The 144,179-nt window shown below is 38.2% G+C and overlaps 1 protein-coding gene and 1 long non-coding RNA gene across 11 annotated transcripts; one reads left to right on the forward strand and one right to left on the reverse strand.

Moving 5' to 3' along the window:
* Positions 1–21,795: 21,795 nt before the first annotated feature.
* LOC128071614 (uncharacterized) lies at positions 21,796–36,190 on the reverse strand. The gene is made up of 4 exons (XR_008201909.1): positions 35,775–36,190; positions 30,168–30,361; positions 26,716–26,822; positions 21,796–24,204 (listed from the first exon to the last, which is right to left on the reverse strand). It is a non-coding gene; the product is annotated as an uncharacterized LOC128071614 (long non-coding RNA).
* Positions 36,191–38,237: 2,047 nt separating this feature from the next.
* Positions 38,238–93,393, forward strand: RBM26 (RNA binding motif protein 26). 10 transcript variants are annotated; one of them, XM_052705864.1, is made up of 24 exons: positions 38,238–38,433; positions 49,263–49,381; positions 49,891–50,027; positions 50,875–50,963; positions 51,480–51,745; positions 53,595–53,855; positions 55,036–55,275; positions 56,522–56,689; positions 57,037–57,177; positions 57,813–57,924; positions 58,705–58,864; positions 60,244–60,408; positions 62,962–63,093; positions 63,967–64,038; positions 67,092–67,220; positions 69,296–69,370; positions 71,067–71,237; positions 76,162–76,266; positions 78,061–78,270; positions 79,352–79,438; positions 82,939–83,052; positions 87,673–89,782; positions 90,729–90,813; positions 91,961–93,393. In XM_052705864.1, exons 1-22 carry the CDS (start codon positions 38,363–38,365, stop codon positions 87,760–87,762), a joined length of 3,114 nt encoding a protein of 1,037 aa, XP_052561824.1. In that variant the 5' UTR covers positions 38,238–38,362; the 3' UTR covers positions 87,763–89,782; positions 90,729–90,813; positions 91,961–93,393. The 10 variants fall into 10 exon arrangements, with proteins under 10 accessions (XP_052561824.1, XP_052561825.1, XP_052561826.1 ...); XM_052705865.1 differs by having other exon boundaries at positions 92,312–93,393; XM_052705866.1 differs by having other exon boundaries at positions 92,495–93,393.
* The last annotated feature ends 50,786 nt before the right edge of the window (positions 93,394–144,179 follow it).

Raw genomic sequence — 144,179 nt, forward strand, 5'->3', positions numbered from 1 at the left:
AATCACCTCCCTGCTCCTGCTGGCGAAACTATTTCTGACACAGGCCAGGATGCCATTGGCCACCTTGGCCACCTAAGCAGACTGATGGCTTGTTTTCTACCCATCAACCAACACTCCCAAGTCCTTTTCTTCTATGCAGCTTTCCAGCCACTCTACCCCAAGTCTGTAGCATTCCATGGGGTTGCTGTGACCAAATCACAGGACCAGCACTTGGTCTTGTTGAGCTTCAGCCCATTCATCCAACCTGTCCAGATCCCTCTGTAGGACCTTCCTACCTTCATGCAGATCGACACTTCCTGCCAACTTAGTGTCATCTGCAGACTTACTGATGGTGCCCTGAGTTCCCTTTACCAAATCATCAGTAAATATATTAAACAGGGTTGGCCTCAATGCCAACCCCTAGGGAACATCACATGTGATCAGTCATCGGATAGCTTTACCTCCTTTCACCACCACTCTCTGGGCCTGGCCCTCTACCCAGATTTTTACCTAGGAGAGAGTACACCTGAACCTTGCATGTGTGTGTGCAGGAGATTTGAGAAGTGGAGAGAGCTCCTGGGCTGGTGTTTGGGCAGGGTGGGAGAAAAGCTGGGCATGATGATGAAGCAGAGGGGCAGGACACACAGTGGACCCAGCATAAAGCCTCACCTGCAGGCAGCTTCTGGCACACATGGCAGTCAGTAAGCTACCTCAGCTGGCCTGGTTTGGGAACGTGGGACCTGCAGTGCTCTGTTGCATTTCTTACTGCTTTTTGCAGGAGAACTTTGTTGGGCATGAAAAGCTCTAGCAGTCTGGAAACAAAATTGGTGGAGAATATAGGTTAGAAATGGATTAGTGTTATTATTGTCCTTGCAGGATTTCCTCCTTTTTCCTCTGCCTATACACATAATGAAAGTTACTATGTTTAATTATTCTCTCCTATAAAGGAACAGTCATTCGTAAAGTAGCAAAGGCCATGTTGATTTTAAAAATAGTGTGCACAGAGTGTGTACAGAGCACTGTTCAGTGCTTCCATTACGTAATGTAAGGAAAATCTCATAATTGTATTACCAGATTTCATGGCAAATGGAATTTAGACTGTTCATGTAATAAATTTAACTTCCAGCATCTTCTGTACTTTTAGGAACAAATTTCCTAAAAGTAAACTTCTGAAGTGCCCATGTAACATCTTTGGCAGATCTATGTATTTTCAAAATAGTGGTAGCTCTGTATTTTTTTGTTTAACTGACTGGTTCCAGAGGTTTTGACTATTAATCTGTATTGCAAAGTAGTCAGCAAGCACTGAAACAACTTTGAGTATATAATGAAGGTGAGACTTCTACTTCAGAACAACTTGGACTCTGATGAACAAGTCATGTTGACTAAAATACTTGACTATCAGTTTTAATATTTAAGTTCTCAGCTTGACCTTAAATTTTGAGTGTGTACAGTGGCAGCAATTGCTATCACAGATTTCTGCATCATGTAGTAAATTTTTTACTGTAAAAGAGCTGTGATTACGGAACATGCTCATCGTATGAAGAAAATATGATAATAAAGAAAACAGTGGTGTAAAAATGAAATTTGAAAAACAAACAGATAAACAAAAACATTCCTTTAGTTTTGTTTGGAGAAAGAAGAAACCTATTTGCTTTTAGTCACTAAGTTTGCAACAGTTTAAACTTTGCCCTACCATACAACTGAGCCAACAAAGGAGTTCTTGGTAAAAACAATTGTTGCAAGCTCAGATCTGTGAAAAGTTGACTTAAGAACATGATCCAAATTCAGATAAACCTCCATAAAATTTCTGACCTCTATGTCGATTTAGATAGCCATTTTAAGCAGGAAGATGGCTTAAAGAAACCACTGGGATTTAATTTTTTAGAAAGAAACAGCAAGAGCTGTCCTCCATCTGTTCTTCTTTTCTAGGCAATACAGGCAATGCCAGAGCCATTCTTAACAGGACCACTAGGCTATATTTAAGATTTCCTAGCTGAACACAGACTCTCAATTACAGTGTCATCCTGCTTATTCAGTGTGTATATACATGCATAAAATCTTGCAGTACTGGCTCTTGTATATGTCCAAATACCATGCAGATACAACTGAACAAGCTTTAACTGTAATTCCTGCAGCACACAGCTCAGAGTGGGAAACATCTCAAATATTTGCCTTGGTTTAGGATGAATTTGGTAGTCTGCACCAATCTCTCTGTTGCCACAGCTATTTCCTGTTAGTCACAGAGATGGTTTAAAACTAGTTCAGGTATATCCTGACAAGCTTGTCACAGCTGTGCAAATTATACTTTGACAAAATTTGTAGCATGGTCAGAGCTCTACATGACTCTGAGACTGCTCACACTAATTCCCTTTGCTGGCCATGAACATGGTTAAAAACAAAAGAAACAATAGAAGTGAGGAAAAGTTATCTGCCAAACAGATGTAGGTATGCTTAAAGCAAATTCAGGAAGTCAATGCTCGCAGTAGCATTTGTGCAGCTTCTTCAGCATATCTTGGTGTTTCTGTACAACTACTACTGCTGCTACTACTACTACTGCTACTGCTACTGCTACTACTACTAATAATAATGTAGGCTGCCACTTGAGATTTTTTTTTCTTCATAATTTTGTGGATTAAGCTGTGAATCGAGGAGAAATTGTACTGAGTCCATCAGTAAAACTGCCGAAGTGTATGATTGTCTCTGAGAACGGGTATGTATGGTACAGCTTTTTCAGCAATTTTTAAGATACAGGCATGAATGTTAAAGCTCTAGTCTTGGCACTGCCTAATACGTGCTGTTACAGAAATAACACTGTTTTAAAAAAATCCCCAAATGACTTTGAAGTTTCTATTTAACAAACAGAGCTGAATGGAATGTGCGTAAGTCAGACAGAGTCAATAAAAGTGATGACAGAAAAGGAGAAATACAGAATAAAGAATGTAAATATATGACAAATTATGAAGTAATGGTAAATGTGGGAAAATATCTCCTGTTAAAAACCAATGAACAAAAAATATCAACCCCAAACCTTGAGATACAATGAGAAAAATGCAAGAAAAGGTAGGAAATACAGATGGCAATGTACTTTGTGCACTGATGATCAATACAGATGGATACTGTGAATATAAATCCACTGCTATTATGAAGTCTTGTTCGGAGAAGATACTCCACTATCCTGGCAATGCTTATATTTTTTGTACTAACAACTGGGTATAATTAAGTACAAAACAGTTTTTTCAATGTATTCCTTAGGAAATAGAGTATGCAAATATTTGTTCACCTACAATCCAAAAGTTACTTTTCTAAAACTGATTTTCAGTCTCATCAGAATGAAGAGAAGACTGTCTCCATGTTAAAACATGTTGAGCATAATTACACAAGATCAAGTACACGATAAATCTAAACAGTAAAGGCCTGGATATTATCTGAAAATCGTTTTGTTTTACAAGGAGAACTGGAGAGGCTGAGGAATAGATACACAAGTAACTTCTTGCATTTGTAGTGGTAGTGTTGCTTTGAAATATTAACTGCAATGCATGGCCTCTGTCCTACAGGAACAGGAGGAAGCTGAGTATATATTCACACTTTAGTTGCTACAAGGTCAGTAAGTTTAATGTGTTGGCATTTTTCCTAGCACTTATAATACAATACAAGAATCTGCTTGAAAAAGCTATAAAACGAATTTTTTATTACCAAAACAATGCTAATGATTCAAATTAGATGTCCCGTGACATACTGTCCTGCACAGAACAGAAAATAGTTTTATTCTAGACAACATTCCCTTTGTTCACCATTATTTATGCTTCATATATGCACAGGTCTTGAGCGAGCTTTATGCTTGAATTGATTTTCTTCTATATAAAAGAAAGCTCTACATAAATTATAAGCCTCTTGTATTAGGAACCGCTATTTTATTCTGTTTATAATACAACTGCATTAAAAAACATACAGTTCAGCACCGTGAGTCTCTATAAAGCCAACTTGGCTTCCTTTGGAAGTAAGTCAAGAATAAAAACAAAAATATAGGATTACCATATAATTAACTACCATATCATAAACCAAATCTAGTCAGCTGCAGCACTAAGAATAAATTTTGCCTAAGGCCTCATGCCTTGACTTTTCTCTTGGTAGTCCATAACATTCTGTATTTTGCAAAGCCCTTCAAAAGGCATTTAGAGAATTTCAGACATACATAGCTTTCTCTATTAATTCAGACCATGAACTTAGATGGGAGTTGAAGTTGATTGACAAGTAGCTTACTTCAACAAGCAACTTGTTTAACATGGAAAAATCTTTTCTTTTTCACTGGACTAGCCGGTTAACAGTCAAACAACAGGTATTATTACAGTGTCAGAATGCATTGTACTATTTTGGTGAAACAGTGGCAGTCATCCAAAGTTTATACAGACACACCTCAGGAGCTAGTAATACTCAAACACAGAGTCACAACTGTAATTAAAATTTCTCAAGTCTTTCCCACACTTTCTTTTTCAAAGGCAGGCAGGTTACTATAAAAAATGCCCAATACATTGAATCTGTGTGGAAGTATCCTTCCACATCTGCACTGACTCAGGACTGCAGTGGCAGAAAGTGAAACAGAATTTTGAGAAGCAATCTTCACTGTCAACTTCTACTGAAGCTAGCTGTTATTATTTATTGCAGAAGTGGCCAACCTTCTGGACTTTTTGGTCCTTGTTGAGTGAAGAGGAATTGTCCTGGGCTACAGGTTGCTCTGAAAGTAATGCCTCCTACTTATTTCCATGGAAAATAAAACAGATACAAAGACCACAATAACACTGTTTGAGCAAATTTTAAGCTACAAAATGCTATTTTTTCCATATAGTCACCGCAATTAGCTATGCATTTTCACCAGTGATGAACAAGAGCCTGCATGTCATGCCTGTAAAAATCTGTACCAGCAGAGGTGACCCACTGTTGCTTTTGTCACTGCTGAAACACACCACACACCACCTCACTGTGCTTACACCCATTGTTTAGTCTCCACACCTATGCTAATATACTGTCAGCAGTCCTGCCTAGATTTATTCCATTACAGAGTGTTGATGCTTCTGTTATGGAATGTCAGCATCTGATGTAGATACTTGGACATTTTTTATACTCAGTAGAGAAAAGCAGGCACTTTCAGTGTACAATTCTTCTCATTCAAAGTTAAATGTCTAAAATCAGCCAGCTGAATTGCCCTTAGTAAGAGTCTGTTTTTCACTCACGACTACAAAGGCAGTCTCTGATGACTAGCTTAGCTGTAGATGTTGATAAAATAGACCTACAGTGTTTGATAAAATTAGTCTTATCTTATTGCCTATATGCCAAGAGAGTATGAGGATATGTACAACCACTTATTTCCTTTGTGCTTCTTGCCAAGGTTATTCAGCAGTATATCTGTTAATTGGCCAAAACATAATCATAATTTATAAGGCTTAATAATAGGAGAATAAATCTCTGCAGAATCTCTACAGAACTAGTTCTTGGACAGCCTGTATCCCATCCCCTCAGGCAAAATCTAAAGGTCCCAGGTATCTAAATGCACACTGAAGTAAATAAGTAGCCCATCCTTAAAGGGCTTGATCTTCACTGATTTTTTTTATTCACAAGTAGTGACTTAGGTGAGGATCAAGGATTGTTCTGCTAAAAGGAGTATCAGCTCTGCCCAATTCTGTCAAGGACAAATGTTGTATAAAGTAGGTATAGAAATGTGACTGTTCTGTGCTTTACAGAACCACTGAATCAGAACTGTGCAATAGCAAAATGGTTGAGTTTGGAAAGGACTTCTTGAAATCTCATAATCTAACCTTCCTGCTCATGCAGGCTCACCTAGAGAATATTGCCCAGGACAATATTCAGTTGACTTTTGAGTATCTCCACAGGTGTAAACTCCACAGTCACTCTTGCCAATCCGTCATCCTCACAGTAAGGACAGGTTTGAATACCCCCGCAGTAAAAATTTGTGTTTTTCAATATTAGGAAATCTCAGAAATCTCATCTGCTTCAGTTTGTGCCCATTGGCTCCTGTCCTGTCTGCAGGCACCACTGAGAACAACCTGACAGCCTCTTTTTCATTCCCTCCCATCAAGATAAACATTGATAAGATCTCTTCTAAGCTTTCCCTTCTTCAGTCTGAACAATTCAAGCACTCTGAGTGTCAAGGAGCCAACAAGAAAAGGAGTTCTCTTGGACTACATAAATACAGCTACAAAAAAAAGGAAAAACAGATTGGGAATTTGGAAAGTCTTAGGCAGCGTTGACTTCAGTGATCATGTGATGGTGGGTTCAGAATCCCAAGAAAACAAAGCAGGACCAAAAAAACCAGACTACCAGCCTTCACTTTAGTATAGCAGACTTCAACCTCATCAGAAACCTGCTGGGAAGAAAGAATTCCATGGGATCCCAGAAAAGTTGGTTGGTATTAAAGATCGTCACCAAACTTAAGAAAACTCTATCCTGACAATCTGGAGATGAAAGGCAGCAGGAGGCCTGCATGAAGGAAAAAAGAGTTCCTAACTGAACTCAAACATAAAAAGAAGGTGCACAAAATGGGGGAGTTGAGTGTAAAATATATCCTTGACATGGTTATGCTTCTTAGAGAAACAGCAGAAGCAACTTCATACTGGTGTTTTTTTCATTTGTTTGTTTGTTTGTTTGTTTTTGAGGATATTTCAGATTATTAGCTGATTAGTTCTTAATACATCTTAATAACACCTTGTTTCTGCAGTTCATCCAATCTAATCTATTACTGAAGCCTACTAAGGCTTTGAAGTCTTCCTCTAAATATATTAACTCGAAGTAGATATAATAGAGGTAATCTGTTTATTTCTGGCTGGAAAGTTGATGAAAAAGAGCTTATTTTGCTCAACGTGGAATAAGAGAGAGAAGATAAATGGGGAAAGGAAAACATCTAATTCTTGGCATAGGAGATTAATCTTATCTACTTCTGGAACTATGTTCACATGCTAGCCATATTCTCTTGGAGGACAAAAACTTATAGGCATCAGTCACCATGTTGGTTCTGCAGCATGTCCACAATAGAAAAGAAAAACAGGCAGGAGGAGATCAGAACCACAGTGTATTCCAGCAGATAAGTGTACGAGTTAAATAGATTAAGTAAAAGTTAAGTGAGCTTATTTCACTGTCTTCTGGAATACTGTGCAGTGAGAGCTTTCAGAAATACCAAATCATGTGCTGGTAATCCTCTAACTTAGCTTCTTGCACTGACAAATGTAATAAGAAGCAAGATGGTGGGTGCTGAAAATGGGAACCCATGGTGAAATCCGTAGGCATTGTTAAGTCTCAGAAAGAAGGTACGAGACATGAGGAAACTGGAGAAAAATGATTGGAAAGAACCTTTAAAAACTTAGAAACTAACAGATGTGAGAAATTGTATTGCCTAGGACGCTGGCTGACAGTTTGAGAGTTTGACTATGATTAAGAAATAGTCTTTTGCTCTCTGTACCTATGAATCTAACATCATTTTACCAGGCCTTGTTTTTCCTGATCATATCCCAGATCTACTTCAAGGACAGATTCAAGGCATGCATCATAGTAAATTTCCTAGCTTACACCAAATTTAAATAGGAATGAATCCCAGAACTGGAGGCTGAATGGGAGCCATAGTGTTTTCCACCATCTTTTTTTCCAATATATGTAATTAGAGAAGACCTGAGTTGTGCAAGAATCCCAGCAAAAGTTAATCTACACGTATCAGATATTACAAAAAGTCAGCAAGTACTGCAGGAATATGACTGGAATGCATGTGTCAATAGAGAATGCTTCTTACCTCAGCACACCACTGTCTTCTTAGAAGAACAGGCTGGTCTGGACAATTTCTACTTTGAGGCAAATGTACCAGTCATCAAAGAAGCAGAATTGTCATATTTGGGCAACATCAAAGTTATAAAGAGATTGAAAACCTGGTTCCAAACATGTAAGGTAGCAGTTGTTCTGACATATGAGCACTCAGAGGCTGAAAGCATTTGTAGGAAAAATTATGATGTTTGTTTTTCAAAACAGTTTTGCCAAGCATTTACTTTTCAGGAGAATTTGTAGAAAAAAAAAAAAAAAAAAACCAATCTGGTTTTAGCACTATCAAAACTAGAGAAAGAAAGAAAGTGTTAATAATTCACATTTCTTGAAGATCAAAGAATGCATCATCAGGATTCAAAAACCATTTAGGACACTACACGTGGGTCTGAGCTGTTCAGAGGGAGGCATTTGTTGCAGGTGAGCTGAACAGCTCTGCAGGACCTTCAGCTGTACAGCTTGGCACATACAGTGTTCCCATTAGCAGTAATAGGCTGCAGGGTCTGCGTTCAGCTGGCACCACCGGTCTTCAGACATAATATGGTTTATCTGGGCAAGTTTAGGCCAGTGTAGAGCTTGGTCTTGGTTTGTTTAGCTGTATAAACAGTAGTCTGACAGCCTTGACTTGTCCTTGCTTAGCTTTTTACAATTGAACGTTGTTGGAATTACTGTAATTTGCACTTTTATATGTAATAGATATTAAAAGTGTGTAGTTTTCCTTTCTCTAATAATTATGATGTTAGAATAAAAATGCAGCATAAACAAGTACAGACATGGGATGATAACTGGAGCCTTGAAAGTGCAGACACAGGATGATAACAGAGGCCCCTAGGTCATAAACAACTCACAGTAGTCAGCTACTGTCCATCAAAGGAATGCAACCTTGGGAGCTGGGTAAAACAATTCAGTGGTAACAAAAAGTACATGGAACAGTTATGTGAAACATAAAAAAAGTACAAAGTACTGTACATAGAAGATCTGGATGTAATATGGAGTACTGTACCAATAAATAAGGAGCAACTGAACTGCATCAGCCAGTGTGTAGAGATGACAAAAGACAAATCCAAGAATGAAGAGGAAGAAACCTTCAACACCTTCAACGTCTTTATCATGTTTCCAGAAACGAGGAGGAAGAAATCCCCAACACTGCACCTCTTCCAGTGAAGGGCACAAAGATGGTAACTTGCCTTACTCCAGAACTGAAGCCTTCAGCCTGAGCAGGCAACCTCTGTGTCACTAGAATGACAACAGGAAGGTGAGCATGACAGAAGAAAAAAGAACAATTACTAGAAAGTTGGGATATTCTGGATATCCATCATGGGGTAAGCTGTTGGATAATTGCAACTACAGCTATATTAGTGTACCTGAACTAATAATAGTTCTTTGATTAGACTGTCAAGACTTTAATTAGAATAGCAGTAAATTCCCAGCTCTGCATAAAACATGTGACCCACATAAACTCCATAAGTTATAACACACCAAATTGGCAGGATCAACCTAAGCTGTAATTTAAATACAATAAATCAGAAAAAAGTTTATAGAGAACGTGGGCAACCTAGATTATTAAAATTGAGTACAACCGTTGACTGTACTGATTTGATTTCCAGAGATTGTAATGGGAATTTAGGCATTTAGCTCATATGTAGACAACTATATGCAGTCAACATTTAAGTACCTCACTCTGTAAGTAATCTCTATGCACTCTATCACTCTATCACTTCTATAACTATCAGATAGAAGAAGGCACAGCCATATTCTAACATAAAAGACTTGAGAGCAGAAGGAAAACTAGCAATCTGTAAGCAAGCCATTGCTACTGGCTATGATTCTTTTAATCAGTTCTTTAACATCTGTTTCTTACATTTGCCAGGCAGCACGACAGAATTTGCTTAAAATCAGCTAGCAGGTCAAAATGCTACAGAATGTCTGTTTTGATGTTTATTTTGCATAATTGAGAAGATCCTAGCTGAGCGTTAGAGGGATTTGGTTTTCTCCTACCAAGGGATTAGCAATGGATGCTAAGTAAAAAGGATAGAATCACAGAATCACAGAGGTTAGAAAGGACACATGAAGGTCAGCTATTCCAAATCTCTGATAAGACCAGGCCCAGTTAGATGAGCTTATTCAGGCTCTGCCCTGTCAAATTTTGGATAACTCCAAGTATAAAGAATCTGTTTAAACTAGAGACCACATCTACACCATTCTTTCTGTTGTCTGTAAGAAGGGCTTCTTTGTGAACTTTAGACAAAGCCTGATGAACAGCTGAAAAATTCAGTATATAATCATGCTGTGTAATGTACCATGTGTTTTTGATCAGTTTCAGAGAGAGGATGTGGGATGTGCTTTTTTTTTTTTTTTTTTTTAATTTCTGTCTTATTCAGTGTAGCTATTTAATGCTTTTATGCAACATAACTTTTTCTTCAGCATTTTTTGGAGATAAACTGATAACTCTGAGCAAGCAGTTTGGAAAAATCTCCCCTTTTATAAACTCCCAGTTTCAGGAGGATTACATAAGTATTTTTTAAGAAAAGGAGCCAATGGACACAAAAAATTGGAATCCTACCAAGAAATGAATATTTATAGCATCAAATGTTTGAATGAACTAGAAGACCCTTAACTCCATCTGAACCAGATGTCCACAACAACAGAGCTAAGAAAGGAAAAAAAAAACATCTTTTCAGGACATCTTTTCAGGCTTTCTTCTAAAGCACAAAAAGAAAAGCACTACTTAAGTAGGAGAGAGAATTTTGTAATGGGCATCTAAGAGTGTATTACAGAATTAGTCTATGCTAATTTTGCGAAGGCTGTTTCTCACCACAGTAGAGAGAACTTATATAAAAGTTCAAATTTAGAAAAGGAAAAAGAAATATGAATCTTTTCTGTAATCTGTTACTCTGTCGTTCCCAAGCATTATAGCTGACTTTTGTTACTGAAAAATGTAATAGTGCACGATATATGACAGAGAACAACAGCCAATCTGTCAGTATTCAGGTAATCAGTACTGATATCCTTCAAGTTTTAACATAAAGATGTTGATGCTACAGTCTTTTACACTTCTTTTGTCTAAATCTAGGTGACAAATGAATATACCGAATAGAGCTTCACTATTAGTAGTGTTGCTACTATAGATGAGTAATTATTTTCATTGCCTGTGTTTGTAAATTCAGTCAGAATTGGTTTGTGTGAAATCATTGTGCCACAGCCATCCTATGTAGTCCTTAAAACCCAAAGGCTGAGATTCAATTCAAGTACCAGAAAAAAAAATCCATGCAAAACCAAGTGACTAGGGCAAAAATATCAGTGAGTCCAACACCAAGTGGCACTGACTGACTTACATCCCAGTGATAGGAACAGAAAAAAAAAAGAAACCACGAAGCAGTGACTAGGCTTCTTTCATTCACATGTGTTCTGTACTGAGCCTGGCAATATTCTGAGCACAAGTACAGCCCTAACAGACAATGCTAGCTGGAATGTATCCTAAGTGTGGCCACTTAAGCATGCATACCACAGCTGGAATACTCATAAACAAGTGCTCAAACTTGATTCTTCAGAAAAATAAACTTGATTCTTCAGAAAAATAAACCACTATATGTTGGCTTTGGACTGAATGTCATGCAGATCTGAGATTTAAAACACCTTCCTCCAAATCTGCAATTCATTTATGCCTGTGATAACCAAAAAAAGATGCAGAACAACTGCTTTCTGCTGTTTTCAGAAAATGAAGCATGCAAAAGTGAGCGTAAAAGCTGCTTGTGATTTTTGAATAGTCTCTCCAAGTTTCAGTATCTGCTGTAGAATGTAAAATCTGCCACACCCTCCTCTTCTTTTTGCTTCAAAATGCAAACTGTAATTTAGTTTTCTTCTATAGAAATCTATAGGCAATGATAAAGACTGTCCAGTTCCCATTCCTGAGGGCAAAACAATCTGAGGCATCTGATACACAGTACCTCAGTACCACGTATCTCATTAAAAAGAGTGGCAATAAATGCAAAAAGACATAAATAAAAGGGTTTTGTTTGGTGTTTTATGGAAGCACATAACACTGGTCTTCTAAGACCATAGGAGTATCCTTAATGTCTTACTTGAATTTTAGACAGCTAAAAATAAATGTGTGCAGTTGACAGGAATGAATGTTTAAAGTTATTTCTGAACTTCAGGTAAATGCAGAGGAAATGCTGTTGGTATGAACCTTGCAAAAGAAAATTCTTAAAGGCAGAAAAACATATTTATTCTGAAGCTTCATTTCCTTCCTTTACATTTCTATGGAACAAAAGCAAATTTCCTGTGAAAGATCTCGGTCACCTAAATGAGAGCAGAACTGGGTAGTTAAAAAGGAGAGAGGATAAAAACAAGTCTACTTCGAAGCTAACTGTAATGTGCTGAAGTGTGTTTTCCCTGGCTACTGTAGAAGAGCTACTGTATTGTTTGGCATTCCCCTGAAGTGGTGTCCTTGTCTACACAGAGTCTTCATGAAAGCTCTTACGTCACCTTTTATCAGAGGGAGAAACAAATGCTAAAGATGTTTTGCCAAAGTACACATTAGTATTATTTTTTTAAATACCCTGGTGTCCAAAGCTAAAGAACAAACGCAATTTTATATTTTCCTGTGTCCTGATACAATACCACATTGTCACTTCGGCCAGTTTGAATAATTCATTCAGTGAATCATAATCATTTCTATTTAAACAAGCCTAGAATAAGATAACAGTGCCTTTTGCAACAACGGTTAGTAACACAATAGCAGAACTTCCTAAGGTAAAAATAAGCAAGGCTAAGATAAACATCTCTAACCTGTAAGGGCCAGATATTTTGCATGTCCCTAACTGTTTTGATCTGCCCAAAGATGTGAAGCAGCTATATAAACAGGATTCATAACTCCCTCTGAAAGAAATTCTCAGTACCATCAAAGTGCAGTATTGCTCCAGAATGTTTTTTTTTTAAAAATTATTTTGCAGCATAGTGTTGATAAACCATGAATCATAATGTAGACCACCGGAGTTTAGAATAAAAAAAAAGTTGAAAGACAGTATTAATTTCTGATTTGTCTGCAGTTCATGGATAAGTATGGCTGGATCAAGGCAGTTCTTTTGTTTGTCTCCCTTCACACTGTAGTTGTGCTACACAACTTACCAAATCATTCGTAAGTGCTAAGTTAAAAACCAACCAACAAATTAAAAAAACCCAACAAACCAAACCAAACCAAACAACAACAACAACAAAACTCACAAAAAAATACAAGAAACTCCAAATGCACTTCTTTGACTATTTGAGACCCTAGGCGAGGGCCCTTGAAGGATACTCAAGACATTCCAACAGGACTAGCTGAACCTAGGCTCAACATATTCAGGTATCACACAGCATCCATCCAAGAAATCTGAGGGCTCTGAAAGGGCAACTGAATGGAAGTTCTCTTGTCTTGCTCCACATGAAATATCTTCTTTTTCCAGGGACTTGTTGAATAATAATGGATCATATAATACCCAGTCATGTAATATTCCTTCCTGGAAACTGACTGGGTTCCAATCAACTGTTAATGAAAACTAAAAGCTATTGACAGTAATTACATTAGTCTTCCAGCCTCTGCCTATCAACCATTTCTTATTTAAAGAAAGATTTTAGCTTGCATTACTCATATTGAGTTCTTTTCTGTATTAGATATATAGAATATATATATGTTCTACATAAGCAAAATTACAAATTCAGCTAGGACACATAATTTTTCTTTTCCAGAATACTAGTAAGGGAACTTGACTGAAGCTGCAGGACAGTGAAAAGCCAAAACCAAAAACATGGCACAATAAAGAATGAGGAAAAAATAGTTCAGTTTTTCATAATGTTTTTGAGGAATCCAACTAAAGATGGGGAGATCAAATTATAGTAAAAAAAAAAAAGATGTGATTTTAAAACTGTGAATGTTATGGCTGACCTTGATGCAAACACGCAGGCTGTCAGTGTGGCTACAGGAATGTTTTGAATAGGGTTTTGATAAAGACTGGAAAACATTAACTGAGAATTAATATGTGTCAAAGGTCATGTTTTCAGAAACAGAATCTCTGCAAAATGTGATAAAGAAGAGAGAACAAGGCCAGCCTTACTAAGTCACACATGTCCCAGACCCTCGTATCTTATTCCACATAACTGCCAGTAGTAGATGCACAGAGAAGAGGGTAAGAGTAAGACAGGCATGTAGTAATACAACCCCAGCATATTTGCACAGATTCCAGGAGCCAGCGGCTTACAAACCACAAGCAAGAACTTTGTATCTAATAGGCCTTAGTAGAATTTTCTTCAATAAATATATTCATTGCCTTTTGACCCCTAATAAGCCTGTAAAATCCCAATGCCAAACGGCCAAGAGTTCTACATTGTGTGAAGAAGCATTTTCTTTTCTAGTTTTTTAACCTGTCACCTACTAGATTCACTTGATAAACTTTTTTTCTTTTTTTTTTTTTGGAAGAGAGAATAAGTAGTAGCTCTCTGTTTATGCTTTCCCACCTACTGTGTAGACTGTTGTAATATCTCAACTGGGTCTTCTCTTTTTTGGACCTACTAGGTTTGGTATTGCAAGAGGCACTGAAAAGCTGGTTTCAAAAGTGTGTAGGCTTGTGGTAGAGGTAGAGTAGACAAAAGGAATAGGGGAAGATACCGAACTAGAGAAGTTGTTCCTATAGTGAAAATGGGAGTATTTTCATTTTAAATAATAATTGCTACTGGACAATTGAGGGAAGATTTGAGTAAGCTTCTTAATTACTTTAAATGCAAATTCCTTCTGGAAGTAAAGTCAGGATACATAATTTTTTGAAGAAATTGAAGAAAAGCGTAGATTTCTTGGGAACAGAACATTAACACACATTGGTAAATCCCTTGATTCATTATTAAACATACAAGGTAACAAAAAACAAGCTAGGCTAACTGGACTGCAAGTATTTCTGTGGAACAGAAAATCAAATTATGAGAAAGCATGGCAAGATTAAATCTAAAGATTATCATGACATCCCTATCGTTTATGCCATCTTTGTTACACTATCTTAAAAACAAAGGAAATGAGAAGGGAACATGAATGTGGGATTTAGAATAGAAGTATCCCTTGTGATAATTACTTCAGATTTGTCAGCTGCTCAAGAAAAAAATGAAAAAGGTGATGAAATATACTTATTTGATCCAATTTGAAAAATCATGACAACACACATTAAAATGTTCTGTAATATAGCCTTGAGTTTTGATGAAAATTTTGGAATCTAAAATAAAACATCTATGTGATCAATTAGATGCTTGGAACGGAAGCAATATCCTATTTAGTTAGGTAAGGAAATGTTACTTTCTGTATTAGTTCATGAATATGCTAGGGTATACTCTCTTTATAGGGACTATGGAAAACAGTGGTTTAATTTAATTTAAAATTTTTAGGACATCAAAACTACAGAAGAGTTCTACCATCTTTTTAGATAAGCTGATAATCTAGTTTTGATAGAAGGTGTGCAGTGTGTGGGAAAAATAAATTGGATAAGGAAAAGGGAGTTTAACAAACTGAAAAACAAACTTATTGTTATAACTTGACAAATGCTATTAACAACCAGCCTGTAAGCATAAATACCTGTATGTCAAATCAATTTAAATACAAAGAAGCATTAATTCAGAATTAATTAGAGTAAATTACTGTTAAAAAAAAAAAATAAAAAACAAAAACAAAAAAACAACAACAAAAAAAACTGTAATGTAATTTACGGCTTCATTGCAGAAACGGAAAGCTTATAATTTTTCCTCAGACAATTTTAGCTCCAAAAAATAAATTGTAAAAGACTGCCCCTTATAGAAAATATTTTTTTCCATTTTTTCTCCATTAAATTGATGGGAACCTAATCATCACTTGGGTCTCATTCTTTCTTCCAGAATACCTTGGAATAATAAATAGATTCAAAAAGAAAGGCACAGAAGAAAATATGTGGGTGATACAACCTAACCAATCTCCTAGGAAGCTGTTTCATTCTTTCACTTTAATTGAGCTTTTTTTTTTTTTTTTTTACTGTGGGCTATTAAAGAATCATCATTCTGCAGTGACTGCTGAAGAGTATCTGCTCCTTAACAGAACTAAACATACAAGACAGTTGCATCAACCAAAAAATTTAAGTAGAAGAATGTGATGCAGTGTGGTACAATACTGACACAACAGTTTTTCTAATTCAAGTAATCTGAAGATTTATGAAGATCTAAGAACTTAGCATCAAGTTATCCCCTTGATATTCTCTCTGTTCATTAAAGCCAAAAGTAGCTGTGCATTTCAAGGTAAGAAACCTCAGCAGTAGTGAATTCTATCTTTGAGGATCTAACATGAGAACTGCTTTCACTTATTTGAAGCCTTAAAGGTGTTAATTCATTGACTATTTTTCGCTTCAAAGTATTGTCCTGTGGCAAAGAGGACAAGGGAGTATAAGCAAACCAAGTCAAGTCGTTCATGCTGTTACTTCTGTCGCAGCTGCTTTCTGGTTATAATTTGTCTTTTGGTGTGAATAAATCATATACAAATAGAATCATAGAATCATAGGATGATCTGGGTTGAAAAGGACCACAATCCTAGGTGAAAGGATCACCTAGTTTCTACCCCCCTGCTATGTGCAGGGTTGCCACCCTCTAGACCAGGCTGCCCACAGCCACATCCAGACTGGCCCTGAATGCCTCCAGGGATGGGGCATCCACAGCCTCCTTGGGCAACCTGTTCCAGTGTGTCACCACCCTCTGAGTGAAAAACTTCCTTCTAATATCTAACCTAAACCTCCCCTGTCTCAGTTTAAGACCATTCCTCCTTGTCCACCCTTGTAAACAGCTGTTCCCCTTCCTGTTTATACGCTCCCTTCAAGTACTGGAAGGCCACAATGAGGTCTCCCCAGAGCCTTCTCTTCTCCAAGCTAAACAAGCCCAGTTCCCTCAACCTTTCCTCATAGGAGAGGTGCTCCAGCCCTCTGATCACCATAGTGGCCCTCCTCTGGACCCACTCTAAGAGTTCCACATCCTTCCCGTACGGGGGGCACCAGGCCTGGACGCAGTACTCCATGCAATGGATAAAATAGGCAAAGGAAGGAGCATTTTAGGGCACTTACTGAGCAGCCAGTGGAGGAGTGAAAGCCTACACAGGGCTCAGGGTGATCCAGCTGGGAGCTGGCATGTGTCCTAGCCATCAGTTTTCCTTCAGCAGTAAGGAAGAACACTTTGCCCTGTTCTTGTTCAGTTATTCAGGACAACATCTTTTTAAAAAGAAGTCTATAATTAGGCCTTGAATCTATACATTCAACTTAAGTACACATACTTACGGAATTGTCAAGCATCCAGAAATTTTCACATCAGCTGGCTGGTCTATGTTAAGTAATCAAAAGTACCAAGGACTGTTCTCTGGCAACGAAGGCAATTGGCGTGGAACAGCTCCCCACCCCCATACTTACACCACTAGACTCTCTGGAATAGGGCGTTCTGACCTAAAATGCCTACTGGGAATGTTTTCTCACCATGTTATTTTCCAAACCATGTGCCTAGGAACAGTCAGACATTATAGCAAACTCCAGGGATCGTACTTGCAGTTTAATGATATAAACCACTGAGTTACTGTGCATGAGATACTCTCTAGTCTCTTAAAATTGCTAGTACAGCAATAGCTAGCTCAGGATTTCTAAGAACAAGGCCTCTTGATTGTTTTTTCTTTGTTTATTTGTATTTTGGTTGGTTGTTTTGGTGCTGGTTGTTTTTTTTTTTGGGGGGGGGGGGAAGGGGGGACAAGTGGAAGGAAGGGGGGGGATTTACTCCTTTGCAAAAAGCACTTTGTTTCTTTATTGATATCAGGGAGAAATGACCTTCCAATTGCCTTCACATCTTTCCCACTAAGCTAGGAAGTTCTTTCCAGCTTTTCACCACCTTCCTGTCTTAGATAAGTGGTTACACATTAACTTCAGAAAGCTAGAATTGGACTGGAGCAATACTTAAGAAATTCAATCCTATTCCTCGCCTGGTTTGGGCAGACATACTATGACACACTTTCTTGTAGTAAAGAATAACTCATTCTGAGTAGTACACTGTTACCACTGGAATATTTCGTGGAAATAATGATGGTGAAAAAACACCAGCATAGTTTCTGGTAGTCATTCCCACCTCATTTTCCACGATTCCATGATTTTTTTCTGATCTCTGTCACATGGCAGTTGAAACTTTGAACATTTCACAGTGAAGTAAATCAATAAAGGAAATGAAAAATAGATCACATTACTGGTCTATAGGTTAAAAATTAAATATGCCTGTGGTAAAACTGGAAAAAAAAAAAAAAAAAAAAGAAATACTCAACCAAGTATTCACATCCCTTCATGAGCATTTAAGCTTTTTAGAAAACATATGAGGATAGCATAGATGTTTAGTTTGAAAGACAAAATGTTTTGAACTTCTGAAAGTACTGCTACACAGTTATTTTTGTGAATTGCTATTTTGCTTGTAAGAGAAGATGTATCAGTATTTCCCCTACAATCTACAGGCAAAGACTAGCATGACAGAGTGGCATGAGACATACTGATGACCAGGATCATATGAAAGGAAACATAGGGGCAGGAAAATTCCTAGATTGAATGGGCATTAAAGAGGTGGATCAGTCTGATCAAATGGTTCAAGAAAAGAATATTCTTTCAGACCTCACATTTTTTGAAATTGCTTCTTTCTAATATTTCAAGTCTGAGAATGAGAGACACGTCTCCTGCATTTCATTCTTACATGGGACAGTATTTCGAAGAAATGCTATTAGAACATGCCTAATTCTCCTCCAGCTGACAATTATAATTCAAAAGTTGCCTCAAACTGAGTTCAGTCATTTTAATTCAAAATGTAATTTTGAAGGTTTTCTTATCATCCATTTGAATGAAGACCACAAAATTCATAAAAGGAGCTTCTATTTTTCCTGATTTTTTTTTTTTTTTGGTCAAAAAATGTGTTTCTTTCAAGCTGCTTCTTCTGTTATCAATTTAAGGATGGTGTTATCCACACAGGAGATCTTGAAACTATATATCTGAGTTCTAAAATATTGCAAACGAGAACAGCCAAATGGTAATAAAAACAAGGATGAAAGCATCATTTTCCTCCGTAACTAAAAATACTCTGAACACTATTATGAGTATAGCAAGCCTTAGGATCCTTCTGTCAATAGGGAAAAAAATTAAATCTTAACAGTACTTAAGGAGAAGCTTTTAAGCATTTGGTACAATTATTACAGTGGCTGCCTATTATGCTTACATCTCCAGCTGAGTTGCTCCAATACTTTAGATATATCAGTTATGTAAACACAGAAAAAGGATCTGGGAAATATTTCTCTACTATTTAGATGGGGTTTGAATCTTTTCTTCTTTCCTCTGAGATGACAGAGTTAAATCCATCTTTTTATTATGCCCATGAACTAAGCATAACTGATACAGAGATTATTTTTCCCAAAGCAAATAAATGTTTAATGTTTATATTCAAAACTTCCCTACAGACATGGTCAATTAGACTAATGAAAATATTTCATGCATGTAAGAACTACCAAAATCTTTATTCTTGCTTACCAAGAAGTCTTCATATTTAGACTGTGCAAAAGACTACACATTAATTTTGAGACTCCATATTCCATTTGAAACTTTAAAATATTTAAAATGCATGTGTGACATTAGTAATACAATGACCAAATGAGTCACACCTGGCAAAGTTGAAAGACATAATAGAAAGGTTACATGTTCATAAATACTGACAATTAATTTTTAAAAAAGAGATTCATATGTTATTAGAGAACAACAATGGAAATGGTAAGTAAGAAGCACAGTCATTGTGGAAGTATTATTTTTCTAAAAAATAAGCAAGAATCTAGTAGCAACAGCAGCAGTAATAGTGCAAATAACCATATAAAAATCTGGATAGGAGCTCTACTTTAATTTCTGGATAATTTTTTTAAAATAAGTGATGAAATCCATTTTCTCAGCATCCTTTATCTCTCAAATCATAGAATCATAGAATGGCCTGGGTTGAAAAGGACCACAATGACCATCGAGTTTCAACCTCCTTGCTATGTGCAGGGTTGCCACCCTCTAGACCAGGCTGCCCAGAGCCACATCCAGCCTGGCCTTGAATGCCTCCAGGGATGGAGCATCCACAAACTCCTTGGGCAGCCTGTTCCAGTGCGTCACCACCATGATAGCTTTCTGATCAACAGTCACTTTCTATGTTACTGTAGCATACATGTGGCAGAGAATGGATAACCAACTGGATGGGAATAATTGCTTCCATATTTGAGCAATATCTGCTCTAATAACTAAGGACAGGAATATCAGTTTTACCAATCTTTTCAACAAAAATACACAAGGCTTGGATGAGAGCATATTTTAATACTACTTACTTTCATTTTTGCCTTTCAAGTAGGTGATTATTCCATATAGAGTCACAAGTACTAACTGATATAATATAGTAGAAAGAGAAGCTGAAGAGTTCCATTTTAAGAGACAGCTCACATTAAACATTGCATTGAGTTAAGTAAAAACTACAAATAAGTATAACAAAAGGCTGAGCATGTTGTATCTGCTGTAAATCTTGACAGTTTTTTGTATGAATGGCTACCTGAAATGCCTTCAGTTATGTAACCTATTATAGTTGTAAGGAAAACTTATAGGAGGAAGTCTTTGAATCCTAAATGAATTACTAAAACAATGCCAGCATGAAAAAAAGTAAACAGAGGCTAGTGAGGTCTGTCCTAGGCCATTCACAGACCATTTAATATCTGAAAGTAATATTCTGGGCAGAAAAAGAGACATAATAGTAATTTTGCTGAGTGATAAATACAGTTCCTACAAAGTACATGTGACAACCTGCAGGTTTTTTTAGCCAAATGCCTGGAGTGTGGCATATGCTCCAATGCAACAATGAAAGCATTAATATTGCTAAGTAATTAAAGTAATAAGAAATATAATTTTGAAAAGTATTTGCTTTTTCTCAAATCTATGGTGTAATATGTAAAAATATATTCTGATAAATAATAGTTCATAGGTACTGAATAAAGCAAGCAGGATGGAAATTTGTAAAATATAGTTTCAATACTCTTCAATTATTCATCAACAAGACTTATCCTGCACAGATTTTTCCAAGTGTTGTTTTTATATGGGAATACTACTTATGCCAGATCTATTCAGGTGTCTGAAACTAAAGCACATATCTAAATGTTTTCAAGACTGAAGACCAAAATTAGGACAATATCACTTTTGAAGGAATACGTGTGCACAAAGTTAAAAAATGGAAAACAGCATTATTTACAATGGATAGGTAAGACATTATTCTACCTACTCAGTAGTTAAAGATTTGTGGTTTATGTACACATGATATATATAGTTGAGATGCTGAACATAACCAGTGGTAATCACTCCTCATTTCTGTGCTCAGAAATCTTAACTTTGCACCATTCTGTGAATTCAAAATGCAAAAAATCTTCAAGAAAACCCAAAACTGCATTCTCAAGGCTCAAGCATAGGTGTGCCTTGGGGCACTAACGCTTGAAGACAAAGTACACCATGCAGTAGAAAGAACTGTGTCAGTAACAGCTACATTGTCAAATACACATTCTTGCTTTCAATTAGTATGAAGAAAGATGCTTACTGTTTGAATTGCAAAGGAGAACGGTACCAGCAAGCTAAGTGATAGAAAACAAACAACATACACTAACCTGTCTTAGTACAAGGAATATATTAGAAAAAAAAGGTCATAAATCATAGAACATAAATTTGGCAGGAAAAATCATGGCAATAACTAAGCTAAAGGCATAATTTTGAAAAGGCTACATATTAAAGTGTTATAGACACACCATGGGATTTATTTGTAATAAAAATAGCCAAGAACAGCAAGGTTAACTTCGGGTTCCTTATTTCCTGCATAGGAGCTCTGTAAATTGAAATGGATTGAAAACTACCAAACTTTTTCCACTATATAACCTGAATGGAGTAATCAAGGGAAAAATCAACAGTATTATATCTGTTATCATTTATTGATGCACTTAATTTAACTGTTTATTTCCAACTTGTTATTAGTAACATAAATGAACATTATGATGTTTTTATGGCTATAGATACAGCTATAAAATGCATTTGTACGTATATAAACTGATTATGTCAGAGTTACACTGGCAAAAGGTGCAAGATAATGTGATAACATAAATGGTAATTCTGTAGTCTATTTACCAATTATGTGAAGGCTATGTGAAGAAAGCAAGTCCCAGCAGAAGTCTATGAAGAAGTTTTCTTTCCCATTTTTTTCTGATGCTCAGACAAGTGAGTCATAGAATTATTAGCAGCTAGACTCTCCATTTCCTGAGGAAAAGGGAAAAATGGACTTGAAGTTTGCTCAGAAAGAAGTCACGCTTCCATCATGGCACGACAGAGCCCAAAGCATGGTGCACAGTGCACGGTACACAGCCCAGCAAGGAACAGAAGGCCAGAGAAAGGAATCATAGAATTAAAGAGGTTGGAAGGGACATCTGGAAATCATCTAGTCCAACTCTGCTACACCTTGTTCCTTACGTCAGGACAATCTCTCACCAGATCCTCCTCGACCAAGGGGAGGCCTTCCTTTCCACAGACTCTCTCTCTTGCCTTCAGGGTCTGGGATTCCCAAGGGGAAGTCTTAGCAGTAAAGATTGAAGTAAGGAAGGCAATAACTTGACCTTCTTAGTGTTCTGAGTGAACCAGGCAAAATCCATACTATGGATATATATTAGTTTTGTATCAACACGGTTTCAGATTAAAAAATAAAAATCGGAGGAGTCTAGATTTAAGATAACTTTCGTTTTGGGCAAGTGTTATAGCTGCCATGGCACTACACAGAAATATCTTCTTTCTTTCTTTCATATCTAGCCAAGGCCTTCAGAGAGCTGGGAACAGACACTCAGGGTAGGATCCACAAAATTAGAGTCAAAGAATGGCTGAGGCTGGCAGGGACCTCTGGGTCCATCCGGCCCAACCCCTGTTCAATAGGGACAACTAGGGCAGGTTGCTCAGGATCATATGATTCTATCATTCTATGATTCTATATGCAGGCAGCTTCTAAAGGTCTGTAAGGAGAAGACACCAGAAACTCCCTGGGCAACCCGTGCCAGTATTCCAACACTTACACAGTAAAGTGCTTCCTCATATTTTGATGAAAATCTGACCTAATTTTAGATATTTCATATATTGATAATTAGATCTGAGCTGTCTGTACTATCTTCATAGTGAAGAAACAGGCAATTGTACAACAACATTCCTCTTATAATTAGGTCAAATTAACCACATTCTAGACATGTTGTTAATCATAAAGGTGACTAAGATCATAAAATATAGGTCATTAACACATAGGACATTTCAGGCTAGGAGGGACCTCAGTAAATCTCCATTCCAGTGTCTTGCTCACTGAGGACAGAACTGGTTCATCAGGGCTTTGTCCAGTCAGGTCATGAATCATAGAATCATTTGAGTTGGAAGGGACCCTTAAAAGTCATCTAGTCCAACTCCTTTGATGAAGACCATCAAGAATGGAAAGAATGCAATCTCTCTTGGCAACCCGTTCTACCGCCTGAGAGTCCTCATAGGGAAAAATTCTTCCTTATGTACAGTCTCATCTGGTCTGTTCCAGTTTGTGCCACTGTCTCAGCAATCCCCATGCACTGCTGTAAAGGGCCTGGCTGTATCTCCTTGTTTATCTCCCCATAGGCACTGAGGTCTGCTGTTGGTGCCCTGGAAGTTGTCCGTTCTCAAGGCTGAAGAAACCTTTCTCCCTCAGCCTTTCTTCATTTGGAAAGGGCTTCATCCTTAGACATCTTGGTGGCCTTCCACTGATTTCATCCCAGATTAACAATGTGTTTCCTGTACTGGGGAGCCCAGAACTGCACACAGTGTTCAGACGTGATCTAACAAGCGCTAAGTAAAGCACGGGATAGTCACTTCCCTTGACCAACTGAGTTCCTGTTAACACTGCTCTGGATTTGCTGGCTTCCCTGCTACAAGCATTCATATTGCTGTCTCGCAGAGCCTTCTCCCTGGAATTGCTGCTTCCCAGTCTCTATCACTGCCAGGGAGTCTTCCTTCTTAGGGTCAGGAACTTGCATTTGTTCTTGCTGAGTTTAATGAAGTTCCTGTAAGCACATTTTCTCAACCTGTCTAGGTATCTGGTGGGTGGAGCATTGCCTTCCAGCTTATCTGCTGTTCACCTCCAGTTTGGTAGCATATGCCAAATGTATGTGAGTGCATAATCCCTCCAGGTCACTGGTAAAGTTGTAAAGCGGGACAGGTCCCAGCACAGATCCTGACAGTTGCCAGCTTCCACAGAGGACTACACTCTCCAACTAGTCATCCAACCAGTTCTTCACTCCTCTGGCTGCTCAGCCATCCAGATCATGATTTCCTAACATGGATACAAGAATATTATGGGAGAAAGCATCAAACGACCATCATGGCACAGTGGTAGGAGGTGGGGTGTAGCCAGGACTAGTGCCTGAATTAGGCAAGGGATTATTCCATACCATGTGACATCAAGTGGGAGGACATAAAGTTTGTGGGTAGTGGGAGGGGGGTGTGGGGAGAGAAAGGGAAAAGGGAAGGCTTAGGGGAAGGAGAAGATGTTGCTTGGGGTAGACTGGGCATTGGTTGGCAAGAGGTGAGATGTTGCATTGCTAGCTGGGTGTTCTTTAGTAGGCAGTAGTATTGTTAGCTGGGTGTTGGTCAGCAGGTGGCAAGCAATTGAACAGTGGAGATATATATATAGTTATAATTGCATTTTTGTTTCCTTCTCTGTCTTAATAAATAGTTTTTATCTCAACCTACCCCTTCCATTTTGTTTCCATTTCAGTCACTCCTCCCACCTGGGGGCAAGTGAGCAAACAGCTGCGTGGTGCTGAGTTGCTGCTGGGTTATACCACAACAGCAGTAGCAAAATCTAGGATGAAGGATGCACTAAATACATGTCCACTTCATTTTTCTATTACATTATGACCAGGAAAGTCTTGATGCTCTTATAAATCTTCAGAATATTTCTAACATTTGAATAAACTGATCTATGCCTTCATGCAAATCTCTATTTTTACTGTCTTTCTTTTTTTAAAAACTTTTTCTCTGTTTGCACTTCACAGCCTTAATAACCTGAACTGTCACATACAATGTATTTGTTTGAAGCCCATAGCCATTTGGGATCTCTAGACATCTTAAAACTATAACAGCAATCAGCTACATATAATGTGCATGCATTTAATAAACTACTATCACTTATAGCACTTCTTCCACTTTATGTTATAGTTTTATAGAATCCTTAAAAATTTATAAAACATGATGTCTAATTTATAGCACATGTGCATACCAACCTCCACAGGCTAATTCGAGATGCAGGGTTAGTCTATTATAACTTTAATAGGTTATAAACCATTCCAAAATTAGCTTAGTTTTTAGCATCTGCAGACAGCACTAATACACAGAACACACAGACTCATAAATATTTTGCATCACGGATAATATGCCAGCAACACTTTTCAGTTTTTAGCACATAATGTTAAGATGAAAGTATGCATATTTTTTTACCATTTGGAGGGCTCTGCTACACACAGTTATTAAACAAATCAGCTAGTTAATTTGCATTTAATTGAAAGTCCTCTGTGTATACTTAAAATAAAATGAGATCACAAAGCAATGAGGCTACTGATGTTAAAGCTTCAACTGACAGTATTCCTCTTGCATGTTATAGTGATAGCTTTAGTTTTGCCCACAATCAAATCACTGGAAAAATATCATTACACTTCCTCATAGAAATCTGTGCAAAAAGACCGAGTAGAAATAGAGTAGATGCTCCATTTTGCACAGCGATCATTGCATGCAGCAAGGGGCTAAATGGTATTGGGAAAAACAAGGGACTTGACAGTTGAGGAAAAGCTTTAATTCATCAAGCATTTCTGTTCAAAATAGGACATAGGCAACCATGTAAGACTTTTTCTTTATGTCTAGATTGACCTACTGGGGTCATGCTGTGGGGTCATGAACTCCCAATATAACAGACATGCAGTCCACTACAGCTTTCTGCTTTCTCTATAGACTCAATAACTCTTTCTTTTCCCCAAAAACAAAGCTATACAAGTATATAGGGATGCCACTACATGCCTGTGTCTCATAGCTGGCTGTGCATCTGGCCTGAGGAACATGAAAATATCACCAGGTCTGATAATATAAACATTACTGTTCCATTCACACACAGCTCAAGTAGCTAAAATGTTTCCTATGATTTGTGCAAAGCACAGGAGTCCTCCAATACTGACAACAGATCAGGGTCATGGCAGCTTCCAGCTGAGAATACCCACTTGTTGGTCATTACCAGGGAACCATAAGCCAAGTGATGGACAGAAGGCTAGTCCGGCACACAGATTGTTAAACTGAGTTTAAGTCCTGTTTCTGCTAAAACACCTTGTACCATTCACAGCAAGCTCTGTTCCCCACTTGAAAATGAGGCTAATACTACTACTATTTTTTGTTTGTCTTGTAAACTTTTCCATTGCAACTTTTCAGCATGCATTGGCATTTACACTGACAAAGTACTCAGTGTCAGCTGGAATTCACAGCACATATTTTAAAAGCAGAAACTATTGAGAAGAAAAACAGCACTGCAGCATTTAGGTATGTTGCTGGCAACAACACTGTTCCAGTACCTGACAAAGTGTTATCTAACAACAAGGAAACTGCAGACTACCATTATTTCAATGGCTGCAGGAATATTATTCTGATCTACTTATCTATTCTATCAGGGCTCTGACCTTGAACTGGCCTCATCACTCTGGACTCGCCTGGTGATCAGCAGATGGTGGCTGACCTTAGCTGCTATCAGGCATGATCCCTATCCACTGATCTTGCTTCCTGCTTGGCCTAAGACCCACCTCACCTCTGCAGACGTGCCCAGAGACCTGGACAGTTGGCTGGTCTTTGCCTTGTTCAGATGCCATGACTTGCTGCAGCAGCCCCACCACCACGTCCAACAGCTATCTTTGCCTTCATGGAGCAAAGAACAGAACCAAACACACAATGGAGGATCAGTAAGTAAAAGAAGTATGACCTCTAACAGCTGGAAAATACCAAAATTACAGTGAAAAAAAGGCCAAGTGCAGAGAGTAAATCTGGCCAATGTCTTTTTATAGGCTAGCTGTATGAAAGTCCTCTATCTCCTCTTCCTAGTCATTATCCATCAGAACAAACATAATCCAATATATACTGGATTATTTTGGCTGTATAGATATTGGGCTATATATAGCCCAGCATAAGCTTAAGCTATACCTTTGAGAATATCAATACAAAATATCTGCAGGTTTTTGCAGTGTGTTAAATCCTAAAATGCCACTACTTTATCTTCATTTATTAAAATGGTTAGCTGGGAGCAGGAACTCTCTACTCTCTAAATTGCAATTTAGGTAGCTTTAACTTCAGCTAAAGAAATGATCTCTTCCAAAGGTATTTTGTGCCCTTATCTAAGACTGCCTTACTAACTTTAAATACAAGCTGATTTTAATAAGGATGCACTTGAACTAACTTAACCCACTTCAATGTGGCTGGACTTCAAAGATCTCTGGTATTTCCCTTGCACTGAACAGTGGAGAACTTTTCAGTCGGCTCATCTAGGTGTTTCTCATGTTTCCTCAGGAGTGAACACCACACCTATCCAGGGGTTTTCCAACAGCCCCCCATCACTCGGAATAGTGATGAACACTGTTTTTTACATGAAAGAGATTAGAATAAATAGAAGACAAACTCTGCAGTTTAAAGACCTCTGTCTCTGTGTCTTATATCTATGCCTTTACGAAAAATAAATCCATGGAAATTATATCTACAGGAATTCTATTGTGATATGTGGATGTTAACCACATCAGTATCAGTATTTTTAGCCACACTATTATCCGTATCAACATTTTAACATTTTAACACGTCTGTGTTTTTTAAAATGGGCAACATCTTTTCCAATAATTCAAAGTAAGATCTTTTTTTCATATGTTGGATGTTTCTTAGATTGCTACTATCAAAAAAAAAAATCATTTGGAGAGGGTGATCTGTTTATTCTTGATATTTTTCTTATGTCACAGACACTCTGGCCCAAGTATCTGACCAGTTTCTCTGAACTCTTTCTTCTGGCCAAACACAGGACAGTAGAGCTGCACAGTCCTGGCCCAAAGATGGTCAACAATCAACAGACTTATTTTTTTATTTTATTTTAAGTTTTCAGTGTTTTTTCAGTGCAATCGTTTTATGATTACTGATAAATCTGAAAACATAAAGGATACAGCAGGCAAACAAGTTATTCTTTATAAAACTGTTCTCATGCCTTTAACCTCACGGCCTAAACGTAAAGTGCCACTAGTTATTAAGAACAAGTTTTGGGAAGCTCACCTGAGTTGCAAATGTGTTTATTTTTGAGAAAAAGCTATAATCACAAACTACTAAATAATCATGCTTTGAAAATTTGCCCCTTTTCAGACATCTCAAAAAGAAAATTAAAATTTAGGAACTTAAGGCCAGGTTGATATTTAAAAATATACAATAAATATAGAAGAAATCCTGGTTTGGATGAAATATTTCATAAAATTATCCCCAATAAATTCTTCTAGTATTATATAAATTCTCAATTCAATAGCTGCTCAACAAATAAGAAATGTTTTATTTTTCTGAAATGGTATAAAATCAAGGATTTCATCTAGCAGAGTAGTTTCCCTTGATCATTTTCTATGCATCCTACTTTGTCCATTCAGAGTTCTGTTGTCAAGTTTGTTTACATCTCCCTCGTTAGATTAAACTAATGCACATGTATCTTAGTATATTTATAGGAAATATCACTCCCTCACAGATACCCTTTGCTGATGACAGTAGTTCTATATTTAGTCGAGCAACATATTTACTGAGTGCTGGTACAAGTGTTTAGTTTCAGATTCGTAACCCAGTAAGGTTTTCCTGAGCAAACAACATTACGGACACCTTGCTATGGGTGATAACGAAGATGTCAAATACTTGTTTAAAAATTGCATTTATTCTTTCATTCCAATATCTAAATATCAAAAATTCCGCCAGTTTCACATCTCACACTGTGCATGTTTTGTGGAGTTAAAATCCCAGCAAGTGCATATCCATATTAAAACATTAAGCGAATAAACAACATGCATTTATTTTTGCAAAACCTGGCAGAGATTTGGTTTGATTTGATTGCAGGCTAGCCATTGCCATGGCAATCACGCTACTAGAAGAGTCTGTCACTGGAGCTATCTCCCCTGAGTATTTTGGGAGAGCCCTCTAGTAGTGAGAGAACAGTAGGGGTTTTGGAAAGGGTTGTTGGTTTCTTTTTCCTGTTACACCACATGACCGAAAAGCACAACAGGACATTGCTACAATAGGGGAAATGAAAGGAAAGGAAGAAGTATTTTGTCCAAATAAGCACAAGCTAGATGCAACATGGGTTGATAGTGATAGGACAAGGGGAAATGGTTTTAAACTAAAATAGGGGAGATACAGATCAGATATTAGAAGGAAGTTTTTCACACAGAGGGTGGTGACGCACTGGAACAGGTTGCCCAAGGAGGCTGTGGATGCCCCATCCCTGGAGGCATTCGAGGCCAGGCTGGATGTGGCTCTGGGCAGCCTGGTTTAGTGGTTGGCGACCCTGCACATAGCAGGGGGGTCAAAACTAGATGATCACTGTGATCCTTTTCAACTCAGGCCATTCTATGATTCCATGAAAAAATCACTACAGATCAGACTAGACCAGAGTGTTTAAGGAACTATGTAAAACTGTGGTTATCACCATCTGTGTGAGACTCTTTATTCCCTCTCCAGTTTGAAGGGGGAAAAAAAAAGTTGTAGAGCTGTTATTATCAAATGTGCTGTATTTTTTTTTTCTTTTCAAATGGCAGAATTTTGCACCTTTATGCATAATGTAAGTAGGAAATACTGTCATAGTTATTGGCTTTTATAGGAAGTAATTTAACAGTTCTAGCTAAACCTTTGAGAAAGTTCTGTGTTCTCACAGTATCAGCTTTTGAATAAATTCAGTTTTACTCAAGGAGATGAATCCATTCAACATCATCTACAGAATACAATATAAGTAATATTCTCCTCCCTTTATTTTGATGCCAACTAAAATTACTCTATTTATGTATTCCCGAGTTAATTCCTTTCAGAGCTGGCATTCATAACTACTCAATATGATATATAAAAATTAACTTCAAATAAAAAATAAACCTCATTAATGATCTGACCACCCACATGCAGCTCTGCAAAAAAACACTGACTTCAGAAAGAGATTTGAAGCAACACGTTCAAAAGACCATGAGGACAAAAAGATCATAATGCCACACATACCTTGCAGTGTCCACTCTTGGAATGACAATCTCCAGTTCCTCTCTCATGCTGTCTTATCCTGCAGTATATGGCCAGTACACAGAAGACTGGAAGCATTAAGTAATGTTGGCTCTTAGAGAAATGTCTTGGCATGCTTCTTTGCAGTGAAAAATACTACTCTTCTTGAAAGTCTGCATTAAAGCAAATGGAGCTACCTACAGAAAAAGTATTATTATTCAGTACCATAAAAGAACAACAGGTCAGAAAGCGTACAATTCAGAGTTTGCAGAAAGTATTTTAATGGAGAAGGTCAACAGGTAATCTGAAGATATTTTTCTGTTTCTACATACTGTATCATAATGTTTAAATGGTTCACATCTGAACCTGTGTTTGGAAGGATTTTTTAAAAACATTTTCTTAAACAAGTATTAGAAAATGACAGAATGCCACTACCTTTGCAGCTGGAAGGAACCTCTTGAGATGAAGAGCTCAGATGTTTTCTCAAGCAAGGACAGATGTTATTCACACTCAAAATAAAACAGCTTGCAAACAAACAACAACAACAAATATATATATATATATATATAGTACGTAGTAGCAGTTGAAAACGATATATAACATACCTTAGTATATAAAAGCCATTTTAAGCAAAAACGAAGGCATAAAAGCAATTTAAATCCCTTTCTTCAGTTGCATAAAGCTGCCACACAGATTACGCATTTTTATTTTCACTCAGTGTATTCGTAAAAAACAGAAACAAAACCTTCCCCTTTATCAGTGGCTGCAGAACAAAATTAAAAACAAAAAAACTCTCTAAAATGTGCAATGATTGGGAATCCATTTATTCACTAGCTATTTACAAAACTATGAATAGATTTTATGTTTGATAATAATTGCTGAAAATAGCTACTCCTTAATTTAATCTTCACTGAATCTTGTAAAACAAAGACTTTGAAAGTTTTCTAAAAAAAATCTCTTCTAAAAACAGATCCGGCTTTCCCCAGAGAAATAATCCAGGTTGCCCCTACAGCATCACCAACACTGGAAGCAATGTTTGTGCTCCCTCTACTGGCTCTGTGGCAGCATCAATCTAAAACTAATCCCAACTTCACCATCAGCAACAGAGAAAATACAAGCTTAAAACACCATGCTGTAATGGATTCCTTAAAGGGGAAGAGAAAAAATTGAAAGTTGTTTCTCTCAAACAGAAAATCAAAACATTACAAAATAGATTTTATTTCCAAGCTTTCTGGTTTCTTTCCCAAGATCTAAAGCTGAAAAATAAAATAATGTCTCACACAAAGGATGACAGATTTTCTCAGTATTAGCAATCATAGAATCATAGAATGACTTGGGTTGGAAGTGACCCCAAGGACCATCAAGTTCCAATCCACTGCCACAGGCAGATCCACCAACCTCCAGATCTGGTACTACACCAGGCTGCCCAGGGCCCCATCCAACCCGGTCTTGAACACCTCCAGTGACAGGGCATCCACAGCCTCTCTGGGCAGCCTGTTCCAGCACCTCACCACTCTTTCTCTGGGCAGAACCTCTCCATGATATCTAGTCTAAACCTTCCCTCCTTAAGCTTAAACCCATTGCCCCTTGTCCTATTACCTTCTAACTGTGTAAAAAGTTGATTCCTCTTCTTTTTATAACCCCCTGTTAAATACTGGGAGATTGCAATGAGGTCTCCTCTCAGCCTTCTCTTCTCCAATGAAGTAATTTTTAATAATCCATCACGTTATCAAAAATGTGATCTCTGTGGTGAGCAATCTGAAAACTGCAGTATAATAGAGTTTATTGAATAATTTCTTGACAAATAAGATTTAAATAACCCTTTTAATACTAAAAGTAGATTAATTCTTAATTGATTACTCATTAAATCCAATAACACCAAAGCAAAGAATTAAAAAATAAAAGAAAAAAAGATTAAGACCGTCTAGGGGGTGATTTACTCATGTATTTCTGTAGGAAGAACTCACACAAGTAAGATTTCACTACTTCACTACACTGGATTCTGCATGCAGAATTCTGCTATGAAGAAAAAATAAGTACTCTGAATTATCTTCCACTCCAATAGCGGCGTAGCCTTCAAAATTATTTTGCAGTGTTTTGAATCTGCTGAATAACACAGCTCTTCCATTTGTGGTGTGAAGCCACCTTTATTGGATCAGTCATGTGGTCTGTCTGAGCAGCTGGCAGTAGGATTTAAGTGAAACCAGCATTTATTTATAAATAAAAATAAATTACTGTTTTCAAGATAAATGGAAAATGTACATTTTGCCACTTATGATTATTATTTCATTTACTACAAGTCAACCATGACCTCACAGAGTTAAGAGGCAGAAGGCATACCATGCCTCAGGAATGTCTTAACTCCCATGTGATGTGTCCTGCACAAACACTTATTTGAGAGAATAATTCTCCTCCACTTCTGTTGAATTTAACAGGAAGGTGGAATGAGCACAACAACTAGTAGGAAGAGCAAAATCAACATCTTTCTTGCTTCCCCCATGTTTATGCACGATTAACATCTGACACTCAAAGGACACTATCCATTCTATTTGTTTATTAAATTTGTGTATAGAAATACACTAGATAGTATCACCTCAAAATCTGGCACAGACAAAAGTCGACAGTCCATGTGCAGTGAAATGTGGCACAAAAATGTACATTTATGGCCAGAAATGAGTCAGAACATTAGCTGGTATGTAAGCACATAAAATAGGAATTTGGAAATGACATTTGGGATGGACGTAAGTAAGCCAGTGTCTCTTCTCCAGAGTTACTCCACACAGAGCACATGCAGAGACAACAACGGTACAGTCCAGTCCTCAGCATCACAGCTGCATCCTGCCTCAACCAGGTTCATCTAGCGTGTGTTCTTGAAAGCGAATTCAGGAATATGGGCAGCCACTTACCCCTACTTGAAGGCAGAAATCCAGGTGTGGCTCTGTCCTGTAATTGTTTGCTCATGCAGAGACCATAGAGACACAGCTGGTACTTGCTGACTACATCAAGATGCCTTCTGGAAGATTAAGCTCTGCTTGTTGGTGTCATAGGGGCAGTTATGAACTATGTCTTTCCTTTCCTGCTCAACCTCATTTTGGGAAGCAGACAATGTCTTAATTACAGCCTGGGCCCTTTTTCAGTCATTGTTTCCATAGCAGAGGTAGGGGCTAAGCTTCACTTTGATGCCATTAGCATAATGGAGCAATCCACAGCAAGCTGTCCCCATATTAGTACAATGAGGCTACTAATGAGGCTCCACAACATGAGCATCTTGAAATATAAAACTGACCCATTTCATTTTTTAAAACACAATGCCATTTAGAAACACGCTATATAGACTTAGTTTGTAGTATGACTTGGTAAGTGTGAGGTCTGTTAAATATCCACCATTAGTAATTTCTCTCTCTATATTTAAACAGTGATAAAGATAAATGTTCTTTTTCAGTTTGTAGATTTGACTTTTGACTGCAATACTTGTTCTGACGTTGGCTTTCCAGAAAACCTGTTTAACAAGTGTTAATGTCAGTTCAAAAAAGCAGTGCTCAGCTCTGTGTCTTGTAATCTCAGGATAAATGCTACATGAGCTACAAATACTTAAAAGACCTGCTTGCTCAGTAGTTTGTAAAATGAAAAATAAAAATAATAACTCACAGAGAGATTTTCATTCTGTCCCTAATGACCCTAGCTTACACATTTGAATACAGGAGAAGGATGGGATCACAGACATGCTTAGAAATATCCACTAATACGTTCTTCTGGGAATCCTATATAGTGGCATCACACAAAAAAGCCAGCTGCTGATTCTAAAACTACAGTTGCATGAAAATGATTCACTACTTGTAAATTAGGCAAAGGAACAGAACATAGCAAGTGCATACATCTGCAGATCTACAAACGTGTGTCTACACATCTTGAAATAGCAAATAACAGCAAAAGTCCAAATTCATAGGAAGCACAAACTAAAAATCTGATCAACAAAATATTTCTGTTCCATAAAGCCAACGTGATGCCATTCAATTTCATTGACCCTGCTATTTCAGCCAATGATTTGGGGCTAAGCTGTGGCACACTGCAAGGAAACAAAACCCTCTATCTCCACATCATCGGCTCAGATACTTGTAAGGCCTGTAGAGCTTAAGTGCTTTTATTTGTTTGGATTTCTGAAAGATACTAAGGGCTTAATGTCTGAAACTGTTGGGATCACCATGCCGAACCAGAATCACGCGTAATATTACATATTCTTCTTCAGAAAAGAATGACTACACACAACAGCAATTGCTACCTCACTTTCCTATTAAAAAGAAAATAAAGTGAAGCATGACCTGTGTATATTGAAGAATTTAATAATGCTGTAGGTCAGTCTGGCAGCTTAAAAAAATAAACCGACATAGAAGAAATCAAACAAAAACACAAATTGATATTCTATTTATGATAAAGACACTGTCTGGCAAAAGTGAGACAGGCCTGGCAAAAAGGCAGATGTTCTCAACTATTAACTATTCTTTGTTTTAAAAAAATTTTGAAGAAAAAATATAAGTTAAAATGAGATTAAAGAACATTCAAGAAAATGTCAGCTTTCAAAAAAAGGTCTTTAATTCTTAAAAATCCAGCCTTTACACATTGACAAAGATAGTGTATAATCAAAGTGCCCACAGCTTTGGAGATCAGTTGGTTAAGAACTGGGGACAAAAAAGAAAAAAAATAAAAATCTCTGCGTTGGTTGGCAATATTCATCTCCAACATAAGCGGCTTAAATGGTGAAAATGTTCATGATATTATTTTTAGATGTAAAAAATGAAAGAGATGAAACTAATGCAAACTAGGCACATAATAAACTTATGAACTTGGGAGTTATAATACATTAAAACATTTGTACTACTCTAAAGAACTTAATAATGTGTTTATAAACGGAAAGTGCTAGTAGGAATCAGTAATTCTGATGCATGAATAAATAGGAGCATTAGATTTGTATTTCTTTATCACCATGACAATTTACTTATACTTTAAGATCATCAATGTTAAAATGTACTTTCTATATTAATACAAAGCATGTATTTATCTGTTTTCATATTTTGCAATAGCTGTGATTTAGTTCCAAAGAAGTGTTTGGTCTCTGCAGATCATATTCAGGATACAGTGTACCACTATCATTCAGCAAAAGGAACTGATTTTCTAAATTTCAACAATTGTTGAAACCTAAGAAGAATATTTTAAATTATTCATTTGCTACTTTTCAATCTTTTCAAAAATTCATTCTTTCCCTTGGTATCTTCTTTCTAACTTTCATTACATAGGTAGGAATGACATTTATGATTTTCTTTTTTTTTTTTTTTTTTTCCTCTTGGGCAGTTTATGAACTTTACACTGAATAGGTACAGGAGAAATAGTAGTTTATTTGTCTCACATAAACATGAGAAGTTAATAATTACTTTAACCCTCTGCACAGATTCTCTATTATGTTGCATTAAATGAAATATGATTTTCAATATGTTTTTAAATTAAAGCACTGATTTCATGTGCAACTGCAGTTTAAGCAAAGACTACCTCCTCTAAGTTATAAGATTCTTCTGATGTTGTGTCTTAAGTAGAAGCCATCTTACATAAAGAACCCACCTTACATGCCAGAGGAAATTTTATTCTCAGATCTAATGAATACTTTCTCGCTTCGGTTTCTTCTAATTCCTGCCATGAAATTAAATGAAAATTGATTTAAAAGTGCTACAGAACGTTGTGGCCACTTCTGAAGATGTTGGTTCTGTTGGTTTGTAAGTCCTAAAGTTTAGTCCGCAAATGCTAAAAGAGGAAATGTCGGCAGCTATAAATATATTTCTTATAGTTAATATTGCCACAGAGGGGTGATAGTGCATGCTTCTATCAGCATTTTAATGTTCATAAGTTACATGCAGATAAAGTGCCTAAAACGTACTTGTGAAATACGTTTGTGGATCACAAATTTCATTTATAACTGTGTGCTTCTGAATAGCTTGATAGCAGTATAGAAAATGAGGTGTCAGACACAGCAAATTCGCAACCACGATTATATCCAAACATTTTATGAAGGGAAGAATTGGAGGCAATGTTTTCTTGCTGGCTTGTATATTTAAGGATCAAAGGTAGTTACCAAGATAATAGTGAAGGAGACTGACACAGTGTTTTCCTGAATTGTTTCTACTAGACACTGCCTTTTGTAAAAGGTTAAGGGCCAGATTCTTATCACAGTGCCTGATTTCTATGTGCCTGTCCTTTCAAAGATAGATCACATCCAAGCTTCATAACCCTTTTATATGTTCGAGGGGAATTAACTTGCATCTTGGTGATTGCAAGCCAAAGCCTTTTTTATGTGTACAAAACAGCCTCCAAAGAATTTCACATGTTGGTGACTTTTTGTCTACTGACTGGATCTGCCGCTCACTCTCCACTATGCAGAGAAACTGGAAAGACCTCACAGATGTGCCTGAAAAACTGATAGTTTTACGTGTTGGCTTATTTAGCTATGTTGGATACTTGACACTTTCTCTGCAGAGGTCAAGTTCTACTCAGCAGCATGAAAAAAAATAAGGATTGTAATATACTACAGTCCTTGTTCTGTAACAGATTAAGAGAGGTAAATATTTTTTCAGGGGGAAGTAGGTAGTAACAGTCTGTGGTGAGCTGCTATCAGCAGAGGGAAGATAGGGATGAATCTTGAAGAAGTTCTCCAGACAGGACAACAGCCTGATATTACTGCATCCAAATATATCTTATTATCTTCACCACTGGACTCCAAGACTACTGCTGTTATCCCGATTCCATGTAACATAGGCAGGACATCAGGATGCTGATATATTGACAGATCAATATGTCAGTTTGATTATCCAAATCCTATAGCCATGAGAAACAGGACGGCAGCTCAACAGTCTTGTATCTGCTCTGCCCTCAGTCAGACAGTCCACTACTTCCTTGGAATATCTGCCTCTGCTTAATGACCACACAAAACAGCTCACAACCTGGGGTTAGATGCTGGTCTGTCATAAGCCCACTGAATCTAGGCAGATAAGATCGCATCAGCCATGTTGTTCAGCACTCAGCAAATGAGGGGTACTGAAAAAAAGCAGCAGTACTTACTGCTATTTCAGGTATCTCACAGGACAACTCAGTATCACCGCGGGCATTCCCTATGGGACTCAGCCACCACAGGGAGATGGAGCAGAGCCTCAGCTCCCCTGGCTCGGTCTGAGCTGTGGCAGCATGCACTGATCCAAGGCCAGCAGAAGCGATATGGGCGCTTCCTGGGATCTGACCCCTAAGATCAGCATCATCCCATGCTGTGAGGGTGACTGTACGCTTTACATGGTGCCTGTGCTGCTGTTTTTACCCAGATGTATGCTCTGCTAGCTCTAAAAATACCTCTCTCCCTGCTGCAGGGTTGCATTTACTAACAGTGTTTATGAATACGGGCTTTGATGAATCGATCTGGAAAATGTATTTTTTTTTTTGTAGTGTTTTTAAGCAACTTTCCAGACGTTGACATTTATGATATTCACATCACAGGGGAGGGGGAAGCACCCTCCCACGTTTCTTTTTCTCCGACACACGTTTCGTTATAACAGCACCCCCTTCGCTTCCCAGGAGGCTCTCCTTCCTGCCAAGAACCGCCTCCACCCGCTCCGGGCAGAGCCAACTACAACGGCCAGCCCCGCCGCCGCCATCACACCCCCAACCGCCGCGATGCAACCCCGCCTGGCTCCGCCTCCCGGCAGGCTCCGCGCGCCGCCTGTTCTCGCGAGACTCCTTATGCTCGCGACAGCGGCACGCCGCCATCTTACCTGCTCGTTCGCTCGCCCGTTCGTTCTGCCTCGCTCTGCGGCTGAGGGGCGAGGGGGGGCGGCGCGTTTCGGGGCTGCGTTCGGTGCCCGCCGGCCGCTGCCGAGGAGCAGGAAGAGGGGAGCCGCGGGGCGGCCGGGCCGCGTTTCCCGGCGAAGGAGAAGCGAGAGCGGGGCCCGCGGGGAGCAGCCGCCGCTCGGTTGGTTCCGCCCCCTTCGTGGCGCTGGGCCTCCTGCCCCTGTCGAGCGGCCTCTGCCGAACCGGGAGGCGGCTTCGGGGGGCAGGGGGAGGCGCGGCGGGAGCCGGGGTCCCGGCCGGCGGGGCGGCACGGAGCTCGCCGCCGTCGTTGGTGGTGCTGCTGTTGCTGCCGGGGAGGCGCGGGGCTCGGGCCGCTCTGGATGGTGGTTAAAATGATCATAGAAAACTTCGAGGCGCTGAAATCCTGGCTCAGCAAAACGTTGGAGCCCATGTGAGTAGCCGCGGCGTTGCCTCTCTCCCTCCTGAATAATCCTCCCTTGGAAAAGGCGGGCCTGCAGCTCGGGCAGGGGAGCGCTGCAACACAGAGCTCCGGCACGGCGTTCCGGCAGGTGCCGTCGGCTCGCCCTTCTTCCCCGCCTCCATCGGGCACCGCGGGGCTGTGCCGTGCCCCCGCTTCTCGGCACGGTCCTCGGCGGGGAGGTAGCACCGTCCTTCTCGTGAGGATGCAGCTTCTCCCCCTAGCGACAGCGTTCGTCGCTAGCGCCAGTGCTCCCTCCCTTTGTAGTGAGCGGAGGTAATGTCTGCGTGTGCGGCCCGCTCAGCTCGCCTCATGGAGGCCGGGGAAATGGGCTTCGGCTGCCACCCTGGCGTTCTCAGAGGGCTCCCATGTAGCTCGGGGGTTTCTACCCGGGGGTGATGTGTTTTCTACATCGTTCGCAGTTGTTTTAAACATGTGGCACATTTGTGTCGTAGCCCCTTGCAGCTAAAAATTGCATCAGTTACATAGAGATCTGGGGAGTAGGAGCCCAGAGAGTAATTTGCCTATACCTGCTTGGCCTCTGAGCATAGCATTCATGCTAGTAATAAGGACTCTTTTGCAGATACTCAGCCCACGCAGTACAGATTTTCCCTCACTGGATAATATTCTGGTAACACTAATGTGGGAACTTGGTTTTAAATGTTTCATGTTCTGGAAGAGTGATGCCTATGGACATTTTGGATCAGGGCAAGCTCTTGTCTTGGCATTATGAAACACCACTCTACTATGCTTGCATTAAGTTCTTCGAGCGTAATTTGAGTCAATATAACCAGAGCTTATAAATGAGCTCAAGTGTTAACTTTTCTATTGAGTTACTTGTCCATGGCTGACACTTGTGAATTGAGGTGGAAAGGAGGATCAGCTCTATGGCTTCCATAGGCATTAGTTTAGTATACGTAGGTACGCACATAGTTTGTATGGCCTATGTTGAAATAGCCTTAATGAGGCTCAGGACCTGGGGAGGGGTTGTTCATTTTTCCGTAAGACAACACTGAAGTAAGTGACTCTTGAACTTCATTCCTGTGGACTTTGAATTAGGCCTGCACCAAATTTCCCTGAGTGCATGCTTATATAGAAGATACTTATGCAAAAGATTTAATCCTTAATACTGTGACATGATTTTAAGTTCTATTTGGAAAAAGAAAAGTGTCTTTCTTATGAAGGAGGTGAGCTAATCTTCCTCTTGTGTAAATATAAGGTGTTACTGAAATAACAAAGCATACTCTGATTTGTGGTAATAGATCCGGCTGACCTATTACTGGCAATAGTCTTCTGACGCAGAATGTTCCTTGTTAGTGTTTGAACGATTTCTTGCGTGAAACTTCTGTTAATGGTCAGTTTGATATGTCTTTAGAGCATGCTGCTCAGAAGGTTTGTAACAGGTAATACTTCAGAAAGTCTTGTATTTTCCTATATAAATGGTGGTAGTTTGAAATGATAGGTCATGCATGATTCTTCTCAGTTAGGCACCTACTGGGGATTGATATGTTAGCTTCAAACAATTTGGCAGTATTGTCAAATTCTGTGAAATCTTAGGCTGGAATTCTGCTGGTGACGGTTGCAGTAGAGCTTCAATTGGCTTTAAAATGTCTTTTGTTATTGAGTATGTACACTAGGGTATTTTGATTTTACAGGTCTGTATCAGACTGTTCTGCTTTTGAATATTTATTCGGCTTCTCTGGGTTTGATCTTGCACATCAGAAGCTGAAGCTTGACTTTACTAGTTTATTTTAGATTTCTTACGAGTGATTTGAAACCATCAAAAATTTGCCAGGTAGGATTTAGCTAGGGGTCAGTGTGGTTCCGAAGCTCTCCCTAGGCTTCATTCATCAGTGATGAACAGTGGTAACTTCTTACCATGGCATTCAGTGTTCCTCTGTTTGTCTGCTAGTGATACTCAACAGCTCAATGCTGAAGTTGAAATTTTCAGGGTTTGAGATCACTATGATATTCTGTCTTTAATCACTTAAGGCATCAGGATGTTTCTGTTAAGCTAAATGCAACATGTGAACAGTTCAAATATGGTTCTCGTGCTTGAAAAGTATGTTGTGGGGTAGGTTATTACTGATTTGGAAGATGCTGAGTTTTTTTGAATTGTTAGTTCAGGAGGAAAGAAGGAACTGTTAAAACTCAGCTGTCCCTGAGTTTTATGCTGTGTTCTATACAGCTGTGTCGTCTTATTGCGCACTGGATTTGGTGTAGAGATGTTGTCATTTCCCACCAGTCAAGTACCTTGGAGATAGTTCTAATCTCAGGTACCTGCAATGTATGCCTGTAGCTGTAGCTTCTGACTTTAGGGAAATTCTAGTATACTGTTAGTTCTTTAGAACTGCAGGTGTTATGCTAGCACAAAAAGACCATAAGCACCGGTAACCTGGAGGTGTTTTACTTTAGGCTGAAAATAACTTCTTACATGTCTTTTCCTTTTAATTAAACAAAAGTGTGTCAAGTGTGTGTATCTCGTGGCTCTTTCTGAAACCTTTAGCTGCAAAATAGGCAGGTGAATTTCCCAACTAGATTAAGAAACATATCATCATATCCTTGTGGTGTTTTTGTCTTGATAGTTGTGAAGTGTGAAATATTTTAGAAGATAAGAAATTTTCTACATGGCTCTATGTGTTTGTATTTGCTGGCTAGATATCTAGAACTGGGTAGTTAGCTGTTGTTTTTCAAGCTGTCTGCTTCAGAGTATCCAGGACTTTTTAATCTTTGTGTATAATTTGTTGCAAAGACTATAGCATGTATAATCCTGAAACATTTATTTCAGAACTAGAAAGCAGTAATATCCATAAAGATTGTTTCCTTTAACTAGAAAATTTTATCTTTAAAATATTATAAAGCGTAAGCCAGAATGTGAATTATAAGTATAATGAAACAAGTGTTGTGTATATGTTTGCGTAGACTGGATGTGGTTGGGTTACATGCACATGGTGCCTCTGGGAAGTAGATATGAATGTTTGGAGGGGGGGAGGAGGGGGGAGGGTATGTCAGAATATAAGTTTCAGAATTTATTTATTCACTTCCTGGATTGTCCTGATGCCTTTGTCAAAGCCTTGGTGATCCTTCACACAACGCTCTATCCAAGATGGGTTGTGTTGCAAAAAGGCAGAAATGACAAGTGCCACTATGCTGGAGCATATATACATTCCAGCTCTGCTTGAGGGTGGGTGGTACTTCACTAGTGACTTTCTGCAGTCCTCCAAAGTACAGGCCTTTATTTCCTTTTTTTTTTTTTTTTTTTCTCCCTGGTGTGCATGGTTTTGGAAATACCTTTGAAAAAAAAATGCATTCGGTTAAGAGAGAATTACATAACGTTCACACAACCATTAATGATACCTGTGTGTGAATGTAGTAGCAGTGTAAACAAAGTAGAAGTACTTCAGTGCTGTGGCTGCTTTGTATTTGACTAGAACTATCTTGTATGTTTAACTCAAGTTAGCTCTGTGTAGAAGATACATGTGTCAGTGGTCGGCTTCACTGCTTGCAGACTGCAGTGTGCTTGCTTTCTAGTATTACATAATTTTTTCTCATCCATAGTATGGCTTCTGTAATGTATTTGAAGGTAACATTGAACTTGAAGTATAACCTCACGTCTATTACCTCTAAGTTTTGTACTAACAAAGGCTTTGCTAGGCCATTTCTGTTGTGATGGATTTCTTTTCTACAAGTCTGTTCTAGATCCTGTATAAACTGTGTATATATGCTTGCTAGAATGTCAGGGTCTGGCTTGGCAGATTGGTAAGGAGGCAGGTCTTTTTCATTTTATTGCCAGTTTTGTTGTATAAATGCTGACGAACACCTCGCCCTTATAAGACACTGTAGTATTCTCCCCCTTGCCCTAATTCTTTGCAGTGGAAAATTGTCTTGTTTTTAATTACTTTATTACTGTAAAATAAGTATAATTAAGCTCTTCTGCTGGCCTGCTGAATTTTACTTACAAGTCGAGTAAGCTCCTTTTTTCCTCTTTTCTGTGTTTAGATTTCTGAATATGTTTGTTCAGTTGCAAAGTCACACTTGCAAAGAAGATAAAAATAAAATTTGAAAGAATGTTTGTGCAATATTTAGGCATTCCCCATTAAAACTGAAAGACTTTTTTGCATCATTTAATTCTGTAAATGATAATGACCTTCAAACTATTTTGACAGATAAAATCCAAGTTGAAGAATATTTTGAGTGTATTTGTCATTGGAATGTTTTATGGGAAACAAAATGTGCTGGTATTCATCAATTCCTCCACTCTTTTCCTGCTTGCTTGTGCTTTTCATCCTTTTGTTGTTAAATCTCAATGCATTTCTTTTGTGGATGAAGGATCTTGCTTAATTATTTTGAATCGTGCTTAATTATTAGTAGGTTACTATTTAGTCATCTCCCACTAGCTTAAGAAAAGTAAATAAAGGAGGTTTAACAGTGGTGTAAAGAATATGATAATGATCCAAGATACTGAAAGAGTCGAAATCGAAATGAAAGTCTTTGACATTTCTTTGAATGTTCATGGTGTCCACTGTCTGTCCTTAGAAAGACTTAAGAACCCACCAGGAGGTTTAGCTTTAATTGACCAGAAACTTCCTAAGGTGTTCCAAAGCATAAAAAGAAAAAAAAAAGAAGAAAAAAAAAGTTTATTTAATTTACTGTTAGCACTTTATTGTAAAGTATTACGAATATAAATGAGGCATGGATGCATGTAATTGTTGTGTCACTTTATACTGCTGAAATCACTCCTCTGTGTCTATTCAACTTGGTAGTTGTTCATGTAACTCGTGGGGAGCTGCACTGTTTGGAAATTGAATATTCCTGACTTTGAGTGCTGATACTGTTCTGCTTATTTGGAAAAGGTACTGCAGCAGAGTTGCAGTATTGGGATTATAAGAAGGGGTATGAAATCAGGAAATAAAATACGAGGAAATTATTCTTGTTTTACTGTACCTTCCTCTGTTCTTACTCTGTACATCACCACTGGTGAAATGAACTCCCTGGCTGCATCACAGGGCTCAGGTAAAACAGTGATTTTTGCTTTCTGCATTGAACACGTGCTGAACAATCAGCAAGCTAACTGCAGTTCCACCCTTTGAGAGCTCTTTTGAGTCTAGGATGTGGCATTGTAAGCAGTTGGTTGCTGGTTGCAGCTGTATAAGCCTGTCAGATTGGGATATCATATTTTAGAACTACAGTAATGACATCAGTATCTTGGATAAGAGCACTGACGGCTACTGCATTTCTCAGCATTCGTCTGTGCTTATAAAGAGCTATCAAAAGTGTCTCAAGATGGGTCAGACCTTGCGGAATGATTCTGTCATTCATTGAATTTCTGAGTGCTGGAGCTTTTTACAGATTTTTTGAGTACAGAATCTTGCAGCAAAACAATCAAATACCTACTTTAGACGAGGTGCCCAGCAAGTGGCAAGCTTTTTCTGCACACACTCACGACTGCAAATGCAAAGCCCTCAAACATAGTCATGTCTACCATGGTTAATGTCAAGGACTGAGCTGTGTGCTGGAGAAGTATAAATATTAATCTTTAGGCAACAAAACCGGATTGTTACAGTTGTGATTTCTGAGGATCAAGGTGAAACAAATAACGTGCACCTACATGTTACTTCCTTCATAGAAAGACAGTTCACTGCCTGGAGGTTTTCAGACGTGCTTTTGTGGTTTCAGTGTAGTGTGGTAGTTTAAATTTGTCAAGAAACTAGTTTCAGGTTTTGCAGCACCTTTTTTTTTTTTTTTTTTTGCACATTCATTTAAAGGTACATTCATTTAAAAACAACAAAAAGAAAACCTTGTAGCTGCTTTTACCTCTTTACAAAAGTTGTGCGTGCTCTAGCTGTCTCCAAAGTGACCTTTAGATTGAGATTCTAGGCATTAGATTGTTACTGTAGGTTACAGGGAGACTTGATGCAAGTTTCTCATTCCTCACTCTTCCCCTTTCTCCCACCTTCCTCCCCTGCTGTGAGTAACAGTGTTCACCTTGTGAAAACTGTCAGATTACAGCTGGATAGGTGCAGTTTGGGAAATTGTGCTGTTGTGTGGGTAAAATGATTAGGTAACCTACAGTTAAACACCACTTAAGGATTGTTCCCTCTGGAACATAGAAAAAACAACTGTTGTCACCCGAGAGTAAGTAGACTTTGCTTAAACACACTAACCTAGAAAAATACATTGTGAGTGTAGTCAACATTTGTTTATTCTTTCTTACCACTTGGGGAGACATTTATTGTGTATTGCTACTCCATGTGTTATAAAATGGTTATACCATATTTATGTACAAAGATATTTTGCTGATTTAGCTTTGCTGAGTTATAAGCTTTATTAGTAAGAGATTTTGTTTATGTACAGCTAACTACACCAGTAACATTTCTCTACGGGCAACTTTCGTGTGTTACATGCTCACTGAATTTGTATTGAAAACTGATAGGTTGAATGTTGCTTAAAAAATTATAAAGAATTAGATTTAATCTTAATTTGAAGCTTACAGCTTTAAATTAAAACTGAAATGAGGGGAGGGAAGGCTAGACAGAAGGAACTCTTTTTTCAACCAAGTTAGACATTCTTGAATATTCAGTGCTTAAATCTTATGGCTTAAACTTAGTTCTACATGTTTAGTTCTCTTGTGCTGCTTTTTCTTTATTTAAAATGGTGATTTGGAATAATTTCAGCAAAACTGAATGAGATTGGAAACAATGGATTTGGAAATTTTCCTTGATTTTTTTTTTTTTTTTTTTTTTTTTAATCGTAGCTGTGAACTCCTGCTTTTGCATGGAGCAGAATGTTTGATTGAACATGACCTTACTTTCTGAAACTCTTTTCCAGTGGTTAGAGGTATCCAGATCATTCCTTGAAGAACATGTAAAATTCTAGAAAGAGTTTTTGTCCATATATGCCTGAATAGTGGTGGTAGTGTTTACTAGAGCAGGATTTCTAGAGCAATCTCTGTTGTCTAACACAGAGCAGCAGTCACACTATGTTTGACTAATGTATTAGTCTCTGCAGAAAAGTATTGCCAGGGGTAAAAACGTTTGGTGTTTCTGATCAAGATCATGCACCTAGAAAGTGGGCGTAAGAAAATGTGCTGTGTTGTTTAATTGCAGCAGGCACTCGGATGCAGTGGCAGTTGGCTCAGATTACTTACACCAATGAATTCACTTTGTTTGCTCATTTTAGAAAATTAATAAGATGAGAAATTTATGTGATTGTCGTGTGTTTAGCAGAGGCCTATGAAAACTTGAAGGAACATGGGTAGAAGATTTAAAGTTGAGAAATGTTATTTTGCTTGTTTAAGTGCATGTGAATGTTTTTCTGGTAACCAAATGTTAGCATAACAATGAAGTTGAATCTGAACTTGTCAGACTTTTACTGCATGTATTTGATTTTTTCTGAGGTCATTGATGTCCTGCACCATATTCAGGTTAAGCTAAGGGTTCAAGCTTAGCAATTAAAAATGTGTAATACTCAGTGAATGCTGTAAGTGAAGTATAAATTTATTGTAAAATTTGAAGTGCTGCTTAACCTATTTGATATTTGTAGGAAGTAATCTCATTTTGGTATTCTTTCTAAACAGTCACTTCCTCATGTTGAACTTCTTAGTGTATAAGAAGGCTGTATGCTGTACGATGGATCCTTCATACTGCACAGTATATTCAGCTGCTGCAGCATGGGTGCCTTTCCTTCCTGAAAGCCATTACTTAATAAAGCATTGTCATCTATAAGAGTGTAAGATACAAGTCATAGAGCTTAGGAAGACTGAAAAAACTAGCTCAAAATGGATGAAACATTCATGTGTGCACAATAAAGATACTGCAAGTATATTGTGTGTACTTACACACAAAGACTCCCATTCTGTAAGAAAAGTTAGTTAAACTAGAGAATGTACATACTGCATACAGGCAAGCCTCCCGTAATCCAACCTGGCAGATTTTGACAGAACTGAGGATGGAGATTTTATATGCAGTATTTCAGAATTCTGTTGCTAGTGAGGAAGTCTGAAGGAATTGCTTTTAGTGAAAGCAACACTCCCCCAGAACTCTTAATAGCTAGAAAACAGAAGACTGTATCCACAGGAAAGTACTTTTTTGTTTTGTAAAGTAAAACATTTTTTTTGTGAAGTGATCTCTTGTTCCTCTCTTTCACCAATTCATGTAGCTAGCAAAATAATTTTTCCATCATCTTGTGGGGGGAAAAAACCCACCGAAAACCAGTGACAAGGAAAGATCTTGCTATAAACTTACTGTACACGTACTGTAAATGTATCTGAAATAACTAGCATGCTGTTCATTTATGAAAAGATTTTCTCCATCTTATTTACTACAAAATGCATTATGAAGTAATTCATCTGTGCTAATATTTCTCAAAAAAATTTTTTTTGAATGACCAAAAATAATTGCTTGTTTTTACTTTAGCAGCAGGTAAGCTCTCCTGTTTATGTATAGGGGAATTTCAGTGCTTATATACTGAATAGTAATGTTAGAACTTAGTACATATGTATTGTTTATATGTGGTATTACCACGTATGGGATGACAAATTATAAAGCAGTGCCACAGGAGAAGGTGATTCTGTCTTTTCGAAATTAATGTGCATTTTTATTGTGGATATTTTCTTGGGAATGTTTTGGAGTTAGTTCAGTGCATGGAATGATGTTCTGAGGTTCCTGTGAGGGACGAGGAGAGAAAAGCACTGACTGTATGCATGTAGTGTGTGTTAGTGTTAGAGCTTTTGGAATCGAGATGGCTTTCAGACAAGAGTTTGTGTTTTCTATCTTGCTTATGGAAAAGGAATTATTTTAAGTTGAATATGAAGCTGTCTTATAGTCACTACCCTAGCAGCAGGAGATTTAATAAACTGCAATAACAGACATTCGTGGCTTTTTACTTTTTTGACTAACTCCTTTTTTTTGTTGCTGTTGTTTGCTGAGTAGTTACGGATGCACGCGTGGCATGACGCATTCTAACTTTGTGTTACAAAAAAAATGGTGGGAATTCAAATAAAAATTCAGCTTATATTTTACCTCATATTTGTGAAGAACAGAAACAGCAACAACAACAAAAAGGGAAAATTTTCATGATAATCCTCTCCTCTCCAAATTACTTTCCTTTTATAACTGTTGGTAGAAAAAATGAAAATAGCGCTATAATTTTCTGAGGCGTCATCCAGCTTTAAACTTGGAAAGGAATGCAAATCCTGTGTAGTGACATGGAAGTCAGATAATCTTAGAATTTTCTCAAATTCAGAAGTTGAGAAGTGGTAGAATTTAGGCCCTCTGGGGCTCTCTTGGGTGAGTCCCCTCACTGCCAGCTGCCTCACTGGACAGACAGCCGTTAGACGTGGGCTTCCAGATGGTCTGGGTGGGTGATGTGCTCATGTGCTAGCAGTGATGTATGAAGTCTTGATGCATGAAGTGATGGTCTTGTTTCTGAGGTGACTTGGTGCTTGGGCAGCATTCTTGTTGTAGGCAAACGTTATTAAATCTGAACTAGGGTAAACCAGGTGTGATGCTTGGAAGAAGAGTTTTCTGAAGGATTTTCAGTCTTTGTGCAGCCTGTTACTCAATTGGCAGTGTACAGTTTGTGCAGTTTGCTGGTTTTGTGTGTGCAGATTCTTTTGGAGTTGAAACTGATTGTAAACTCCCATCTCCTATATCTATGAATAAAGCAGGCTAACACAGAAAATTGTGCTGTGTCCCTTAACAGCTCACATTGCTTCTGCAGCTTGAAATACTGCTGTTGCCTGCTTTCTGCAGGGTAGGGAGTTATGTTTGAAGCTTTGACCTCTAACGTTAGAGAGCACTATTCTGAGCCCAGAGTATCCTTAGGGTCTACTTAAGACAGATGCTGGCAGATCTGCTTCCTTTGCTTAATGGATATGTTTATGTGGAGGATGTGGCACTGGAGATAGCTTATTTGAGAAAAGGAATGTAGTTGATATGTATGATATTGTGGAGGATGTGCTTTCCGGGCCTAAAACACATGTCATTTAAGTTATCAGCAGTAAGAATTTTAATTAAATCTCAATGCTGAAATTTCATTTGTATTAATGTAGAATAGGTTGGGAGTAGCTGTTCTATTCTGTTCAGTCATTGTGGTCTTATTCACTGGAACAGTGTTTATATAATACTTAAATTCATTGCAACCCCCTGAGTATATTTTAATTTCACTCATTTCACAGTTATTTTTGATACAGAGAATGTACATTTAGGAAGCATCAGTGCAATTGTCTTTCCTCATTAGTTTCTTAAAACTATTACTGAAATGGTAGTATTAATTTTGTTCATCACTCAGACCACCTCTCTGTCTGCAGCACATCATCAGTGTGGATACGGTAGATCTTCCTTTTCATTTCAGTAGCATCACTTCTGCTGTATTACTGTTTTCATTTCTAATTACGTAGGCTAACTTTACACCATTAAGAGTTGCTCAGTACTACAGATCTATCTTCACTGATTTCATAATCGAGAAATTATGGAAGTACTTCTTGTAGCTTTTATTATTCTTCAGGACTATTAGGCAGTTGAAGCCATTTTACCCTAAATAGTTCATTCTAGTTTGCTTTGAAATGATCTGTGAAGTATTGTTTGGAAATCTCATTTCTAGGGAATCACTTCTCTAGAGAAAAATGTGATGGTTAGTGATCTTTCATCTCTGGGCTCATTCTTAGAGAATACCCGTGGATATTTTTCAATTACTTTACAAGGAAAGATTTTGATTCTCTATATGAAATTGGTGATACCGGTTTCACACATTCAGTTTTATAATTTAATTTCTTCTGTGTGTTTTTGTTAATCTGTTTGCAGATGTGATGCAGATCCATCTGCCCTAGCTAAATATGTTCTGGCTTTGGTGAAGAAGGATAAAAGTGAAAAGGAGCTGAAAGCATTGTGTGTTGATCAGCTGGATGTATTTCTTCAGAAAGGTATGATGTTTGTTGTGACTCTTAATTTTTAGTGAAAAGTCAAACTTTTAATGTAGAATCCTGTGTTTATTTCTTAGCTTTCTTGTTGGAGGAATGTAATTCAATGTGCACGAAGGAATAAAACATAAAAAAAAAAAAAAAAAGAGAAAGCCACAGGTGTATAGTGCAATTTACAGGTTCTGTTTTTATTCCTGGAAGAAAATTAAGAATGTTAAAAATTACTGCCTGACTTAGAAGAATCTCTCTATATATTAAAAAATGTTCTTCTAGATGGTGGATAAAAAGATACCAAAAATACTGCAATTGAATGCCTATTTGAAACATTGACATTATTGACATGTTTCTTGACCTTTAAAAGTCCTTTCAAAATATGAAGTATAAAAGCAAAGTGTTTAAAAAAAAAAAAAAAATGCAAATAATTGTTTTAACTTTTAGGTGAACTTTTTTAGTTTTTAAAAGCAAATATTAGTTTTGAATGCTGAATATTTATTTTTATTCTTTACTTTTAGAAACTCAGATATTTGTGGAAAAACTGTTTGATGCTGTGAATACAAAAAGCTATCTACCTCCACCAGAACAGCCATCATCAGGAAGTCTAAAAGTAGAGTTCTTTCAGCACCAGGAGAAAGAGACAAAAAAAGAAGAGGTAAGCACTGACATTATTTTATCTGTGCTCCTTTTTTCTTCATTCCCTTGGCTTACTTATTTGGTTCAACTTCATCACGTGTGTTTATTAACAGTCCCAAGTTTAGTCTCAGAATTTGCTCTGCAGCTTTAAAATGCCTGGCGGTTCATGCCTCGTATGTTGAGCATAGTGTTTCTGAACATAAGCTCATCGATAATACAATTTCCTGAGTAAATCAAAATGGTTCTGACTGTGCAAATGGAAATGGAGTTTCTGGGTGCTGTAGAATGTGTGGTACAACCTGCATTAGTTCTTTGCTCAGGAGACTGCTCTAATTAATGCTGCCCTTTTAATTTGCCATTCCAAATGACAGTCCTCATTCCTTCAGCTCCTTGATCCTAGAGATGTTCTGGCACTGGTGTTTGTATGGTTCTATGACCCAGAGAAGAGTAGGTTAGCCCTTTATCAGCAGCCGTGTAGGTTTGGTTTGGAGTGTTTAACCATTATGTCAACAAGGTGACCTGATGAAAAGACACTATTATGCCACTCATGGAACATTCTTGTGCACCCAAGTCATTCACTGTACCTCGATATGGATTTCTCCACCTGTACCAAAAGTAGATGTATTTTCAATGTAGCAAAATAAACATTTCTTATGCTTCTTTGTCTTCTCTCGAACGGTGTTCTGAATATTCTCAGAAATTTGAAATTTACTGTGTTATTGTATTAGAAGTAAAAATCTTGTTCCGCTTCAGCTGTTGCTGCAGACTTTGTTCAGTATTTGAGATTTCTGTATTTATTTGGTTGTGCAGCAGTCTTTAGTATAGTGTACTGATGCTTTGATCTAATGTATATAATTGAAATTCAGATAGTTAAAGAGGAAGAGCGAGAAAAGAAGTTCTCCAGAAGACTAAATCACAGCCCTCCTCAGTCAAGTTCGCGCTACAGAGATACCAGGTAATAGATTTTTCTTGATCTCTTGTATTGTATCTTTAATTGGAGAGATTTGGATTTTTATGACATTATAAATATTTCCTTTACGTATAGTCATCTATTAAATCTCAAATAAAACAGTTGCAGCTCTTATGCAAATATATTTAAACCTATAGTATGTGTTACAAGAAACTGTGTAAACTGTCTGTAAGCTTATGACTATTACTTTGGACTTTTTTGGATTTTTAATGTTAGATTTGTAATTTAAATTACAGCACTTACTCTGCACACTGTTGAGTTTGAATAGCTGTAATTTTAATTAAGAAATTTTCCGTTCAGCTGATCTTTTTAATATTTTCAATGTGCAGAAGGTGCATTTTGGGGCAAAATTAGTATTTTTACATTTAAAAATGTTCGGGATGATGAAAGTAAGATGCATAAACCGCATAAAAGTATTTTGATGAGAAAGGAAGGACTGTAGTTTTTTGCCTTCTATGTTATTTACCATTGCTGTATTTTTAGATTTTTAATTTTTGTAAGTAACAATAGGCAAAATTGCATGTTTAGAAGCCGTGATGAAAGGAAAAAAGATGAACGTTCTCGGAAGAGAGATTATGACCGAAATCCTCCCAGAAGAGATTCCTACAGGGATCGATACAACAGAAGAAGAGGAAGGAGTCGAAGCTACAGCAGGAGTCGAAGTAGGAGTTGGAGTAAAGAGAGACTTCGGGACAGGGATCGAGACCGGAGCAGAAGCCGAAGTAGAACACGAAGCAGAGGTACCAACAGTTGGTCTCTAAAATACGGTGAATGCTGCTTACAAAATTTAGACACTAGACTAAAGCACTCTGTTCAAGATGTACTAAAATTTCTGTGATGCTCTTGTTTTATGGTTAGCTTCTAGCTTTGTTTACTGTGGATATAAAGCTTATGTGATTGTGGTCTCAGTTCTTATTTTCCCTTCTTTCCCACAGTTCTTCTCTATTACCTTTGATTATGTTGGCCTCTTCTAAATGTTGTGAGACAGGCAGAAAAGGCAGAAAAATCCAATTTAATTGCATTTTCTTAAGTTCTAGGGAAACTCAGTATCTGATATCAGAATATGCAGGAATTAATACTCGCCTACAGAGGTAGGACTGGTGGAAACTACCAGTTTGTCAGCAAATTGCTTGTTAAACAGCAGAGTACAAGTCTGTTCTTTTTGTGTTATTCCCTCTTTGGTGTCTTGGGAAGAGGCTGAAACTACTATAGTAAATATGTGCACTAACACACATACAGGACTTAAGGCTTCATTCAGTACAGTAGTTTTGCTCTTCAAATTAAGCTTCTTTTTAAAGCTTTTTCATCTGAAATGAATCCTTTTCCCTTATAGTTGTTACTGATAAATTAAAAAACTGCATGAAGAGTTGTATGATCTTTTTATCCTGACATAAAGAATACAGAAGTTAAAATATTACTGTGTAGATCTCCTATTTATTATTTTTCTTTGTGAATGGCTTTGCTAACGTGGTCTTACAAGCAGGAATGCAGAGCTCCTGAAAATTAGCAAACATAAATTTTTCAATCAGCTTATTTTGTAAGTTCTATAATTATATTGCAATGTGATTAAATCTTATTTTAAGGAATTTTACTACAATTGTAATTTCTTACAGTTAGTATCCTGCAGTAAAACCATTTTTCCTGTTTCTAAAAGCATAAGGAAATGCCTGGTTTACCCATACTTGTCAGCCACTTTTAGGACGTTTTTATTAATATTTCTTTAATGTGCTGTTGTTTGAGTCTGCGAGCTTACATCATGTCTTGATCTTTTTGTTTGTTACTTAATTGATAGTAAGGTTAGAAAACAAAGGGAGTAGTTAGTATGTATTTAGAGTAACAAATCATGCTGCTGTTATATATGTCCAGGAGTTTCCCACACCTGTCAAGTATTATTACTTCTCCAGTCATGACAAGACTTTGTATTGATTCAGTGCGTGCGTTTGGATGCAGACGGAATGAATATTAACAACAGAAAGCTACAACAGTAATACGGTGTCTTGAAACATTAAAGATATATCACTTCTGTGATACCTTCAAGTAGTGATTACTTTTTGTTGTTGTTTCCCTTTATTGAAGATAGCTTTCCAAATGAAGTTCTTAGAATATATGGATTGCTACAGATGATCTACTATGCTTGAAGTTAATTAAACTTTGTTTTATTATGGGTACAGTGTACTCTGGTGGTTGACTGTGTAATTTTAAGATTCCTTTTTTTTTTTCCTGATTAAAAGCCCTGCCTGTGGCAGGGAGGTTGGAACTAGATGATCTTTGAGATCCTTTTCAGCCCAGGGCATTCTGTGATTCTATGAAAACCTGGGAATGTAGAATCATGGTATAGTTGAGGCTGGAAGAGGCCACTGAAAAACATCTAGTCCTAGTCTATTAACTGTTCTCAAAGCAGACAAACTGAACGTGTTGCTCAGGACTCTATTCATCAATTAATAAACAGCTGTAATTGTGGAGGCTCAGCTCTGGGCAATGAGTAGAACATTCCAGTTACTATTTTTATATTTTGAGATTTATTGACTTTGAGTAAATAAACTTAATGCTTTCAGTGTTTCTGGTGAAAATGTACACAATCATCCAATTAACTTTTTTTTCCCCTCTTCTTTTCAGAAAGGGATTTGGGAAAGCCAAAATATGATATGGATAGAACAGATCCATTAGAAAACAATTATACTCCAGTTTCTTCTGTAACAAATATTTCATCTGGCCACTATCCTGTCCCTACACTGAGCAGCACTATTACTGTTATTGCTCCTGCTCATCATGGAAATAACACTACTGAAAGCTGGTCAGAATTCCATGAAGAGCAGCTGGACCACAACTCCTATGGAAGACCTCCACTGCCAAAGAAGCGCTGTAGAGATTATGACGGTAAGTCTAGGCTTGTTTTAATTGCTTGCTGCAGCTGGAATCAGGCTCCTTCCTTGAAAGATAATGGTCTTTTTATTTTTCACATTCTTCCTTAATACTGCTTTTTTTTTTTCTATAATTTTTGAATGCATATTTATCCCACTCTTTAAGGACTTACCTTTTAGATATTTTTGTTAGTTCTTCTGTGTTTTCTTTCTATTTATTAGATTTATTTTATATGGATAAAGGATATTTATTGATTTTTATATAAATATTAGTGGAGTTTTATCTGTTTAAACCAAATATTATACTTGATTGTTTTGGTCATAATTAGGGCCTCACTGATGTCATCAATTATTGATTTTATTCCATCCTGTCTAAGAGAGATTAAGTTTCTAGAAGACTCAATGTTAAACCGTTTTTTACAGATTAAAAAAGATATTAAGATATTTCTCAAAATTCAGTACTTTTTTGTGCTTACCTAGATCTTATGCTGTCTTTTTCCATGTCTTATCAGTGGAAGAGACTATTGCAGTTTGTGCTGACTTAGCTAAATCCACCCAGTCAACCTCTTAACAGGATATGATTTCCCCCAATGTATTTTTCTGAGGCTTTTTTTCCTTCTGTATATTACAAATCTGAGATCTAAGTCAGTTTATATTCAGAACATTGGTTAAAATAGTAACGTGTGGGGCTTTTTTTGTTTGTTTGTTTGTTTTTAAAGAAAATAGTCTCAGTTTTGCAGGTGTCACTCATGGGAACGCATAGTTGTAAAAGTGCAGTTGTTTTAAAGTTTCCTTCTAACGCAAGCTGAGCTGCACTGTTGTGGTGTTGTCTATAGCTCTACAGAATTTTGGGAAAGGTTCAGACGGTGCAGATGGATGTATCTCTAAAAATAACATCTCCAAGCATGGCTGAAACTTTGTATCTTTAAAAGATCATCTGTACAGCAGCTTGTTATTTCCAGTTTTTGTGTACGAAGCAAACAGTACTTTGTTGGGAAGCTATGATACAGCTGTCCTCTAATCTTTACTGGATAGCTTATTGCAGCATGCTTCTCCTGTCTTCAGTTTCACATTTTGTAGTGTCCCTCTGTGGAATTAATATTTTTCTTTAACTTTTCAATTTCTCTGTAACATTTCGTGAAGCTGTACGTAAAGCTCTTGAATGCTAAAAATTCTCTTTGTTTTTGATGTTTCAGAAAAGGGTTTCTGTATGAGAGGAGACATGTGCCCTTTTGATCATGGAAGCGATCCAGTAGTGGTAGAAGATGTGAATCTTCCTGGCATTCTGCCTTTTCCAGCACAACCCCCTGTTGTTGAAGGACCACCTCCTCCTGGACTTCCTCCCCCTCCACCAATTCTGAGTCCTCCTCCTGTTAACCTTAGACCTCCAGTACCACCACCAGGCCCCTTACCACCTAGCCTTCCACCTGTAACAGGTACTTCAGGAAACAAACAAACAAAACGCGCAGTGCAAAAAGGTGTTTTGAGAATGTTAGTTATGTTTTTAAAAAAACTGTATGATGATCTCAGTGTTGTTTTTTGTGACAGTTGTTGCAGTTTGGGTTGTACAATGTGCATATAAAGTGTGAATCTTGAATAAGAAATAACATTTCAGTCATGTTTACGCAAAAGCACAGCATGGCATAGCAAAACTCAACTCCTTGAGTTTACTTGGAGAAATTGTATAAAATGACTACTATTAGAGAAGAAGAGAAAACCCTGGAAACAAACAGCTGCTGGTCATTTAATTTGTGGTACTAAAATTAATGAGAATTCATGACTGCTTTAAGTTTACACCTAAAAATAAAAACATCATTTGTCATGAATTTGGAACCTAAACAAAATTCTCCTGTGTATTTATTCATTTATTAGAAAATGCTTTGACTCAAGCACTGAAAATTATTTGAAGACTTGTGTCCTAGCTGTCATTTTTTAAATAGCAGTTTAGTGTTCATGTCATTTACATGATTTAAAAACTGTGTGATGTGTCAATTTTATGTGCCTATCGCTTTTTTCTTTTCCTTTTAATTAGCTTAAATGTTCCACTTGGTAAAACTACTTAAGAATAATTGGCATTTGATAGTACTTGTAAGGTTTTTAAACTTGATTTTCAGTTAATAGTATCTTTACTTAAGAATTTCTTTATTTTGCTTATTACAGAGAGTAACTGTCTTGCTGGGATGATCAGTTCTGCCTCTGTTAATGTTTACAGATCTGTCTGAGATATCCAGATACATGATTTTGTGTCTTTTTACACATGCATTTTACCAATAATAACTTTGAAGGCCAGCACTGACTGTTTATCTTTGGAAGAGTCCCATTACCTTTTGTAGAAATAAATAAGCTCAATATTACTATGATGATACTAATGAATTTGATTCCCCGAGGAAGTTTTATGCAGCTTTAAAGAAATTCTGTTGGTGAAAATAAATACTGGGCTAGGAATGAGATTGTAGTATACAGAAGAAAAAAAAAAAGAAGTATGTTGAGTGTTTAAATGCTTTTGTCTGTGATCTGAGTTAAGAGCCTTCTGCCAGTGGAGATGGTTTCATAGGAATTAGTGTTGTTTTATTTTGTTTTTATAGTCTTAAGAACATTTTAGATCAATTTCCATATGAGTTAGTTGAGCATAAAGTAAGTATAGTGGATAATACACAAATACATTGTTTTTCTTTTCCTCAGGACCACCCCCTCCACTTCCCCCACTGCAGCCTGCTGGCATGGATGCTCCCCCAAATTCAGCAACTAGTTCAGTTCCTACTGTTGTTACAACGGGTATTCATCACCAGCCGCCTCCTGCTCCACCCTCTCTTTTTACAGCAGGTGTAGTACTGAGGCTTTGCCCACAAGGTTTGCTAAATAGAATAACATTGATTCATACTGTAGTGTGTATAGAGATAATTTCATAGTTGATATAGATGATTGTATCATTTTTAGACTATGACAGTTACTTAACACTTTTTTTCTAATTTAGTTCAAGACAGAGTTAAAAGAAAATGCATGTGAAATGTGAATCTTGACTATGAAATAGTGTTTTCATTGTAATAATAACTTAGCATGATTGTTTTTTAAGATAGTAGTTATACAACAGACTTTTCCATTTTAACTGTTTCTTGTAATTAGTTGAAATATAACACTTGCAACCTTTGTTTTTTTAACTGCAATTTATTTTAATTAGACAATTTATTTGTTACCAGAAACGTACGACACAGATGGCTATAATCCAGAAGCTCCAAGTATAACAAACACTTCCAGACCTATGTATAGACATAGAGTACATGCTCAAAGACCAAATTTGATAGGACTCACATCAGGTGATATGGATCTGCCACCCAGAGGTATGCTCTCAAAGCTGTACTTATTTTATTTAGATTTGTAATTCAATTTACATTAATGTAAATTGAAGAACTTTTTAGAGAATCAAATACTGGAAAATGTTGCATTTTAAAAATATCTTCTGTAGGTAAGAAAAGTTAAATTAAACAGGGAATTTTTCTTATTGTTAGTTTGTGTGTTTTTTAGCAGATAAAATGTCCCCCACCCCTCCCCCTGTATGATTCCTGTTCTTCAGAAAGAGCCACTTCCTTCCCCCTTTACCCTACTGTCTTGTTCCTAGTTATCAGGGTTCTGGAATATCCTACGTTTCCTATCATAAACATTTTTGTGTGTGCCATCTAATAGAAGAATGGAGGTGTTAGAAAAAAATGGTGCAAACCTCAGGATACTGTATGGGACATTGCGAATGGAGGCAGATGCTTTCTGTCACCCTTTTTTTGTTTTCCTTTTGTATGATGTTAATTGGACAAAATGAAAGCTATTAGATGTTTTTATCATGTGTTGATAGTTAAGATTAAAAAGATCAGTCTGCAACCAAGATTTGATGCAGTTTTTGAACAAGGATCAGTTGTGTTTTTTCAGTGCAAATTCAATGCAAACAGAAAATACAAAAATTAACATTTTCATCTGTTTACAGAAAAACCTCCTAATAAAAGCAGTATGAGAATAGTAGTAGATGCTGAATCCAGGAAAAGAACAATTGGTGCAGGTGATGGTGGAGTTCCTACGAAGAAGACTTGGTTTGACAAGTGAGTGGTCATTGACACAAGGTTGGCTTAATAGTTGCAGTTCAGTGGAGATCTTTTCTGCATTCTGAAGTATATATAAATTACATAAATTGTAAGCAAGTTAAAGTGTGAATAAACTGACTGTATTAAAATATATTATAGAGAGGACTATAATTGACTGTCGTCTCTCAGAGACACTGCAGAGATAGCTAGATTTGCTTTGGATTATATGTGCTCTCTGAAAGCTGAAGTGTTGTAAGATACAGAGCCTTGCTTTGATACTCCTTAGAGATGTCTGGATTTAGTTTTTAATTTCATCATTGCCATTTTGGATTGAGTTGCCAGGTATGTAATTCCACATAGAATGTGGAATGTGGCGCTTAGTGTCCGGATGTACCTAGGATAAAATGTTGGAAGGGATTTTAAGACATTGCCGTGGTTGTGGAGAGCCTAGAACTATTAGAAATTTGTGATGGTGGTGAAGAGATTCAGAGGGAATGATTGAGAAGCAGCAGCGTTTGGAGAGAATTACTGTGGCATAGTTAGGAGTTACAACCAAAATATCATGAATTATCTCACGGATTTTTTGTGGTGAGGAAAAGTGAGTGTATGAGTGAGCACAAATGCAGATATAGAGGCCTGTGTACTGTATCCTTCAATGCTTTTCTAAAATTGTATGGGATTTGATTTTATTCATCTGCTAGACTGTGTGACATGTGCAATCCAGTGTAAGCATATAAAATTTTACATTGTATTTGTTAGCTTAGTGTGGATTTCTAGCTTGTTTCTTATTTGTTGCAGGCAAAATTTTAACAGAACAAATAGTCCAGGTTTCCAGAAGAAGGTACAGTTTGGAAATGAAAACACAAAACTTGAATTGAGGAAAGTTCCTCCAGAACTTAACAATATCAGCAAGCTTAATGAGCACTTCAGCAAATTTGGAAATTTGGTCAACTTACAGGTAGGAGTCAACAAAGAGAAGACAAATATGCTTTGGCTTATTGCTGGCAGTAATGACTAAAAGGAGAATTCCAAGTGCTTTTTAACTAATTTCCTGAAACTGCTCTTTTTATTTTCCTAACTTGTTTCTTACACGTAATCTCCCTGTTTTAATGAAATTGTCATTGATGAAGTGGAAGTGAAATGTTTCAGTTCTTATTTAAGTTTGAACGAAGTTTAGTTTTCTCCTCGCAGATAAGACTTCTAGCATAATTTATGTAAAACCTTTTAATTTTTTTGGACTGTTTTTTCTTTCTTCCTTCTCCATAAGTATGGATGTAGTGTGAACTTTCTATTTTTTGAGGTAAATCTTAATTATAGGGACCCTGTATTTCTCATCCAGAAAAGAATCCCTTTGTTACAATTGCTTTCTGGTGTTTTATCCCTGATGGTTACTTTCTAATGTATCTGATTGACTTTTTTTGTTTGTTTGTTTTGTTTTTTTTTAAACAGACATGAGCAAAAAATTAGAGAAAGATGCAGAGGAGATCCAAAAAACTAAGGTTTAACTTTGATGTTACATATTGTAGGCTGTGTGTAATGTCAGAATTTCATACAAAACTCAGCCTGATCTTTATTTGTGTTTCTTTATCAATAAGAAGTTTCAGACAGTAGTGCTTTCATGTATGCTTCCCAGCTTGCAGTGAAAGATTGAATGAAGAGCTGCAATACAGTAGTTTTGTGCACGCTGATACAACAGAGTGAACTTCCTGTGCCCATCTGAGCATGTTAGGGAACTGAAATCTCTCTTAATTGCACTTAACCTATTGAACGCTAAATAAATATCTGTCTGTGAATATGTGTGTACTAGGAGGTAGTATGGTTCTGTAAGGAAAGGAATGAGGGGAAGGGGATGAGGACGTGAAAAAGAGGGTGTTGAGGGACAGAGATTAGCAGCTGTGCTCATCTTCTGGAAGATGTAATTTTGTTCTTTGAAGGTATCTGATATAATATGTTCATATCCAAAGGAGGAAAACTAAATTGAACTTTGTTTAGCTCTGATACTAACTGTGACACTGTTTGTTCACATCAGTTATCTCAATTCCAGTGATTCTTCCTCATCTTTCAAACAGCTACGCATATTTGCATTTAGAAATTCTGTTTGACTGCTGAGATCTGTTATGTAAGTGTATTAAAGTCTATTAGTGTAATCTCAAGATTTCTTCTTGACACAAGACGTTTCAAGCAGAATCATGAATGGGAAAAGTTCATCCGCTGACCCATATTGGGTTTAAATTGTGAACTTCTCTGGAGTCTGTGGAACTATGATTTGTAGTAATTGTGACACAAACAAAAATTCTGCATGCTGTATGTTTTTTGTTCTGCTGTTTTAACTCCTAGGTTGCATATCAAGGTGATCCAGAAGGTGCCCTTATTCAGTTTGCCACACATGAGGAAGCCAAGAAAGCGATATCAAGTACAGAAGCAGTATTAAATAATCGTTTTATCAAAGTCTACTGGCATCGAGAAGGAAGTGTACCGCAAATCCAAACGACTCCACAGAAGGTAGAGGATCTAAGTCTGTTCTATCTAGAATTTTATTTGAAATAATTGCTTTTAAACATTATTTTAAAATGTTTGTAGAAAAAGTAAGCCAAATACTTCTACAATATGGAATACTTGATGGCATTCATTTCTAAATTCGCTCTTTAATTGTTTCTTTGAATTCAGGTAGAATATTCAGGAATATGACTGGGAGGTACTGAAAGAAAGCCCTTATTTGACTTAAGGAGAATACAGCTATGGTGTCATCTTATGTAATTGAGGCTTGATGTCTGAATAATGTATTTTTTTACTTTAACTAATGTAGGCTTATCTTTATTTTTTCTTCTGGTGAGTCTAAGACGGTAAAAGTTAGATTTATTTTCTTGGAAGACAATCTCCATTTTTTTCCTAAAGATGCTGCTCTTTCTAGTCTGTTTTCCTTTCCTCTTCAACTTGCATACAGCTATAGAAGATAATGGTAGAGTTCATTTTACCCAAATAAGTCTATTTTTAAATACATATCTATTCATTTTATATATATGTAGAGAGAGAGAGGAAATGCTTCCACAGTGGAATTTGCAAAAATTAGCCTAATTTTGTGGGAACAGATAGGAAAATTTTACATTTTTGGACTGATTCACATGGTGGAGCACTTATTCTTGGTTGTGAAGTGTTAGTTACAGCATTGACAAGTTTTTAAGAATATGAATCTAAGTACTGTTATGGAGCTTTGATTCATAACCTGTTACAAGCCAAGTTGGGTGTGTTAGTGTGCCTAGTGGTTCCACTAAAACATAAGGGACAGCTTGGATTTGTCCAAATCATGGATGGAGAATATTATGAGTTAGCATAGAGCGTAGAAATTCCCTTCTAATTGTATCCTGCCTTAAATGTATTTGCTATCAGTGTGGAACAGCATGTTCTATACTAAGAAAAAATGACAGAGCCTTTCTAGAAGAAATATTGATGTTGTATACAGTTATTTAATAAACAGGGTACTACAAGATTCTTTCAACTGCTGCTCTAAGTTTTTAATTCTTTTCTTGTCCTTGATGGCGTATGTCATCATCATCCAGCTCTCTAGAGCAATCCCACCAAAGGGCATTTTCAATATAGTTTCTTCTGTCCACTTATTTTGTAACAAATGTACTGCTACTAAAACTACTTCTATGGTGTGAAGACCCACCTCACTGTCTCCCCAGTGACATCTGTTAGGTTTGAGTTTGAGCTCTCATTTGTAAATATCCTTGTTACTTTATCTGAAGCTGTGTAACTCAGTTACTAAGTTTTCCTTACATACAGTCAGCCAGAAGAGGGCAGTGCAGTATATCATTTACTTACTCTCTCAAACAGGATAGCTTGAGAAGTCATTGCCATCACCTTATTTGCTGATAATGTTATCCAACTTACAGTGTAAGATGTACTGAAAACCAAATATTTGGTGTGTTACTCAAAATAAAGTATTTGCGACATTTTTGCAAAATCACAAATATACAGCTGTAAGAATTCTCAGGAGTTTTTAGTCAAGTCACTAGTTTCCCAGTGCACCATCTTTGACATGTAAATCTTGGTGGTTTGACAGAGTTCCTCCAGATGTCTGGTCACGTACTGTGTCAAGAAACTACAATTCACAGTCTAGTGTGGAAGGTGGAGGCATGTGGTCAGTGACAGAAAATGTGGAAACAGGAAATTTAAAATTTGGAATGCAGGACTTTCATGTTCTTGTATACCAAATTACAAAAAAAAATCATTGAATGAATAAATATATATTTTTTTAATTTGTAAGCTTTTTTGGGGTTGGTGAACATCAACTTACCTTTTTATTTATTATTTGATATCATAGCTACAGTTAGTACAGGTTCTTTTAAATTACTTCACGTATAGCTGACTTTGCTCTGGAGTAAAGGAATGGATTAGGTGGCCTCTGAATGGTTTCTTCTAGTTCTGTTTTTGGGTTTGTTTTTTTTTCCATAAATAGGATGAGAAGCTTGGTCAGAAGCATCAGGGCTTTTGTTTTGTTTTGTTTTTGTCTTAAGTATTTAACTAATATTTTTTTCAAATTAAAAGTTGTTATCTGTCAGGATATAGTGATAGTATGTTCAAAGATCAGCTGCTCTGCTTATTTCCTCAGTCCCACTAGTTTTCTAGTCATCCTTTTAGAAGGTAAAGAATGATGTATCAGTGTAAAAAGTGAGATACAGGCTTATGATACAGGTTTGTGTTTTGCCTTTCTACAGGTGGCTGATAAAATAGATTGGAGAATCACTTTAGGCCACTTTTTGTTACTTCTAATGTGGACCTTAAGATAGTCTAAGTTGATGCAATTAATGGCAACTCTGTTGTGAGCTGCATGTGCCAAGTAAATGTTATAGCTGTGTGCACTATAGTCAGTGCAGCGTTCCAAATCTCCTGATGTGTTTGTATTTGCTCTCAAGTGGAAAGCTATTGATTGGTAGGAAAAAATGTAAATCTAAATGCTGTTGCAGGAATTTTATATATTTGTTGGACTGCATATGTAGTAGTCTTTTGTTACTAATATTGCATTGTGCTCTTTTTGGGATGGGGGTGTTACAGGTAATACAGCCCTTAGTTCAACAACCGAGTTTACCAGTAGTGAAACAATCAGTCAAGGAGCGATTAGGTCCAGTACCTGCAAGTAATATTGAACCTACGGAAGCACAGAGTGCCAATACAGAAGTCACTCAGGTAAGATCTATTAAAAAAAAAAAAAAAGATCAGGCACACATATTTCTTTTTCTATAATAGGTTCGCAGCGTATAAATATATGCTAGTAAGTCTGTCAATGGAAGTTATTCATACAGTGTAAATAGGCATTGAGTGCTTATAAGTGCATATAGTTTGATTGAGCAGCATTTCTATATCTCAGTTTTTCCTAAATGCACTGATATTTGGCTTTCTTAACCAAGTTATATTGAAAAATTAAGTACCATGGTTTAAAAAACAAGATTAAAAATGTTTTATTGTATTAAAGTGCAGTTTTCAGGTTTTAAACTGAAGGTTACTTTCTATCTTAAGAACTTAAAAGCTATCCTTCAGTTTCTTATCTGTTAAACTAAACTCATGAGACAGATGGTTATCTGAAAGTGTTTTCAATATCTGTACATCACCTTTAAGGATGAAGAAAGCTGTAGTACCAATACAAACTGTGTCAGAGTCTGGTACGTTACTCACATATGAAATAGCTTTTAAATTTTCATGGAAGTATTGTAAATAGCATTATGCCACTACTTCAGTTTTCCTTCTGAAAAGGAAGAGTACTGCACTTTTTTCTTTTCAAAAGATTTGAATTTGTGAATTTAAATTCAGACCCCAATTTCCTGCAAATGATGCCTGCAAATAGCAGCTTACAAAAACACAGAAACTGACATGTACTTATAAGGGCTTCTGTAGGTGCTCAGTTAGCAAATTCATTTTCCAACAGCATGGTGTTACTTTGTTGTCTTACTTTTCTGAGTAAACCTGTTTTTCAAAATTCCTAACATTCAAAATTATACAGGAAACCGTAAATTATTGTATTTGTACACATATTTGAAGGATAACTTTATGTTGTTTTCTTAGAATGTGACTAAATTATCTGTGAAGGATAGACTGGGTTTTGTGTCAAAGCCAGTTACTCCAGCAACTGAAAAGGTAAGAGAATATCTTGTATTGCCTTCCTCTCGCATTCAATTCCAAAAGAATTATTTCTATAATGAAACCCTTTATGTTTATATACAGTTTATTTCAGAAGTGTGAATAAAGTCATTTGTTAAAGGTTAGTTTTGTGGAATATAATACACGGAATCTCAGATTAACTGAGGGTAAGTAAACATATTAGGACAGAACTGTATTTTTTTTGTTTTGATATGGTAGATCCATTTTTTCAGTCACAAAAATAACGAGAAATGCTTCAGGATCCTGAGTTATTTTTTGAAATGCATTTCTGCATTTGTCTAACAAGTAGATGTTGGTTTTTTTTTTTTTGTTTTTTTTTTTTTTTAATGCAAAACATAAGCATAAAACCACCAAACAATTACTTTTGGACTTTTGTGTTCCCTAAAAGCTGATTCTGTAAACATTTACTGTCTTACTTGATCTTACCATTTGCAGTACTTGTAAAAATTAATCAGTGCAGAAAGGACAAAGAGAGGTAAGATGTGAGAGGTGCATCTGAACAGTAGTTATGAGTTATATTTTGCCCACTGGTAGCAATTTTCAGAACAGTTATTAATGTTGCTGGAGTTTGCTACTGTTGTAGTAAAGTTAATAATGCTGGTTTCCAGACCTATTTAACACCTTAGGGCATGGACTTCCCCATTATTGATAATGTTCATTTGAGACAGCATTGGGAGGCAGCAAGTTTTACCCAGTAATTAGATTCCTGTGCCTAGTTACGTCTTTTTTCTATTCTGAATTGGCTTGACTTACAATGAGTGAAGCATCCACTGCATTTTTTTCCTTTTTCAGTTTATCTGTTAATGCTGATAGTAAACTTAACTACAAAAATACAGTGCTGTGTTATGCACACAAATGTAACAGCAGTTAATGTTTAGTTTTAAATACCGATGTCATTTCAATTTGTGTCAAGCCAAGCTAAGCATTCCACCTAAACATACTGATCTTTGCTTCTTGGCTGTATTCTGTTGATTCTTGTTGACCTAAATTCATCATGAAGAACAACATTTTATGCAGATAATATGTACCTACTTTAGAAATTGGAAGTTTGTTTCAGTTTGAATGGGAGTACCTTTTCTCCTCTTCTTGTAAGAGTTATCCTGAAACACCTTTCTACAAAGAGTAAATTCATCCTACAAAAGGTTTTTCCACTGTATCTTACAGTCCAGACTATCTTGGGTTAGCTGCTGAGCTGTTCTGTGAATTGACTGTGAAGCAACAGATTCCTTTGCATTTTCAGTGGAGTTCTGGAACTTTTTTGACTTTGTTTTACTTACTACTTCTCTTTTGCAAGAGAATGCCTTGCTTAGGTTACCCTAACAGTGCTCTGTGACCATTAGAAATTGACAGCTGTCAAAAACGTAGGTACGTCCTAGATGATTTTTCTGCTTCTGGCTGAATGCGGGAAATTACAAGAACTTCACAGTAAGAAAGGAGGTATCTTTGCCTTTCAAGGAGGGAAGGGAAGGAGGGAGGTGTGATGAAACAGCCATTGTGAGACCTTTTCAAATCTGAACAGGGATTTGCAATTCGAGATTCACAGTGAGATTCACAGTGAAGATTCACAGTGTTCTCCCTCTTCAGTAACATTAGAAGATGTAGGATGTTAACATGTTGCTTCTTGCTCTTCTTTGTTAGTTAATGCAGGTACATCTGCTATAGCATCTCTTCTTATTTTTGGAGATGACTAAGTGAGGTTCATTCTGCCATGAAGAGAGTTCAGGGCAAAAGGAATGTGTCCCTGTTTTTATTTGCTACTTGGTCTGCTCTTTTTAATATGACCTGTATTAAAGCTACTTTGTAAGAGGAACAACATGTTTGGGATGTGCATATGTTGACATGCTTTAATTAGTTTTGAAACAATTTCATCTCTCTTTTGATTGCCTGCTTAGATTGTTTTATATTAGCTTTTAAAATATATAAAACATGCTTTGATTTATTTTTTTTTTTCCTTCTTTTTTCTGTCTATACTACCAACTCTACAAGATTCTTATATGTGGGGAAGAAATAGTATCAGTAGCACAATTACAAGAAAATCTTTTATGTGAAGCATCCTTCTTATTCTTCTGATCTCTTGATCTTTTCTGGCTTTCTAATGTTGGCTGTCCTTTTTGTTTCTTCTGTTCTTGGGCATAGTATCTGTTTTATGGACTGCATGGTGACCAGTAGACTCTGCATGCATCTTTTAGTTTTCCACATGTATAAGATATTTTTAATTCCTGAAAATGTTGCAATTTGCTATCAAGGCAGGCAAGATTATGCTGTTACTATCTTCAACTCTTAATCAAGGATTTTTTTTTAATACCAATCAGTGGCCAAAATGTATTTTAGGAAATGTTGCAAGAAACAGAACATTCCAAGTCCTCAGGTACTTTAGAGAAGTAAACAGTAAATGCTAGAGAGGTTGTAAAGCAGGCATCTGTGCTCTCAGTAAGTCATGGAGAAACATTCATATGCAAAATAGGAATAAGTAAGGCCATAGGACTGTCTTCCTTGCTGTACAATGTACAAGACTTCACTGTATGTCTTGCCTCGTATTGATGGTGCAAGTTGTACTTTGCAGAAACTGCCTATGAAAAGAAGCTATTTTATTTGCTTTGGACCTTAGTTTCTGCAATTGTTGAATTTTGCCAAGAAAATTCATGCAGCTATATAAAATTGTTTTTTGAACTTAAAAATAATAAAAGAAAAAAAAAATCACTTATTCTTGAGCAAGTCTTTATCTCCTACTTCTTTAATTAAGCTCAAGTACATACAATTTTATATATTTTTTAACTTTGAAGTAAATAAGAAATTGGAAAGAATTTATAAACTGATATTCAGAATTTTTATATATTTGATGTTATGCTGCCTCTTCAAAAGTTGTTTAATTTCAGCAACTCCAAATAAAATTATTTCACCAAATTTTTGTATTCCATACCATCAAAACAGACAAAAGAAAATACACGTAGATATTTCTATACAGTCATTTATTTTTAAAAAATTGAAATTCACTGGCAAAAAAAAAATAAAATGATTTCCTTCTGTAGGTTTTATCCACTTCTACTGGCTTGACAAAAACTGTGTACAACCCTGCTGCTTTGAAGGCAGCACAGAAATCTTTGCCTGTTGTTTCCACTTCCGTGCTAGACTCTAATGAAGCACAGAAGAAAAAACAGGTAAATTAAATATACTTCTTTATAAAATGGACCTAGATTGGGAACTTGTGACCACTAGAGATAGTCCACTATATATATTCATCTTGAGCATAGGTAATATTAGTTGCAAGATTAAGTTTACTGTAATGGTTTCTTTCCAGAGGTCAAGAAAATTCATTATTGTTTTATTACTTTTTGAGCGCATGTTCAGGCAGTACGAGCAGATTTAAAACTCTGTAATAGTTTAGAATGTGGAACTCTTTTTCCCAGAAACACAGTCTCCATGTTGAGGCATGAACTGTCTATTGTGAATGAGAAGGCAGTATAGCATAGTTATAGTATAGTCAGTGTTCTCTCTTAAGCCTTTCTGGAACTGAACTTTATTTTTGTTAAACAGGCCATTTGTTCTTGTTACATTTCGTACTTTTAGTGATCACAGTTGTGTATTCACCTGAAATCTGAGAACGATGCGACTTTGCATTTTATTGTCCAAATTATAGTTCTCCTGCATCTGTTTTTAATTATGCATGATACTGAAGAGAAAGTGCAAGAAAAATGCCTTAAATTTGGTCTTAAGTGAATCACTCTAATTGTAGTTTAGCTAGCTTTGGATGCTCAGAGCCAGTAAAGCTCCTATTCTGGCTTTGTTCTTACACTTCATTAAAACAAGACACAGGACAGTATTTATCTGGCTGGATTTAAATTGCATACTAAGAATTAAATATGAAGTTATATTCAAATATAAGCCTAATGTCATAATTTGAAATAGCGGTTTGTTGCTGCATGTCAGTTGTGACATTGGTCCAGACTTCAGAGATGAATTCTGATTTGGGGATTTCATTTTGTACTTGTCCCCCCAAAACATGTTTTTCAGAATCACAGCCTTTAGCTTTCAATATAAGAAACTGACTGCTTGCAAAATGGCAAAAAAAAAAAAAAAAAAAAAACAACCCAAAAACAAACAAAGACACAAGAAAACCACTTGGAATGAAATTATTGATTTAACACCTGTAGTCTATTGTGTTTTTTTTGTTGTTGTTGTTGTTGTTTCTGAGAGAAAACATTGAAGACATGCCAAATTATTGCTTCTCTTTGTGCTGTTCCCTGTCTTCAGAAATTTTCATTATAATGAAACATGTCGAAAAACATGATTTTGTGGGACTCACTCCCTTCTTTCTTTGTCTCCCTAGTTTTTCTGAACATTTGTCCCCTTGTCTTATCTTCCCTTTCCTTGCAGAAAAATGATTGCACACTATATTGCAAAACTAACATTTCACGCAGCAGAATTTGTTAGTATTTGAGAATACACATACAGACCTTGTTAGTGTTTCTTTTTTGTGGCTGTTGTGCACTTACACTTTGTATATGGTAATCCACTTAAAATTTGATAGTAGATTGGTGATCTAGAAGTGCAAATTCATCTTCTGCCACTGCTTTTATCTCATTTAATATGCTGGTATCAAAGCTCTTTATAGACTCCTGCTATTATCCTTGTACCTAAGATTTTACATTCTATATCTGAAAGCAAGAAGCAGTTGCTTTCTCTCGAGAAGCATTAGTTAAGACCTGAACACAGCAGCTGTGGCAGTCCCCTACTTTTCCTTCTGAGTGCAGTGCATCACAAATTAATCAGGTTCAATTTGTTTTGATTTGCTCATCACATCACCACAATTCTGTTTTTAGCAAATGCAATATAGATTTTTTTTTCTGAGGGTAATCAGTTTGTTTATTTTTTTTGTCTGGAACTGTACTGTAGAGGTTGATTTATTGGCTAGATTCACAATTTCTTTCAAGATACCATCCTTACAAGTTTGAACTCTTGCATGTTGTAAATCTTGTGGTAGTATATTATTTTACTTTTCAAGTTACATTGTATACAGCTTTGCTAATGAAGATCATTAGGTTCTTCACTTTTTTTGGTGACACTTTGTTTTCCAAGATCCAGCTTTAAATATTGCCTTTAGGGTTGAGTTTGTTACTGTTTTTTCTTGTTATTGTAAGTTACTACTTTACAGTTGTGACATACAGTATATTATTCTTCTGAAATTGTTTTGCAAAATCCAGAAACTTTCGGTATTTTTTTTAAATGTTTTTAGGAAGCACTGCGACTTCAACAAGATGTGAGAAAAAAGAAGCAAGAAATCTTAGAGAAGCACATTGAAACACAAAAGGTAAAGTGTTAGCATTAGTGAAGGTCAGCAGTTGAGTTGTAAAATTTATCCTCGTGAAAATAATTCAGAGTAAGCCACAAAACTGACAGATACATAGGTGGCTCCGAAAGGAATGCCTTCTATTTATTTCCTTGGAAACTACAGCAGATACAAAGAGCACAGTGACAAAATTTGATAGAACAGATTCTCAGCTACAAAACACTACTTCTCAACACAAAACAACTGCTTCTCACCTCTGTTAGCTATGCATTCTTGCTAGCTGTGAACTGCCTGTGTGCTGTGCTCATAAAAATCTGTACCGGTGGAGGTGACCCACTGTTTCAGAGCTGCTATGACTGCGTATTGCTGAAATGCACCCACTGCTTCACTGCACTCACCTCTGCTGTTTGGTCTCTGTAAACGTTCAGCAGGCGTCAGTGAGTGTCAGTGGGTGCCATTTTTTTCTGCATGTAAGAATTCAGTTACACACCTTTGCTGCATCTGCACTCCTGTATCAGGCGCCATTTTGTCAGGCTGCCCCTCTGCTGCCCTTTGTCGCACAGCAACAACATGTGATGGAATACTGGTGGGAAGGTTCAGCCTCTACTGCTGTACCTTCAACATTGCTTCTGATGTCATAAGTCAACGTAATAAAATAGGAGGCGTTATTTTTGGAGTAAAATAAGCATGTTTTCAACTGAAATGACATAGTCGCATTAAATTTGGAGTTTTAATCTGTCTTGTCATACTATTTCATTTAAATTCCAAGCATCTACAATTAGATGCAGGTTTTAGTTGAAATTGTCTGGTTTGGGTGCAAAATGTGAACTTCTTTGTGAGAAGTGAGAGAGAAAGCTATACTTAGTAAGTGCAGAAGTTGATATAGAATAGTGTACGTGACTGCACACAAGCTTGGGAGGGGGAAAAAGCAAAAATATCGTTATAATTTCAGTATCTTGAGCAAATCAAATGGAAACCTCAGATGTTCATTAGAAAATCCATTTATCAAAGATTAAATATCTGAATATAAAATGTTAAAAGTCTTCTTTACTGAGTTTTGCAGATCATAGCATGGCTAGCAGGTTGAGGGACGATATCTTCCCCCTCTGCTCTGGGCTGGTGGGGGCACATGTGGAACACTGTGTCCAGTTCTGAGCCTCTCTGTTCAAAAAGGTAGGGATCATCTAGAAAGAGATCAGTGGAGGTCCGCAAATAGAAATAAGGGCCTGGAGATCTGCTGTATTAGGAGAGCCATAGACATCTAGGTCTGTTCAGCCTGGAGAAGACTGAGAGGGGGTCTTATCAATGTTAAGTATCTAAAGTGTGGGCTTTAAGTGGTTGTGGCCAGGCTCTTTTCAGTGGTCTCTGGTGATAGGACAAGGGGCAACAGGCAAAAACTGAAACATGAGAAGTTCTGTGCAAACATACAAAAGAACTTAGTTGCTATGAGGTTGACAGAGCACTGGAACATGTTGCCTGCTATCTTCTCTGCAGATACTCAAGACCTGTCTCAATGATTTTCTGTTCAACCAGCTATAGGGAACCTGCTTTTAATAGGGGGGGGTGGACTCGATCTCCAGAAGTCCCTTCCAACCTCTCTGATGCTATGATAGCAGAAGAAATACAGTACTCTGTTTTTCCATTAGTTGTAGTAGTTACTTGAAAACAGATATGTGATGGAAATTGCAATGTTGTTTTCTTTGTTTAAATTGGACAGATGCTGATTTCAAAGCTTGAGAAAAATAAAGCCATGAAGTCAGAAGACAAAGCAGAAATCATGAAAACACTGGAGATTCTAACTAACAGCATTACCAAGTTAAAAGATGAATTAAAAGGTGTATCATCAGGAGGAGGGACTCCTCTAAAAAGCATGAAAACTAAGACTCAGGTACTCATATTTTGATCAGCTTTCTAATAAGATGAATTTACTTGCTTAAGTCACTTTAATGAAAATATGCAGCTATATCAGAAGTGCTTAGAAATATGGTGTTTTAATCTTGAAGTCTTCTGTGAAGAGAGATCGGTTTTGCCCTCTGTTTGAAAGAACATAGTTCATTTAAAAACTTAGCTATTGTCTAAAAGTTTGAGGCAGTGATACACAGATACAGTGTTATTTTGAAGATAGCAGAACAGAAGTTTGTCTTTTGCCTTATTCAGTCTTTTGTGTATAATCTGTTGCTTTTGTAATACACAACTGCTGTTGTACTGGTTGTTAACAGAAATAATGAAGAGTGTTTCTAGCGCTAAATGGTGATCGTTATGCAACACAGATATCCACTAGTCACATGTAATACCTAAACTAGAAGCTAGTTCATTATTAAACTGGTGTATGTGTTTGTTTTCTTGTTCTTTTTGTGTAATTGAAATCAAAACAATTGAATTTTTCAGAAATAAGATTATACAATTGATTTTCCTTTGATTTGGGTATCGGTATTTGAGTTGGGTCTGTGAGAGGAGTTTCTCTTACCTGCTGTACTTTCTGCTCATGTAACCAGTTCCTTGATTCTGCTTTAAAGTGCAATTTTGTTAGCTTTGAAAAATTAAATTGTAAATATGTCAAAAGGTTTGGGCCTGGTTTGGCCTGGTTCTGTGACTAAATGGAGTGAAGGGTCCCATGGACCCATGGCTCAGGAGGGGGGAAATGGGGACAGTGAGCTAAGAGAGAAAACTAATTACCAAATATGATAATAGAATGCTAGATAACACAGTATAATACAGTATGATTAGTAATGAAGCTAATCAAATAAAGGAGTGAGTGTCCAAGACCAAAGGTCTTATTCTTGTGCTGAAGGTGAGATGGCTAGAGAACATACACCATACAGACGAGCAGAGAAAGAAAGGACAGTCTAGTGAGTCCCGAGCAGTTTCATCTTTCCCTCTAAACAGAAAAGGAGCAGTGTAGTCTTCTGGGATTAGTCGTTTTTCTCTTTAGAGAAGGGTACCTAGAAACTATACACAGTCCATACAACTGGAGCGTTAACTCTTAAACTCCAGTGCTCTACATGATGTTATGATGTGGAATACCGATAACAAAAATCATGAAACCATGATGAGCGTGTCTGCACCGACTGAACCAATTTGAGACTGAAAGTGACATTTTCAGGAGCAAATACTTCTATAAAAAGCATACAATTGAATTTTTCAAAGCTAACAAAATGATGAAGCACGTGATAATAAAAGGCCAGATTTTTCTATATTGTATTTTCCAGTAGAACAGAAAAGCACTTAAACTTTCCTTGCAGCTTTCATTCGGTTCTTAAATTTTCAGAATGCTTAATCATCTCTTGTAAAGTTTGGAATTCTATTTTAAAAAGCTAGTGCAACATTAAAACCCAGATTTAGTTTAAATGGTTTATAAGTTTTCAGTTTGAAATAGAAGAATTGGTGTTTCATTTTACATAAAAATAGAGGTATTAGAAGTAGTTGCAATATAAATTACAGTGATGTGCAGATGTGGAAGAAAAAAGTACTGAAAGAAATACTGGAATGACCTGTACATACTCACTTCACTGTAGCTTCTTACCTCATTAGTCAGTCAGCAAAAAGTTGAAGCAACAAATTTTTATCCTGAAAATGGGCCATACACTCTGATTTCTTGAAGTTGATTTTCTCTTAGAATAATTACAGCTTTAGTGGAGTAACTTTTAGAGCGGGAACAAGAGGTAATAACTCCAAGCTTTGAAGTCTGCTATAATAAGATTAAATTCATGTTCTTTGAAGGTGACAGATTTTTCTGACGTTTGAGAGTGAATTGGCACTGTCCAGTGAGAGAATGTTTCTTAGAGATCTTAGATAAGTTAATTTCCAGTAGAATGAATTTGAACTACAAAAGTTCTAGGAATTGGCAATATTTTCAGATCTGCTTTTGATTCTCTGTCACCAGTCTCCTTCTTGTTCTTAGCATACTTGTAAATGAGCTCCAAGAGTATTTGCTCCATTACCCTCTCAGGGATTGTGACGAGGCTGACCGTCATGTACTTCCCCAGATCTTCTTTGCCCTTCTTGAAGGTCAGAGTGACATTTGGTTATTCTCAGTTCTGAGGAATATTCCCAAATGTCATGACCTTTCAAAGATAATTGAGATTGGCCTTGCAGAGACATCAGAAAGCTCCCTCAGTACTTACGGTTGCATCCAGTCAGTTCCCAGGGACTTGCGTACGTCCAGTTTGCTTAAATGTTACCTAACTTGAATCTCTACTAACAAAGGTAAGTCTTCCTTGCTCCAGACTTTTTTACCTCTCTTAGGACCTGGGATTGCTGAAGACAAGCTTTGCCAGTAGAGGCTGAGGAGAAAAAGGCATTGGCTCTTTCCAATTCCTTTTTTGCTAGGTCACTTTCCCCATTGACCAGCAGGCCTGTATTTTTCATGACAGTCTTCATTTTGCTCCTGATACACCTACATAAATTTTTCTTGTTCCTTACCACCTCACCATATTATTCCACTTCAGGAGGGCTTTGGCTTTCCAAATTAGGTACCTACATGCTCAGGCAGGCAGTCTGTATTGTTTCTGCGTGGTCTGAGCCTGCTTTCACCTCTCCTGCACTTTTAGATTTGAATTTTGTTAGGAGCTCTTTATTCATTCATGCAGGCCTCCGATTATTTCCCGCATGTTTTGCTACGTGGGGGACACAGACTTTAAACTCATGAAATTGAGAATAACTCATCATCTCCCTTAGGCATAGCTACGTGCTTTCACACAGCTCTCTCACACAAAGGACAACTTCTTCTCATCATCCTTATTTGGCTTTCCTAAAGAGACTGCATCTGTCTACTGCAGCACTCCAGTTATGTGAGTCACTGTACAGTGGGGAGTTGTAACAGGATGATCTTTAAGATCCCCTCCCACCAAAGCCATTCTGTGTAATCTCTGTGAGATTGTAGTCCTGAAACTGCACAGACATCTAGTCCCTCCGCTATACTTTCTATAATGTTTTATTATCAGTGCCTTTGAGAAAGGCACTGATTTGCCAGAAAAGAGATTAGATTTTCCCCTTTGTTACTGTTCCATAGGTACTCCCTTGTTTATATTGGTATGTGCATGCTTGAGGTTGTCCATCTTCAACTCTTTATGTTGATTTTGAGATCTCTGCAGTCCACATTACTAATTTTTTTGTCAATCTGGTCCTCATGTGATTGTAGTTTTCACTTATTTTTGTCTTGTTCCAGATAATGGAGATTGTAAAACACCCTTCCCCATGAGTATAGAAACCTTTGCTGCCTCCTGGTATGTCTTGAAGGAGGCATTTTCTTATTGAGGTGAAGCACAGCTCTGTAAAAAGGGAAATCTTCATTAAGAGCACTAGAAATAAACTTCAAAAATCTAGAAACTTTCTGACACCAGAGTCACTGCTTTGTGAGTTCTAACTTCTGGTCATTTTTAAATTTCAGAAGTGGTTATTTTGACACATCTTTGGTGCATTACAATGCCATTACAACACTGGGATTTGAGAAACAGTTTGCAATTCTGAAAACTGAAAATCATAATACAGGAGATTAATTTTTATGGTTGCTGTAGATAATCAGAAAATGGGGCTGAAAGGAGTTCAGATTGAAGTTACCAGTTGAATAATCCAGCTTTTTTTCTTTTAAAGCTTCCAGGAAAAAAAAAAAAACAAAAAAACAAAAAAAACCAAAGAAACACACAAAAAAATCCCTTCTTTATCATTCAGTGGTGCTACTTGGTTTCCAACAGTCACAACTGCGAAGCCTTCGTCTCTTTGACAACGAGCCTTTTAATACATTACATGCTGTTTGAAGCAATGAGTGTATGTGTAAAACTATTTCATAGTCATAATTTTCTTCTTCATTTGCAATGTCATTAGAACATTGGATTGCTGCTTTTTCCATTAAAAACAAAATAAGTATCCAATTTGGAACAAAACTTCAAGTAAGATTTTCATAGTCACATGAAGCTCTTTTCTATATCTGTACCAGCACCTGCACCTCTCTACTTTCAGTGAATGTATCTAAATTTGGATTCAGAGGCACCTTTCAGTTTGATACATATTTTTGAACTTCCTCATCATTTATAAGGTACTGTGTGCTGAAGGGCAACTACAGGCACATCAGAGACCAACCTTTTGTTAGCAGAGATACTGTTACTGTGGTGGTTTTTTTTCGTTTGTTTGTTTTTTCTACTATGGTCTGAACTGAACTACCATTTGTGCTTTTTCATTATGGAATTGTGATAATTTTAAAAGCTTCTTCTCATTACTTAGTGTAGATTGTGTATTCATTCATAACAATGCTTTTTTTTTTTTTCCTGTAGAGTCCCTTTTTATCACTTCATTGCTGTCATATAATTTTGCATTTTTTGTCTTGTGTATCTCTAGTTTAGAACAGATTCTTTTGGTTTGGCTTGATGTACTAAAAGCTTTGGCATCACCAAGCTCAAAAAAACATGCTGCTACACACTGAAGTTTTATCTTGCCTCTTTAAGGCTCCTAAGCTTGCACTTGGTGTATTTTTTTTAAAGTGGAATCGTAGTGTTGTAAGCAGTTTACCTCCAAAATTACAGCTGTGGGTCTAAATCAATAAGCCACAATTTGGCTAAGTTTAGAATTTACGCACTCTAGTTTTAAAATTTACTTTTCCTAGAGTTGCTAGGAATTTGCTGCCACGCTTCTACCTGGAAAACAGACTTTTCGCTTTCCTGGAGGCCAGTCCTGGCCAATCTTTCAGTCACTGCATATTTGTGAAATAGCTTGCCGATTGGAGCATAGCACAGGATTCTTAGGTTTCATCAGAAAATTGTTTCCTCACTGGAAAATGTAAACTGTGCAACTAATAATTTGCTGTGACAATTTCTTAGATGCAGAAAGAGTTACTAGATACTGAACTGGATTTATACAAGAAGATGCAAGCTGGGGAGGAAGTTACTGAATTAAGACGGAAATACACAGAGCTGCAGCTGGAAGTATGTTTTCTCATCTTTTGTTTCTATCTTTCAATGAAATATTTTCCTACATTTTTGCTGGCTTGTGAATTGTATCATTTAGTGCAATGTTTCTTATTATAGATGAAGGCAGTTAGCAGTAATATTAAATAAAAGTTTCTGGGTTCTGCTTCAGTAGAGAAAAAGCATCAACGTTACTTTTTATCACTAATTTATTTAAATTCTGAAACTTTAGATGATATTTTATGATTTTTATGATAGTAATACATCCTTGTGGACATTAGACTATTTTTAAATTGTTGTCTGTGTTGGATTACAAAGGAATAAAAAATACAGCCTCATCTTTTTTTTTTTTTTTGATAATGTCAACATCCTCTCAATGAAGGCCAAAGTGGCATAAAGTAATGTTAGCACAGCATTATTTTTGAGAGAAGGTGGACTCTCTGAAAACAGATACAGTGTGTCCTAAGCATTCAGTGTATAGAAACATATTTTTTTCTTTTTGTTTTACTTGCTTCGTAAAAAAAAAAAATAAAAAAAAAAATAGAGAAGGCTGCTCTAGAATGTTTTTGTCTTGGTATAAGAAATTATGAATAGTATTGGACGGATAATAATTCTGCTGTTTTGCCTGTATGTGTAGTAGCTACTTGGAAGATACTGATGTTTTTTCTACTCTAAAGCAGAGTGGTGTGTTGCTTAAATAAATCCTTCTTAATGAAGCTTGGTTGTATTTTAGGTATGACTGCATGCAGACACAGTGCGTGTACATGCAGCTAGTTTGCATTAAAATCTTACTTCAAGTTGTTGTGTAGCTTTGGTGGTGGCTTTTTGATGGTGAAAATAGGTTTGTTAATAAGCCAAGCCTGTTGAACTGAGATGACTCAAAAACAAACACTTAAAATAATTATTCTGATAGTGAATAATATTTCATAGGTATCCTGAATGATTTTATTAATACAGCAGTCATAAATCGATTTCCTCATGGAAGGAGATCATTGGCATGCAGTCAAGTAGCGTTAGCAGTACTGACATGGTAAACGCGATAGGATACGTTAAAAACATTGTTACTGTGATTTTGTTTAGCATTCTGATTCATAAATAGGGCAATCTCTTTTGTAATGATCTGAGTTTTTTTTTTTAATGTCTGCTATACATGCTCAAATTCAATCCTTGAAATGGGTTGTGGGTGGTTTTTATTTTTTAAGCTTAAATTTTACTTTTTTTTTTTTTTTTAATGTCTGTTGGAGTGCCTTTTGATTTCAAGAAAATGCATGTCTGTTCTGTGCATTGGAAATGCAGGTGTGGGATTGGAAATTGGTGACTGTGTAGACCCAAATTTTCAGAGAACAATTTGTCCTTGGATATGCATAGTAGAACCTCTGTTTCACAACTCACAGTACTGTGGCCAAATGTTACTATGCTTTTTTATTATTTTATATTTTCTTTTGAGACTAAAAATTCTGTCTGTAAATTAGGAGAAAACTGTTAGTCAGTACAATGAGAAAATTTCATTAACAAATTTCAAATGTTATATTCCTGTCTCTCCCGAGGAAAGGAATTGTCCTCACAGTGCTTCTTTGACTTCTGTTGTTCTAACATGTTGTTTTTTCTGTTCCAGTACTATTTTGAATCTGTTAATAATGTACATCATTAATTTTAGCATATTGTAAGATCTTAAAGTTGCTCTAAGTCTTCTTTAGGGATGTGTCTTTTTTTTTTTTTTTTTTTTTTAGGAAATGTCAAAATATATGTTTGTTAATTTTGTCTAAATATTTGGATTATGAATTTTAATAAATCCGTGTGTGTAAATCTTAGGCTGCCAAACGAGGAATTCTTTCTTCAGTTCGTGGTAGAGGGGTCCATGCAAGAGGTCGAGGTGCATCACGTAGCAGAGGTAGAGGAATACGTGGACGGGGTCGAGGCAGAGGAGTTCCTGTACATGCTGTTGTGGATCATCGACCAAGGGCATTAGAAATTTCTGCGTTTACGGAAAGTGATAGAGAAGATCTTCTTCCTCATTTTGCGGTATTTTGTAATTTCTCTTTTTCTGCTCATGGGATGGCATTCTATCCAGTGACTTGTTTATGCTTGATTCAGTTCATCTGGAAATATTATTCAGGAATAACTCTATAACATGATATACCTGTTCATGATATAGAGAAGCAAAAAAAAGTCAGAAAAAGGTGAAACAGAAATTACACTGTTATTTCAACTGCTGTTAACTGAAACATCAGACAGTTTGTCAGAATTGGTGGTATTTTTTAGGGGAGTTTCAAGATGACCTGAAATTTTTCAGTGTTTCTGCCATTCTGATTTGGACAATAAAGATGAGAACTATGTATTTACTGACAAATTTCGATAGGGCATCCAAAGGTTTCTTGTATTAATCTGTCTAAGCTTAGAGGTTTTTTTTGTTATTGTTGATCAACAACAACAATCTACTTGGTCAACCATAAGGCACTGGTCTCAGTGAAGATTTAAAAGAATAAACTTATTTTTAATCCACAGCCTAGTATTACGATTGAGTCTGCCAGAAGACCGTTGTTGCTGTTTTTTCACATGTTCTTTGTACTTCAGCAGTGCACTCCACCTGTACAGATATGTTGGGTATTGGAGCTTACATTCTTAGCAGCATTAAAATACCTTAGAAAGTATTGGAAGAGTTTATTGGGCTAGAAGTTAAGATGCTGAAATCAAGCTAAGATGGAAATTTTGGCTACCTGTCCAGTATCTCATCTTTTTGTAGAAGTGTTTCATAATAAACTATTGGAATAATCTGAAGACCCCCTCTTCTTAATCAAGGAGAAGTATTGAAGCAGAACCACCTCTCTTTTCTGTCATAATTTTACTTCATACTTGTATGTTTACAACTAGGAAATGTAAACTGTAAACTGTGGTACTTTGTGTTTTTAAAAATGCAAAGAAAAATAACACTTTTGTGCAAAGAACTCTAATTTGCATTAAGAGTTTGAAAAGGTACACTGTTCTAACTTGATATGCTTTTTGAGGTGTTTCATGTAGGACATCATTTTTAGAAGGGGAGGGTAGGGGAGGAAGGCTGGTTTACTAAGCTTTTTTTTCTTTCTTTCTTTTTTCATATTAAAAGCAATACGGTGAAATTGAAGATTGCCAGATAGATGACTCTTCGCTCCATGCGGTGATTACCTTTAAAACAAGAGCAGAAGCTGAAGCTGTGAGTAGTTTCATTGAAAATACTTGGCAGCATTCAACTGCAATATATTCTAATATTTGATTAAATTTAATGCAGATAATTACTCAGAAATATTTTAAAGAATTCTCATATAGGAAGTCTAATTGTAGACTGAACAATTCTGTCAAAAGTGACACAGGCAAAGAGACCTTGCCTGTGGTCTGTGGAGGGGATTTTTCAGGCAGTGATGCCAGAGGGACATGACATGGAGCAACTGGAGAGTCATGCCTGTTTCTGGTGGCCATTTCCAGGAATGGGCTATTGAGTCACCATCCCTGGAGGTGTTCAAGAAATGTTTAGATATTGTGCTAAGGGACATGGTTTACTGGGGAAATACTGGTTGTAGGTGGTCTGGGTGATGATCACGGAGGTCTTTGCCAACCTTGGTAATTCTGTGGTTCTGTGATTACTGAATCTCCTATAGTATAAGGATTTATAACAAAGCAGGGTTATACTTTTGTAAGAGGGAAGTCAAGACAGTCATATAGAAATTCACAGGTAGATATCCTTATTTAATTGCCAGTTATTTTCACCTTAAGGATTCAGTCTTGTGTAGTTTAACTGACAGCCTGCAGACTGAGTCTATATATTTGGTTGGTTCATCAGTTGTATTTAGCTTTGCCTGGAAATCAGTGATAATGTGAATGTAATTTTATGCGGTGAGATATTTTCTTTTCCCCCAAAGCATATTTACTTATGAAGTTACAGAAGTATAGAATTACAGAAGTAATTCTTAGAGAGTTCTGAAACACAGCATTGAGGTATGTTGTAATTCATTATCCTTAAATATAGATTATGAGGACTGTATTTCTGGATGAACAGGATTCTTGCCTTACTCAGTTAATAGTGCAAGCAGTATACGAATCTGCACAAAATAATGAACATAGTTGCATTGCAGATTATTTTGTTTTCTTTAAAATCCTTCCATCACTGTTGGGAAGGAGTATCCTGAAAGTAATAGGGTTTCCAGGCAAAAAAAGAGAAGATTAATGTATATGGTATGATTGTTTAGAAAGATTTGATTTCATAGTTACACTTTGAAGATGATATCTTTGCACAAAGTTTATCTTTTGGAGATTATTGAACGGAATTTTCATACTTGACCAGATTCTTTTGTTTCTGTATTCCTTATCTTGAAAAAGATAAATGATCTAATTGACAGAAGTATTTACAATGAAAAAGAAACCGGTAAGAGTAGTTCTGACCACTCACAACATCATAATAGATACTTTGAGAAATAATTTGATTCATAAGCCAGAGGTGTTTTAAAGAAAGAGAAGTGTTGGGTGTGAAACATTCTAATGCAACAGTGTGGAGCTCTGACTGTATGGAGACTAAATTATTCTGTAAAAAAGGAAGTGTAAGTAAGGATACGTGGTACATAATGACTGGTAAGGATAAAGCAGTAGTATTGTGTGTCTGAAAGAACACAAACAGTAAACTTAGAGATCACAAATAAAAGCTGTAATAATTACTATACTCTAGAATGGATTCAGTTATGGTTGGAATTTTTTATTTTGATGCTTTCTAACATTGGATATTTGATTTTGTGCCTTCATATTATTTAATGTTACAGTTGTAGTTTATATAACAAAAAACAATCATCTGTTTTTATGAACTGTCCAGATAACATCTCTACTCCCATATAGAGTATGATTTGCCACAAAAAGGTTAACAGATATGTTACAGATACCTTTTATCAGCAAAATACAGGTTTTACTTTTACAACTTCTTTAGAAAAATTGGCATGCAGAGTCATTTCAGTCATAGCTAACTTTCTGTACCCAAAAGTCAAAGTTCAGTAATACTTCAGAAACAAACTCAGAAGTTGATATATGTGAAATGAAGAAAGAAAACAGTGCAGAGAATGCAGAAAGGTATTGACAAGGGAGAAGGGAGACATGGTTAGTGGATGAGGAGGTGTGATCAATAGAACAATTAAAGTTAACACTCTGTATGCTTGTTTTTCCTCAATACATTTCACTGCTTTAGAAAAATAGTAAGTACTCAAGGTGAAGATGTGCTTGCAGTGAAGTTCGGAAGGTTCTGTGAAAAGTGGAAGGATTTGGATTGAATTATAAGTCATTACCTGTATGTAATATCACAGAATCACAGAATTGTAGGGTTTGGAAAGGACCTCCAGAGATCATAGAGTCCAACCCCCACAGTCCACAGTCCAGTTTGCACTAAAACTTCTTCATTTCCTTGTAACTGTGTCTGATTACATGTTTATTTTTATACTGAAATAATATAAAAAATGTACTAGGTCAAATACAGTAAAGTCTTATTTTTTTTTCTTAAGATATTCTTGTCTAAATATAATTCCACTGGACTTTTTGTGTTTATTAGTAAAGCAGACTCTAAGGCTGGTAATAGAAGAAATTGTAGATAAGAAATGTAATCATTAAAAAACATCTACTGAGGCCAATTTTGGAGTAAATGCTGCTAATATTTTACTTTCTTAAATGAAAAAAGGCTTAAGCTTTATGACTGTGTCTGTCCTAGTCTGAAAGGAAGAGGAGTATTCCCTGTTGTAAAATGTTGAATTTTATGTAGTAGTAACTTCTTCCAAAGATTACAAGTTGTTTCTTGATCTAAAAGTCACGTATAAGTGCTTTTAAAAATTCTTGTTATGTGATATTGTGATGAGACCATGGACAAAAAGCTCCAGAGCTGCATTTTAATAGGCACAGAATCTTTTAAATTTATCATAAATTTATATGTACAGATTTAAAATTTATACCTGGGGACTTCAATATCACACAATTCATGTTCAGATGTCATCGAACATGTAATTGTTTCTACATTTCACATTATGCTGTGCTTTCAGATTGCACTATAAATCTTCTGTGACTATGATGGTTATTTCGGAATGTTGCTAACACTGATTTATGCTAGTTCATGTTACTTTAATTTGAACATACTATTTCCAAAGCAGCCACTTAATGGATCTGGTACTTAGAAAGCCATGAATATCCCATAAGTTAAAAATTTTTATATTTCAATTACAAGGGCTATACAGGAAGTGAAACATTTCCAGTAGATTAAGTTGTAATCACAAAGGTTTATTTTTTTCCTTTAATATTTAATTATTTGTATATGTGGGGATGGCTTGTTTCTTCTAGTAAGTAATGTGTTAATAGGTTTGTGTCAGTCTTCAAAAGGCGAAGTACCCATCAGCGTAGTATTAAAAGCAGAGGCAAGTATTAAGTTCAGTATGTTGAATCAACAAGTGATTAATGATTTTTCAGTGCTTATTTTGTTTGAATATGTTTTGATCATTTTCCTGAAAGGATGTGTGAATTTCGTGTGTAGTTAATAAAGTTTTGTTTTAGACAATGAACAGTAATTCAATATTAACATATTAAAACTTGTTTCCTCAGAAAAAGCAGACCGTTGGTTTGTTTCTGGCATTTAACTATTAGAGAAGTTATTTTTTCTCCTGACAAAGACATTTTTAACTAAGACTAAATTTGTTTTAGGCTGCAATCCATGGGTCTCGGTTTAAAGGACAGGAGTTAAAGTTGGCATGGAACAAGCCTGTTGCTAGTATGTCAGCTGTTGAAACAGAAGAAGCTGAGCCTGATGAAGAAGAAGTAAGTTTGTTTTTTTTGTCTCATGATTATTTCTTAAAATGAAATGGTTTTGTTTTTTAAATGAAAATGATCTATTGATTCATATCACTTAAATCTGACTCACTTTTCAGTATCAGGAAATGGATTTATTTATTTAAGAAAATATTGTTTTCTAGGCTATTGACAGTCTAAGTATTTCACTTTTCATTGCAGGCATGTTTCATTTCTAGTGTGTACATCTAGAAAATAAAATAGGAGGGGTGTGTTTGAACTTACATGAGAAATAATGAGGATTTTGCCTAAACCATGGCTAGGATTTTATTTGAATTATCTTCACCTGAATTAATCCCCTTGACATCACAAAATGTCTTAATATAATCAACAATTCTTGGGAAATTTTGCATTTAAATGTTATTCTTTGTGTGAGGTTTGTAGTGCTTGCAGCATTTGTTTAAGTTGATACTGAAGCATAATGTTAGAATTGCTAGGTCCTGGACAGAGAAGTTTTAAGAACTTCAAATTAATTTGCTGATTTAAAAATACATAAATAAATAAAAATTCTATGTTGTTTCACTGTTTAAAATTCATCTTATGCAGGATGAGATCAGGGTGGTGGTGATACCTGTAGTCACCAGCCTGAATTTTAATCTTAAACGTGTAAAATATCTCAAGTTTCTGTGTGCTTACAGTTGGTCATGCTGTTCATATTACTTTGCTTTATAGCTGATACTATATAAACTTGAAGGTTTCCATCTTTCTTCCATGTGTAAATTCCATCAATTCACCTAAAATGCTAAAGAGACTTGAGACTGAAATGAAATGAAGAATTACCTTGATAGTGTGTTTGTTTTGTTGTTGTTTTTTTGTGTGTTTTTTTTTAATTTTTTTTTAATTTTATTTTTTGTATTTGCTGTTTCAGAGGTGGAGAAGGGATAGTTCTGTAAGGGATGAGAGAAGTAAATTATTCAGCATGCTGACATTCTTAAACAGTACTGAAATAGGGCTTTTAGTCTGTTTATAAAATTGTGAGGCAGGTCTTTTGGACTTGCATGGTACTAAAAATGCCTGGTGCTTAGCCACTTAATTATGAAAACACTTAATTTAATAGATGCCTTACTTTCTGCATCCAGGTGCCTAACAAAAAGCTGGCTATATTGAATCAACAGCCAGTGCCTAGGGAGAGTACTGAGAGTCATAGGTACAGAAGCATTTAATTATCACTGGTTTGCATTTCAGGGACCTGTTGAGTCAGTATGATGTTTTTGTAGTTGATAGCCCATTCTACATGTTTGTTTTCTTAATTTGGTAGGTTTTGTTGGAATGTGAGTGAACTTAGCACCTATAGTGTCCTATGATGGGGAATACTATTGTTTAAATATGAGTACCAAGAATAACTGTACTGGATATATTCTGCATCTGCAAATTTAATTTTGATGTTCTGAATCAACCGTTTAAAAAAAATTTTTTTTTTCTGCACTTTCTCTAAGATACTTCCTGTGATACTTCCCCTTAGTGACATTTTCTCTAGTCCAGAGGTCTGTAGGCTCTATGTGTTCACTGTAAGGAAATTGTTACAGGTTTTATGATAATCTCTGCTTCCACTTAGCCTTGTGCACATGGTATTTTTGCATTTGCACTGTACAGAATGCCTCCTTTGTAGCTGTCCTATCATATTTTAGTCTGCTTAGCATCTAGACACCAGGGGAAAAGACTGAGTCGTCAGAAGGCTGCAGTATCTTAGTCTAGTTCATAATACTCTACGTGTATTGATAGTCAAGATGTTAACAGAGCTGCTTTCTGTAGGCAAAAGTAATGAATGAAGATAGTAGTTCTTCTCTCTTGTAAAAGAGCTTACTGAAGAAAGCGAATATATCATAGAATCATAGAATCACCAAGGTTGGAAAAGACCTGAAAGGTCATCCAGTCCAACCGCTCACTTATTCCCAATAGCTCCCAGTAAACCATGTCCCTCAACACAACATCCAGCCTTTCCTTGAACACCCCCAGGGTCGGTGACTCCACCACCTCCCTGGGCAGTCCATTCCAGTGCCTGACCACCCTTTCTCAAAAGCAATATTTCCTGATGTCCCGCCTGAATCTCCCCTGCCGTAGCTTGAAACCATTCCCTCTGGTCCTATCACTAATGACACGAGAGAAGAGGCCAACCCCCAGCTCACTACAAACTCCCTTCAGGAAGTTATAGAGAGCAATGAGGTCTCCCCTGATCCTCCTATTCTCCAGGCTGAACAATCCCAGCTCCTTCAGCCTCTCCTCATATGGCCTGTGCTCCAGACCCCTCACCAACTTTGTTGCCCTCCTTTGAACACGTTCCAGGGCCTCAATATCTTTCTTGCAGTGAGGTGCCCAAAACTGGACGCAGTACTCGAGGTACGGCCTCACCAGAGCTGAGTACAGGGGGACAATCACCTCTCTGCTCCTGCTGGCAACACCGTTTCTGATGCAAGCCAGGATGCCATTGGCCTTCTTGGCCACCTGGGCACACTGTCGGCTCATGTTCAGCCGAGCATCAGTCAATACCCCCAGGTCCATTTCCTCTACGCCATCCTCCAGCCACACTGCCCCAAGCCTGCAGCATCACCTGGGGTTGTTGTAGCCGAAGTGCAGGACCTGGCATTTGGCCTTGTTGAAACTCATCCCATTGGCTTCAGCCCAGCTCTCCAGCCTGTCCAGATTCCTCTGTAGGGCCTCGACTACCCCCAGGCAGATCCACACTTCCAGCCAATTTGGAAATTGCATCTGCGAATTTACTGAGGGTGCGCTCAGTGCCCTCATCCAGGTCATCAATAAAGATCTTGAAGAGGACAGGCCTCAGCACCGACCCCTGGGGAACACCACTCGTGACCGGTCGCCAGCTGGATTTGACTCCATTCACCACCACTCTCATGAGCCCAGCCCTCCAGCCAGCTCCTTACCCAGCCAAGAGTGTATCCATCCAAGCCTCTGGCTGCCAGCTTCTGCAGGAGAATGCTGTGGGAGACAGTGTCAAAGGCTTTGCTGAAGTCTAGGTAGACCACATCAACAGCCTTTCCCTCATCCACCAGATGGGTCACTAGATCATAGAAGGAGATCAGGTTGGTCAAACAGGACCTGCCCTTCATGAACCCATGCTGGCTAGGCCTGATCCCCCGCTCATCCCGCACATGCCGCATGATCTCCCTCAAGACAATCTGCTCCATAACCTTCCCTGGCACCGAGGTCAGGCTAACAGGCCTGTAGTTCCCCGGATCCTCCTTATGACCTTTCCTGTAAATGGGAGTCACATTGGCAAGCCTCCAGTCTTCTGGGACCTCATCAGTCAACAAGGAGCGCTGACAGATGATGGAAAGCGGCTCGGCTGTCACCTCTGCCAGTTCCCTCAGCACTCTTGGGTGGATCTCATCTGGCCCCATAGACTTGTGGCAGTCCAGTTGGAGCAATAGATCTCTGACTGTTTCTTCCAGAATCACAGGGGGGTTAGTGTGCTCCCCAGCCGAGATTACCAGGTCAGAGAGAGGAGAGTCCTGAGGATAACTGGTCTGACTTTTAAAGACAGACGCAAAGAAGGCATTCAGAACCTCTGCCTTTTCCTTATCCTCAGAGGTCACATTCTCAGCCTCATCCAGCAAAGAGTGGATATTCTCCTTGGTCCTCCTCTTACGGTTAATATATTTAAAAAAGAGTTTCTTAGTCCTTTTCATCCCAGTGGCCAGGTTAATATAAATACTTCTTGGCATTTCTCAGCCTACAGCCTTGTATTTTTCTAGAGTTTCACTAACCTCACAAATTAACTTCTCTTGCTGAATTTGGAAATTCTGTAGCAAAAACTAGAATTGCTGGGATGAGAAAAACAAGCAAGAAAGAACAGACATAATTAAACATCTGGGAGACTTCATTAGAGAAAGAGATCTTGTGTTTGTCCTTTCTTTAGTTAGCGCAGAAATTGCAGTGGGAAGTGTAATCATCAAAAAAAGTTCTGAGATAAGGAAAAGTTTATATATACACCTCTGTGTATGTAGGCAAAAATAAAACATAACTCACTGTCTATCTTCTTTATTTCTTTGTTTTAACTTCTCACTGAAGCCCCTAACTTGAAGAGTGTTTTGTGTAGTATGTCGAGATACCGTGTTGTCATTTGAATGTATTTGAAAACGTTTTTTTAAATTAATCTAAATGCACTTTAAAATCTTCATTATATTGAGCATGCTGGATTTAAGCTTAATTAAAGTATCTCATTTAAAGTTTTTGATAGGTAGTTTAAGCTCTTAGACTAAAAGAGACATAGTTAATATAAACTTGGAAAAGCTAGCTTTAGTTTTCAGTGTAGTATATTAAATTTCATCAAAATGTTAAAGATTGGGCATGAGAACATGTTCAACAGATCTTCTGATTCTTCAAACTACAAGATCATTTTAAAGCTCAGTAAAAGAAAAAAAAAAAGCAGCTGCATTTACCATTTACTAATTATATGTATATTTTATACATATACTTTATACACATATACTTTTTGAAAGCATTACTTTTTACCTATGAAAAATGAAATTGTATGTTCCTTCTTAGTTTTCATGGATCTGGATTGTATTTTGTCTTTCAGTCTCTTACATTTTGTGACATAACACAGACTATCACATTTATCTCTTGAAGTTTCAGGAAGAATCTTTGGTGGATGACTCACTTCTTCAAGATGATGACGAAGAGGAGGAGGATAATGAATCTCGTTCATGGAGAAGATGATTCAACTGACCGATGACAGTGCTAGAACTGCACCTGTGTTGCATTAGTATTACCTAATGTACTTCTGCATCTTTGTATTAAAAGGGGTTTTGTGATGAAGTTGAATTCGGATATAGACTAAAAAGAAGCTGATCAGTTACACGTTTTGAGAGATTGATGTTTGAGTTACATTTCAGTAAATGGTTGCTAAAGACATCATACTAGGAACATATGCAATGTTTTTATTACATAGTTCTACAGAAAGTTACAGAATTCTTTGGGTTCTTTGTAATTTACTGAATTGGTCAAGCACAAATGACCAGAAGTTGTTATAACATAGATAATTTTTGTTCTATTCCAGATACGGAATGAAAATTTGCATTTAAAATCTTTGTGAATGTTTTCAGAAATGAATAGATAACAGTACTAAACTGAAGTCTCTAAAGTTATGTATTCATAATATTGCATAGTAGTATGCTTAGGCTTTACTATGTACTAGCCTTTTGTTGGATTTGTGTACGTATTTTACCTATGGGTTTTAATGATAAAGTGTATGACTGCTTTGCATATAAGTCCTTATGACTTTAAGATGTTAAAAAATAAATAAATGGAATGGTCTTCAAAAAAAAAAAAAAGAAAAAGAAAAAAAAAGCAATAACCAAAAAAGATAAGGCAATGGTCCTTCATAACGGAAAAAAAAAAAAAAAAGAAAAGAAAAGAAAAAAAAAAAAGAAAAGAAAAAAGACCATTTCAAATGGCAACCCCACCCCCATACTCACAAAAAGAGCTCTAATCACTTTCATATTAAAATAGTATTGAATATAAAAGAAAAATCTCAAAATAATGAAGTTTCATTTAATTTAACTCACATATGTACTCTGTCACATACAAAGTTTTGAACATCTTCTGAATTTTAAAGCTGTTTTAAGTCAAACTTTAAGTAGAATAACAATTTGATAGTAAGGAATTTATTCTTTATCCTGCACTGTAGAACTGCAGAAGAAAATTTAGTCCCACAAAAACGTGTACAGCTTGTTATGTAGTTTAGGATGATAAGAGTGTGAGAAGTGGGATATTTGGCAAGAACGATTCTAAAAATTATGATCACACATTAATACATATGTTTTTTTTTAAATCTCTCTGTAGTTCTATCATGATGTTTTTTTAAGTAGTATTTGCAGATAGCAAGTTCATACTGTATTGTATTTTGGTCATGTGAAAATGTACATACATGAAATGTACACTATAGAAATACTTAATTGGCTGCAGGAGGGCATTGTGTTGTGCGGGATCTGAAGCTTCTCCTTCCTTTAGGAAGGGGAACTTACTAGATTTTTGCACTAGTAGACTTTCCTTTTGGTGCCATTCTGCTGCTTGCAAAAGGAAAAGCATTTGTTAAACACTAGTTCTTGTTTATTTCCATTGACTCGTTCATGAATACAATGTAAAATCTTATCTGACAAAGAAATGCAGGAAATAGTATTGCAGTCTATTTTCTTCAGTCTTTGTGTTTCTGTGTTTTGGAGGGGAGGTGAGGGAGAGCTGCACCTCTTCCCCTCCCCTTTTTTAAAAATTCCATAATAGGAGCAGAGGTAATTAGAAATAGTATCCCAGAGAGAAGAGGTCTCACTGTAGAGGTTTTATTCCACAGTTTTTAGATGTTGGAGGCTTTTCTGAGGCCTTAATCCTATTTCTTTTTATATTCCTATGTGTATGCAGATCTTCCTGCAAACATAGGCACTAAATTTTTTTGTACAGACCTAGTTTCACATTGAAATACCACACTTGACTGCCATGCTTGTTACAGTAAATTCAAAATCTTGCCTTAGCAAACTGCATTTGAAAAATTAGTTTCTTTTTACACTGAATTTAAGGCAAAATAAAATATTTTAAGAACTTTTTTATACAATGAGCACTTCCAGTTCACTGAGTTAAATACAAGCGTTTCTACTTTTCTTTGTTAATAATTTAGTGCATTTGAAGACTGCCAGATTGTCAGTCCAGAAGGTGGAATTTTTTAGTATGTTCTCATGCAGAACAGGTACAGCATGGGAAACAACTGTGCATGCTACCTTAAAGTTGTTGTGTTGTGTGCTTTGTCTACTGCTCAACCATGGCTTTTCAGTGGCAGTAAATCTTAGCAAAAGGTAATGATAAGCACTTGTGTATACTTAACATGGATGCTTACTTTGAAGCATCTCAAAATTCTTTATCATCTAATTTAAAAATTATTATATATTTGCTTGCTTGTTTTGAATTCAGCATGCTAACAGATCCATGCTAGATTCATTTCTTAATAATTGCCTGCAATCTGGTCTACCTGTATGGGGAATATGTTTTCAACACCTAACTTACCCATTTCATCAGAGAAAGTGACGGGAAAATACTTGCTATCATTTCTTTTACCTCCTGCCTTCTTTTACCTTATTTTATGTCGTTTTGAATGATTGAAAACCACCTGGATTAGAATAGTTTGTTTTGCTGTCAGTTTAAAAAACAAATCCACATGCTTGTTTCGGTTAAAACTATTCTGTAATCAGATGCCATGCAGCATAAGGTAATGGTATTCTGGTTGCAATCAAAATTGACGTCCTGTGTATTTCTCTATCAAATTACTTGATTTTTTTTTCCCTTTTTTTTTTTTTTTGTTTTGTTTTGTTTTGTTTGGAGGGGTTTTGGGGTTTTTTTTGTTTGTTTTTGTTTTTACTTAGTTCTGGTATTCTTTGCCTGGCTTTGCTCTTTCCTTTGCTACTACCGTAAACAACTTTTGTAATTTCAGTTCAGTCCAGTGAGGTCTTTATCTGAATAGCATTCAGTGAGATTTCTTGTCATCTGGAGCTACTTCTTTGCATCTTGACTGAACAAACCAAGCATCCTACTGATTTTCATTTCTTTCTTTTCTTAGTTGATCCTTCTGAGTGCATTCTTAAGTATATCTCCATTATGCTTAGCTTAAATAATTGTTTTTTTTTTTTTTTTTTTAACAGTTCTGCAAGTGGATTTTCCTAGTCTGAAACACCAGGAACACTGGTTTTTCCCAGAACGCTTTTCCAAATTTCTTTGGATAATAAGGTAAACACTTAAGAAAGTATTTTCTGTTCCAGCTAGGTGGTGAAGTACTTGAATAGATTGTGTTCTAATATGTAGTTAAATGGCAATATAGTAGTAAGCCACATTTGGTTAAATTACAGAAAATGTTATGTAGTGGGAGTCAGTAAGTCAGTGTTACTGTCTGTAAAGCAGTAAAACAGCAAGAATGCCTCTTTCAAGCATTACTTATTACCAGTGTTGTAGTTATTTTTCTCTTATGAGTTTTCCAATTTGAAATAAATGAGTTATATTACCAGAACACGAAGGCAAATGATTGACTTGCCAACCAAGTCGTAGCAAGTCTACTTCTGAAGCAGAAAAAGAACTGATTGAAAAGTACTAGTACAACTTTAGGCATTTAAAATAGGCTTATTTTCTAAAGAATTCTGAAGACAGTCTCTCTTAACTAGACAAAGGCTCCAAAAATACTATTCAGTTAACTTAGGTGTCTGATAGCAGTACGGCATAATTTTGCCTAACTTAGAAGGTTCATTTTTGTTGCTGACCATCTACTCTGCAGAGATCCCCAGACTAGGCAAGATTACTATTTTTGTTGGCTGTTGAATAGCTTTTAATAACCATAAGTTTGTCTGATTTGTTTTATTTACTTATTTAGATGCAGTGGACACAGTTCTAATTGTCAGTTGTCTCATAAACATAAAAGATAGTTGTGCAAGAAATTTTGATTCAAAGTAATTGTTTTGAATGGAAGCATCTTATGTCCCCTGTATTATTTTTTTTTTAATGTGGAATTCTCAACAAGGAGGTCTCACAAAATGCACAGCAAAGGCATGCTCTTTTTTTTTTTTTTTTCTTTTCCAACTGACTTGGAACACTGTTGTACCAATACCCAACATAACATAAAGAAACATCAGTGACACTTTTTTTTAAAAAAAAAAATTTTTTTTTTTTTTTTTTGTAATTCAGCATTGTTCTAATATTACAATAGGTTTGGTCAGATTTAATCTTGTGCTGCTTAGATTTCATTGTGATTTATAAGTTTAAATTAACAAAATTAGGAAAACTGAAACAAATAGCAGAAATCTGAGATTTTATTGGAGAAAAAAAAAGTAATGGATTTAATTATCAAAGTGAACAGTATTGATGGTTCTTCATCATTTTGTCGTAGGTGGAGCTGTTTCGTACTGCTCTAGCGTACAGCACTCGGGTACTTGTCATTCTTAATCAAGATTTCACAAAGAAAAAAATAAATCTGTTTTTCCATTGAGGCAGTATAATTGTAAACTAATTTTTTGGTGAAAAAGACTGGTAGTTTTTGTGGACTTGTGTAGACCTTTGCAAATCCCCCAGTGTCTTCTTCGCATAGTAGCCTAAATACTGTTTTATAAATAATTATTTTCATTTTTTATATTAAAGTATTTGCATATATTATTATGAACTTCTTTGAATCTGTAGGTATCAAAAATAGATATAACAGAAATAGACTACACATTTCAGTCTTTATTTGAATTCTCTTTAGATCTATGTGGGCTGCTGATGAGTGGGATTTCAAGAACGTACTACTACACGAGGACATTTTCTTTAGTTTTTTTTTCTAATAGATCATTTTTTGAAAATTTCTTCTACGTGTGTTCTTGATAAAATTCACCTGGATGTTGCTTTTCTTTACTCATATGACGAAAGATTAATTTCCTTCTTATAGAATCATAGAATCACAAGGTTGGAAACGACCTACAAGATCATCCAGTCCAACCATCTCATCACCATTGCCACCACTAATACTAAACCATATCACGCAGCACGTCATCCAGATGCCTCCTGAACACTGAGACGCCTCTTGAACACTGAAATTATTGTAAGCTTGTAATGCTGAGATCAATTTTGTATTTGAAAATGAACTAATCTAACTTTTTAATAGTATTTTTGAGTTTGAAAACTTGAATTCTAGGATCAGCCTTGGAATCTCTGTTAATTCAGTTTCTTAACTTTCTCTAGCAAGGACTGCAATATTGAGTTCAACAAATCTGTCTGTGCTAGTTGATGAACAAGATTTTAGTATTTCTCAGGAAATGGGAGGGAAACTGTGGGGCATGTACACTTCAAAAGCCATTTTTTAATAAGCATCTACAGTAGACATGTTTTTGTTTGTTTGTTGTCATGGTTTTGTAATTTTGCTATCTGTATTTCACATCATAACATCATGTAAAGCAAGGATAATTAAAGAGTTAATAATCCAGTTCTGTGGACTGACAACTTTTCGGATACCTGATTCTCAGAACAGAAGAAGAACTACATATCCCAGAGGACTTCACGGTTAGAGAGGAAGATAAGTCATAGGAGGAAGTCACAGGATCTCACTCTTTGTCTGGAGCTCTCTCTCGCTCACTGTCTGGCAGTGTGTGTGGGTGTGCTTCCAAGCCGTGTGCTCCCTGTTCCAAGTAGGCCTTTTGGTTTTGAATACTCTCTTATTTTCGTTGATTCTTATTTTCTTTGGTTTCTTATTTTCTTTAATTTATTAGCCTCAATTTAAATTAGAATGTATTATATTGTGTTACCTTGCATTCCGATATCATATTTAGTAAAATTAAGTTTTCCTCTTTAGATCATTGCTGCTGTTCTGTTTTTGAACCCATCTCCCTACCTTTCCCTTTTTCCATTCCCATTTTTGGAGCCATGGGACCCACGGGCCTACTGCCTCCTGTGACAGGTGTAGATGTATCAAGATAATTCTGTGACAGTTTTTGGTGGAGAATGCAGGCATTCTAAAGCTTTTAATGTTAGCAGGAAAAAAAAAAAAAAAAAGAATTCCTTTAAACCCAGAGACTTTAGAAGCATTGGTACCTACTTTGACCTTCATAGATTAGATTGTAGTCTGGGCAATCTGCCAAACTCTGAACACTGTACGAAGTGTTTTTTGTTTTTGTTTTTCCTTTTTAACAGCTACCAGCTATGAATCTGCTTTTTATTTTAGGAGCGCTGTCTAAGGGATTAAAAGCCATTACGTTTTTTGGAACTTACTGGCCTCCTATTAACATCATGCTTTCTTGTTGTGAAAGTGTGTTTATATATCACTGTATAATCAATGAATATACAGATGTTATAATTAAGAAATATACAAGAAATATAGGCTAAACAGGTTATCATGCTAAAGAAGAATGGATGGAAAGTTTACCCTTGCCCTGGGCTCACTGAGAAGACTCCAAGAAGAGCGATCTCCAAAAGAGATCGTTCCTCACTGGTAGTCAGCTCTTAAATAGGGTCTAAAAGAGGTGGAGCCAGGCTCTACCCCTTCCAGCAGCACAGGAGGATCATCTTCACCTGTGCTCCCAGAGCTGACTCATTGCTCACCTCGAGTGGTCAATCAGAGGTTCAGGAATATTCTGCAGTTCCCATACACATCACCAAGTAAGGGTACTGATGGAGACACCTGCCTGGTACTTATACGCATTGTTGTATGATTTGAATTTTGACACTTACATCCCAGATGGAATAGCTAATTTTACAAACAACACGATGTTCAAACTGATTTCCAGGCTTTCTTCTCAGTTCATCACACATTTTTCAAATGCTGAGTTAGTGGTCATGCTTGTGTTCATACTCTTGTGCATGTACTCCCTGAATGTACTCCTCTCCATTTGTGTTATGTGGAAGAAGCCTCCTCCAGAACCAGAGAATGTTGACTGGGAGGGAATACGGAGAGGTTTAGGAAAAATCTTAGAAGCATGGGGACCCACAATGTCATGGGATTTCACTCCTGAGGAACTAAGCCAGTATTTGAGTCAGTGATGGTGCGGCCTACATATATTTAAGGAGGTACAACTTATTTGGGGTTTGGCTTGTGCTTACTACACTCTATATAATACTATTCTGGAGAGAGAGAGTTTCCAAGCTGAAGGTTCAAGCCAAAGGGAGAAGTCTCCAAGTCAAATTTGATCAGACACAGGAGACACCAGTAACAATGTCAGTTGCTCCTGTGGAAGGCAAGAAATTCAAACGGGTGTCCTCGCACCTAGAACTTGTGAAAAAAGAAGAAATGGAGGAGGAGGTAGAGGAAGATCCATGCGAGGTGCCCTACTCAGAACCACTATCATCTGGAAAGACAACAGGAAAAAGAGACATGGAGAGGAGAGTGATGGAGTCTCTATTACTGTTCATTGACTTCTGAAGATGACTGAAATCCAAGGCTCAAGAAAGGAGTTTACACGGTGCCCGAACAAAACTCTTGTTACCTGGTTGCTTCACTGTTTGGATAGTGGGGCCTGTAGCTTGTCTCTAGGTGGTAACAAAGCTTGCCAACTAGGAGGCATTGCCAGAGACTCAGCTATTGATAGAGGGATTAGTAAATATTTGGATGGAGCTGCCACCCTCTGGGAACGAGTGTTAGTAGCCGTGAAGGAAAGGTATCCCTTCACAGACAATCTGAAGCCTGAGATGAGAAAGTGGAATACAACTGAAAAAGTTATCCAGTATTTGAGGGAAATAGCCGTGGTGGAAATGTTGTACGACCCTATGTTTTTTCCTAACAATCCACACCAAGACCATGATCCTGAGAGTGAGAACAATGACTGATATATGGCAGAAACTCACAAGAACAGCACCAGACAGGTATGCTGATACACTAGCAGCAGCGTTTGAAAGATACAAGGACCAACAGAGAAGACCCCCAGTTTTTGAACTGATACTTACACTTCACAACTTTGAACAAAAGCTACCCAGAGCTCACGCTTCCATTTCAGCCATCTCACAAGTAACAGACAGACTAGATGAAATGAGTGATTGTCTCTATTGACAAATTGTGACAAACCCATAGTAGAATTAGAAACGCTTGAAGATCAGGATGATGAAAGAAGTCTAATGAAGGAGCTAATCAAACTAATGAAAATTCAACTAATTAAAGGTGATGAACATGTATCACCTGTATCCTCACCTGTATCATCAAAAATCTCACCTATTAAAGACAAACGCTTTCCTGCTCAAGCAAAAAACAATAGTAAAACTACATCATGTATAGCTTTGTGGCGTTACCTGTGTGACCGTGGAGAAGACAAAGAAGTGGCATGATCAAACCACTCCTGTACTACAAGCACAGGTGAGAGAATTACAAAACAAATCAATCATCAATGTAGTTACTTCAGTTCTACAGGTAATGAATAAAGGGGCCCTGCCCTAATCGGAGGTGGAAGGGATAATAGAGTTTATTGGACTGTGTGGATTAGATGGCCTGGCACATCAGAACCACAGAAATATAAGGCCCTGGTGGACACCGGTGCACAGTGCACTCTAATGCCCTTGAGACACAAAGGGACAGAATCAATTCGTATCTCTGGAGTGACTGAGGACTCTCAAGTATTGACTGTACTGGAAGCTGAAATAAGTCTCACTGGTGAAGACTGGCAAAAACATCCTATTGTGACCTGGCCCAGGGTCTCCATATATACTTGGTATCGATTACAGAAGGGGCATTTCAAGGATCCTGAGGGGTATCGATGGGCCTTTGGAATAGCTGCTGTGTAGACACAGACAACATTAAGCAGCTGTCTGTTTTGCCTGGCCTGTCAGAAGATCCGTCTGTTTTATGGTAGCAACCATTAAAAGAGCAGCAAGTTCTGACTGCCACAAAAATGTGCACAGATGTTAGTACTGCATCAGCAGGGATTCCTTGCTCCCCATTCATAAGTTGATCCGTCAGCTAGAGAGACGGAGTGATCAACAAAACTCACTCACCTTTTAACAGCCCCATATGGCCAGTGCGTAAAGCTAGTGGAGAATGGTGTGGTGGTAGACTACTGAGGCCTGAATGAAGACACACCCTCATTGAGTGCTGCTTTGCTGGACATGTTAGAACTCCAGTGTGAACTGGAGTCAAAAGCAGTCAAATGGTATGCCACCACTGATACTGCTAACGCTTTCTTTTTCATTCCTTTGGCTACAGAATGTAGGCCAGTTTGCTTTCACCTGGAGGGATTTTCAGTATACTTGGAACTGTTCGCCCCAGGGATAGAAACACAGCCCAACCATTTGCCCAGGGTTGGTCCAAACTGTACTGGAACAGGGCAGAGCTCCTGAGCATGTGCAGTACATTGATGATATTGTTGTGTGGGCTGATACAGCAGAAGTTATTTTCACAAAGGGAGAACAAATAATAGCAAAACTAGCCTGCAAAAGAATTTGGATTAAGCAAAGCAAAGTGAAAGGACCTGTCCGGGAGATTCAGTTCACAGGTATAAAGTGGCAAGATGGGCGTCATCACATCCCAGAAGATGTGATAGACAAAATCATCACTGTGTCTCCACCCACTAGCAAGTGAGAGACAATCTTTTCTGGTTGTAGTGGGCTTTTGGAGAATGCGTGTTCCAAACTACAACCTCATTGTAAGCCCCCTTTATCAGGTGATGCGGAAGAAAAATGAGTTTACATGGGGCCATGAGCAGCAGCAGGCTTTTGAACAGTTTAAACAAGAGAGAGCCTATGCTGTGGCCCTGGGACCAGTACAGATGAGACAGGATGTAAAGAACATCCTCTACACTGCTGCTGGAGAGAAAGGTCCCACTTGGAGTCTGTGGTAAAGAGCCTCTCGAGAGACCTGAGGCCAACCCTTTGGATTCTGAAGTTGAGCATACAGGGGGTCTGAAGAGCACTACGCTCCAACTGAAAAGGAGATCTTAGCCATGTATTGAGAGGGTTCGGGCTGCTTCTGAAGTAATCGTTACTGAAACACAGCTTCTTCTGGCACTTCGACTGCCAGTGCTGAACTGGATGTTTAAAGGAAAGGTTCCCTCCACCCATCATACTACTGATGCCACTTGGAGTAAGTGGATTGCGCTAATTACACAACGAGCTTGGATGAGGAACCTCAGTCATCCAGGAATCTTAGGAGGTCAACATGGACTGGCCTGAAGGTAAAAAGTTTGGAATATCACCATGAGAAGAGGTGTCATGTGCTAAAGAGTCCCCACCATACAATGAACTACTAGAAAGTGAAAAAAAATTTGCCCTGTTCACTGATGGGATCGTGTTGTATTGTGGGAAAGCATCACAGATGGAAATCTGCTGTGTGGAGCCCCACATGACAAGTTGCAGAGGCCACTGAAGGGAAAGGAGAATCAAGCCAATTTGAGGAGGTAAAGGCTCCAACGAGCCTTACATGTTGCTGAACGGGACAGGTGGCCAATGCTTTATCTTTACACTGACTCATGGATGGTGGCAGATGCTCTGTGGGGGTGGTTACAGCAGTGGGAGGAAAATAACTGGCAAAGAAGGGGTAAACCTATTTGGGCTGCTGAACTGTGGAAATACATTGCTGCCCGTATAAAGAATATAGTCATAAAGGTGTGCCGTGTAGATGCTCATGTGCCCAAGAGTCGGGCTACTGAAGAACAACAATTATTACCCTTTATTGATAGTTCAGGCAGGAAACGATGAGATCGCTGATAGAAGCCTGAGGATTATAAAAAATGATTTTAGGAGACTGGGGAAGTTAGTTGGTGGAGCAGGCATATAAGTAGTGTTTGCCAGTATTCCCTTGGCGGCAGAGACAAAAACTGAGACGACCGGGAAAAGCCATCTTATAAATGCATGGCTGAGAGGCTGGTGCAAGTGCAAAAATTTTGGATTCTTTGATCACGGGGTGGTCTACTCAACACCTGGCCTGAGGTCTGCTGATGGGAATTGCCTGTCTTCAAAAGGGAGCCGGATATTTGCCCAGGAGCTGGCAGGACTTGTAGAGAGAGCTTTAAACTAGATAGGAAGGGGGAAGGGGATAAAGCCAGGCCTACTAGAGATCAGCCTGGGGAGGTGGTATTGGGATTAGATGAGAGGCGAGGGGCTCAGCTGAGGTGCATCTACACTAATGCGCACAGCATGGGCAACAAGCAAGAAGAGTTGGAAACCATTGTGCAGCAGGCAAAGTATGACCTAGTTGCCATAATGGAAACGTGGTGGGATTGCTCCCATGACTGGAGCACTGCAATGGATGGCTACAAACTCTTCAGGAAGGATAGGTAAGGAAGGTGGTGTGGTGGTGTGGCTCTCTACGTTAGGGAATGCTTTTATGCTACTGAGATTGTGACTGGGGACGATAACATTGAATCCCTTTGGGTAAAGATCAGAGGAAGGGCTGACAAGACAGGCACCCTGGTGGGCATCTGTTATAGACCTCCAAACCAGGATGAAGAGACAGATGAGGTATTCTGTAAGTAGCTGGCACGAGCTGCAGTCGCCAGCCCTTGTCCTCATGGGGGACTGTGCTGGGAGTACAGCACAGCACAGAAGAAGCAGTCTAGGAGGTTTCTGGAATGCATGGAGGGTAATTTCCTGATGCAGCTGGTCAGAGAGCACACGAGAGGAACTGCCCCACTAGATCTGCTGTACACAAACAGGGAAGGTCTGGTGGGAGATGTGGAGGTTGGAGGCTGTCTTGGACAGTGACCATGAAATGATAGATTAGTAAAACTGCTACCTTGGTCTTCAGGAGGGTGGACTTTGAATTGTTCAAGAGACTAACAGGCGGAGTCCCCTGGCATTCAGTCTTAGCGAGTAAAGGGGTCCAGGTGAGCTGGTTGCTCTTCAAGAAGGAAGTCTTAAGAGCGCAGGAGCAGGCTGTCCCCCTGAGCTGCAAAATGAGCCGGCGGGGAAGAAGACCGGTGGGGATGAATAGGGAGCTATTCTTGAGGCTCCAGGAGAAAAAGAGAATCTACTTCCTGTGGAAAGACAGGCAACAGGCAATAGGGACAGGCAACTCAGAATCAATACAAGGAAGTCATTAGGATATGTAGAGGTGAAATCAGAAAGGCAAAAGCCCAGCTTGAATTTAACCTGGCCGCTGGGATGAATAGGAATTAGAAACTCTTTTTTAAATATATTAACCGTAAGAGGAGGACCAAGGAGAATATCCACTCTTTGCTGGATGAGGCTGAGAATGTGACCTCTGAGGATAAGGAAAAGGCAGAGGTTCTGAATGCCTTCTTTGCGTCTGTCTTTAAAAGTCAGACCAGTTATCCTCAGGACTCTCCTCTCTCTGACCTGGTAATCTCGGCTGGGGAGCACACTAACCCCCCTGTGATTCTGGAAGAAACAGTCAGAGACCTATTGCTCCAACTGGACTGCCACAAGTCTATGGGGCCAGATGAGATCCACCCAAGAGTGCTGAGGGAACTGGCGGAGGTGACAGCCGAGCCGCTTTCCATCATCTGTCAGCGCTCCTTGTTGACTGATGAGGTCCCAGAAGACTGGAGGCTTGCCAATGTGACTCCCATTTACAGGAAAGGTCGTAAGGAGGATCCGGGGAACTACAGGCCTGTTAGCCTGACCTCGGTGCCAGGGAAGGTTATGGAGCAGATTGTCTTGAGGGAGATCATGCGGCATGTGCGGGATGAGCGGGGGATCAGGCCTAGCCAGCATGGGTTCATGAAGGGCAGGTCCTGTTTGACCAACCTGATCTCCTTCTATGATCTAGTGACCCATCTGGTGGATGAAGGAAAGGCTGTTGATGTGGTCTACCTAGACTTGAGCAAAGCCTTTGACACTGTCTCCCACAGCATTCTCCTGCAGAAGTTGGCAGCCCGAGGCTTGGATGTTCCCTGGGGGGAAGGGTGATGGCAAAAGTATAAATATGGGGAGGTGTGACCGGTTGATTATATCACCTTGCCACGATCTTGCAGTGGTAAGCATTATGTGCTTACGATGGTGGAGGCAACCACTGGGTGGCTTGAAACATATGCAGTACCCCATGCTACTGCCCGAAACACCATATTAGGTCTCGAGAAACAAGTCCTGTGGCGACACGGCACCCCAGAAAGGATTGAGTCAGATAATGGGACTCATTTCAAAAATTCTCTTGTAAATACTTGGGCCAAAGATCATGGCATTGAGTGGATTTATCATATCCACTACCATGCACCAGCTTCTGGTAAAACTGAACGACACAATGGGTTGTTAAAAACTATGCTGAAAGCACTGGGAGAAGCATTTGGGAGAAGCCACTGTCACAGACGTAGATTGATCTAGTCAAATCCGTGACAGATTTTTGGTGCCCAACGTGGGCCTGCTGCTTTTTAGCTTTTAGAACAAATCTCTTTTTCTCTCTGCTCTTAGAGAGCTTTGTTAAGGAGCATTATCAGTAGTTCAGGTTTCTGGAAAGGTGCTATAGTAGTTCAGGTGCTGGAAAACCTGACCTTGAAAGATTAGGTGTACTGCCAGTGTTCTGGGATATTTGTAAACTTTGAACACTACTTAGTCTGGGTAGTGCCTTTTTTTTTTTTTTTTTTTTTTTTTTTTTTTTGTTAGCTTCAATTCATTAACCCTTATTTTTTTTAGCAAGCACCAGCAATGAACCCACTCGTTATCCTGGGGGTGCTGGGTAAAGGATTAAAAGCAATGGTGTTACTCACAACCTACTGGCCAATAATCCATCTCACAGTTATGTGCTGTGGAATTGCATTCATATATAACTACCTAAGGGCACTGATGGAGACACCTATGTTTTACCTATTTGCAATGTGGTATGATTTGAATTTTGACATTTACATCCCAGAAGGAATAGCTAATTTCACAAACAACTACATCCCAAATGGAGTAGCTAATTTTGCAAACAACACGATGTTCAGACCAGTCTCTGGGTTTTCTCCTTGGTTTGTCAAACGTTTTTTGAATCCTGAATTAATAGTCCTGTTGGTGTGCGTGTCATCAATTCTCCTGAATGTATTCCAATTCATTCGTAATAAGGGGAAGAAGTCTCCTCCAAAACCAGAGAATGATGACTGGCAGGGAATATGGAGAGGTTTAGGAAAGGTTTTAAAAGCATGGGGACCAACAGTGTCATGGGATTTTACTCTTGAACACCTGTGGGATCCTGAGAAACTAAGCCAGTATTTGAGTCAGGGACTATGCGGCTTACATAAATCTAAGGAGGTACAACTTATTTGGGGTTTGGCTTGTGCTTACTGTGCCCTATATAATGCCATTCTGGAGAGAGAGAGTTTCCGAGCTGAGGTTCAAGCCAAAGGGGAAAATCCCCAAGTCAAATCTAATCAATCACAGGAGACACCAGTAACAATGTCAGTTGCTCCTGTGGAGGGCAAGAAATGGAAACGAGTGTCTTCGCGTCTTGAATGAAAAAGAGAAGAAGAGGAGGAGGAGGTGGAGGAAGATCCAGGCAAGGGGCCCTCCTCAGAACCACCACCATCGCGAAAGGCAAAAGGGAAAACTAAGAGACGTGCAGAAGAGAGTGATGAAGAGGAAGTCTCTATTACTACTCGCCGGCCTCTAAAGATGACTGAAATCCAAGGCTCAAGAAAGGAGTTTACACGGCGCCCGAATGAAAGTCTTGTTTCCTGGTTGGTTCGCTGTTGGGACAGTGGGGCCCATAGCTTGTCTCTGGATGGTAATGAAGCTCGCCAACTAGGCGCCATTGCCAGAGATCCAGCTATTGATAGAGGATTTAGTCGATGTTTGGATGAGGCTGCCTCCCTCTGGGAACGAGTGTTAACAGCCATGAAGGAAAAGTATCCCTTCAAAAATGGCTTGAAGATTGCAATGAAAAAATGGGATACAGTTGAAAAGGGTATCCAGTATTTGAGGGAAATAGGCGTGGTGGAAATGTTGTATGACCCTGACTTTGTTCCTAACCACCCACACCAAAACTGCGACCCTTAAAAAGTGAGGACGAAGCCTGAGATATGGCAGAAACTCGTGACAACAGCACCAGACAAATATGCTGCTACACTGATGTCAGCGTGTGACAGATTCAACGAACAACAGAGAACGCCCTTAGTTTATGAATTGTTACGCTCCAAAACTACGAACAATTGCTGTCCCCAATTCGTGCTGCTGTTGCTGCTATATCAAAAATGACAAAGCAAGTGTCTCAGCTGATTAACCGTGACAAACCTGTAGCAGTATCAGAGACGCTTGATGAAGATCAGGATAATCAAATTAGTCTAGCAAAAGATATGAAGGAGGTGAAGGAGATGATGAAATTTATACGAGCCATCTAACTAAAGATGATGAACCTTCCTTCTCACGTGCACCATCAAAAATCTCAGCTGTTAGAGGCAAACACTCTCCAGCTCAAAGTAAGGGATAATACACCGCGAATTGTCTTATGGTATTACCTACGTGACCATGGAGAAGACATGAGGAAGTGGCACCATGAACCTACTGCTGTACTGCGAGCCTGGGTGAAAGAATTACAAGGCAGATCAACCACCAGTGCAGTTGCTCCAGTTACCACAGGTAATGAATAGAGGGGCCCTGCCCTCAGTCAGGAGGGGGAAGGGATAATAGAGTATATTGGACTGTGTGGATTCGATGGCCTGGCACATCAGAACCACAGAACTATAAGGCACTGGTGGACACTGGTGCACAGTGCACTCTGATGCCCTCAAGTCACCAAGGGACAGAATCAATCCATATTTCTGGAGTGACCGGGGGCTCTCAAGAATTGACTGTGTTGGAGGCTGAGATAAGCCTCACTGGTAAGGACTGGCAGAAACATCCTATTGTGACGGGCCCAGGGGCTCCATGTATACTAGGTATTGATTACCTCAGAAGGGGGCATTTCAAGGATCCTAAGGGGTATCGATGGGCCTTTGGAATAGCTGCTGTGGACACAGACAACATTAAGCAGCTGTCTGTTTTGCCTGGCCTGTCAGAAGATCCGTCTGTTGTGGGGCTGCTGTGAGTAAAAGAGCAACAGGTACCGATTGCTACAAAAACGGTGCACAGATGTCAGTACTGCATCAACAGGGATTCTTTGCTCCCCCATTCATCCCTCCAGGCCTACTGCTCCCCTGTCAAGGGCATAGATTAATCTAGGTAACTTTGTGACATGTTTCTATTTATTTGTTAGCTTTTATTTTGACCTTTTGGCTGCAAAGAGGGTAATACCATCTTTAAAGTTAGCAACTCCCAGTCATTTAATACGAGTATTTTTTTAGCTGATTTTCTAATTTAAAGGTTATTCTCTAAGTTGTAGTTTCACTTAAGAGTTTGGGTAATAATTTGGGTAAATATTTTAAAAAAATTTAAAAGCAGATTGTTTTATATCATTTAGCATATACTTTTCATTAAAAAGGAAGGATGAAAGTAAACTTTCAATTTTAAAGTAAACTTTACAATTCCCCCTGACAAGCTATGGAGTTTATTTGAAATAAAACAAAATATTTATGGGCCTCAAAACTTGAATTGTGCAGATGACCATTTCATAATGAAATAAGCTTCATGATTTATGACTGCTGCTTGGCCTTCCTGCCCTTTTGAATGGAAAGGAAAAAAAATGAACCACTAACTTCTCCAAAATGTTTTCCTAATGATCTGCAGCTATGTGGAATATTTTTCCTCTCTTAGGTATACTAGGTCTTTTCTCTATGCAATAATTTGCTCTCTAGGGAATGAAAAAAGTTTCTTGGATTTTCAAGGTCATAATTTATTCTTCATCTTGCACAGAATCTCATGCAATAAAGATGTTTATGTGAAAATGTTTTTTTCTTTGTAGATAAAACAAAGACTTCCCAAGTATGTGTGTTCATCTATGCATGTAAAAATCCCCACCTTTTTGTCAAAATCACATGCATGTTGCTAATGGATGTACATAAGTCAGATCCACAGAGTAAACAAATGCCTTTAGGGTACAAGAAATCACATTTTACAGAGCTTCTCAACTCTGCAGATTTGGTGAATAAAAGCTGAGAGGATTGTCCATTCCCTCAAAGTACCTTGCTTTTAACGTGAAGAAATATTCTTGATCACATTTGCAAACTGTCCTTTCTCGGCTTAAACAAGGACAGTTCTGACTTGATTTTCATTTCACTGAGATAAAAGACTGTATTTTCTCTTATAACTGCTAGAGGGCACTATGACTACACCAGTGAAACTGACAGTAACTTCAACTAATTTGCTCCCATTTCAGAACTTCAGTAATATTTTTCTTGTTTCAGTTCTCATGCTAATATTTGCATTTCTTGCAGAAACCTGTACACATCCTTACAATGTCAGCAGAAATTCTGTTTGTGTGAACTGAAACAAGGTATCTCTCCGGATTTTGGTAGCAATGATAAAACATGACTCCAGATGTTTAAATCTTCATAAAACAAAGGCATGCTTCTATGTTACAAAAGGGGGATATATCACCTGCTTTTCTTCTCTGGGAGTTGAATTAGCTTTTCATAGATTGAAGGTGAAGTTATAGAAAACTTTATGATGCTCCATCTTGTTTGTGAAAGTGTTACATAAAAATCTATTGTGTTTATACTCTGGAGTAAGTAAAGTAAACAACATTTAATTGTTGGAAAGGAATGAGGTGGGGCAGATGGTGTTATTTTTTGTATAAACTTCAAAAGAAATCAGCAGTCTAACACAACGTGAAGTAATTTCACCAATGTAGCCAGTTATCTTTGTTTTATGGTAGCTTCATGCTAAATACATCAAAGAATTACTACTCTAACTCCACAAACTGGTGCAGTATAACTACACAAAGCAATTTTTTAACTACAATTTGGAATACTTGTTCATTCTGATGGTTATATATCTTGTACTGTCATGCATGTGTAAATTGGGAAGCTACTTGTAGCCTAGGCATCTCTACACCTGGAATTCTTAATGTGCAACATCCATGTACATAGACTCTGTTTAGACCAACAGCACGGGAGGGTGTATATTTGAATTCTTGCGTGGTGTTTTCCTATCCCTTGCAGTTGTATGTGCAGTTATCAGAAAGTGCTGGAATATCTCTAATTTTGTTACGCCCTTCCTAGCTCATAAGTTCAGCTAAGTGGACATTACTATAAGCTTTCTTTTTATGAGATGGCAGCATATTGTTAGCTGTGGAGTATACATCAGAAAGTCCTGGAAAACTTCTAAGAAGTCGGCATTTTTAAGATGCTTAAAGATGGAAGACTTGCTTACCAGAAGTGATTGTCAAGGAAAAATTGTGGTTGAAAGAATATGCTTTAATTCATCACTATTTATCTATTTGCATTCAAATTTAATAGATGCTTAAAATTTACCACTGCTGTTCTCAGAGAGGTATCAGATAATGTTTAAAATCATACATCTCCTGTAGAGTATTTCTACTACTTTGGCTAACAGGAAGGAGAGACTTAGTATGTGCACATATATTTTTATGGAATTTTTAGTGGTGCTTTTCCATCTTACCCTAGGAAGTGGTAGGGTGCTATTTGTTACGCAAAGTTCTACAGCCTTAGTCTTTCTCATTGCTGAAGTTTTCAAAACTTCCCCAAATGTACTATCGTAATTCAAATACAAAGCAGTGTTTTGTAATGCTAATTTAATTTGTATTTGTATTAACAAATTAGCATCTCATCTAAATCTCCCCTACTTTATGTGATAGGATGAGAGAGAAGAGTTTTAAACTAAAGTTGTTACCATCTCTTCAATGATTACAGTGAGGAGAAGTGTTGTCTGTGCTTCAAAACTTTTGCTTCCATACTCTATTCCACTGTTTGCATGGGATGGATATAAAAACAATAACTACTTGTCTACTGAACACCTTTAAAATCAGTTAATCCTTTTACAGATAAAGTAGAATACTACTTTTATTGCAATACGCAGGAGAATTTTATTCATTATCTTTCAGAAGAAAAAAAATCTCTTTACATTTATAGTTCCAAGTCAATAATTAGTGGATATTTTTTTTACATTATTCCAGCAGTCTTACAGGCTACTTTGTGGTTAGTGTTCAAAACTATTGGAATCTGAAGGAGGCATGTTCTTTGGTTTTAGAGCTCGGGTTTTTTCATTGCCATAAGCAGCATCCTGCTTGCACACTGTGTAGTTATTATCACTGTGATGTAGCCAGATTTGGTGTGTGGAGGGGTATCCTATTGATGAAAAATGTGAGATTAAGTAGAAAAGAGCCTTCATACTAGAAGAAACTGAGAGCTGGTTAACACATGATCTGCTAGGTAGTAGATTTAATTCCTGGCCTGAATTATGAAATTATTTTTCTGTGATAAAAGTAGGTGTAACTGTGAAACTGAATTTTCTGTTGGTGGTGGTCTTATACAGTGAAAAATCACAGAACATACTTTATGTTTTATTAACATGTGGGGTCAATGCTGTTTTATATTTCTTTGGTAAAATTATGTTTTGGTAACATTAATATTAAAATCACTAAGAAATATTAGATTGTTTCTGGGTTGAACTCTCTCTAAGCACCCTTTCAAATGGTTTTCAAGTAAGTGCTATTTCTGTTCTCATCCTCATTTACTTTAATGCTACTTTAATGTAGGGAAAATACTGATATGTTTACTCTCTTATCAGCCTTTCATTTCAGGTTTACTAATTCCTTCATGTTTACTAAACACTGAATAGTTTGAAGATAGCTTCCCAGGAAAATGCCAAGAAAAACCCCTTTGTATTAGGGGAGTAAATTCTAGAAACCAGAGTCTAAAATAATAAAGGATTAACCAGTAGCATTTGCTACATGGCCATTTTTAAGACGATAGTATATCATGCTACAGTATTATCCATAGATAAGCTTTTGTTAAACTTTTAAAATAACTTGAGTAGATAATTACTAGTGTTTTAGTAGTCCAAAGCAGGATTGATGGTATCTTGATTGGCTATAGCAGTTACTAAAGTTCACATTTTATGACCTCCTTAAAAATATTCATTTAGAAGCTTATGAATTACTCTCTGGAGTCACCCTGAATTAACAAATACTGAGCTATCTTTTACCTTTTGAATCTTTTTGTTAAATAATTTCTACCCACTACTAATTTTTATAGTGTTTTTCAAAAACTCATTTTTCCAGGTAGAGCAGGAGTAACTCTTTCATGGACAGAACTAATTTGCACAGAACATTCTCTTTTATACTGATGTTGAACAAGAAGGACGTGACTGGTCACTCCTATCCTTTGTGCCTGGTGGGCATTTGTGTGATAATATAGCAATTGAGGAGCTGAGCTATGCTTTCAAAAATGAGGCAGTCTAACTGGGGGGAAATACTAGGGCAGGAGTGATCAGCTGGGATCAGTAGAGCTCTTCTTCCCACATTTTTGGTTCAATTTGATTTACTTCCACTGCAAAAATATTGCACCGTGGTGCTGTCCTCTGTTATATGTGTTTGGCTTCAATTCTTGTTTTGTTTTGTTTTGCTTTTTTCTCTTTCCCCCTTATTTACAGATCCAGGATAAAATATTTAATAAAGCTTTTAACAAGCAGCATGAGGAGTTGAAGATCAGAAGAGTAATTGCTGAGAAGGGCAATTGAGAACATCACACTTGCAGTCTCCTTAGAAATGTGAAACAATGCTGTGATTCAACAATCACCTCCGAAATTGAAAGCTGCATGGCCCTGCATAAGAGCTGACCTTCTTTACCCAGTTGGAAGTCAGTAAAAGGTAGCCTTCATAGCCTTATGAACAGAAATTTGTGGTGGTAGTTCTGCTTCCCCCAGCACCTTTCAGTACCACCACTGTGGTACTGACCAGATGGTGGTGGGGAAGGCATTCTCTTAAATGGATTAAGGATTGCCTCCAGAGGTGATGGGAGAAACCTTGGAAGGGTTTTATCAGACACTTTACATCTTACAGCAGTTTTGTGTTAATGGCTGATGACTTGTGTCATTACTGTGCTAATGCAGTGGCAGCAGCCTACTTAGGAGCTGCTGCCTACTCCCAGACACTTTTGTGCTGTGGAAAGCTGAGCTGAAGGAATGAGTTGCAGTGCCTGCATTTTGCTTCCTAGGAGAACTCAGCTTTGCCAGCTGGGTAAAACTGCCCTGAGGCTAAGCTGCAGCAGGAAGACATCATTTCCACTAATGGATCTGTGTAGACAGGCTAAACCATTGGAAGAGAACTTAGGCAATTCTGATGGCATTTAGAGATTTGAGCCAGGCAGGAAGTCAAGCCAGGTGGGAAGAGCTGAGTAAGTATAGGGATGTAGCATGATGTATAGGACTTGTGATTAGGTTAGACAGCATCAGGGCTGATATTGTCGAAGCTTATTGGGTGTGAGTGAAATAAAATACCGATGTTAAATAGCTAGATGGAGGTACTGAGATGGAAGTGGAGATTTCAAGTTGCAAAGCAGGCCGAACAACTGGTTATGTACATGTTTCCTTTCCTGCAGTTCACCTGCTGTCCTGTCATGTGCATGAGGCAGCCCAATTTGTGGCAGAAAAAAACTCTTGCTACAAAACATTTGGGAAATACTACTAAACCTGCAAACTGGGGCAAAGAAGTACTGTTTTTCTGTGCTGTGATTTCACAGAGGCTTCCAGCTGGAGCTTTAATAGAGCATTCAAGGTACGTAACAGTTTAGATAAACCTTGCCTTGGTGTTTCCTCCTGCGTGGCTTGGGAGTCTCTAAATTTGTTGTTGTTTGTTATGAACCCCAGTGGAATATGTTGTATAGTCAGTCAGTTGCTGTTTTGAAAGGCTAGCAAGTTTTAACAAGACTAGCCTGTTTGTTCAAGTTAGATCAATTAGTCCTAATAAGCCAAGTAATAGATCTTTGCTATTATTTAAACTGTTTAATCCTGTTGTCTTTGACAAAGTTGGGAAGCAGTTACACTACCAACAGGCAGATTAATTTCAGATGAGGAAATGAATGATGATGAGCTACTGTAATATAGGAGTACAGGATCCTCTTTGGTCAGAGTTACTGCAGAATAAACTGGAAGGTATGAGTCTCAACTTTCTACAGTTGCATTAATAGGAGCTTGTGTCAATTGAACTTTAACAATTGAACACTTCTGCTGTGCAGAGCATTTCCTTGGCTGATGCCTTTTAGATATCTGTCCAGCTGTCCAAAGAATCAATGATTCTGTCTTGCCCTTCCTCTCTGAAAGATTGGCAAGTGATCTGAACACTTGATGGTTTAGGAGCCCTATTAAGTGTTGCCTAATCTGCAAAAAGCTGTGCATTCTTCAGTAGCTGCTTTCTAAAAACAGGTAAACTAAAAACATTCAATATGAAAAATAATGAAAATAATATTATGAAAAGTAGACTGTAATCTTTCTTGGAATTCAAAAATACAACAAAAAGTAGTTTTCTACTTCTATCTCTATGAATTCACGGATCAGTTTACAGATCTCAAGTCTTGCAGCAACATACGTACAAATCTATGCAGTGTACCCAAATTATGTGTATAGTGCTATTTACTGAAGTATGCATTGCCTTTTGAAGAACAGTTTATTTCCTCCTAATTTTGAATATAGTGGACTGTTTGTATTTCAACCTTAAGATTTTTGTGGATTTTCTTTCCTAAGAATATAAGATTTCTACCAACTCTTTATCTCACAAGACTATCATGTATTTTCTACTTTCATTAAATCCAAGAGCTACCACAGTTTATAAATTTCATAAATTTCTGATAACTATTTGCCACTCGTTTGTATGGTAGGAATAGCAAAAGGAATCTTCTTTAAAACACGTCTCTTTTCTTTTAGATCCACACAAATCTTAAAGTTGAAATACAAATAGGCCACTATATATAAAATTTTTTATTATTTGTAAGGATTGGATGTCTCTAGAACTATCAAGTACTGTCAGTAATCTTAAAAAAAATTAACCCAGCATGAATGCAAATTGCCTCATATGACGCAGAGTGATACTCTGACTATTTGACAGGTTGGATGGTTCTTTGGGCAACCTGGTCTAGTGGAAGGTGTCTCTGGCAGGGGGTTAGAACTGGCTGATGTTTAAGGTTCCTTCCAACCTAAACTATTCCATGATTCTATGCTTAAAGGAGCAAGCTGTGATATTTCTCTGGAAAACCTATCTAGTGAATTGCAGTTTCTGACAAAGAAGGTATACGCAAATAAGTAATCCTGTGCAAATATGCTTTCAAGTACAATTTATCACCTTAATTACTATACCTTCTGCAGCAGGATAGAATGACTGGATATTTATTTGTCACCAAACCACTTGCACATGTATCATGAAAGTATTTTCTGTGTTTATACATGTATTTCATGAGCTAATGATTTAATTGCTTTATCAGATTTTTGGGTCTCCCACACAGGCAGAAAACCACTGTAGTGAGTTGTATAGTTAGGTGGTGGTGCATAAGCAGTCACAAGAGGTAGTTTTTGTAACTTCTGTATTCTACTAGGCAACAAGCATCTTAGATTTAGTGAGATTATAAGTGCTGTTATTTGCTAGTAGGAGCTGGTGGTTTCTCTTCCCTCTCTTTCTAATTTTGAGGATAAAGTATAATTTCTATGTTCTGGGTATCGTCTTCAAGAAGTTCTAAATCACTTCATGAGGCTTTCGTGTAGCTTATGTCATTTATCCATCAGCACTCAGTCCATTTAATCCAGGCCTCTCAGCTGTACAGACCTAGCTCCTGTTGTGAGTGATCGGCCTGCTTGAGTGCTCCCAGCTTCTCCTGTCACATCACATTTGCATAAAAGAGGACGGATAACCAAATTTGAGCACACAAATGAAAATGCTAAGCGCCAAACCTGTCACAGTTGTTGTTCAACTAATTGTGAAAAATTTGATTTGCTGGCTTTTCACCGTTTATCATGTGGACCCCCTTCTCAAATTTGCGTTGGCTTCTGCTTCTGTACATGTAGCTTTTAAACTCTCTTCACAAGCAGCCCACCCTGGGGATTACTTACCTCTCCTACCAGCTTTTAATGTTGGCTCATCTACTTGACTAAATTAGGCCACCATGGCAAACAAACACATAATTAAAAACCTGGGAAAGACAACTGCAGTTGCACTTCTTAAATTGATTTTGCAGTCTATTACTGGTATATGCCTCTGCATTTCACCGTTTTATCTTGTCCTCCTCTAAACCCTGAAAATGCCTTTGCTTTTGATTACATGCAGGAGGAATTTATATTATTTCAAAATGAAGACTTAAGATTTTCTTCTCCAAAGGTAATAGTAAATAAAAATACATTCTTATTTCTTTTGTGACAGCCTATTACAGAGGTCCTCTATTCATTTGGATTTAATACCTGTTTTTGAACTGCATGAAGCTCGCAGTTGAGGTACTGTTCAAATTACTGTGATTTTTCGAAACCGGTTTATGAGTTAGCTTTCAAAATGTGCTTGTAACTGCTATCAAGCTTCTATTTCAAATCACCTTCTCTTAACTTACTTGTATAATTTACATTTTTATAATATATACCAAAAGGTCACCAATTAAAACATTTGAATGTCTTGTTGCTTTCGCTGAGAGGAGGTTCAGACACACAATTATCTATACAAAAATGAAATAAAATTAAATTAAATTAAAAAAAAAAATCCACTTATACATATTAAAATCTTTTATTCCTTTGGTATTTGTGTTGGTCAATATTTAAGAAGCTGGATGGTGCATACAAATGTTTAGAGACCGCTGAAAGCCTCTGAAAAGGGCCTGATTAGAAAAGCTGACATTCAGAAATATAGAAATATTTGATGTTTTTCTAGCTACCCTAAAATATATTTAAAAATGTATATGTTTTGGAATGAACTAAAATGCAAGACATTTTCATCTATTTCTCTTGTAAGATTGTACAAACAATGCATATGTTTTCTGATGAGTAGGAACTATGTTTTGTAAGCTAACCTGATTTACGTACCAGTATAGTTAACTACCCAATGTTTTAAATAATTTTTTTCCCTTTACTGTGTGTATCCTTGATACATTCATAAACAGCTGTCATATATCATCATAGGCTTCATTTTACTATACTAAACAGGCTAAACTGTTAAAGGTTTTTGATGGACAAAGTCTGATGCATTTAAAGCACAGATTGAAGTTCACAGCTCAGTGTTTCACAGATCAGTGCCTTTCTTCACTGTTTTGTTCATTTTTTTCCTCATTTTTTACTGCCAAATTCTAATGTCCTTAAAAATGCAACTGGAGAAATAATTCATGCTATTCTGTATGCTCAATAGATTTTACTTGTTTGAGATTACTAAAATTTTATTTTCTTCTTCACATCCTTCCTTCGCATCATGCTTTTTACGTCCTTTCTTCTTAAGAGCTTTCGAATGTTGAGTTCTGCCCTTTTTCTTGAATTTACCAATGAATTACATTTTATATATGTATAGGTATATATATATATACATATATAATATTTGCAAAATAAGGTTTTTGGAAAAGATGGAGACAAAAGTGTTTGAATGAGGCTGTTCATTAGTATGTCAGGCTCACGACATCAAAATGAAGAGCAACAGAAATTCAAGAAATTACTTTCAGCTAACCTAACAAAGGAACTTAATTCTCTATTTGACAAACTATATCCACATTGCTAGTAGATTTGATTCTGAACATCAGTGAAGTAGCAGCTCTTGTAATCTCTGTAGGAAGACTCAGACCCAAGAGCTGGCTTTCAGATTTCCAGGACACTGTCACAACTTCAAGAGTATTCTGATAACTTTTAACTGGTCCATAGTTAACTAGCATTCTTTGCCAGCTTGTCCCAGTTTCAAAATACAGCCTGATAGCTGAAGCATCCTGAGATATCTTTGTGATCAAAGAGGCTAAAGGTTTATCTATTTGTTAAAGGAAGTGCTTGCTTCAAAACCTATTCATATTAAGAGAATTCTAAAATTTCCATAGTTACCATGTTACCATTCCACGTTATTAAACTGTGGAATTAATACTGATTGATAAACTGTTGTCTCTGCTTACACTGTAATGATTTCATCTGGAAATCTGATAGATATGTTAATACCCATAGAGCTGAATTAAATATTTAGACTTATGTACCATATTGGTCTTAGGAAGATCTATGCATACAGATAAAATAAGTTACTATTCTATCTCTTTTTTTAGTTTGATTCCACAAGAATACAAGATGAGAATTTCTTGCTTTGTTTCTGATTTAATGATACTGAAACATGGAAACTCTATTATTAAATATAGAATCTAACAATTCATTGATGCAAATGCCTGATTTATATAAATGCATGATTTATAACTTCAGAAAATATATTGCTAAATTTCTTAAAGTTCTGCGTCCTCCAATATTCTTACCCATAAAATGTTTTGCTAGGCAAGTCAGAGGAACACAACAGAGCAAGGGCAAGGAATGTGTTCAAAATCTTGAACAACTATTAATGGAAAATGTTCTATCATATTCCCTCAGCTCTCATAAAATGTACACTTTCCATTTATCTTTCAACTAGATATCTATTGATGTTTGATTAAAAGCAATCTCCCCTGCTTCTGTAAGTACCTTCATGTAATTCATGGGGATTTTCTCATTTTCCCAGGTCTGCTTGAGTAAATAAAGATTTCTCCTTGGCTCAGTCTCTTAGGTTTGATGTTAGAATAAACAAACTCCTATTAACGTGCTTTTTGTTTTGCTTTAGATTGCAACTAACTTCATCAGCGTGTAAGGGAGACAATTGTTCCATCCATCCCTATATATTCTATTACACAAAGCTGACATGCTTTCCACGAGTTTAGATCTTGATTATAGCTAAATGCAAACGACTAAGCACACACAAAAAGGATTAGCAGGTTCCACATACACATCTCCAGGGTCTGTGGGCATATGCAAATAAAGTGATACATTAAATTGCCTGTTTTTTTTTTATTCTGCAAAGAACAGTGATTTGCTTTATGGGTCAAATTTGTGGTTTTATCCACTGTCTTACAATATAGGCACACATGAAGTTACTTTTCCCCCCTTTCTGCTATATATAATAGAGAAGATCATGCTGAGGTTACTCTTAAACTACATATATAACCTCTGGAAATTCACAAATCATAAGACCAAATGGGACTGTTAACATCGTCCTGCCTAACCTTCTCTGTAGTGCAAGCTGAAGGGTTTTATAACAGTATTTGTATTTTTATTTGCATTAGAATCCTATTTATAAGATATACGTTGTATTATGATGGCAGAATACACTGTTTGAAATTCTGCTAGATAACTTTACTACCATACCTACTGTAATAGCACTTCCAGCATTCTCGGTTTATGCATAGTGGTGTTAACAAAATTCTAACAATTTCAAATAATTAGCTAAAAAATTAGCTGTAGTTAGTAAATCTGCCTGGGACAACAGCTGTGATTTCTGGTGTATCTGAAAACCAGAAAACGATCTCTGCTTTTTTTGAGTTACTAATGAGATGCACTACTTCAAGCAGCCCTCAACATCCCAGTCAAGCCCAACCATCTGTCCCTCACTTTTCAAAATGTGGAAAGAGATAATATGTCTGATTTTTAAAACTGAAATTCTAAATATTGTTTGTATTTGCTGCTAGGAAAGGAGAAACAAAAGGATAATTAGCATTTCTACTGATCGTTGGTTAAAATTATTTAACCCACCTTTTAGTGAAGAAATACAGATCTTTGAAGTAATTACATCATTTTGTTGAATGCAAAGAATGATGAGATAAAACAGAATGGATATTTTTGGTCAAAGATGCGTATCTGTTCATGTTAAAAGGTTTTAAATGCAATCCTGTAAGAATGGCCTATGTCATTCAGATCAGTTTGTTCTTCGCCGAGTCATTTCTAAATTTTACAGTCTTAAATATGTACTTACTTGAACAGATACGCCTGGAGTAAAGCAGACAGGAAGCTGAACGTGCCACTCAATGGAAACTTTCAGGAATTAGTTGTCAGTAAAAGAGCTTGATTGTGTAAAATCTGAAAAGTCTTTCTGACATTCAGGAGCTTTGACAAACTTGTGCAATGAGTGCAGGAGGAGGGCTGCGTCTCAACATTCACATTTTGATCCACTCACTGGTAAATGTTCTCCAAGCCTAGACAATGACAACAGTCAGATGTTTAAAAAAGGTTAGTTTCAAAGCAATTTTTAAAGATATTTTGATGGGAGAAGAGAGAGCAAGGATGAAGAGACCAATTAACTGTTTTTTCTTGGCCTTTCCCTCACATGCAGACGTATTCTGTACAAACCCCTGTTTTGATGTATTATTTTAATTAATCCCAGTCTTTTGATTTCTGTAAAAAGAAGGTTAGCAAATGTAACAATGTTCGAGAGTTTCTTTATTGTAAAAGACACATAATTTCAAGCATTTAATAAGGTAGATTTATTCTGGGTAGTTTAGTTTCCACATTCACTCAAACAGCCCTCCCCAAAGACAACATTAAAAATGTGATTAGTTAGCTGCCATCAATAACACAAAATAGGAAAACACTCTCTGAAGGGACAGCTTTGTGGAGGGCACTGCACAGTGTGTAGTAAAAATATATGGCCTAATAAGTTTACATTTGCAGGCTCATTTGTTAAAACTCTTGAATTTCTAATTTGTGTCGGAAAGATAAATGGATGGGGCCTCAGTAAAGTGTGAGATTAATACTGATGGATGGGGATTCAGATTTTTGCTAGCCTCTTACTTCTGTACAACCCAGTAGGCAGTTTATGGGGAAAACCAAATGTAAATAAAAAAAGAGGACATTATTTACCTTGATCGAGGCCAATTACTAGCTATATTGATATTTTCAACTTTATAGTTTAGATGGAAATTAACCTTATCTAATTATTGTTTAACGTATTTTGGTAATCAAGCTCTTACAAAGTGTAATTAGGTACTAAGAGGACAGGCACCTAATGATTGCTTTGAAACGCTGCAAATAGCCAAAAGTAGAAATGGAGGCTTCTGGGACCTCTAGGGCTATAAGGTGGTAGAATATTAAGAAAACATATTATATAATAAAAAATGCCTTTCTACCTGAATCAACATCCTCATGTGCATGGAAAATAAGCTGAGGTTCATACAAATACTGAAGTAAATTGGATTTACACATGCATGTTGTACAGAAACATACAGGTGACAGTGGTAGCTCTTACCTGCTTGAAGGTGCCCTTGAACTTGGATGAATGCCAGCTTAGGAACAGAAGAACTGCTTTCCCTATATTCTAAGAAAGTGGCCAGATATCTTTTCAAATTAAGATGTGATCATAGATATGTCAGAAGGAAAGGTATTAGTGAAGGAATAAAAGAAAAGGGACACTTGAACATGAAGAAACAAAACAAAGGTCTGTGTTTCTACTCTTGTATCGTACTTTAGATGGAATTTAATCCTGAAGTCTTTAAAGTGTGGAAGACACACATGGCTTTCTTTTTTCCATTACTTCTATTAGGAACAAAAAGAGAAAAGTCTTTTCTGGATCTCGCTGGAACGGAGTTAATTTTCTTCATAACAGCCCAAGTTGTCCTGTGTTTTATGTTGGTGACCAAAACAGCATTGACAACAAGCTGTTGTTCCAGCTGTTGCTGAAGAGCACTTGCACAGCATCCAGGTCTTTTCTGCTGCTCACTCTCCTCTTGTAGTAGTAGGGTGGAGGGGGGAGGAGACATAGCTGGGCCTGCTGATCCAAACTGACCAATACATACCAAGGTATGGATATTCCATACTAGGTCAGGTCATGCTCAGCACTAACTCTAGTGGGGCAGTCTTCACAGAGCTCCCTGAGACTGACTTGGTATGGGTTTTCTGGTGTAGGTGGTGGGTGATTGCCTTTATATCTCTTGGTTTTTGCTGTGTTTTTATTTTATCTTCTTTTCCCCTTTCACTAATTAAACTGTCTTTATCTAAACTGTCCTTTACTCCTCCAGTTCTCTCCCCCACCCCATTTCAGGAGGAATGAATAAAAATCCCATAAGCACTTAGTTGTTGACCAGTCAACTCACTGCAGCAGGCTGGCAATATATATTGCCAAAATAAAACTAAAAAATATGGGAAAAATAGATGGACATAAGCAGTTCTTATTTTAGGAAGGAAAAAAAAATAAAAAAAGGTGTAGTAGTAACTTGACACATTTGGCATAAAAGAGAAACATCTTCAAACCCAATGAGTGAATTTTAACAGGTAATTTAGACGATGATTCATGCTGTTGTGTGACATTCCTAAATTAAGATTTGATGTCTTCTGAAAAAAAACACCCTGCCAATTCTGTGTTGCATGAATCTCTATATCCATGTTTCACATTTTCTGCATTTCTCTGAGCCTGGTGTTTTGAATTATCCCACCTTTCTGTACATCTCACACAGAGGACCTAAAAGGATGCATCTTCTTCCTGAAACTCTTTGCTAAATGCAGAGCCACAATTCAACCATGAATTCACCAACTCAAATTCTGCAGCCAGTATTATTATAGAGGTGAGAATACATGTGCTCATGTGGCTCTTGCCACCTTTGAAACTCTGAATGTTAAAGTATTATGAGTCTCATAAACTCTGATTATAATTGAAGAAAGCTAACTGTTTATTTCTAATGTCTGTAGCACTCATGCACTGGTATTTAGTGCATGTTTAAATATATGTTTACTTGAAAAGGTCACAGAACAATCACAATACTAATGTCAGAGCAGCCCTTTTGTTATGAGTGAAGCTATTACCTTATTTTTAACTGACTGCAGCTCTCCATTCTGGCTAAATAAAGGATCCATTTGTATTACAGAAGCTCACGGCTTGAAACTTGAATTTCATCACTGGAAGCAATTACACTATCACTGCACTCTCTGCACATAATCCCTCATTTAGTAATTTAATTAAAAACAAGTACTACCATGAACATCAGAACTAATGAAGCCTAATTTCCAATACAACTGTGTCACATAGTTGATTGACTTTGAACTACAAGAACGCTGCAGTGCCAGTTCCTCCGCTGTTATCATCATTTCATAGAGTCTGTCATCTAGTTCAAAAATGCTGTGTTTTCTATCTCCACTCCTGACCTGATTCAGAGTTGCAAGCAGGAAGTGAGTGGTCAGGGTAGGCATGGCAAGAAAAAGCTTCTCAGAAAGAGCCTGGAGATTTGGGGGTTAATTGAGCAAAATGTGGCACATGGCTGACAGAAGATGAAGTAACAGTGGCAGAGAAAATCACAGAGTGAAACAAACTAGTATTAAATTTATACAAAATTAAATGAAGAACCCAGTGTCTGTTTTTCTTTTTCTAAGTTTCTGGGGCTCATTCCTTCTATGTCAGAAAGAATAAGTACAAGTTAAGAGTTCAATAGGCTGGAAACAAGGGAAAACTGGTAAGTGTTCTAAAAGTTTGAGTCAGTCCACTTATGATGATGTGCTATACCTGATTCCCAACTTTAACAAGTGAAAATAACACACCCAACAACATACTATCTTATGAGCAAAATTTAATGCCTTCATTTCCTACACTGAGTGGTAAATATCTGTAATTTTCCAGGCTTGAGGGGATCTATCAAAATAACAATACTTATGCACACTAAGAAACTGACTATAACTCTTTCCTTAAGTGCTTAAATGCACACTAGCCTGTGTCTTTTGAAATTGATTCCTCCTTTATTTGAGAAACTTGAAAGTGAAAATCATCCATGTATCTGTTTGTGTGAGCACATTGTCACATACCTAGATAAGAATTTTAGCTAATGCCATCTCTTGGAAGTCATCTCATCCAACCACCCTGCTCAGGCAAGGAGACCTATGGTAACATGCCCATGACTTTGTCCAAGAAGCTGTTGAATATCTCCAAGGAGAAGACTCCACAACTTCATTGAGCAACATGTGCCAGTGTTCAGTCAGCTGTACAGCACAGAAATGCTTCCCAATGTTCAGACAGAACCTCCTGTGTTCTAGGTAATGCCCATTGCCTCTTGTCCTGAGACTGGGCACCAATGAAATGAGCTGACTTCATTCTCTTTGCACCCTCTCTTCAGTGTTTAGACATATTGATAAGATTTTCCCAGAGCCTCCTCTTCTCCAAGCAGGACGTTCATAGCTTTCTCAGAGTTTCCTCACAGCAGAGGTGCTCTGAACCCTTCATCATGTTGGTTGCCCTCCATTTGACTCTTTCCAGTATTTGCGGGTCCTTGTACTGGAGAGCACAGACCTTAGCACAGTACTCCTGATGTGGCCTCACCAGAGCTGAGTAAAGGGGAAGAATAATCTCCCTCAACCTGCCAGCCACACTGCCTAATACAACCAAGAATATTATTATCTGCTTTTGTTGCTGCTGACTCATGTTCAGCCTGGTATTCACCAGAATCCCCAGTTCCTTTTCTGTCAGGCTACTTTCCATGCAGAATACACTGGTGTCAGGTGTCCCTGTGTAGGGACATGATTTGCATTTCCTGTTGAACTTTATGGGGTTCTTGTCAGCTCATTTCTCTTGAGGTCTCTGTAGATGGAAGCACAACTCTCTGGCACATCAACCACACCTCCCAGTTTTGTGTCATATGAAAACTTGCTGGGGTACACTTTGCCCCACCATCTAGATCATTAATGAAAGTGCTACGTGGAATTGGACCCAATATTGACCCCTGGGGTAGTTACTGGCTGAGCAGATTTTACAGTACTGATCACTGACCGCTTGGAGTGACCTTTCCATCAGTTCTCAATCTACCTCACTGCTCATCTATTCCATACGTCAACAGCTTGTCAATGAGGATCTTACACAGGAATGTCAAAGGCCTTACTGAAATTCAAGTAGACAATATCTGAGAATCTGAACCACGATGGAGAAACTGTCATCAGTAGTTTCCAGAACAATACGTTGTGAATATTTTCTCCTGTGAAACCGTACTAATGCTCTAGATTATAAACACAGCAGAGACAACAGCTCAAATTTAAACTTAGAATACTTGTCACTTTAAACCTCATATTCAGGGATAAAAAATGATGGTTTTGTCTCTTTGTTTCATTTAAACATAGTGCATATAACATGTTTATTCTAGACACTTGATAAAATGGCTACTAGTTATAGAGTTTCACTTGGAGAATGAAACTCTAAAAATACTTCTCTTGAGTCTGCTGATTCTGGTAAACTCTTAACTGATGACAGCACAATGGGGCCAAGACAATTAAGTCTGTAGTTTTGTACTGTAATTACAAGTCTTGAAAAAAAAATTGAAGTTCTCATGGATACCCAAACTCAGAAGGGCATATACTGTCCATAATGTTCAGCAAAGGCACGTCTCTAACGTTATGTATGGATTTTGACATCTATTAATTTCACCAGGATTTTAACAGATATTCAAATGTAGAACTTAATATAATCTTTCCGTGTAGCATTAGTAATATCAGCAATACTTTATTTTTAAATTTTAAATTTACCCAGACTTTGAACTCTGGAAAAAAATTTCAACTTAGACTTGCGATTTAGATGCAGTCGGGAGATTTAAACGGGCGCAGACCCAGAAGTCCTTGATCGCCGAGGTTCGCTGCTTCAGCTGTTGCAGCCAGAACCGCAGCGACTGACCGCGATGCACAGGGGGTTTCGGTCGGTTCCTCATCCAGGGATCCCCGAGACAACGGAGCGGCCAGGCAGCTCTCGGCCGGGCAGTTCTCGCGAGAGCGGCTGACGCGACGGGGGCGTTGCCAGGGCAACGGCTCTGCGTCCACTCCCTCGCCTGGAAAAGGCCTCCCGGAGGAAAACGAGGCGTCGCTTCGGGACGGAGACGAGTCGTAGTGTGAGAATCACCTGGGCTGTTTTAACGAGGAGGAACTGTAAGCCACCCATACACGGGGCCGCACAGCAAGGACGGTTGTTTTCACTGTGAAGTGAGTGATAAGCGTGAGGGCTGCTGTTAACGACTCAGCAACAGGGCGAGGGCCGAGCCGGCGCTACCGGCAGCAGGGCAGGGCTGATCAGTCACACCCCATTAAGGCTATCTAGTGCTGTTAGTGTGCCTGATGCTTTGCAATGGCTGCATTCCGGCGATGACTACCGCCACAGACATTGTGGAGACCCAGACAGAGGTCCATGCTTATGCAGAAGGAAGACTACAGCCAGAAAGAATGTGGAGACCCAGACTGAAGTCCTGTGCATGCTTGAAAGCATAGCTTAGCTAATGCTAAGACAAGTGTGGAGACTCAGACTGAGGCCCCAATACAAGATGCTAATATGCAGGTCACTGGCAGTCACAAGTGCCATAGCCTGGCCTTTGCAGTGCTGGGGCAATGGAGGCAGCACCTGTATAAGATGTGACCAGCTAAATGATTTACTCAGCCTTGTGGTCGATCTGAAGGAGGAGTGGGGAGGCTGAGGACCATAAAGGAATGTGAGAGGGAGATTGTTTGGTGGTGCCAGTCCCTGTTGGCCCCGAGATCTTGGCACACAGCTGAGGCTCCACATGGAGCACGTCACCCCCTGCTGCCTTGCAAACAGGTGGGAGAGGGAATCTGGCAGACAGGCGTGCTGCAGTGAGCCCCCTGTCCTCTCCTCCCCCTAGCAACAATTTCAGAAAGGAGGAGGAGTGGAAACGGATACCGGCTCAGCGAAGTGGGCATTCCCCATCCTGACCATCCTTAGCTCCTCAGGTGCCTCTGTGCAATAGGTTTGAGGCTCTGGAACTCGAGGGAGAGGTGACTGAGTGTGTGGAGGGAGGTTTGCCCGTGAGGTTTGCCTCGGATGAAGTGGTCAGCCCCACGCCTCAAGACTGCCGAAGGACAGAAGGATGGTTGTTGTAGGCGACTCCCTGCTGAGAGGAACGGAAAGTCCTATGTGTCGGCCTGGCCTTACCTGTAGGGAGGTTTGCTGCTTCCCTGGGGCACGGGTCGGGGACATTTCTAGGAAACTTCTGGACTGATTTGCTCTTCTGATTATTACCCCTTATTGATAGTTCAGACCGGCAGTGACAAAGTCGCTGAGAAAAGCCTGAGAACTATTAAGAAAGAATTCAGGGGACTGGGGTGGGTATTTGATGGAGTGGGCGTGCAGGTGGTGTTATCTTTTATACCTTCAGTGGCAGGGCAGGATACTGAGAGGATCCAAAAAACCCATCTCAAAAGTAAATGGCTTAGAAGTTGGTGCAAATACAGGAATTTGGGGTTTTTTGACCACAGGAAATTTACTTAGCACCTGGCATGATGGCTGCAGATGGAAGTAGCCTGTCTCTGAGAGGTAGGAGGATCTTAGCTGAGGAAGTGGCAGGACTCATTGAAAGGTCTTTAAACTTGGTATGAAGGGGGAAGAGGACAAAATGAGGGTCGCTGGGGTTGAGTGGATCATTCGAGGACTCGTACCAAACTTGATGGGCGAAGACAGTGGAGTACAAAGGGATCGACTGAGGCAGAGGGATGCTGGGGATGCTGCTGTTTTAGGGGATCCTATATCCTCTATAAAACCAGTCAGACAGAAAGCCCAGCTGAAGTGCCTAATTTATACCAATGCACACAGCCTGGGAAATAAGCAGGATGAGTTGAAAACTGTGATGCGCTTGTAAAGTTATGACCTTGTTGCTGTCACAGGAAAATGGTGGGATGACTCCCATAACTGAAATACCACCATTGAGGGGTATTGTCTCTTTAGAAGGGATAGGCGAGGTAGGAAGGGTGGGGGAGTTGCCCTCTGTGTCATAGAGTGGATAGACTGTGAGGATCTCCCTCTGAGAAACAGTCAGGAACAGGTTGAGAGCCTGTGGGTTAGAATTAGGGATAGGACTAACAAAGGCCAGCTGGTGATAGGCGTATACTACAGGCCACCTGATCAAGGGGAGACTGTTGATGAGGCTTCCTTGCTTCAGATGCGGGAGGCTTTGTGCTCATGGGCTTTTGTCCTGATGGGGGACTTCAAGCATCCAGATATCTGTTGGAAAGACTACATGGCAAGCTGCAAGAGGTCCAGGAGGCTCCTGGAATCCATTGATGATAAATTTCTGGTCCAGGTATTGGACAGACCGACCAGAGGTGAAGCGTTGCTGGACCTGCTGCTCAACAATGCGGTGGAGATCATTAAAGACGTTAAGGTTGGAGGCAGCCTGGGCTGCCGTGACCACGCCTGTCATGGTTTTATGATTATTAGTTATCAGTATTCCACATCATAACATCCTGTAGTGCACTGGGAGTTTAACTGTTAATGCTCAAGTTCCAGGTACTTGTCTGGAAGAGAAGAAGAACTACATTCCCCTGGGAGCTTTGCGGTCAGAGAGGAGATATAACTCCTGGCAAGGTCACCTGATGCACTCTTCTTCTTTGGCTCCCTGCTGCTCAACTGGACTGCACATCTTATCTCAGTGTTATGGTGAGGCCTATCCATCTTTTGTATGCTCTCTCTCATTATGTCTGATTTATTAGCTTGAATTCTAATTATATTGTATTATGGTGTGTTATCTTGCATTTTGATACTATGTTTAATAAAATAGTTTGCTTCTCCTCACTTCGTTGCTGCTGTTTTCAATTATTTTGGGTCCCCTGTTTCTGTTTTCCAGAGGCGCGGATTTTGCGAAATCACTCTGTCTCGCTAGTCATGGAAGCAGGCCAAACCAGCCCATGCCCTGGTTGAGTTTGTGATCTCAAGAGATGTGGGCCTGGCAAAGAATGGTGTTAGGACTCTGAACTTTGGAAGAGTGCACTTCAGGCTGTTCAATGGAATGTTGGCCGAGATCCCCTGGGATGATGTCTTTAAAGACAAAAATGTTGAGGAGAGCTGGCTAATCCTCAAGGATGCCTTCCTGAGAGCACAAGAACTCTCCGTCCCTCTGAATAAGAAAGCGGGCAGAGGAGGTAGGAAGCTGGCGTGGCTCGATAAGGAGACCTGCTGGGCATGCTGAGGGCGAAGAAAAGTGCGTGCAAGCTCTGCAAACAAGGCCATGTCACTTGGGAAGAATACAGGGGTGCCGTCCGGACTTGCAGATGTGGGAACAGGAAAGCCAAGGTGCAGGTGGAACTGAGCTTGGCAAGTGACGTGAAAAACAATAGAAAGATATTCTACAGGTATATTGGCCAGAAGAGACAGGCCAAAGCAAGTGTACCGCCTTTGGTAAATGTAAAAGGAGAACTGGCTTCAACAGATAAGGAGAAAGCTTAGGTACTGAATGAGTTCTTTGCCTCAGCCTTCACTGGTGGCCAGGATTCCGGTATTTCTCACGTCCCTGAGCCCTGCATCCCTAAACCTTTAGGTGGGAACCGGAGTGGTAAACACCCCCCTCACTGTAAGGGCAGAGTAGGTCTGAGACCGCCTCATGAGACTGAATGTGTACAAGACTATGGATCCAGATGGTGTGCATCCCAGGGTTCTGAAGGAGCTGGCTGAAGTGGTTGCCAAGCTGCTCTCCATCATATTTGAGAAATGATGGGTGTCGGATAAGGTCCTGGATGACTGGAGGAAGAGTCACGTCACTCCCATTTACAAGAAAGGAAGCTAGGAGGACCCAGGGAACTGCAGGCCAGTGAGTCTCACCTCTGTGCCTGGAAAGATAATGGAACAGATCCTCCTGGATGACATGTTTGATCACATGAGGAATGAACATGTGATCTGAGACAGCCAGCATGGCTTCACCAGGGGAAGGTCATGCTTAACCAATCTGGTGGCCTTCTGTGATGGAGTGATGGCATTGCTGGACAAGGGCAAGGCAACCGATGTCATTTACCTGGACTTGAGCAAGGCCTTTGACATGGTCCCCCTCTACATCCTTATCTCCATATTGGAGGGGTGTGGATTTGATGTGTGGACCACTCAATGGATAAGAAATTGGTTGAAAGGCTGCAGACAGAAGGTGGTCATCAATGGCTCTATGTCCAGGTGGAGGCCAGTAGCGAGCGGTGTCCCTCAGGGGTCTGTCTTGGGACCAGTGCTCTTTAACATCTTTATCAATGACATCGATGATGGAATCGAGTGCATCCTCAGCAAGTTTGCTGATGAGACCAAGCTGAGTGGTGCGGTTGACATGGTGGAAGGAAGGGATGCCATTCAGAGGGACCTCAACAGGCTAGAAAGATGGGCCTGGGTGAACCTGATGAGGTTCAACACAGCAAAGTGCAAGGTTTTGCACTTGGGCTGGAGGAATCCCAGGCATCCATTCAGACTGGAAAAAACGGTCCTCAAGAGCAGCCCTGAAGAGAAGGACCTGGAGGTCCTGATAGATGAAAAGCTGAACATGAGCCAGCAGTGTGCCCTGGCAGCTCAGAAAGCAAATGGTAGCCTGGTCTCCATCAGAAGAGGCGTGGCCAGCAGGGATGGGGAAGTGATTGTCCCCCTCTACTCTGCTCTTGTGAGGCCCCATCTGGAGTACTGTGTCCAGGTCTGGAGCCCCAGTACAAGAAAGACTGCTGTTGGAGAGGGTCCAGAGGAGAGCCACAAAGATGATGAGGGGACTGGAGCACCTCCCCAATGAGGACAGGTTGAGGGAGCTGGGCTTGTTCAGCCTGGAGAAAAGAAGGCTGCGGAGTGACCTCATTGCAGACTTTCAGAACCTAATGGGAGCCTACAAACAAGAGGGGAATCAACTCTGTGAAAGGGTTGACAACTGCAGGACATGGGTAAATGGTTTTAAGTTGAGGGATGGAAGATTTAGGTTGGATGTCAGGGGGAAATTCTTTACTGTGAGAGTGGTGAGGTGCTGGAACAGGCTGCCCAAAGAGGTTGCAGATGCCCAGTCCCTGGAGGTGTTCAAGGCTGTCTTGCTCCAATTTATAGGAGGGAGATGAGGTTCTTTTAATATCCGTATACCCGGCCTGAGACTAAGAAACAACGGTTCATATGTTGTTCCATCCAGTTTATTACCAAACCTAATCAGGGAGACAGGGAAGGGAAGGAGGGCGATAGAAAAGATGGAAAAGAAGCAGGAGTTGCGTAAAGCGGGGATAGTCACCAGCAGGATCCAGCAGCAGTCCCATTGCACAGCGTTTGAAGGTCCCGGGCAGATGCAGCAGGTGGATGGGGAGCAGCAGCATGGCTGGCCTTGGACAGCAAGCAGGTAGACAAGGAAATCGAGGAGCCAATCCTTGAAGCAGCAGCAGCACTCGGACAGTAGGCACAGGAGAGTTTGACAGCATGCAGGAGTCACCTCACGAGGAATCTGATCATCAGGAATCCCTCTTCTTCTTCATGAGGAATCTGTTGCCAGAAACATCTGTTCTTCTTCATGAGGAATCTGTTGTCAGATTTCTATGAAAACTGAAAACCTATCCTCACGGTTTTCAATTCCTCTTTTATCCTCCTTGTTCTCCTGCCTAGATGACAAGGATGGGCCTTGAGCAAGAGTCATTGAGTACCCCCTGAGATGGCCATCATCTGGAGATAGGTCCACACAAAGGAGCACTTCACAGCTATTTAGCTGCAGCTCATCTTGCTGTTGTTGCCCCTGGCCTTGCCCATCTGTGTCCCCCAGACGAAGGATCTCACAACCTTTGCCCAGGACTTGCCTGGACTTGTTCATCTGTGTCCTTCAGACAAAGGATTTCACAATCCTTGCTGGGGACTTGAACAAATCCATCTGTGTCCCCAGCAAGCTTTGAGACACAGACGTTAACATAATAATATCTTACAAAGGCCAGATTGGATGGGGCCCTGGGCAGCTTGGTCTAGTATTAAATGGGGACGTTGGTGGCCCTGTATGTGGCAGGGGGGTTGGAGCTTCTTGAGGTCCCTTCCAACCCTGGCCATTCTGTGATTCCGTGGTATAAATGTATCACGCATTAAGCTATGTCAAGTATGAGTTTACAATTAATTTGGGCAGAATAATTTCTGCCCAAGTCAACAGAAAACTAGTAGAGTAACAATAAGAAAATGATTCAGAAATAATTTTGTTTTCTTTTTTTTGTTGTTGTTTTTGGTACCCATTGTCAGCACTTTGACAGCCTTCTCCAAATGTTGCCCATACTTGAAATTTCAGCTCTGGAAGGGCGTTTAAGTACTCTACTCTTCCAATCTTATACTTGTTTATGAATTTGGTTCCATTTTCTCCCAGGCTTAGGCACTGTTCAGAAATCACTTGAGGTCAGAGAGCTAAGCTGTTTAGTTTTTTACAGCATGGGCTTCTGCAATAGAGCCAGTAACGAGCAGAGCCTTTCAAGAAATTGCTTATAAATCAGTGGAAACTCTCACATAACACCATTACAATTCACAGTGTTTCTACCGAGCTGCACATTCTTAGTGTTCATCAGTTTCCCAGACACCTCTGTTCACATATTTGGTGAGCACGTGCACTTGATTTACAGATACCTTTGTCTGCGGAAACACAACTCTTTCGTGAAGCCTTAATATGGCTTCAGGACGGTTGCTTGAGATGCTTGTTTTAAAAGCATGTCACCATGTGTAGCTTTGGATTTGCATCAGAAATGTTTGAGAAGTCTCTGTAGCAGCAAATTCGTGAATTTCAGCAGCAGAAGGGGCAGGAAGGGGCAGATACAAGGGCCCTCCCTGGCTTTTCCATTTGTTTGAGTGGCATGTTAACTGCAAGGATGGTATCCCTCTCAGAAGTTAAACCAGTTAAGTAACAGCTCTGATGCTGACTGGATACATTGTTCTTTATGAATTTTATGCAGAACAGGTGTAAGTTCTGTAATGAATCCATGAGCAGTTGCTTTCAACTCTTCCCCAAGCGGATGACATTCTTGTATATGTTCATCCACGTTTGCAGCTCAGATGGATCACTGCATTTGACATTTCAAAGACTAAAAATGATCTAAAAAATAAACATGCTGCAATAATTTTGAAGGCTGATCAGCCTTTTAATGCGGTGTCAGTTGACTGCTAGTTTGTAAATTAGGCAGTGATTTGATTCTTTATCAATTTTTAGTGGTGTTTAACATCACCTAACTCTTGAAGAAGGCAGCACCGGTAGCCTGAAATGCAATGAAGCTTTTATCTGCTTGAGAAACAATGACAAGTCTTTTAAAAAATTTGGGATGATTTAAGTACTCATGAAAGAGATGCTGATGGCATTAACTATCACAGATACCACGCCAACATGCCTTGTGAGCTTCCAGGCACAGCTTTGAGGAGTTCCTCTCCATTTGACAGGCTCTCCAGCAGCAGTTTTAGTAAGGGGCACCTGATTGAGCAATGTTGTGAAAATGGGGAGTTCAAACCACAAAAGAAAAAAGGAGTAGTGATACCAATTACCCTTGGATCTGGGACTTTAATTTTTTTTTTTTTTTCTTCCTGTTTCTGATAACACATAGTTCTCTCCCAACACATCGAACAGGCAACTACTTGTGTGATTTCTGTAGAAGAGTACTACTTCAGCCCCAGTTTTGAGGACTAATTTTGTTAGCATGACTTAGCCACTTTTAATGCTAGTCAGAATTGAGAGTGATATTTTTTTATCTTTTTATGCTTTACACAATGCCATAGGGTTTTTAGAAGATTTTTTTTTATAATTTGAAGGGGTTCTGGATCCTCATGTAAAGACAGGTGACGCATCACTAGCTAGATTTAACAAGAAAATACTTGTCTACAAATACCTACAAAGGGAGTTTGGATGCTATTACTGAAAGTGCTAAGACATTGGTTGCAGACTTTCTCAGAATACCTTCACTCACAGAAGTATTGGAAGTTTCAATCAAGATTACAGCAGCTCTTGTGTTGATTACTTTTAAGCTATATTGTCAGTGGCAGAACCAACATTATGTAGGACATTTAGTACCATGGCTTAGGAGTGAAACTGCTGCCGACTTGTCAACAAAGGGAAGTTTAAATCTTTCATGCATGTGTTATCAGAATGATTTTATGGACTCTTTGACTTCTACTTTAGAACAGAAAAGTCTTAAATAAGATCTACAGCGATGGGTAGGAGTCATCTGAACAGAGCCAGAACAAGATTTCTGAATCAGTAGTTTCCCATGTATTTGATGGACTTATATTGGTGTTGGTACATGCAGAACATGATTAACTCTGTTCTAGTGGAAAATTTTAAAACTGTTCAGGAGAAACATACTCTATGATTTTTCTGTTTTTTAGTGCTGACAAAAAGAGGAACTGCAGGGTGACCGACTCTTCATTACTGATACCTGAAGCTCTGTGAGATGAATACTGTCCTGAAGTGTAAAACCTGAATCATTTTGCACCTTCAACACTTACGGAAACCTAGAGGTAATAGCTGGACACAGTGATTGCATTGTAGTGACTGTTTTTTTCTTCAGAGATGAGATAAAGCATTCTCAAAAGAGATGGACTTTGTGATTGCTAACCTATCTACGTCAATAAAGCTAAAGACAGTTTCTGGGCTCTCTTACACCTAAGTGAACATGGAGAAATTTTACTGAGATCTACAAGGGATGAGGAGGCAAATCCTCACAGGTCAATAACTCCAGGACATTTGATATGAAGTGACATTTGATGCCAATCCACAATGTGTAATGGTAGAGCTACCTTGAGTGTTCAGTGCTGGACAATATACTGCTGATTATGTGTACAATTCTTAAAAGTGGTAGCAAATAGTCTCAAATGTACTTTCTCTTTAAAATGAAGTATGTAGCAAATATTAGGAAGTATATGAGCACCAAATAATTTACTATTAGCATTATGAAATAATTATCTCTAGATGAAATTGCAAGACTGCAGTGTTTTAGAGCCCATTTGTGACCCATAAAGTATGGGTTAAAACTATTGTACAACTTACTTTTGCAATTATGAATGTAAATGATGGGAAAGCAACCATCAGAAGAGATCTTTTGGACTCCTATCATTTCTAAAACTAAAGTAATAGAACAACTTGCCCCCAGATTTGATGCTTATCAGTCAGCTAACAGAAATGTAATACAGAATAGCAACATTATCTCATCCCATTCTTCTGTCTGTATGATAAGGAAGGCAGTCTTCATCTTCACTTTCATATCATAATATAGGACACAATAAGATTGGATTTAAGCACATATTTGGAGAGGAAATTGAAAGACTGAAGCAAGGACCAAAAAAGATAAGACTGTCTTCTAGAAATGTATCAGAGTAACTTCTGGAGACAAAACAGATCTAAGTTTTAGCTTTGTCATAAAAATAAGTGTAGTTCATAATAAATATATGCCAGAGATAACAATAGTTTATTCTACAGATTACAGCAGGAAAAAAAAAAAAAAGAAAAAAGAAAAAAAGAAAGCTTTCTGACATGAAGGATGTATGCAACTTCCCTAGAAAAACAATTTTAATGTGAAGCTTGTTAAATTCCTGCAAGAGAGACTGTAAGGTACTCAGTAACTCTCCATAATATAGCAGTGGATTGAAAGATCAAAGACAATATTAGTTCTGAATTTTCTTAATGACAATAAAGTCAGAGAATATTATATTTTTTTTGTAACCTAACCAAGATGAGTTATTTAATCTCATGCTCATAATAATGTCAAACAAGAGATCAGTTTCTATTTCTCCTAGAAGGGATTTTTACAATCTTGGAAATTCACACAGAATTAAATCCATGGAACATAGCTTTGGAGTCAAAATAGGACCAAGACAAAATTTAAGAAGTCAGTTTTTCTGCCCCATTTCTGAGACCAGTTTTCTTTGGATTCATAAGATTCAGGCAACATCCCTCCATACATAAGGCCCACAACCAACTTTAAGTATCAAAGAGAGCTAAAAGATCAGGCTGCAGGCAAAGTATGACAGAAAGATATCTGAAATAATGAGAAGTATGTCTAAATACACAGTTAAAAGACTTCAATATAAGCAATAAGTTGACTCCAGCTAGAACCAGCTTCATAAATGCTGATGAATGAAAACAAAAAAATTATCACTAGACTATTTCTGTAAAAAAAAAAAAAAAAAAAAAAAAGTAATACTCAAATGATGCTGAACTCCCTCCCCTTATACCAACACACCTAAAGGAGTGAAAAATGAATCAGTTAATTTATAACTAACATCTACTTTATGGAAGCAGAGCTGCTTTTCTTGCCATACTGCATTCCTATCACTAAGTGGCAGCATGTTAAAGTATATATATACACAAAGCACCATTACTCTGAGATTGCAATTCCATATATCTTTTCCACAACCTAAAATGGCTACATGCCAACATCATGTCTTTCCCTGACTCCAGAGGAAACTACTGACCTATTGATTTAATAAAATGTTTCTCATGCCTCTGCCTTTGGAGATCAAAAGCAGTTAGAGGGAAAACAGAAAAGCGTGAAACCACTTGTAAAGTTGCAGTATGACATAACTATTTTTTTCTAAGATTTTCCCAATCATAGAATCATTAAGAATGGAAAGACCTTGTTACTCAGTGTGACATCTACCCTCTTTTTGAACATCTCCAAGGATGGTGACTCCACCACCTCCCTGGGTAGCCCCTTCCAGTACCTCAAACTGTAACTCAATATAAGTTTTAACACAGAGACCTCTGTTTTGGATTAGCTCCTGAATCAGCCCCTTGGTTTTAGTATTCCTGCTTGATCTCTCATAATAAATTCTGCAAGAGGAGATTAGAGAAAGCACTGAAAGAATACAACCAATGAAATTACTGCTTTAGAAGTCACTGTATAGTATAGTACTCCAACATGGGAGTAACAATACCGTATATTGACCTAAGTGGGAGTGTATTTATGAGGGTATCACAAGGGTATCACCACAACATCCATTACTCCCGTGGATGAGCAAAGGAGACTCAACGGGGACCTACCTAATTTCTGTGGAAGTTACTTCTGTGGGCACATTTTGCTAACCTTCATGAGAAACCATCTCCCCAGAATTAGAAAAAACTCATGGCTTTGGCATACAACAATTTCAATGATAAAGAGGAACAGGAACAAGCAGAGAGACGTATAGTGAATTCTGGATGTTTTATTGTTGTTTTTTTTTTCCCAAGGTGTGCACCTGACCAACTCACTTAATGAAGTGGCCTGGTTCTGAATGAAACATCCTTGAGTTCTCCACAGTTTCACTTTTGATCCTATTGCTAAACCATTCCCTAAAAACTCTCTGGTTAAGTTCCACCTGAGGAAGGGGAATAATTTACACAGCTTCACTCCATGACCACAAGGGAAAGCTCATTGAAGAAGGCACTTCTACGATATATAATTCAGTATAAAAAGCAAGCTTGGCAGAATAACAAATGTTTGCAGTACTAAATACCAGACCCTGTGGATGCAATGTCTTCAATGAAGAATTCTGCCAGACATCTAGGAAAAGAGGAAGAGAGAAGAAAGAAGAAAAAGAAAGGAACTGGGACCAAGACAGGCTTAAGCAGTGGGCTCAGGTGAACCTTATGAGGTTCAAGAAATACAAGCGCAAGGTCTTACACTTGGGTCGAGGCAACCCCCACTTGTAGGGGGTGAAAAGTTTGAGCGGAGCTCTGCTGAAAAAGATCTAAGGCTACTGGTGGATGGGAAGCTGGACCTGAGCCAGCTATGTGCCCTTGCAGCCCAGAAAATCAACTGTATCCTAGGCTGCATCAAAAGAAGCATGGCCAGCAGGTCGAGGGAGGTGATCCTGCCCCTCTACTCTGTGCTGGTGAGGCCTCACCTGGAGTACTGCATTCAGATGTGGAATTCTCAGTACAGGACAGACACAGACCTGTTGGAGCATGTCCAGAGGAGGTCCACAAAAAAGATCCACAGAATGGGACACCTCTCTAATGAGGACAGGCTGAGACAGCTGCGGCTGTTCAGCCTGGAGAAGAAAAGGCTGCAAGGTGACCTGATAGTGGTCTTTCAGTATCTAAAGGGAATATACAGGAAAGACTCTTTAGCAGGGTCTGTGGTAACTGAACAAGGAGAAATAGCTTCAAGCTCAAAGAGGGTAGATTTAGCTTAGATATAAGGAAATAGGGTGGTGATGCACTGGAACAGGTTGTGTAGTGTTGTGGCTGATGTCTTGCCCCTGAAGACTTTCAAGGTGAAGCTGAATCAGGCCCTGGGCAACCTTAAGTAGCTGTGGTGTCCCTGTTCATTGCAGGGGAGTTGGACTAGATGGCCATCCATCCAGGTCCCTTCCAGCTCTAAGGATTCTATGATCTCATAGTTGTATTGGAAACATTGATGAAACACGAGCAGATGCCTCAAGCATACAATCCGCAGCATCCTGTGTACTTTATAAAGGAACATATTGAGGCAGGCCTGCCCAAAACGCTCGTCACAATACGGATTATGTCTAGCATTTTTAGTAAGTCCATTCTTCTTCATAACATAAAATGAGTGACAATTACCTGATTTAACTATACTGAATGAAAGGGAGATGAGGTCATGAATCCCTTCTCTCTGATATTGTTGTGATGTGAGTGCAGTGACAAAGTGACTTCACCACTTATTCACCATAGTTCCCCACTACTCATTTTCTAAAGAGAATTTGTGCTGCCTCATGCTTTAAAAATTACTTGCCAGTGGTAATTTGTTCACAGTTTTTAACTTTTCCTTATCCATATCTTCAGCAGGATAGGAAAAACTGCCAATTAAGCTTTCTGAATAAAATATAAACATTTAAAAGCAACTCTACTCAAGCACTGCTGAATCCTAAAACAGTACACACAAGGGAAAACCACTGCTCTCTGTTTGCAAGCTAAAAAAGCATGTTGGCTGAACATCATTGCATGGGAGAGAGAAGGATCAAGGGAGCAAGCGTAAGATGGAGCTTAATAGTCACCCTCTTCCAACCTTATCTCCTGAAATGCCTTTTTATCTTTCTCATCTGGATTTCACAAGAAGAATGATTTCTCAGGTCTCTCTAACACAATTTCAATGAGCCTCATGGCAATCAGGCACAAATTCCTGTGGATGCTATATTTTTATCCTCACACTTCTGGAAAAATAAATAACAGAAATGGAGAAGATCCCTGATTCCAGAAATGGTGCCTGTCTTGTCCATCTGTCTAACAGAACACAGCAAGATTGCATTATGTCCTTGCATAAGATCTCTACAGCAGAAAGACATTTTGATTCCGCATAGACTCCAATGCTGCAATAGAGTGAGAGAGAGAGAAAAAACTGTCTAGAAATTTACGCTCATGTTCTCTTAGTTTTGATTTTTGTTTTGTTTTCTTTTTGGGAAGGAGGACTTTTTTTTCAGATTTAGGAGCCATTTTTCTATTAAAGCTTTGGAAGGATCTAGGAACCCCAAAGTTGGCAATACCAGGATTGTCTTGCAAACAATATGTAAGAAAACATGCAACTATTTTGCAAACGTTTTGATTTATTACAACCTTATTGATACAGTTGAGACAACTCAAACTCTCAAACTTTCAGAAAAAGAACAACAACAACAAACCATTAGTCTTTTCTCCATCCTGAAATGTTTAATATCTGTTTTCCCAAGGATGTGTATCTCACATGATAGTGCTTCATGATCATCCACGTATGTGCACATTTTTATGCATGTATGCATATGTATTTGTCATTCTCATCATAATAATTTCAAAGAGATTACTCCATTTTAACCACATTTGACAAGGTGCTACATTTTTACAAGTTTGGTAGAATTAAGTGTTCATAGATATAACTAGGAATTCCTATTCCTGCCCCAGAGGAGAAAGGTTGCAATGTAAGTGCTTGACACTACTGACAGTTAACGAGAGGTGAGCCTGAAGATGTAAATTCATAACAAATGAGGAATTCACTTATGATGGAAAATCTTCCTATTTCTGGAACTGCCAGAAAGCCTGAAGGTTAGTTCTTTGAAAGGAGTCTTGGCTATAAGTATCCTGTTCATCTTTCCTGGTCTTGGCTACTTTCCTACCCAGATCCTATTGAATCTGCTTTTCTTCAGCATAGAAAAAAATCCCACTAGCCATGGTGAGTGGTTCGCATCTTCCATATCCCCCTAAGATCCTCTCTTTCATTCCAGTTCAAGTCCCAGATTAACTTTTGCTGCAACAGGGTTACTGATCTGCCAAACAGTAGCATCAAAGATTATGATGGTCTTTCAGTTTGCAGCTCTGCCTCCTGATTTAACTTTCCCCTTATCTGCAGCATTGGTTTATACATGCTTCCTAGATATAAATGCTTCCACACTGTGCCTGCATAATCATTATAACTAAAATGTTGACTATATTTCCCTATGGCCACACCTCAGCAGAGAGCAGCTGATGCTCCACAGCAGGGCATTCTTTAATGCAGAAAGTAGTCTTGTGCTTCTAAAACAAATCATTTATTTGGGGAATGAGGGACAGCCTCTGACTACAGCGTAAAGGTTTCAGAACACAGTCTTGAGAGAGAATTTTTTTCCCTCGTTTGTGACATTTCTTCTAGCCCCTTTGTTTCAAGTTCTCCTCTTTCCTTCAAACAGTTGACCTTTTCTCTTCCCATTCACCCCTCTACTTAGCAAGTCTCCATCTCTCCCTCCCTCTCCCTCACCACCAAAGGATACGCTGCCACTTGGCTAACTGTTTGCCATCAAAGCTGTGTGTGTGATTTAGGGAGGTCTGATTTGCAGCTCCATGAGGTCAGTACAGACCCATTCAATATTCTTCAGACACTAAGCTGGCTCACTTTTCTGTGCGGAGCTGGCAGAGAGATGTTCCCTCCCTCTCCTTCTCTTTTTATGTGCACATTAAAAGTATCCATGACCAAATCAAAAATCGTGCAGCTGTTTCAATAGCTGCAAAACTGCTTAGAACTGGGAGCCTAGAGTATAGAGAAAGAGACCTTTGTGAATTCAACACTCTCTGAACTAACTTGTTTGTGAAAACCCATGTATAATTAAAGCCTCTCTTGTTAGTGAATGGAGCCATACTTAAATACACACAATGTATATCTTTCTTACCGGCTCAAATCTTTCTGAGGATTTTTTCCAGCAATGTGTATTATGTGGCTTCAGCAACTGTAGTGCATCATCATCATCATCATTCAAACCATGGAGCTCCTTGCTACATTATGAGCATCTTTCCCCTAAAATACTTTTTGATGGACTACACTACAACCGGTCTAGACCTGAACTGCATAATAAATGGATGCTATGAATTCCTCTAATGGCAAGGTCCTTTTCCCCCACTGCAAATGGAGATGTAATTCAGATCTGTCTCACCCTTTGCATGCTGAGAGACAAAATAAACAGTAATATTCATTTGTCTTTTTCCATTTCCCTTACCAAAAAGTCAACTTTCAGAGAAAATGTTTACCAAAATATTTCCCTGAACAATCTGAATAATATTTTAATGGGCCACTTACTTAGTTAGTATCTAATTAAATTTTGCATCATGAAGATCATATTCAAATCACTGTGGTATTGTGAATAAGGATTCAATAAAAAAATACAGGATAAAAGAAATCTGCAAAATAACCACCATTAAACTAATGAGTAAAAAAATCATCAGCTATAATAAAATCCACCAGAGAACAAATAAACTGCAAGCAACTGTATTACCAAACAATATTAGTCAGATTTCATCTTGTTCCCTCATGTATCCCTATATGGAGCAGGAGAAAAAAGAAATACTCGGAGGAGAACATTTTGAAGGAAGTAAGGGCCAAACACACAATACAGAGAAAGATGCAGTAAACACTAGCAGCTGCATGGCGTAAGATACCAGTATGGAATCTCTTAATTAAAAAATGAATTAATTGTTGTCAGTATATTTCTCTTCACTGCACATTTATGCTTGTGGAGAATGTAATTCTTAGCATATTGAAAATACAAGCTTTCTGACACTTTTACCTTCAATATAGGGGGATAATACTAGGAAAAAGGAAGCAAACAATCAGTGTTGCTCTTTCACTTGAACTTGATCCCCACCTGGATGCCATAAATATTTTGCTAAAGGCTGCTTTGTTTCTGCACTGTTCCACGACCCATTTCAGCAATACACATCCATAATACTAAGCTCAAGCTGCTCCACTGAAATCAATACTCACATGCTTAAGTGCTTTGCTATAAAAGGGATCGTATGGTTATAAGGTCATTGCCCTGTCACTCCACATGGAGTGATTTCTCTGCTGTGAAGTACAACCTTGTAAGTGTAATCTACTCAGTATACAAAATAAGTACCTTTATTGGAACATTCTACCCAGGACTTATTGGTGATGTGTATGAATGTTTTTTTATTAGAAAATTTAAACATCACTGCAGCCAATTTGAAAAGCACATTTTATTACTTGCAGTCTTCTCTACTGCCAGTGTTTCACATCCTTCCCTTAGCACAAGCATTATAGACTGTTTCACTTACAAGGCACAGAGTGCCCAGCTCTACAACGACATTCCATAATTTGAACACTAGGTGTTAGTAGTCACATTTTGGCTCTGCTGTTTGTGCTTAAAATTAAGCAGACTTGAGCACAAGTATTTGCAGGATTCACATTTCTACAGATCCAGCAATTAGGAGATCAAACGTAACAAGAGAAGTGTTCACTCTTTTGAGAAATTGTTCGAACTATAAGACAAACTTGTAAAAGTAACATCCTGTCTTCCTCCATATTCAGTTTTTGGGGCACTTCCCAGTCCACTTCTTCTTGACCCATGTTAGGGCTACATGTAGAATACAAACATCAGAAACCTCTCAATATGTATTGATTTGCTGCAGGTAAAGCAATTCTTGAAGAATTCCATTTAAATTGCTCTGCCTAAGATTTCTGTAATGTCTTTTGAATGTCTACTTCTTGAAGGGACAGGGGGAGTTTGCCAATCAGTGAATACCTCATTGTAGTCTCACAAAGAGCTGTGGATCAATCCTACAACCTCAGGAATATGAAGTAAATTTACAGCGTTTCTTATAAAGATTTTCATAGTCTGTTTTGATACTCATAGCAAGTAATTTTGATGAACAATTATTTTTATAGATTCACCAAGGAAATATGGACTGACCAAGGGCCTTAACCAACATGATAGCCTTCTATGATGTAATCACTGGCTAGGTAGATGGAGAGCAGTACCTTGACTTCAACAAAGCGTTTGTCACCATTCCCCACAACATCCTTTAATGAAACTTAGAGTATGTGGGGTAGATGAGTGGATGATGAGGTAGATTGACAACTGGTTGACTGGCAGAGCTCAGAGGGTTGTCATCAGCAGCAGAGTCTGGTTGGAGGCCTGTAACTAGTAGTGTTCCCCAGGGGTTGGTGCTGGATTCAGTCTTGTTCAACATCTTCATCATTGACGTGGATGAAGGGATAGTGTCCACTCTCAACAAGTTTGTTAATGATACAAATCAGGGAGGAGTGTCTGAAGCACCAGAAAGCTGTGCTACCATTCAATAAGACTAACAGAGTGGAGAATTGGGCAGGAAGGAAGGAACCTGATGAGGTTTAACAGGAGCAAGGTTTAACAAGAGCAAGTGTCAAGTCTTGCACCTGGGGAGGAATAACATCATGCTTCAGTACAGGTTAGGAGATACCTACTGAAGAGGAGCTCTATGGAGAAGGACCTGGGGAATCTGATGGAAAACAGGTTGGCCAGAAGCCAGAAGTGGGCCCCTGCAGCCAAAAATGCCAGTGGTATCCTGGGCTGCATTAAGAAAAGTGTGGCCAGCAGATTAAGGAAGGTGATCCTCCCCCTTTACTCTGCCCTGATGAGACCACATTTAGATTTAGACTACTGTCTCCAGTTCTGAGGTCCGCAGTTCTTCCTGGTGGTGTATAGCAATGGGATAAGGAGCAATGGTCTAAAACTTGAACATAGGAAATTCTGTACTAACATGCAAAATAACTTCATGGTAAGGGTGACAGTGTCAACGGTTTATGGGCTGGTTCAGCCCAGTTCTGTGACTAGTGGGGTGGAAGGATTTTGCAAAAACTGCACTGCTGGAAAAAGAGAACAGGGGACCCCAAAATAATTAAAAACAGCCACAACGATCTGAGGAGAAACAAACTAATTTACTAAATATATTATCGGAATGCAAGATAACACACCATAATACAATATAATTAGAATTGAAGCTAATAAATCAAATACAATGAGAGAGAGAATGTCTGAAAGGTGGATAGGCCTCCCCACAACGCTGCAGTGAGATGCGCAGTCCAGTTGAGCAGCAGGGAGATGGGAGGAGAGCGGACGAAGAAGAGCGGATGAGAAAGAGCGCATCAGGTGACCTTGCCAGGAGTTGTATCTCCTCTCCCTGACCGCAAAGTCCCCTGGGGAATGTAGTTCTTCTTCTCTTCTGGGCAGGTACCCAGGACTTGAGCAGGACTCCCAGTGCCCCACATGATGTTATGATGTTGAATACCAAAAACCAAAAATCACAAAACCATGACACAGAGCACTCGGAACAGGTCACCCAGAGAAGTGGAGTCTCCTTGTATGGAGATATTCAAGACCCATCCCATACTGTAGAGTACGTGCTTTAGCAGGGGGTTGGACTCAGTGATGTCTTAAGGTCCCTTCCAACCCCTGTGATTCTATGATTCATGTCCATGCATGTCTTTAGTCTCCTCCATAAGAGTAGTTTGATAGTAAAATGTAGACCACTTTGACTTCATCTATCAGCACACAAATAAAAAACTATCAAGGGATTAAGTTTGTGTATATTTACATCCCAGGCTCTGCCTACATAACTTGTTGAAACAGAGAACTGAAAACTATCTGCTTAATACTTACTTTTGCCTGAAATTTCAGTATGAGTGTCTTATTCCTTCAGTAGTAGTGTTCTGGTTTCACTAAGACAGATCTGATTTTCTTCGTAGTGTCTGGTATAATGCTATGTTTACTTAATTTCCCAGTAAAGTTAGTGAAAGGATGGAGATGTTTTCGAAGGATCTTCAAGGAAATAACTGTGTATTTGACTAAATTTGGATAGTATATTCTATTTCTTGAGACCTTGAGTTATATCCACTATTTTCTACTGAGAAAACAGCAGACCTAACTATTCCAGTGAAGTGGCAACAACTAATCTAAGAGGATTGCTTTCCCATATACCTTAAAGCTAAGCAAAAGATAGGTTTAGCTTGTCTTGGGATGTGAGTTAAGCCTGAGCAGAACATTCTTACTTATTGTTGAAACCTCTCTCTGCTGGCCAAGGGGACAAGTTTAGTTTGGAGAAATAGAAAGGAGGAAAAGAATGAATATGAACATGCCCAGGTAGGCTGATCGCATCTGATTGTTTGGAAGGCTAAAAATAAGTATATTAATTTGTTCTTTAAAAAATCCTATCTAATAATATGAATAGGATATACTGCATAAAAAGAAAAATCATTCTAACTAGAAGTATTTGCTATCTGTGACAAACTTAACAGTAAAAGGAAAAAAATCACAGCAGAGAACATTTAAATATATGACAGAAAATTCATAGATACACACATATGCGTATTCCGTATACATATTTATATAAAAGAATGTAGGATGACTGCCCGTGACCATTTATCTTCTAATTAGAAGAGGTAAAGAGCAGAGAGGAGAGCTGATAAAGTTTGCAGGATGTAGTGGCAGAAATGATGTTCCTCCTTTACTTAGTGACCTGACATTCAGGGCATACTGAGATATAGGAGCTCATGGTTCAATTCACTCTTCTGTGTGATGATACTTGACTATCAGTCTCCCATTTCTCTAGGGACTGGCTTGACAGTGCAATGGTACCAGGTTCTTAGTCTCTCTCAAGATGCTGTTTCCTTTTGTATAACTGTTAAATATTAATGTGAGAAGGGGCTGGTGTCCAGATCTCTCAGGATGCATGCCCTAATCAATAGGTTACAACAAAAAAAGGACAAAGAATTTTTCTCTGTAAATACAGCTTTTCACGTCTTTGTTTTGAGCCTAGGTTCCTAAAATCGGGTGAAATTAAATTCTAGCATTTTTATTTAATGGAAAGAAGCTTAGTTTAGCCTAATTTTTTATTCCTGGTACTACAAAGAACATTTCCTCCCCCCTCAAATCACTGCCAAATAAAGATGAGAGAGTTCACTCAAGCAGAATGGGATATGAGGGGTCATAGCACAAACAAAGCAGCCGTGAACAGAGTTCCAGACCAGATTATACATCTGCATATATGATATTTACTATCCAGTTAAAAAGTACAATTTCTACTATCTGTAGTACTCGTAGTAATAGAAAGGTTGCAATGCCAGTGGGAACTGACATGAGAATGGGCTACTTTTGCTATCACAAGTGCAAGGAATCCTTTGATGAATTCTACAAACAACTTCAGCTGAATATACTTCTCAACTAACTCAATTCCCAGGTGAAGTAAGCTGGAATATATCTGTATGTCAGCATGGCTTTTCCATCTTTGTTCCAACTTTCCAAAAAAGCCCAAACATTTATTCCTCAGGCAAAAAATCACTTATGAATAGTATGCCTAAAAATCGAACTGCTGGAAAGATTCCTGGGCAACTGTAAAATAAAGGGCCAGATCTGCTACCAGACTTTGACTAACATTACAATAAACACTTTCATGTCTGCAGTGTGTGATATTTAAAAAATCAGGACCTTGAATTCTCACCCTCTTAAGATCATACTTTTTGTTAGACCTTATGATACTCTAGAACAGGATGACACTCACGATTGTTCCAAACAATGACATTTCTTTCTAAAGAGATAAGAAATTAACTGCCTCTATACAGTTTCACTGTTCACGCATTTGCCTACCTGTGCCAATATAATATTCCATTTTATATATTTGTATGGAGAATAAGAGCGAGCCTGTTGCATTCATTCTTCTCTCTGGTTCATTTCTTTACTTGTTGCTACATCCCTCTTAAATTTTATGAATTCAGCTGGAGAAGTTTTCCACAAAATATGCCCTGGGGAATATCACCCACATTCACTGGCTATTCATCTCTGCAAATTTACTAAAAAAACAACACCAGACCAAACAAAACCAAATAAAAAGGCGCAATCTCCCCCATCATCCAGATCATTACTAAAGATGTTAAAAAGGATCACACCAAGTACTTATCCCTGGAGCATTCTGCTTGCTATTGGCCTCCAGAAGATACAAAGCAGTGGACATGTAATAACACAAGATTTGCAGGGTTAGGGAAATGGTTTCCCAACGGTATCCTGGGCTGCATCCGAAGCAGCACAGTCAGCAGGGCAAAGGAGGTGATCCTGCCCCTCTACCCTGCGCTGCTGAGACCTCTCCTGAAGTACCATGTCCAGATGTGAAGTTCTCAGTGCAGAAGAGAAATGGACCAGTTTGCGAGTGTCCAGAGGAGGACTACAAAAATGATCCAACGGACAGAATGCCTCCCCTTTGCGGACAGGCTAAAAAAGCTGGGGCTGTTCAGCCTGGAGAAGAGAAGGCTCCAGGGAGACCTGATAGTGGAATTTTAGTATCTAAAGGGGAGTTATAAGAAGGAACAGGACAGACTCTATAGCATGATCAGTGGTGATGGGATGAGGTGAAATGATTTCAAATGAAAAGAGAGGAGATTTAGGCTGCATATAAGGAAAATGTTTTTGCCATAATGGTGGTGAGGCACTGCAGTAGATTTCCCAGAAAGGTGACGGATGCCCCATCGCTAGAGGTATTCAAGGTCAGGCTAAACGGGCAACCTGATGTAGCTGTAGTTGTCCCTATGTAGTTGTCCCTATGTAGTTGTTCATTGCAAGGGAGTTCGATCAGGTGATCTCTAAGGATTCCTTCTAACGCAAACAGTTCTATTCTATGAAGAGAAGGAATTGGAAGGGATGTGAGGAAAGGAAGGTGCAAGGAGTGCACTAGTGTCTCTGCATTGTACCTGCATAAGAGCAACGATCTCCAAGACAGCAGGCTAGGAAGCAGTCTTGCAGTGATTTCTCCAGGCAGTTTTTTAAACAAGTAGTGTCATTTCTCTTCTTCTGGCCAGACAGAATTGATAAATCACCATCATCAAGAGAAGCAAGAAAGACAGCACAAAGTTTGAAGATCCCACTGGAAGCATATGGCCAGATATCCGCAAGACTGGAGCCATTGAACATGCTCCCCAAGTGGGTGAGAATCATAGAATCACAGAATCACAAGGTTGGAAAGGCCTACAAGATCATCCTTCCAACCATCCTCCCACTACCATTGCTACCACAAGCTACTAAACCATATCTCATAGCTCCAGACGCCTCTTAAACACTGCCAGGGATGAGAACTCCACCACATCCCTGGCCATTCCACTTCCTGACCACTCTCTGAGAGGAAGAGTTCTTCCTTATTTCTAATCTAAATCTTCTTTGGCACAACATGTGGACATTTCCTCAGGTCCTGTTTGTTGTCTGGGAGAAGAGGCCAAATCCTTCCTCACCACAGCCTCCCTTCAGGAAGTTGTAGAGTGCAATGAGTTCTCCTCTGAGCCTCCTCTTCTCCAGACTAAACAATTCCAGCTCCCTCAGCCGCTCCTTACAAGGCTTGTGCTCCAGACCCCTCACCAGTTTTGTTGCCCTTCTCTGGACACGTTCCAGGGCCTCAATGTCTTTCTTGTAGTGAGGGAATATGCCTGGTTTATCTCACTCTTCTAGAAAACAAAACAATCTAAATTCTTAGTACATTGTACTTTATCTAACACAAAAGAATGATATATATTATACATTCTGAGAGCTGAAAATAATTTACCTTATGATTACCTATCATGGATTTGCACAGTTTTACACATAGGAAGAGAGCACTGATATTTTGTTTTCTTTTTCACTTTGAATTTTTTCTGTCCTGGTGACAGGAGAGAGCTAGTACCATTTCATAAGTAAATTTGCATTAGCTGCATTTTCTGTGAGTACTCACCCTTCGTAAATGTACTGATTTCTGTTCACATCAAACCCTATTTTATTATATATGTGCCTATGCGATGTATTTTTGTAGCCCGAATCATATGTATATACTCTGCAGTATTAAGTTTAAAATATTCTTTCTGTGGTGATGGGAAGACCTTAAATACTGAAAAGCTTTTCTGAGTGCTAAAGTTCAGATGGTGTTCCATTTATTTTTATTTGAAGAAGAACTCAACCACTGAATGCTGTGCAAGGAACACCAAAATTCCGAGCTGCTTAG

This window comes from Tympanuchus pallidicinctus, unplaced genomic scaffold (assembly GCF_026119805.1).
Source record: "Tympanuchus pallidicinctus isolate F22 unplaced genomic scaffold, pur_lepc_1.0 scaffold6, whole genome shotgun sequence".
NCBI classification, from domain to species: Eukaryota; Metazoa; Chordata; class Aves; order Galliformes; family Phasianidae; genus Tympanuchus; species Tympanuchus pallidicinctus.

Bases quoted from the DNA above. Each gene is read 5' to 3' on its own strand.
- RBM26 (XM_052705863.1), top strand. From the start codon at position 38,363: ATGGTGGTTAAAATGATCATAGAAAACTTCGAGGCGCTGAAATCCTGG. The intron at 64,039-67,091 runs GTAAGAGAATAT...TTCCTTCTGTAG, and splicing joins TTACTCCAGCAACTGAAAAG to GTTTTATCCACTTCTACTGG. The intron at 71,238-76,161 runs GTACTCATATTT...ACAATTTCTTAG, and splicing joins GCATGAAAACTAAGACTCAG to ATGCAGAAAGAGTTACTAGA.